The following is a 122,677-nucleotide window of genomic DNA, read 5'->3' as shown; positions in this document are numbered from 1 at the left end:
TGTGAGTGCAGGTAATAGTATGTGAGAGATGGACTGAAGAAGGTGAGAAGGGATAGGGTCAAGAGGACAGGTTGTGGGATGGCTAGAGAGGAGGAGTTTAGAGACATGAGTTCCTGAGAGGAGAGAGAAGGAAGTCAGTTGGGAGTTACCCAGAGGAGGAGTCAGTCTATGCGTGTCTGGGGCTGAGAACAGGTTTCTGATTGATGTAACCTTGTTGGTAAAGAAAGTCACAAAGTCATCTGCAGTGAGAGAAGTAGGGGAAGGGGGAGGAGCAGGACAGAGTAGAGAGGAAAAGGTTTTGAAAAGAATGCGGGTGTTGGGAGAACTAAGAATCTTCTCTTGGTAGAATGTGGCTTTAGCAATGGAGATGCTATTGGGAAAAGAAGAGATAATTGTCTGGTAATTGGTTAGGTCAATTGGGTTGTTTGATTTGCGGCATTTCCTTTCAGATGCTCTTAGTTTGGCCCGTTTGCTACGCAGAGCTTCTGAGAGCCAAGGACTAGAGGGTGATGTGCGAGCAGGTCTGGAGGTTAGGGGGTATATGCTGTCAAGAGAAGATGTTAGAGTGGAACGTAGCATGTCTGTTGCGGTATTTGGGTCAAGTGACGAAAGGTGGCTTTCGGAGGGAAGTAAGGTAGTGACAACGGAGGAGAAATGTGAGGGGGAAAGGGAGCGAAGATTGCGACGAAAAGAGATAGAGGGAGGAGACACTGATGGTGGTGAGGGGAGAGAAATAGAGAACTGGATAAAGAAATGGTCAGAGGTGTGGAGAGGAGTAATGAGAATATTATTTTAAAAGAGAAATTTACTTTCATTTTGTACCTTAGTTTCACATTGAATCCAGAATTTGAGTTGCATGGAGGTTATATTTGACTATAACTGGATGTGGACATTTGCATCAGTTTGTGTTCATGGAACACGACCATGGATCACATGATGTGAGCAGCAGCTGTTCTGTTTAGTTTAGTTTAGTTTAGGTTTAGTTCTTTATGGTTTAGACAGTACATCATGGAAAGAGGGATGTGCTCATGCAAACATCGCATGAATGTTTGTGTGTGTGTGCGCGCGCATTTCCTGCTTTTTGTTATTCGTTTTGTTTCTCTTGCTTTGTATGTAGAAGCTAAAAGTCTCCTTTTCTTTTTCTTGCCATAATCACCACATTTTGCGGCAAGGTAAGTTCCCAACAAGGGACTCTATATAATAACATTTATAATATTTTTTGAAAAATAGGTTAATAATACACAATACGTAGAGACCATTTTTTTTTAAGGAAATAGTATGTGAACGAATTTATGTACTATTACACATTTATGCAATTTTTGGTATTTGATTATTAAATAAACAAAAACACCAACGGTAAACAAAGACACTAACTTACAATGCAAACTTTTACTTTACAGTTGTCTGACTTGAGAACTGAGATCAAGGGATCAAGGAGCATCAAAAACAAGTTACTTGTCTGGTGTTTAAGGTATGTAAGATGTACTGCACACTGACATGACAAACTTTCTTCCTTTTTAAATGAAATCCATGAACCTACCGTGCCCTCCACTAATACTGGCACCCTTGGTGAAAAAAATCAAGGTGTTAGAATGGCGCAGTCAATCACCTGACTTGAATCCAACTGAACAAGATTTAAAGACAATATGCTTAGAAGAATGGGCCAAAATCACATACAGGAAGCATCTTGAAGCTGTCATTACAAACAAAGGCTTCTCTGCTAAGTATTAAATAAATTTCAGTTACCGTGGTTAATACTTTTTTTGTGTGCCATTCCACTTTATTACACATCACTTTATTTATAGACTTTAATGAATGAATTCTTTATATTTCTGGATTTCTTGAGGTAATACTGATGACTGGTGAAAATTTCATGTGAAAAGCCTCATTGGAAATATATTTACTTAACTTTTTTTGACACATCCTATACTTATTTCCCCCTCTGTGTAATTCATTATAAGCACTGGCTTCATAGAAAGTGTTACCAAACACTCTAACAGTGATCATTAATGTTTTAAAGTTGCTTTTCCTGCCATATATTACATAGAGTAATCATTTCCTTTCTTCTGCTGTATGGACCAATAACTAACTAACATTATCATGTTAACATAACATTATTAACATAACATAACACTAACATAATTATCACCTGTGACATGCTCTTATGTTTTCAAAGCTCCTCTGAATTGTATGACTGTTTGTTCTGCTACTAGGTGGGTGCACAAGGTAGCTTTCCAAAGAGGAAATCTATATAATAACATTTAAAATATTTACTGAAATAGATGCGAATTACAACATTACAAATACATACCTTACAATAGTTCCAGAAAGCTATTAAATTATTGTTCCTCAATAGAATTGAGTGTTTTTCTAAAAACAGTAGCACAAAAATTATATGAATGTAAACATAAAATGTTAGTTTTTAGTACATTTTTTAGTACATCTGGGTGACTAGGAACAGGAAATTGTTCCACCATGACTTCCTGTTTCACAGGGGTATAAATATGAGGTAAGATACAGGCCAAGTTCCCTTAGTCAATAATAACAATGGGTAAGACCAAGGAATATACAGTGAGGGAAAAAAGTATTTGATCCCCTGCTGATTTTGTACGTTTGCCCACTGACAAAGAAATGATCAGTCTATAATTTTAATGGTAGTTGTATTTGAACAGTGAGAGACAGAATAACAACAAAAAAATTAAGAAAAACGCATGTCAAAAATGTTATAAATTGATTTGCATTTTAATGAGGGAAATAAGTATTTGACCCCTCTGGAAAACATGACTTAGTACTTGGTAGCAAAACCCTTGTTGGCAATCACAGAGGTCAGACGTTTCTTGTAGTTGGCCACCAGGTTTGCACACATCTCAGGAGGGATTTTGTCCCACTCCTCTTTGCAGATCTTCTCCAAATCATTAAGGTTTCGAGGCTGATGTTTGGCAACTCGAACCTTCAGCTCTCTCCACAGATTTTCTATGGGATTAAGGCCTGGAGACTGCCTAGGTCACTCCAGGACCTTAATGTGCTTCTTCTTGAGCCACTCCTTTGTTGCCTTGGCCGTGTGTTTTGGGTCATTGTCATGCTGGAATACCCATCCACGACTCATTTTCAATGCCCTGTCTGAGGGAAGGAGGTTTTCACCCAAGATTTGACGGTACTTTTTTTAAACAAAAGATCAAAAAGTTAAACAATAAATAATTTTTTTCACAGTTTTCTTTGCTCATATTTACCAAGGGTGCCAATATTAGTGGAGGGAACGGTATATATTATTAGCTTAACATAGAAGCATAGAGGTAAAGAGAGCCAGGGGAAAATATTTCAGAAAATTTCAATAAACAGTTGTCTGACCTGATACCTGAGATCAAACGATTCAAGATCATCAAAAACAAAAACTATGTCTCTCTGAATTCTGTGATCCAGGGTGGGCTCTCAAGCTGCCTGTCTGTTCTTTAAAATAAGATTGCTATGCCATTACATATTGTACTGTACACTAACATTATAAACAGTTTTAGGAGGTTCTCCTTTCTTTCTTTGGAAATTGAAAGTCATGAACCTGTTTTAAGCTAATGCATAAGAAATAAAGCAGAAAACAGTTGCAATCTATTTTTCCTTGGTAGAATTTTATGAAGTGAAAACTTTATGTAAGTTTGATATAATTTACCCAACTGTTGCCCAACACATGTTCTGTAATGTACTTGTATACAATCTTTCCACTACGTACTATAATTCCTTTAGATATAACAAATGCCTTATTTCATAATTTCTTACATATATGTTTTTCATTTCTTTTACATGTATCACCAGCTGATTGCTAAGTACAAGGTAAGTTTCAAACAAGAGAAACTGTATAATGTAGTATTTATTTTGAAACTGATATTTATTAAACCAAATTATATATTTCAGTCAGGATTACATAATTCTTCACTTACATAATGTAAGTGAAAAAAATGGTTAGTGTGTATTTACTGAAAACTGTATCGAGAACACAATGAATCGAAGACTGTTAATAAAATGACCTCCTCTCAAAACATGAAAAAATGGCCTGAAGGAATTAAAATATGTGCCATTTCATCCTTGCTTTTAGACATACAATACATAACACTCAATTAACAGAAATATTACAAAATTATTAATTTTTTTATTGTATATTATTTACAGAATTTCAATAATAAATAATGATGTCACAAGAAAAAACAAGCCTCCGTTTTGTCTCTTGGAACACACGTGGTATAAAGAACTCACGCCAAAAGTTTTCAGATGTGTTGAACATCCTCAGAATTCTTCGGGCTGATATCGGCTTTATACAAGAGACACATGTTGGGCCAAATTGCTTCTTTAAAAACATAGAAAAAGACAAGACTGGATTAAAATGGAAAGTCTACTTCACTGTACACAGCCCACAAAGCAAAGGAGTTGCAATACTCATAAAAGACAACATACAATTTGAGTACATATGCCATGATGAGGATTGCAGTGGAGGTTACATTGTGCTCTTCTGTCATCTGTATGGTGAACTGTACACACTTGTTAACGTGTACAATCATATGTCAGACAGAATTGTCTTGGGTAGGTTAAAAGACTATTTAAAAGAAACAGCTGAGGGTGTGCTGGTGGTTGGAGGTGATTTCAACACTGTTTTGAATCCCAGCACAGATTGTACCTCTTCAGCTGTTAACAAACAACAGTCTCAACTAAGAGATATTTTAGAAGGCTTTACAGCTTTTCTAAATCTCAAAGATGTATGCCCTACTAATGAAAGATTTACACGATGTCAGAACGAGAGTTTCTCCAGTATAGACATGTTTTTCCTGTCAAAGGACAGAATGGGACGGGTGAGAAATATTAAAATAGAGAGCGAGATACCTGAAGTACAGTGTATTTCTGATCATTACCCACTCCTCCTAAAATTCACAGTTCAGATGCAAACTGAACGACAGAAACCACATGTTGCCACATGGTTGAAGGAATTGAAATACACACCTGACATAAGACCAGGGAAAATTAGTGGGGCAGAAATATTGAGTGCCATTAAGTCTTTACCTGATACAGATCCTGTGAGGGACTACAAAACAAATTGCTGTCCACTGACTGAGACCTTAAAGATAACGTACAATAAAATATTGACTAATCAGCCGGGACCTGGAAATTTTAAACATTCAGAGGACAGACTTAATAAAGTGGAAAATGTAATATTTTCAGAAATTTTGGCCAAGCGCCTCACTGCATTCATTTCATGGGAAACAAACTGTGATATTGGTGTCATTGTGACCTTTGAGAGAAGTCCACAGGAGATCAGGTGGTCTTTCCTGGAGACAATATTTGAGAAGTTAAATATTGAATATGCAGGCAGTAAGCTAAAACAGACCCACTCGGCCCCACCACCAGAGTTCAGCATTCTAGATCACCTTCTTCCTCAAGTCCAAAACTCTTCTTGGAATCTCAGAAGTTTGCAGCCTGACTGTCCACTAACCAGTGCTATCCTCAATCTGGCTCTGCACCAGCTACAAAATCTCTGTACTAAGAAATGCTACAGATCCAGAGTTTGTTATCTCAGTCAAACTCTGCACATAGATGTACAACAGGACTCACGGGAGGAAGTTATTAAGCTAGTAGAAAAATTCCGGGATGATTCAGGAATTAGACTGAAATTCACATAATAATGGTACAACAAACTGGTTCATTTTACATTAGATTTAAATATCATAACAACTATAAATACTTTATGTACAACCTAATAAGGTACTGTACCTTGATACTAAATAATTGTGTTATAACAAAAATAGAATATAAAACATAGAACAATTTGCAAAGCCTTTTTTTTTCTGTACAGAAATGTCAGAGGTACATTTCTATTTTTAGGTCCAGAGTAAAAATTAATATAATTATGCTGGCTTTTATCTCTTTTATGTATTTCATTATTATGTTTAATTATTAATGCTATTATAAATTTGTTCATTGTCCTTCTTTGCTTATTATTATTATTATTATTTTATGTATTTATTTATTTATTTTGCTTATCCTTTGCTTATTGAAAACATGTTTTAAGCAATTTACTGTATTTTCTGAAGTGAGGTCCATTCTGAAATAATGATATTGTACATCCTGGTGTTCCTTTATGCTTGGATTGAAAGAAAGACATTTGGAATGCATTTAATTCATGTGTGCTAAGTTGGGTTAAACATGGAGGAAAATAATTATTCTGTACTTACATTTTTTTTGTCCAATCTGACCTTATTGAACTGCCTACCACTAACAATATATTGTGTTCAGAGATCACATGTTGCTATCAAAGTGAGATGCAATAGTATATTAGAACAAACGATCACTATAAAGCAAGCCATTAAAAAAAATTCAGTTAAATACCAGCAATGAATGTATGAATTTATGAATGCTAATAACAAACCATATAAATGGAGCAGAATAGCTCTTAAATGATAGTAAATGAGCAACATGCCTAAAGGGAATTTTACACTGAATGAGATCATTGGAACATGTTTTGCCATATATTTTTGTGATGATATTGAATTTATTTCAGGAATGTAATTTAAATTTATATGTTTTTGGCAGTACTTCCTCGTCATAGATGGCACCTATGACTTTATTTTAAAAAACCCTAGAAGAAAATTGTCCATCAGGGGGACATTTCAAGAATAACCATACAGTATATAATGTTTCATTAGCAGCAAGGGTGATCACTGTCCATCACTAGTCAGATTTAAGACAGAAAGAAAATCAGAAAATAATAAAGGAATTTCAGACTCTACAGTTCTCTAGATATCTACAGTTACTGTTTTGATTTTCTTAGACTTGTTTAGATTTTCTTTCAAGAGCTAGGATTTTTGGATCAATCTGTAAGATGATAGGTTGTATTTGTATGCATAAAATGTTCTTTTATATTTGTATAATATATATATAATATATGTAAATTATTACAGCAATGATTCAATGCTTTGTGTAATCATTATATATTAGGGATGCACTGAAATGAAAATTCTTGGCCGAAGCCAAAACCGAATATAATGAAAAGCTTGGCCGAAAGCTGAAAGCCGAAACATGTTTTTTTTTTTTCGCGTTTTTTCCATTTGTTTTGCCATATTTTTCACCATTGCATAAATTAAATAGTCAAAATGTGCTTTTTACTATTTTGTCTTGCTTTTCAAAGAAAAAAAAAATTATTACAAAAACTACAATTTCAAAATATTTATTTAACACTGAACATTTTTTTTCATTCCAGCAGGCACAGGCTACCAATAAGGCACAATATAACTTTAAATAAATAAATGAGTAAAAAATATTTTGATGTGGTCATCTTTGAGCCCCCCTTGAATAGTCTATGTGAGGCCTATAACTGACTGCCGAAAGAACGTAACACTCTGTAGCCTACAACTAAAAAGTGCATTGACGAGTGCAAAAAATGGTTCTATTGGGTTCTATACGGCTGATTATATTGGGGATATATACCGCTCGCGTCCCTGTACACCTCGCGGAGTATTATAGTAGATATAGTAGAGGTAGATACGTTGTTAATGTTATGTTCCTTTAAATAAATATGTCTTTACCTGCTTCCGTACTCTACTCCCTTACATCTCGCGACGTGACAGAATACTCCGGAACAGAAACAAATCAAACACACGTCTCCACAGTAAACAATGTAATGGTTGTCAACATCTGAAGAGCATGCGCTCGTGCCCGTAGCACGTGCATGCACGCGCCCCCTCATCGCTCCAAGTGCGCTGCCGGAAGTGGAAGTCATGAAATTCGCGCATCTCACTCTGGTTGCTAGGCTATTTGGCGCGTCATCAAACACGTCGTTGTTCGGTCAAATTTATTCGGCCTTTTCACTTATTCGGCCGAACACCGAAAGTGCTTTTTTTGTTGTTGTTGTTGTTGCTATTTTCGGCCGAATAATTTCGGTTGCTGAACATTTGGTGCATCCCTATTATATAAACATAACCAGCAGTTTTTAGACTTTTTCTAGCCTAATGATACATTCCAGTGCAGTCATGTTTACTATGTTTATGGGAAAATTGTCTTTTAATTAAATTAAATCAAAAATGTCTTTTTTCCCTTGGGGTGTCTGGCCAACATTGGGCCAAGTCTGTTTTCTGACTTTGGGTCGACACTGACAGACTGACAGAGTCAGAATGTGACTTTGCACCAGTGTAGCACCAGCACTGCTTGGCTGTGTGGACAGGCAAATTCCTCACAGATTCTGAGGCCGTTATTACTTTTAATTAACCTCTGCACATTTTCATTATTAAAGCTTCCTGTGCACTGAGGGAAAAATCACATCTGTTAATACTTTCTTATAGATAAACAGATTTCTCCCGGTACGATGGGTTTAACCCACCTATCATGTTATTATGTTATTTCCACATTTGAGATGTCTGAAATACTGGTTAATCTCTCTTTTTTTTTGTTTGAAATTTTTTGACTGTCCTCATTTAGGGTCATGAACTTATATGCAAATATTTCATCTTAATAAAGGTTTACTGTTTTACATCGTTCTTTGCTGTTTTTTTTTTGTGTAGTTAAACTCTGGAAGTCAATTTGACTGATAACATAATGGATGTAACTTTGTTTTTCCAACATAAAAGGAGGGTTAATGATGCCCCTCCCCCTCCCACACACGGGCCACCATAAACTGTAATGTATACGCTGCAGAATGCTTATGTAGGTCATTAAACTTTTGAAGAGCAGGTGACCTGAGCCTGTTCTGTAATTGACTTGGTCCATATTGTCCTCGGGGAACAGCTCCTTGCGCCCCAGACACTCACACTTTTGCTGTTAGCGAATCAGTGTTTTTTTCAAAAAATATTTTTTCACCTCATGTGATTGGACCGTTCTCAACGACTCTCTCTCCCACTCAGCAGCTTGTCAGCTGACCGTTAATGCAAGGGATTGTTAACAAAGTAGAAGTAGGCACAACATTTCTTGCAGATGAAAGAAAATTCAGTTTTATATTACAAAAAACCCTTTCACAAGGCTTTCAGATGAAAAAAAAAAATTATAAAGGAGCTGAGACCAGATCGACCCAACTTACAAATTCAGCAGCAGTCAAGTGATCGTGGACGAGCTTAAACCAATGTTTCTCCAGCACTTGTTATGGCAAACAGAGTTGCTACTGGCCATTGTTTAGGCAACATTACAGTGTATTTTTTTTTTTGATTGATTACAGTTTTTTTGAGTGATTATCCTGATTACTTTATTACTGATAATAAACCTACATTAAACTCAAAGTCACTGATTTGTGGTACCTTATTGCATAGTTTAACAGTTAAATTTTCCATTTTTAGCTAAGCAGCGGTGATACATTGTTATATCACCTGTTATTTAACAATTACATTCAGTCCTGCATTACTAAAGGTGTGATTTTCAGTTTGTTTATATCCTCCCCAAAATTTTTAGCACCAGCCATCACTGGTCCAAATGTGATCCAGCTTTCACTAGCAAAGACTTCACTGACTGGAAACACAGCAGTGAAGTCTAATAAGGGACTTAACAGACATGGGACTTCCAAGGAACATTTGGTCTGTTTCAGTGAGTGGAAAGAAAGAGAGCAGCATATAGAGAAATGGAAAAATTTTCCCAATGCTAGTTAGTGCAGATCAGCTCCAGAAAATAAACAGTACTACCTTTATAGTATTATTGATGCCATTGAGTTTGTAATTTCTAACCTGTTGCCTTCATGGGGTAAATTAGATACATTTGGTGATATCTCAGAAGGAGGAAGTGGGCTTTTTCTATCTTTATTTTACTTAAGGATAGAAAAAAGCATGAGAGACCCCCAGTTGGCCCAAATTATGAAGTCGAATCCCCAACACGCTACTTACACAAGTCGTGGGATGCAAAATAGATCTTATTTGCATAATGAACAATTTTGTGACTGAAACAATTGTGAAAGAAATTGGAGACTCTTGGTTCACAATAAAAAAAAAAGATGTAACAAGGTATCCTCCTGGAAAAAAATGTCTCCATAGTTATTCTTTTTTTCAACAAAGAAGCAATGGAAGTAACAGAATGTCTGCTTGTGATGGCCATCGCAGACATGCAACGCTTTCTACAACTTTTTCTGTAAACCCACCAGTGCCACACATTACGGAGGTGAAAAACTGAAATGTTTGCTGGACCAGTGGGCTGCCTGTAGTGGCTCCATACAGTGGGCATATTGTGGGCCCATAATAGGCACCAGTGGGGCCCACCATATGCCCACACTTTGGGCTGGTTGTGGGATGCCCCACTGCAGCCCCACCTGGGCCTCATAGGGTGTGGCCCACACATGCCCCACATGGCCCCATAGCCTGTGTGGGGCCATTGCGGGCATTCTATATACCTGCACACTTTAGGCATACTGTAGGCACACCGTGGGAGCACTGGGCATACTATGGCCATACTGTAGTTTACCCTGTGGGCATATTCTGTGGGTCCTTAATAAATAACAAAATTAGTTTGGTCCTACTTTGCACCTGCAGTATACCACAACATTACTATTAATGCATATGCAGAAAAATTGCACTTGTAGACTAACTAAAACTATGTTTAAAGAAAAAAGGAAGAAAACAAAAAAAAATGTACAAAAGAGAGCATGTGGACACTGAATGCTTTTTAGTAAACAGAATCACATATGAAGCACATTTTAAAACATAAAAAAGAACAAACATTATATATATATATATATATATATATATATATATATATATATATATATATATATATATATATATATATATATATATATATATATATATATATATATAAACAATAAAACCACCGACAGGTGACACACACACACACACACAAACACACAAACACACACTATTTTTTTTGCTGTGTTCTTAATGTCTGTATAGAAGATTTGGCAATGCAAATGTTAATATGTGGCAGGCCAATAAAGCAACATTTGAATATGAATTTGACAGAGTGAGCTAGAGAGAGTGACCTCATCATGTAGCGAACTAACGAAATTGTATTATTCAAATGCATTGTTCAATTCGTTTAATTATCTGTTAATTATCTATAGATTTATTTATGACTCATCCTTTCCATTGACGTGTGTGTTCAGACAACACACCTATAGATCTGATCTAACAAGTTTACACAAACTTGTGGAGTCTGTTTCAGCTCGAGTGCACACTGTTATTAATGCAAAAAGGGGACATACCAAATATGAATGAATGAATGCCTTTTATTGTCACAATACACATGTACAATGAAATTTAGAGCCACTCCTTTTTTTTGTTCCGTGCCAACATGTACATAAAATAAACAAGAAGAATAAACAAGATAAATAAAATAAATAAACAGGTAAATAAACAAGATAAATAAACAAGATAAATAAACAAGACATTGGGGCGGATGGGGGAAGTACTATGAAATGCACAGTTTTGAGACACTATATACATATGCTGTGAACTCAGTACATGTATGTGTTTAGAATGGTAATAGCTTTTGGAAAAAAAAACTATTCTTAAATCTGTTAGTCCTAATTATTAAGAATTATTAAAAATATTAAGAAACTCTAAACTTCATGTAAATATTTAGAAGATTCTACTTTTCACTGAGGTTGTTAAGGATGAGATCATATGTAATGCAAACATTTGTGTTAAACTGATGAAATTACATCAAGCTGCTTTTTGTTCTTTCATTTGTTAAGTTGGTAGTAAATAATGATAACTTTGTATAACAAATATGACCACCTTTATTTAGCTGTATCTTATGTAACAGATACTTACACAATAGTTACAAAAGTGATGTGCTTTTAGTTTACATTTCCTATAAATAGTATGACTCATTGATTTTCTGTTCTGCCGTCAGCTGAGTGCACAAGTTCCAAACAAGGGAAATTATATAATAACATTGATCATATTTACTGAAATGGACGAATGTTTAATTATAAATAAAACTACATGTATATAGTTCTTAACTGGTAATAATCAACCGTGTGTTAGCACTAAATGAAATACATGGCATTACATTTTTTAAAGCAAATTCTATGTGAACTGGATGTTCATATGTATTTGAGTTTTACACAAGTACTTCACAAATATCAATGTTTGTTTTAGTTTGAAATTTTAATTTAAAATACATTAAAATGTATTTTTCCTTAAATCATAGTCTGTTCATTCTGAACAACAATCAAGATAACATTATTAGCTTGTAGTACATTTAGTATTTTTATGTGCTAAATATATATAATATCAATGCGGTCATTAGCCTATAGCAGTTAGGGGAAAGTTCCAGTAAGCAAAATGACTTACTTACAATGAACATTTCCATTTAACAGTGGCCCAACCTAAACTAAGATTAAGTGATCAACCAGCAACAAAAACAAACACTGGTGTTGCAGCATTCTTTGCTTTGCTCCTAAATTGCCTGTCTATTTTTTAAGGTAAGGCTCATAGTAAAGAGATATGTCAATACATTACACATTCCACTGTACAATAAGGGCGTGTTCACATTTGGGCAGAAGACTACTTGAGTCTGTACCTAGGACCAGTTCTGGGTTATTTCAGGGTGGGGATCATAATACCGTAATTTTTTTCCATACCACTATAACTTTTTATTCTGTTGAGCTACACATTTTTCTCCACACACACACACACACACACACACACACACACACACACACACACACACACACACACACACACACACATATGAAAACACACATATACTTGCACGTCATCTAACTGTAATTTATTTTCTGTTTTAGAAGCATGTTAACTGCTCATAAATGTATCTGAACAAACCACAAAATTTCTGGAACAATATCCTTTGGACTGATGAGACCAAGGTGTAAATATGTGGTCATCATTCACAGCACCATGTTGGGTGACAATCAATCACAGCATATCACCATAAACATCTCATACCAACTGTCAAGCATGATGGTGATGTTTTGGACTTGTTTTCCAGCCACAGGACCTGGGAAACTTGCAGTCATTGAGACAACAATGAACTTCATATCATAGATGAATATTCTTGAGACAAATGTGAGGCCATCTGACTGAAATTGGGTCATGCAACAGGACAATGATCCAAAACACACCAGCAAGTTGATATCTGAATGGCCAAAGAAGAACAAAAAAGAGCAAGATGTTGGAATGGCCAAGTCTAGACCTCAACTGCACTGAGATGCTGTGGTGGGATCTTAAGAGAGCTGTGCCTAAATCAATGACACATCAATAAACTGTAGCAATGTTGTAAGGAAGAGTGGGTCAAAATTTCTTCAACAATGATGTGAGAGACTGATAAACTCCTACAGAAAACCTTTACTTGTTGCTAAATCAATTGTTACTAAATATAATTCTACATGTTACTGAATTATATGGATGACATTTAAAAAAAATTAATCTGGGAATAAACAGAAATTGAAATGTTGAAAATTCTAAAACAAAAAAGAAAATGTGCAACATCTTGACTTCAGTATTCAAGATGTTGCACAAATTCTAGCTCACTATTTAAATTTTAAAAGTATTTGTGATCTTGACCACGTTAACTCCAGATTTTTTTCATGACTCATCCTTTCCACTGAAGCATGTGTTCAGATGACACTCTGATAGATCTGATCTAACATGGATCATCAGGTTTTACACAAACTTGTGGAGTCTGTTTCAGCTCGAGTGCACACTGCCATTAATGCAAAAAGGGGACATACCAAGTACTAAGATACTCTAAAACTCTTGTAAATATTTATAAGTTTATAAATATTTATAAATATATATAAAATTCCTTTTTCACTCAAGCTGTTGCTGAAGATATAATTTATAATGCAAACATTTGTGTTAAATTGATGAAATTAAAGCAATCTGCTTGTTTCATTTACATTTGTTAAGTTGGCACTAAATAATTATAACTTTGTATAATAAATATCGCCACCTTTATGTAGGTGTGTCTTATGTAACAGATACTTAAGCAGCAGTTACAGCAGTGACGTGCTTTTACATTTCCTATAAATAGTATGGCTCATTTGATTTTTTTGTTCTGCCATCATCTGAGTGCACAAGGTCCATACAAGTCCATACAAGGGAAACTATGTAATAACATTTACTGAAGTAGAAATAGAGGAACCTATACATTCTCTCTCTCTTTATATATATATATATATATATATATATATATATATATATATATATATATATATATATATATATATATATATATATATATATATATATATATATATATATATATATATATATATATATATATATATATAAAGATATATATATGTGTGTGTATATATATATATATATATATATATATATATATATATATATATATATATATATATATATATATATATATATAGAGAGAGAGAGAGAGAGAGAGAGAGAGAGAGAGAGAGAGAGAGATAGCATTATTATTAGATTATTAAATTATTATTAAATTAACAGTTTTTGGTTTCTTGTAGTAGAGCTACTATTTGAATGTGTTTAATATAAATATCAGTGGGGTCATTACTTACTTACATACATTAATCACTTACTTACAATTAATATTTTTATTTAACAGTTGCCCAACCTGAACGAAGATCAAGTGGTCAACCAGATACAAAAGGAAACACTGGTGTTTCTGCATTCTTTGGTCCAAATTTGGCTCCCAAGTTGCCTGTCTATTTTTTTTAAGGTAAGGCTCATAGTAAAGAGAGATGTCAATACCATGATATTACACATTCTACTATACACTAAGGGCGTGTTCACACTTGGGCAGAATACTTGAGTCTGCACCTAGAACCAGTTTTGGGTCGGTTCAGGGAAGGGCTCAAAATCCCAAATTTGTTCTCATTTTTAAGGATTACTTCCAAACTATGGCTCGATTACACAATTCCGCATAACATCTGTGCAAGCAAGTTTACATAGTGATAAGCAGTAATGTCAGTTTCTTCTTTTTTAAACTGTTCATTCATTTCTTATTTTGAAGGTCACTTGAAAGTAAGAACACTGTCTAATTTGCCATTCCATTGTAATAGTGTCTTCTGTTGAGCATCACACGTTTCTCAGTGAAATTCACACTTTGAAATAACACTGAGAGTTTTTACTTTACCGTGACACTTAAAAATTAACATTAAAAGAACTGATTGGCCTTTTTGTGACTACTATTGGAACTACAGGGATCCTGTGTTCTAAAACTGCCGATAGATATCTATAATCTCCTCATCTTCTATCATTTCTTTATCTCCTATGGAATTCCTATGGAACCCAATTATCTCGGTTCCATCACTAGCTTTCTAGACATATTAACTCCCACACTGTCCACGCCTGATCTGTTGCTCAATCTGGCACTAACCTCTCAGTAAATTGCTGAATTTATAATGCCCCTATATTGGCCAATACTGTGCTCTGTAGATGGCTGAGTTTGCAAAATTAGCTGAACTGAACATTCATACAGAGCTGGAGTTGCGTTTCATTCAACGTCTGTGTATCTGTGTTATTGGGACCTCCTCTGACACCACGGCTGTTATTACAAAGCTTTGAGTAGACGCCTTGTGTCTAAGCGTGTTGCTGCTTGAAGATTAATTATTAACAACAGTCTGGAGTTGAGCCAAGTTTTCTCCACTACTCCCCCATTCTTTTTGCTGAGCAAGAGACAGGTAATTATTTAAGTATTCACATTCTATTAAGCTATCACTAAAACAGAAAGGGGTTAGCTTTCACATCACCTGCCATCTGACTACTAGGGTAGGCTAAAATTAGGATAAAACCAGAAACCAAATGAACTGTTGTAATCAGCCCTGGCCACAGGGAATTTCAGTGTGCCACAGTGTAAATATGATATTGAGAACATTTAAGGAGGTTTATACAACCTTTACTGCAACATGCTTGAACTCTGTGGTGTGCACCTTAGCTAACCTAATGGACTGTGAACAGGTCTGGCTGACTGCTTGCCTACTGTTGACACTTGAGTCACAGCACTGGTGATTTCACTGTATAAAGCACTAATTCCCATTTCCTAGGTCAACCCACTACTTTGTGGGATGACCTCCAAAAGATACCCCCATAACATGAAAGAGCACCGTGGAGCCCATCAATGAAAGACAGGGGCTTCTGGCAGGACACTTCACTCATTGGATAATTGGGCAATTATTACTTCAGACCAGTGGGTCCTCTTGTTTGTGGGAGTGTAAACTGTTGGCTCCAGCCTTCAAGGCTGAGTGTTTGGCAAATTTCCAGTCCAATCAATTTGCCACTCTGCTCCAATAAGTTACTTCTCTCTTGGGGAGAGTCACAATCAAAAAAGTAGACCCTAATCTCAGAACAAAGGGTATGTTCTATAGCTCCACATACTTTCAAGTTTAGAAGAGAGGCTTTATGTATGGTAATTGTATCAGATATTATTTATGTCGTGTAGCCACAAGACTAGGGCACATCTGTACGATGCATATTTTCATGTCCCCGTTCCTCTGCATATGCTTTTGGAGGTATGCATTTCAGAGACAGGTATTCCATATCCTACCCTTTGTCCTCACTCTAGCATCACACGTCTTCTGGAGATTGTAGGTCACACACATGGTGCTCAATCTCATAGTGAACTGGAAAAGATCCCTAGTACTGAAGCACCCCACACATAATCTTAAAGTAATCTACTAGAGACAATAATTTCAGAATAAGTCAGAATATAATCAAGTCTGATAATTTTTTTGTGAAGGTAGGAACATATCCAAATCTAATAATACTAACAATAATAAGAAGAAAGAATGACAGTCATCATTACTCAACATTACCAATCAAATTCAAACATAATAATACACATAAGAAAATCAAACTTGCATACCTGATAGAGAAAAACTACACACAGCAACTGTGTGGGAGATCTGTCTACAGATTCCCCAAATCTTTGGCCAGCTCTCCCCTAAATACCCAGATACTCTGTAGGTCCACCAAATGGTGTTGTTTGTGGTTAGAATTGGAATTTGGGCCAATCTGTGGAAGGATGTATCTTATTTATATACAGGAGGTAATTTATGTGAAGGACCTGGGGAAGGTATGCCTTTAATGTCATGCAATATTTTTCTCTAGATCTTATGTAGTGATTTAAACTGCTGAATGAGACCATATTTTCCAGATGCACTGAGACCTTTTGAATGATGCTAAACATGCATAGTTAATTACATGACAACATTAAACATATTATGTAATGCATACAGACCTTGTGTGAGTTTAAGATGATCTCAATACAGAGAGAGAGAAAGGTGTGGAAAGAGAGGAATAAGGAAGCAATGTAGTGATGTGCGATCTTCTCGTCTCCACTCAGTGTGATGTGTTATCTCAGGTGAAGCTGCTAATTCTGAGGGCAAGAGTTCAAGTGTTAATTCCTGTAGTCCTTTTTCCTCAGAGAGCAGTTCTCTCCAGGTTCAGATATCTTGGCACCAGCCTTACACACAGCAAACCTGCACTAATAGCAGATGGAAATGTTCAGCTGGCACCAGCAAGCAGTTTTTGATTCTGTGCTTATAAAGCAGTGGACATTAATTAGGCTAAAATGCTGAAATATACCTGGAGTAAAGACCAGAATACATTTTGTACATATTGTACAAATATTTCCAATTTTGGACATTTACTGGTGTCATAAGCTTGTGCTGCATAAGCATATTTGATGTTGTTCTAGCTCACATTGGTAAAATTCTGTCATTTGCCAAACAAATTCTATTTCTTAAATAAATGTGAAGATTTGGTGCATGTGAAAAGAGAACAAGATTTGTGGAATCACACTGTCTGTGAAGAGTGGTGCCAGCTGAAAATGTCAGTGCATGGTGAGCCTGTAAGTCCATGCTTGAAGAAAGATTTAGAATTTAGGATGAATGAGAAGGCTAAAACAGTAATCCTGAAATTCATACAGGCTGATGTTGTGTAATCTTCATATTAATCCCAGTGTTATATTATAGTTATAAACTATAAAATGAAGAGAGAGAGAAAAGAAGATGTATTTCCAGCACAGAATCATCATCATCATCATACATACATACAACATTTCTACAGTTTCCATTAGAATAATAAGAATAAGAATGAAGGGAAAAGTTACATTTTAAATTCAACAGAAAAGTGGTTTTAAAATATACAAAATACATTATCCAGAGAAATAACACACAATTCTTGATTGTATATATAATGTTCAAATTAATTTTTAAGCACCAATGGTTTTCTTTGTTTCTGTTTTAAATCTGTTTATTACGTTTTTTTATTGTATTGTGTCTGCTAAACAAGTCCATGAGTATTCAACTGTGCTGTAAAAAAAGTACTTGTTTTGTGGAGAAACGTGACATTTTTGCCATTTCATATACCATCTCCTCACTGCAGTCTTGCCATCAGACAGTTTGGATTGTCTTGCTATCAGATGCTAAAGTGTAAATAAAAGGCCACATATATTGATCATAACTATAAATCAATTAAAAAGCATGACATGTACTTCTTAAATATTATAAATTTTTTAACATTGACAAATTTGGGACAAGAGATATAAAACTATTCAGGGCATGCTGTTCTTGGAAGATATTAAACTTCAAGGTGGTCCTCATTTGTAAGTCGCTTTGGATAAAAGCATCTGCTAAATGAATGAATGTAAATATAAATGGTATTATATTCACGTGATGTCACGGCATCACATGTAAGTATGTTTTGGTACCAGCAAGTGGCACTGCATCAGCACAAAACTAGAACAGTCACCACTTCTGGTTTAAAATGACTGCAGGAGAAATTTAAAACTTGCTAATTACACTCAATTAATTACTGCATAGTTAATAGTGACCTCCTACTAAATTATTTACTGAGTAATTAACTAGTAATTCTTAGTGTTTTATAAGAATAAGATAGTTGTTAACAAAGAACTACCCATTTGTTCCCGCTTAGTTCCTGGATATTTATCTATGAGTAGTTGAACAGTACTGTAAAGTTTTACTTCATTTAATAGTTTATAATGTGTTTTATTGTTTAAATGTTCTATTGTAACTTTACTCAGTGTATTATATTCTGTAGATTTTTGCTAATTTTGCAGTTAAATGTAAAAATTAAAATTTTTACTAAACTTATTTAAACAAACACGCATATTTCCAAGCTTAGGTTTAGGTCTTAAAGGGTTAAAGAATAGATCACAGAAACAGACAAATCCTCATGCAAATGTGTGTTTGTATGTGTGTGCATCAACCTGCTTTTTCCTTTTTCTCATTCTTTTCTTGCCATATATTACATGGAGAAATCACTGCAGATATTTACCCAATAGTTACAATCTTTTTGATATGTTTCCTGTAGGTAAAATACTTCCACTTTCCCGTAATTTTTGCGACTAATTTGATTCTTCATCTGAAACACTTCTTCATTTCTGCCGCCAGCTTAGAGCAAAAGGTAAGTTCCCAAAGAGGGAAATGGCATAATAAATTGTAACGTAAAACTACATAATAATTTGTAATGCTTTTAAAAAAAAATAAAAATAAAGAAGAAAAGCTTTAGAACACATAATGCATAAAGGATTCTTTTAAGGAAATGGTGTCTGAACTGGACATTTGTGTGTAATTTATGTGTTTATACACATTTATGTAATTTTTAGTATTTCTCAAATACTGGTATGTTTTAGTTTAAGTTATGTAAATTTAAGTCATGAGCATCAACTCTACAACTTTGTGTTAGTATTTTATGGATTGCTTGATTTTTAATGTAAACAAATAATAGTATATTAATTTGTAACAGCAATAAAGATAGTATGGCTTCTTCTTAGATTTCTTGCAGTAGATCTAATTATCTCAAAGGACATCATATCAAAATACTAATGGTGCCATTAGCATAGTATAGAGGTTAGGAATCTCTTACATTGGAAACTTTTACTTTACAGTTGTCTGACCTGAGAACTGAGATCAAGTGATTAAGGAGCACTGGTGCCTCTCTGCATTCTGTGATCCAGTGTGGCCTCTCAAGCTGCCAGTCTGGTCTTTAATGTAAGATTGCCATAGCATTGTACATTGTACTGTACAATAATGTGATTAACAGTATATGAAGGTTCTCCTTTCTTCCCTTTTAAGTGGAAAGTCATGAAGAACCTACATAGATTGTCTACAAATGTGTTTCTCTGCTCTGATTTTTCTGAAAGCTTATTTAAAAAAAAAGAAATAAATCACAGAAATCACATCACAAAAAACTGTCATGAGAACTAAAATTTTCAGTAAGATAATTCACCCAACACATGTGATGTGATTAACTTCCACAGTCATTCCTGTAAACTTAAATAATGAATTATTTAGTATTTATTTTGGGACTGATAGCTGTGATTAAGTTTCTTTATTTTAAAAAATACAACACAAAAATAGACATAAATAATATAAAATAATTGTGTTTTAATTTGTGCGTTTTATTTACAGAAGTTCAGTAATTAATAATGTCATCACAAGCAGAACATGAATACCTCTGTTTTGTCACCTGGAACACAAATGGTATAAAAGGTAAAAAAACTTCAAACTCATCGGCAAAGATTTCAAAACTGTTGAACATCCTCAGTAAACTCCAGGCTGATATTGTCTTTATGCAAGAGACACATGTTGGACCCAAGTGTTACCAAATCTTCGAGAAAGTTGAAAAGGAAAACTGGCATGTATTCTTCACTGTATACAGCCCTAAAAGTAAAGGAGTTGCAATACTGATAAAAAAAGGCGTACCATTTGAGTACATATGCCATGATGAAGATTGCAGTGGGGGTTACATTGTGCTCTTCTGTTATCTGTATGGTGAACTATACACTCTTGTAAATGTGTACAATCATAAGGAAGACAGAATTGTCTTGGGTAGACTGAAAGAGTATTTGATAGAGACAGCTGAGGGTGTGCTAGTGGTTGGAGGTGATTTCAACACAGTTTTAGATCCCAGCTTTGATCGGAAACCTTCAACTTCAAGGCATTCACCATTTAGAGCTATTTTAGAAGATTTTGCTGTTTCTCTGAATCTCAAGGACACCTGGTCATATAAATCCCCAACTGAGAAGGGCTTCACACGACGTCAAAATAAGAGTTTCTCCAGATTAGACATGTTTTTCATGCCGGAGGACAAAATTAAACGGGTGTATAACATTATTACTCGTAAACAAGACATTTCTGATCATTATCCTCTTATCCTAAAACTCACCGTTCATAAGAAAACTGAAAAACAAATCCCAAATGTTGCCAAATGGTTGGAGGAAGATAAATTAAATTCTGACGTGACAGCAGGGAAGATTAGTGGAGCAGAAATATTGAGTGTGATCAAGTCTTTAACTAACTCAGAAGAACACAGACTTGATGAATTGGAAGTATACTCCTATAAACGGTTTCAATGTTCATTGACGGAAATCTTAAAGATACACTTCAACATCATGTTAACGAACAAATGTTTATATACGTCTTTTGATGAGTCTTATTGTTCAGGAGACAGACGCATCTTCAATGTGGACTATTTGATATTCACTCAAATTTTGGCCAAGCGCCTTGATGCATTCATTACCCCTTCTTTCAAGGGCAAGATAGAAAAAAATCTTCACACCATGTTCAGCGTGACCTTTGAGGCAGGTGAACAAGAAATCAAGTGGTCTTTCCTGTTAGACACCCTCAACAATCTAAAACAGATCCCCTCTACCCCCTCACCAGACTTCGACATTCTAGACTGCATTCTTCCTAGCGTCCAAAGCTCTAGAGAACTCAGGCGTTTACGAGTTGGCTGTCCCCTCACCAACACTATCTTCAATCTGGCTCTGAAGCACCTAGAAGATAAGATTTTTTATTTTAAATACAAATGTGAGGAGGTCAGACACTTAAGTGGTAAGCGTCATAAGCGCAACTGTAAGGAGATCATGTCTATGGCCACTGTTTGCTATCAAAGACGAGTTCTGCTCATACATACAAAATTAAAAGAGCATGAACTGAATGGTTTCAAAGATCAAGTGAAAAATTCAGGGCTTAAATATAGACTTAAACAAAACACAACATTCTGAGCAGAACACAGAGGACTGTCCAGTATACAATATAAGACCATTATTAAAACATATATATTCATTAGTCAACTTTTTTGCAAACTCAAACTGATGTCAAATTCACAAGCAAATATTTTTTACAGAACTTTTTTTTAGTCAGCTTTATTATTCCTACATTTAAACACAGAATTCACACTGTTTTTTTGGCTCTTTGCTGCTGTAATTAAGTAAATTTTGGTGTGGTACATGTGACACTGCCTCCTAGAGGAGTATGTTGCTTATGTTACATGCAAGTATTGATACTTTACCATGTGCAAGCATTAGCATGAGCTCGCCAAAGAATAAATCAGCCTTTATTGATTAAAAAAAAATTCCACAAATTTGAGTTTTATCAAATAAATAAGACAAAAGGATGTTAAAAAGTCTGTTATTATGAATAGTATTAAATATGGCAGTCCTGCATTTTGCTTCCTTGTAAAATACATTTAAGTTGCTTTCCACTAGATTTTTGGAAACTACATTATTACTGTGCACATATTTTCCTGTATCCCCTTCAATATATTTCTTTATTACTAAATGAGTTGTAACTATTTGTATATGTTAATAATTTGTGTAAAAAAAAATCATTAAGATATAGATTTAAGGCTTATTCAATCTTCAATCTATTTATTTGATGACAAAACATTTGTTAATATTTTAATAATGTATTTGTATTGTTAAACACCAGTTAACATTTAAACATCTGTAATCTATGCTTATATAAGGTATGTAGCTAAAAATCTTGAAATCTTGTTAACAACTGTGCAAGACATGAATTTAGTATTTAGTAGACTTTTTAGCAGTAGCTAAACTTACAATGCCCTCCACTGGTAAATATGAGCAAAGAAGACTGTGAAAAATTCTCTTTATTGTTTAACCATTTTATCTTTTGTTAAACAAAATTCACAAAAAATACTCTACTCTCATGGACATCACACGTTTATCCAAAAAAATATATATCTTTGTTAAATATAGGTCTGCAACAATTATTGACACCCCTATGAATTCATATGAGAAAAATATATTTGAAGTATATTTCCATAGATATTTAAACTATTTTTAGTACACTGGGTGACTAGAAACAGGAAATTGTTCAACCATGACTTCCTGTTTCACAGGGGTATAAATATGAGGTAACACATAGGCCAAATTCCCTTAAACATTCATAACAATGGGTAAGAACAAGGAATATAGCTGTGATGTGTGGCAAAAGGTTGTTGAGCTTCACAAAATGTGAATATGCCATAAGAAAATAGCACAAGCATTGAAAATACTCATTTCCACCTTCAGAGAAATAATTAAGAAGTTCCAGTCAACTGGAAATGTTATGAATCAACCTGGAAGAGGACGTGTGTGTATACTGTCTCAATGTCCTGTGAAGAGGATGGTTTGAGTGGCCAAAAAATCTCCATGGATCACAGCTGGAGAATTGCAGAAGTTAATTGCGTCTTGGGGTCAGAAAGTCTCCAAAACTACAAAACGAAGTCACCAACATCACCACAAACTCAAGTGTCTTCAGTTTGCCAGACACTAGTGGAACTTCTAATGGGATCGGGTTCTATGGTGATGAAACCAAAATAGAGCTTTTTGGCAATAAACATCAGACGTGGTTTTGGCACATACAGAGAGGTAGCCATATGGAAAAGTACCTCATGTCCATGGTTAAATATGGTGGTGGCTCTTTAATGTTCTGGGGCTGTTTTTCTGTCAGAGGACCTGGACATTTTATTAGGATACATGACATCATGGACTCCATCAAATATCAACAGATATTAAATGAAAACCTGACTGTTTCTGCCAGAAAGCTTAAAATGGGCCGTGGTTGGATCTTCCAGCAGGACAATGATCCAAGCATACATCAAAATCAACATAAAAATGGTTTACTGACCACAGAATGGATTCTGTATAGAGGAATGGTCTCAGATCCCTTGCCATGTATTCTCCAACCTCATAAGACGTTAATCATTTAGTTAATGTGTCTAATGATTTGTAAATGTATTTACATTTCCTGTCTATGTTAACACATAATTAACTGAAAAGTGTACATTTATGTTTGGCTAAGTCTTTGCATGACCTTACTTCTCTCCAAATCATATGTATGACACACAAACCCTTCTAGAGAGCTTTTTACAACATCTAATATGACAGAACTTACAACAAATGTATTTCCTCTCTTCTCTGTCACTAGATTTTATGTCAAAATTTTAGTAGTAGTGTAATAAATGTTGAGACAAGGATATAAGTGTGAATTTAATTATTTTAAACATAAACAGTCCAAAATCCCCAATCACAAACATTTAAAGGTACATTAGTTAAGATTAGCCAAGAATGGAGCTCTGGTGGTTAATTAGGTACAACAAAAATGGATCGATTTTGTCTCCTTGGACCCACTTACAATTCTGGTCCATGTACGTGAAGCACAACTACAGAATGCACAGTGGCCAACACAGTTCAGTTAGATGGGAGTGGGTGTTAGCATAGTCAATTAATCCTGACATGTCGTTTGCCCACTAGGCCACTTATCTTGTTATGGATGTTATAACACTTTCAACACAATATATTTGTTTGAGACTGATTTGCTGTCGTCAAGCGCCATTACCGTCTTGTTTTTAATTGAGTTTTTTTCCGTTCAGTAATACCTAGACCACCACTGCAAACACAAGCACTTGTCATTAAAAAATTTAAAAAATGCAAAGAGAATGTAGAGAATATGCAAAGATGGTAATAGTATTTTTTTCCTGTAAAAAAAAAAAAAGGTACATAAATGCAAAAGACAAATTAGATATAAAATATTAATATGATGATATATGAAAGATGAAAAGCATTCAAATAAATATCTAATCTAGTAATCTAATCTAATCTAGACGATATCTAATCTAGTAAATTTTCAGTATATTGCTGCAGGTATTGTCTTAGTTGTAATTATCACTTTAATTATTGCAAATTTGGTTTTATTTAACAATATGGCTTCCATACTCATTATTCAGCAGCTTATAAAATAGCTTAAAATTTTTAATATTGTGTCCATTAGTACTTATATGTACACACATTTATGAAACCATGACATATTACATCAAGGTCATGAAATCATAATGTATGCATGGGATATAAGCAAGGTCTGATTAAGATGAGTTTCCTCTGATGTCCTTTATGCAAATCAAACAAACAAGAATGCACCTCAACCTATGGATTGTATCATAAAAAAGTAAAGTTAATTTTTTTCACTGTTCATTTGTCCCATTTATTGTATTAATTGATAATAAAAAGAACAAAAACAACTGCCTGTCATGTTTATTCACTATTATGCTTATTTATTATGTTTAATAAATATATTACATTTAAAAATAAAAAGAGAATAAAAAACACTACTGCCTGTCATAGTTATATGATCTGTTTATTTAAAAAATATAGAAAATAACTATTTCCACAGGCTTTCATTTTCACTGGGTTTCCTGTCAGTGTCCTCAAGCTGACTCCTGAGGTAAACAGTCTAAAATGCACTCTGTCTTGCTAGTTTGGGTTTTGGCGAAACTTTCTGAGGAGTAGAAGAAGGTGTATTTTAGAAAGAACAACCATATTTACGCCATGCGTCCCTAAATCAATTAAACAGTCATCAATACATAATTTTCTAATATGTATGTGAATTCATTACATACAAGTTTTAATTAATACAGTCAATCCACCAAATTTCTGTTTTGTTAATGTGTTTTCTGATTTGTCGTTGTGTTATCTGATTTGTTAATGTGTTTTCTGATTTGTTATTGTGTTTTCTGATTTGTTAATGTGTTTTCTGATTTTTTAATGTGTTTTCTGACTTGTTAATGTGTTTTATGATTCGTCCTTGTGTTTATAATTTGTTGTTTTGTTTTTGGATTTGTTATTTTGTTTTCATATTTGTGTTTTGCTTTGCACTTCTCAGCCACCATAAGCTGCTTTCTGTTTTTCACTTTCATTTCTCTTGCTTTGTAAGTAGGAGCAAAAAAATTAAATAAAAATCTTGCCATAATCATCAACTTTTGTTGTAAATACTAGGGAACAGATATTTTCAACATCTGTGGCATATTTTCCTATGTAAATTCTTCCACATTTTTTTCAAGCTCTTGTAAATCATGTGCCTAATTGGATTCTTCATCTGACACACTTAATTTCTGCAACCAGCTGACTGCACAAGGTAAGTTATATATAATATTTTATACACCATATTTTCTAACTTTCTTAGACAATATTATATGATTCTTTTATAATATACTATTTTACCTAAAAGCAGAAGTCGAACACATAATAACACAATGCACAGAACACAGTTTAAGTAAATGTCTGTGATGTATGTGGATGTTCATATGTATTTCTGTTTTACACAAGTACTTTCCAAATACTGATTTATTTTAGTTTTAAATTATGTAATTTAAAATAATGAACTTCAGCTGTGTTCAAATTTATTTGTTCATTTGTTTTATGGTTTATTTTATTTTTAATATCAACAAATCATTGTCTAGAAATTTGTAACTACAACCAAGATAACATCATTTGCCTTGTTTTGTTGCTGTAGATCTAATTATCCTAAAGGACTTAATATAAAAGCTTAACATAGAGGATAGGCGAGCCAGGGGGAAATTCTAATTGGTAAACAGAATCACTTACAATGGAAACATTTACTTAACAGTTGTCTGAACTAAGAACTGAGATCAAGTGATTAACAACCATCAAAAACAAACACGGGTGTCCTTCTGCATTCTTTGAGCCTATCTTGTGCTTTCATGTTACCTGTCCGTAACATGGACAGGTTCTTTAGGATAAGAATGCCAAGACATTGCCTAACCCAATTTCCAAAAAAGTTGGGATTTTTTTCTAAAATGCAATAAAAACTAAAATCTGTGACTTGCCAAGTCTCTTGAAACGTTAATTAACTGACAAAAGTACAAAGAAAAGATATTCAATGTTTTCATTGACCAACTTAATTGTATTTTGTAAATATAAACAAATTTAGAATTTGATGCCTGAGTCTTACCTTCCAGGAGTACCAGGCTGCAGCACCCCAACTGATCCATCGGGAGGATCTGGTGTACCCTGTCTCCTCCATAATACCAAAAATGTCCACCAAGGGCAAAGTGCCATTTACTAAATCAGGCAACTGTATACGATCCATTGATGAGTCTGAACACGTGTACTCTGTATTCTTCTCACACTGGGTGTGGGTAGACACCATAGAGACGAGGGCAGGCTTAATGTGAGTACAGTTGCTAGATATGTTGCCTACAAAATCAAAGCCTTCCTCAGAGCAAACACGGAGAGGAAAGGTGGATGAGAAGCCAACATATACTGGAATAGAAGCATCGAGTGGGGTACTCACTGGGCAGAAATAATAGCTTTGGCTAACGTTACACATCCAAACTGGGCCATAGTTAAAGGAAGCTGCCCCCAACAGGCAGACCATAGGACACAAGTAGTGTTCATTGTAAGGTTCTACTAAACATTTATCCAAATTTCCCAAAGGTCGCATGAGTGGGCCTCGAGCAGTATGCTCATGACATACGAGACGTGTGATTGATAACTGTGTGAGCCGTGTGAAACATCCAATCCAAATACAAATTACTGTGGAGGCGGGTAGCCTCCGCATAAATGCTATATCTCTGCAGCTTTACCATTTGGGTGGCGGTCCTCTCGATTATGATGATTTGGGGGTGATCACTGCATGCCATGTGGTTACAGTGAAACTAAAAGTGGAGGTGCGATATTGTATTCAGGCCCCTAATGTGAGTAATCCCATTCGCCTTGGTAATATTACTGACTATGAAGGCACCGGCCAAGCAAAGAAACAACTTTGGGTGACCAGCAATCTTTAATGGACCTACTCGTGCAACGAATTGGAGGAATATCGCATGCCTGCCATCTGCTGCAAAAAATCAGCTCCTGCCACTTGTTCTACAATGGACTGTATTGATTATGTCTGCTTTACACAACTTTGTACCCTTGGCCAATTTAAGCAAAGCTAAGGCACATCTATGGTCTATATTATCAAGAGTAGTAGGCCTCGTCGATATGGGCAAGCCATTAGTGTGTTAGTGTTGTCGTGAGGGAGTATATTGTCAGCCTGCCTGGTGTTAGGCACTCACAAATGAAAGATTGTGCTGCTGTTTCTGACAGTAGTGTGGTGCAATGATGTTTCAGTCATGGGTACTATTTTCTGGACCTTAGTGGGTACAATTTTCTGGACCTACAATGACAATAAGTGCAGTCATTCCGACAACACTTATTAGAACGATGGCCGCAAGAAGCACCCGTTTTTTAGTGCGATGGCTGGTGTGGCTCAGCCGCATTCGGGGGTATGGCCACTGGGCCAGCTTGGGGTATAGCATCTGGTCCAACTGCATGGGCTGCCTGCGGCACTGGAACTACCAATTCAGGCAAGAGGAGCTGTAGAATTTGCTGGTTTTTATCTAGGAAAGGGATAGTGTTCAGGTGCTATTGGGGTCACTGGGGATCAGGAAGGATGTCGAGATCTCTCAGATCCTATAGATCTAGAGTCCAAAATGGCTGCTCGTATGGGTGACACTCTTCCTCTAACAACTGCATCACTCCCTCTTCAATCTCAGCATCAAGTATAAAAGGGTCCTCAGGAATCTGGCTTGGGTCTAGGAGGGGGGCCGGAGGTGCAGGGACTTCCCCAGGTGGTATGACAGCCACTTCTGGTACTGCCCGTGTGGAGTCTCTGCCTGGAATCATCAACGCCCTGTGCTCTGGAGCTAGTGTGTTCGTAGGGGTGTTGCTGTCACTTGCTGTCTATCGGCATGCTCTGCGATCTTCAAACTCCTAACTTGTCCACATGTTCTGTGGGATGGACTTGCCTAGGGGTCATCTGGATCGCTGTCAATTGCATCTACAGATCATCTACAGAGAGTGTGCCGCCTGTTTCTCAGGCAGGATGCAGGAGTCTACCTTTCCCTCCTTGATTAGGATGCTGGAGCCTATCTTCCCCATTCTCAGTAGGGTGCAAAAGTCTGCCCTTTCCAGCCCTGCGGCTACAGTGGATTAAGTGGTACCAGTGATCTTTGCCTTCGACCTTTACCACAGTTGGAGTTGCTCCAACAACCTTGAATGGGCCTTCTTTTTGAGGGTCATTGAAGTGCTTCCTTTTGAACGTGCGTATGTACACGTAGTCCCCTGGTTCCACCAGTCTCTCTGGTGTGGTGATGTCTTCACCATGGATTGCCTCATGAACCTGAGAATACAAATGCCTCTGGTTTTGGGTTAGGTGGTGCACATATTCCTGCATTTCGCCCTCTAGCTGTTCAAGAGGTGGGCCCTTGGAGGGGCCCCGAGTATACACCATAGGCATAGGGTAGCCCGTCAACATTTTGTGTGGGGTTAAATGAGTAGTACTGTTAGTCTGGGAACACATTTTCATTAGGGCTAGTGACAATGCTTGAATCCAGTTAAGCCACAAGCTTTCACAAATATTTGCATCCTTGTTTTTCAGTATTCCATTTGCTTTTTCTACCATTCCATGTGACTGTGGATGGTACACACACCCCAGCTTATGCTCCATACACAAGGCCTTAGCTACAGCAACTATAACCTGATTAACAAAATGCGGAGCATTGTCTGAGCTGATGAAATCTGGGACTCCAAACTGTGGAATAACTTCCCTACACAGAAACTTAGCTACTGTTAACGCCTCCTGATTGGCCAGTGCAACAGCCTCTACCCAATGACTCAAGTGGTCTCATGTCTCGCATTGGTTGAGTGCCTGTTAATCATGCTAGCTAAATAGGGGGACCACCAAACATCCCTGATTTTAAATTTAAAACTATCCTCATCCACAATGGCGTTTCCCCTGTGTTTCAGAAAGGATCTCCGTCCTCACTACACAACTTTAAACGTTTGTCACATGACCATTCAAGCACACTGGACATGCGCATGCAAGTATGAACAGGAAGTTGGTTGCTAGTCACTGGCAGGCACAAAAACCGGTGTTCCATGAACTTACCCTGCTTGAAATGAGATTTGTTGCTGATTGCTCTAATAATAGCTCGCCTCTTGTGCATGTAGGCAGCTGCAGTATTATAAAATACAGAATTTAACTGCACAATGGCTGCTAAGAATGACAACAAAGTCAGCAAAGCTTGCAGTTCAGTCTCCGTGGTGTTGTGTATACGATAAAGGTAGTGTAATGGTCATTTAGTAGGGCTTGAGAAATCAGGGAAAGATACGCAAAATTCAGAAGACCCAATCAGGGGGCGAATGTGGACGGAGCCTCACCTTTGTTTTCAAAAGTCTTCGTTTTGGTCTGTTTACACTGAAATGCAAGCCCGGAGTTTTCAAACTAAAACGGAGTTTTCAGTGTGTCCAAAAGTCTACGTTTTTGAGAGTCGAAAACGCTGGAGTAGTGTACACGCCAGCCATAACCATAGCAAAAGTTATGCGTAGAACGAAACTGGGCCTAAGAGTTATTTTAGAAGATCATACTGCTCTCTGAATCTGAGAGACACAATACCTTCACTTTTCTGATAAGGGATTTACACAATTTCACAATGGGTCATTACAGAATAGACTTTATTTTTAATGCCAGAGGACAAAATGGGAAAATACAAACTACAGAGCTATAGAGTTAAACTACAGAAAGATTTTGATAAATGTCCTCTTGTCCTAAAACTAAGAGTTCAGAAGCAAATAAAAATAAACCTCTGCAGAGAGATACAGAGGAGAGAGATTAACAGAGAAAAAGAAAAATGTCCCCTGATGATGTCACAGAATCTACTGTAGTAACAGTTTCAAACTCGGAAGTGAAACGTTTATGTGGTGAACACAGACGAGCGGAGTGATACACACAGTGAAACTTTCCAGTGCAGTTAAAGGAAATATATTCACTCCTGGAACGCCGCTCGACCAATCAAATTAGTGGACCAGAACTAACTGTTGTATAAAGGTTCATAATCTATCAGTATATATGCTTCTCATCTTCATGTGTATGTTAGCACAATATTAATTGAATAACAACAATTTCTGTATAATCATCTTTGCACGATTTAGGCATGTCCATACATACTGCAAATCATATTTATATTGTGTATGTTATTCACTGTTAAATATTTTAATTACATATTTGCAATTATCTGCAAGCATAATATTTTATCTTTTGCCATCAGGCCACAAATGTATAGGTCTACTATGAAAAGATAATATTTGATTGCTGTAAAGAATATAAATCAAGTAGCTTCCTACTTCTGAACTCTGGAAAAAGAGTAACTAATATGTAACATGTGACATACATGCTAATAACATCAACAAATTGCTTTTTTCCCTCCTTTTTTGTTTAAGAAACATGCCCATAATGAAACATATAGGGCTTTATTTTTGTGATCATGCCACGCTTGAAAAAACAAAGCATTAATATTTTTATTTTTATACCCATTAGCAGACATAGTGACATGGCACATAATGGTGCAAATGTAAACGGTTTAGTTTTGAATGAATAAATTATCAAGAGGTGTGGACTGGATAGTTGATGAGATATTCGGCTCTTCTTATTTCCTTTAAGATGCACTTTTCCTTTAAGTGCAGCATAGTGACATTTTACTAATGACATACGATTGGAGTTTATTTCCAGATTTCATAACAGTTTTACAGGATAGAAATAACCAGCCCGCTGACAAAATCTACAGCAGTATTAGTATTTGCAGTATTCTCTGCCACTAGACTTTATGTTTTAGGAAAAGTGTAATAAACATGGACATTTGGATATAAGTGTATGTTTTTTTATATACTGAATGCCAACAGGCCAAAATCCACAATTAATGACAAATATTTAAAGCCATCAATATACCAATTTTTAACTAATACAGTAATGAAGAAGCAAAAGAAAACAACAAATGATCATACACATACAGTCTTTCATTTGTACCAGCAGCTGATTGCTGAGTACAAGGTAAGTTATCAACAAGGAAATCTGTATGATACACTATTTATTTTGGTATTGATATTTATTACAGCAAATGATATCTTTTAGTCAGGTTTACATATGTCTTCACTAATATACAGTTCACATATATACCTTTTCAACTATAAGTCTAAAAAAGGTGAATGAGTATGTAGTAAAAACTGTATTGAGAACACACAATACACAGCGGACTTTGTACATAAAATGACATTCTCAAAATCCTTCACACAATTATGGCCCGATATGAAACAATTAAGGTGATGTGTCATGTAAAACGTTTTAGAGACAGATGCAAGTGCAGTTAAGAGCTTTATTGAAGAGACAGATACAAATCCAAATGGAAAGGCAAAATACATGGTCATAAACAGGCAAATGGTTAGGCAAAATCAAAGAGGATGAACTAGGCTAAGACAGGAATCGATAAACGAGGATGAGAAGAGGATCAAAACTATGAAACAAAAACGAGGATCAAAAGGCATGATACTGTACAAACACTCCGCCATGAACAAAGGCACACGATAGTTTTAAATACTTAACGAAATCAAAGGTAGAGCATAAACAGCTGTGAATAATAATGACACGTGAGGGAGACATCCAATAATGTAACAGGGGCGGAGACAAGTCATAAACCATAACAAAACACACGTGTAGAAAGTGAACAAAGTCACTGATAAACCCAGAAGAGCATGCTTTTGTGCTTCAAGCAGTTGAGGGGAAATCCGTGACATGCTGTTTGATCCTTGCTATAAACATACATAACATACAATAGACAAAAATATTAAAATAACTGTGATCCTAATTGTGTATTTTATTTACAGAAGTCCAATCATTAATCATGATGCCCCAAGAAAAAAGAAAAAAAAAGAAAAAACAAGACTCCGTTTTGTCACCTGGAAAACTAATGGTATAAGAAGCCTGGATGAAAAGTTTTCAAATGTGTTGCGCAGTCTCCGTAAAATTCAGGCTGATACTGTCTTTATACAAGAGACAAGTGTAGGGCCAGATTGTTACAAAATCTTCACAGACTTGGTACCATTTCCTTATCATAAAGATTGGAAAGTCTACTTCACTGTACACAGCCCTAAAAGCAAAGGAGTTGCAATACTGATAACAATGAGTCTTCTCCTATAATGCCTGATGAGGTTGGAGAATACATGGCAAGGGGTCTGAGATCATTCCTCCATACAGAATCTCTCCAGATCGGTCAATTTTCGAGATCCACGCTGGTGGACTCTTCTCTTCAGTTCACCCCACAGGTTTTCTATGGGTTTCAAGTCAAGGGACTGGGATGGCCATGGCAGGACCTTGATTTTGTGGTCAGTAAACCATTTTTATGTTGATTTTGATGTTTTGGATCATTGTCCTGCTGGAAGATCCAACCACGGCCCATTTTAAGCTTTCTGTCAGAGGCAGTCAGGTTTTCATTTAATATCTGTTGATATTAGATAGAGTCCATTATGCCATGTATCCTAACATAATGTCCAGGTCCTCTGGCAGAAAAACAGCCCCAAAACATTAAAGAGCCACCACCATATTTAACCGTGGGCATGAGGTACTTTTCCATATAGCTACCTCTTTGTGTGCACCAAAATCACCTCTGGTGTTTATTGCCAAAAAGCTCTATTTTGGTTTCATCTGACCATGCAACCCGATCTCATTTGAAGTTCCAGTAGTGTCTGACAAACTGAATATGCTCGAGTTTGTTTTTGGATGAGAGTAGGGTTTTTTTTCTTGAAACCCTTCCAAAAAACTTGTATGTGATGTAGGTGACTTTGGATTGTTGTTTTGGAGACTTTCTGACCCCAAGAGACTACTAACTTCTGCAGTTCTACAGCTGTGATCCTTGGAGAATTTTTGGCAACTCAAACCCTCTTCACAGTGTGTTGAGACAGTATAGACACGCGTCTAATTCCAGGTTGATTCATAACATTTATAAAAAAGATAACAGTTGAATGGAACTTCTTCATTATTGTCCTGATGGTGGAAATGGGCATGTTCAGTGCTTGTGCTACTTTCTTATAGCTACTTCATATTTTGTGAAAATCAACAACATTTTGCAGCACATCACAACTATATTCCTTGGTCTTACCCTTTGTTATGTATGACTAAGGGAATTTGGCCTATGTGTTACCTCATATTTATACCCCTGTGATACAGGAAGTCATGGTCGATCAAATATATTTTTCTCATATGAATTCATAGGGGTGCCAATAATTGTTGCACACCCATATTTAACAAAGATATTTTTTGGAACAAACCTGTTTTTACAATTGTTTGATATCCATGAGGGGCGCACGGTGGCTTAGTGGTTAGCATGTTTGCCCCACACCTCCAGGGTCGGGGGTTCGATGGCCACCGTGACTCTGTGTATGTGGAGTTTGCATGTTCACCCCGTGCTGCGGGGGTTTCCTCCGGATACTCTGGTTTCCTCCCCCATTCCAAAGATATGCATGGTAGGCTGGTTGGCATGTCTAAAGTGTCTGTAATGGGTGTGTGAATGTGTATGAGAGTGTGCCCTGAAATGGATTGGCAGCCTGTCCAGGGTGTACCCCGCCTTGTGCCCGATGCTCCCTGGGATAGGCTCCAGGTTCCCCGCAACCCTGAAAAGGATAAGCGGTATAGAAGATGGATGGATGATATCCATGAGAGCAGAGCATTTTTGTGACTCTTTTAAACAAAAGATCAAAAGTTAAATAATAAAGACTTAAAATAATTTAAAAAATGCATAGCCTTCTTTGCTCATATTTGTGCCGATATTAATGGAAGGCACTGTATATAGGTTGTGCACAAATGTGTCTGCCCTGTTTTTCTTTTTTAAGCTGATATATAAGAAATAAAGCAAAAAACAGTTGTAATCCCATTTTGCTTTATAGAATTTTATGCTGTGAAATCTGTAAAATGTGCAATGAGATATAATTTACCCAACTGTTACCCAACACATGATGTGAGTTACTTGTGTACAATTATTCCTGTAATTCGTTTAATTTCTACCACTAGCTGACTGCTGAGTACAAACTATAATTCCATCAAGGTCATATTTATTTAGGATAAAAGAGTATTTTCTAAAAATAATATACATAATAAATACAGTAGTGTTCATAAAATATATTGTCAAAATTAATTCATAAATTTATGGCGTTACATGAAAAACTTTAAATAGGTGTTTGATCCTTACTGAACACACAATACATAACACACAATAGACAAAATAATTTTAACTTGTGTATTTTATTTACAGAAGTTCAATAATGACATCACAAAGAAAATCAAGCCTCCGTTTTGTCACCTGGAACACTTGTGGTATTAAAAATACCTGTAAGTCACCTGAAAAACTTTCTGATTTGTTGAAAACTCTCAGTGACCTTCGAGCTGATATTGTCTTTTTACAAGAGACACATGTTGGACCAGCGTGCTACAAAATATTGGAAGATGAGACAGGAAAAGATTGGAAAGTCTACTTCACTGTGTACAGCTCCTGCAGCAAAGGAGTTGCAATACTGATAAGAGACAAATAACCGTTTGAGTACATATGCCATGGTGAGGATTGTAGTGGAGGTTACATTGTGCTCTTCTGTCGTCTGTATGGTGAACTGTACACTCTTGTTAACGTGTACAATAATAAGGTAGACAGAGATATCGTAGTTAGATTAAAAAACTATTTGATGGAGACAGCTGAGGGTGTGCTAGTGGTTGGAGGTGATTTCAACACATTTTTGCATCCTAGCTTTGATCGGAGATCTTCACATGCATGGCATTCACAATTCCAAGATATTTTAGAAGACTTTACTGCATCTCTGAATTTAAGAGACACTTGGTCATATTTATACTCTATTGAGAAAGACTTTACCCGATGTCAGAATGAGAGTTACTCTAGATTAGACATGTTTTTCATGCAGGAGGTAAACTTGGAACTGGTGAGTGACAATAGAGTTGAGCAACAGGACATTTCTGATCATCATCCTCTTGTCCTAGAGCTCAGAGTTCACAAACAAACTAAAAAAAAGATCCCAGATGTTGCCAGAATATTGAAGGGATTTATGTACAGTTCTGACAGGAGGTCAGGAAAGTTTAGTGGGGCAGAAATACTAAGTGCCATTAAGTCTTTGATTGGCATACCTGGTATGGAGAATGTGAAATACTACAAAAGCAATCGCTGTCCACTGACTGAGACCTTAAAGATAGAGTACAATACAATGATAAAGAACAAATAGGTACCTGAGCTATTTAAAACACACAGTGGCACCTTCAATATGAAATATTGAATATTCTACAAAATTCTGGCCAAACGTCTCAGTGTGTTCATTACCCCTTCTTTCAAGGGAAGGACAGAAATTAAACCTGATAAACGTTTTATTGTAACCTTTAAGAAAAAATCACAGAAAATCAAGTGGTCTTACCTCAAGAAAAGACTTGATTATTTGAAAACAAAACAGATCCCCTCTGGCCCCCCAGCAGAGTTCAGCATTCTGGATTCCCTTCTTCCTGAAGTTCAAAACACTTCTGGGGAAGTCAGACATTTGTCACGTGGTTTTCCACTTACCAATACTATCCTCAATTTGGCTCTGAAACATCTAGAAGAAATGGTTTACACTTATAAATGCAAGTGTGGGGAGGCTGCACACCCTGGTAAGTGTCATAAGCCTAAGTGTAAGAAAATCATGTCTAAGGCCAGTGTTTGCTATCAAAGACAGGTTCTGCTCATATATGCACAGTCAAGAGTAAGCAAGACAACACAAGTGGACGATTTTGAGGAAATTTCAGGACTTAAAATAAATATTACAGAAAATAAAGAGCCTTTTTGAACAGAACACAGAACTCTGCTATTATGTGTGTGTGTGTGTGTGTGTGTGTGTGTGTGTGTGTGTGTGTGTGTGTGTGTGTCATGATCCCCCCTTGAAGCAGCGTGCTCTAAGCGCGAATGCGCGAGCACCTGCTTTTCCGTTGTTGACCGTAATGACATCTGGACACGTGTGTTTTGTTTATGTTTCACAAAGTGAATATTTGGTGTGACAAAAAAATAGTTAGTGCAGTTTTATAAGGAAATGTGCTGTAAGTTTTTTTTTTGTTTGTTTTTTTTTTGAGCATCTTGCAAAACCAACCACAGTTCTTCTGGAGACTTTGACTGTCACACTTGCTTCTTATTTTTGCAGCAAAACCTAGCAGATAAAAACTGCCCTTCTTCTTTGCACACAATGGACGATAGAACTCTTAAAATACTAAGGTCACGCTTACTGCAGAACTGAAGTTCACTTGTAGTGAATTAAAATATATTGAGAGCATATTGGAAAAGGCTATGAAATATATTTACCAGTATATTTTAAATATATGCTTATTTTCCTGGATGTATTTTAAATATATTGCTACATTTACTTTACATCTATGTGCATTAGAACGTAAGAATCTCTGCGTAATTGACTGTTTTCATCTATTAAAAAAAAAAGAAAAAAAAAAGAAAGAAGTCTTGTAAATGAAGTTGGAATTCAGTTCTTATTTTAGTCAGCAAGTAACTGCTGCATATGGCCATGAACTGTAGCTCACAACTGTTACCTTAATGACACAACTGTTAAAGCTACTATTAAAACAGTTTAGTGTCAGTAAATTTTATACTACTGTTCATTTCAGTACCTTTCTACATACAATCTATCTATGTTTATTTTTCTTTTCTTTTACCACAGTATACTAACTTTTTATTATTACATCAATAAAAAAAATCGTTATTTAGAGTTTGACACATATGAAAATAATAAATAACAGTGTTTGTAGTTGCTTGTGTGTGTATTCATGATTACAATGTGTGAGTTCTCTGAGAACCTTGAATATATTCTTTTATCACTAAATGAGCTGTTATGTACACTATATATGCTGACAAAATATTTGTAATTGTTAAGATAATATATTTGTAAAGTTAACCACCAGTTACAGATAATGATCATTAATTTATGATTATATATGCACAGTCATGGGAACAAGAAAGTACACACTCCTTCATTTCTAGGTTTTTAATTGATCAGGGCCTAAATAATGATTGTGTGGTCCTCACTAACTTCTTTAAACAAACAAACAAACAAACAAACAAACAAACAAATAAACAAACACCAGATTACAATAGGTAGAATTTTTAGGCTTTTTTTTTTCTTAAATGTAAATCAGCATTCAGAAACCAGGTTAAAAATAATAAGTACACCCTATAATTCAGTAACTTGTAGAACCTCCTTTAGGAGCAAATACTCGAAGAAAACATTTTCTTTAGGAGTTCATCAGTCTTTCACATCATGTTGGAGAAATTTTGGCCCACTCTTGTTTAGAAAATTGCTTCAGTTTATTGACATTTGAGGGCATTTGTTTGTGTACAGCTCTCTTAATATCCTGCCAAGGGATCTCAAAGGGGTTGAGGTATAGACTTTTACTTGGCCATTCCAAAACCTTGATTTTTTTTCTTCTTTTGCCATTCAGACGTTGATTTGCTGGTGTGCTTGGGTTCAGTTTCCTGTTACATAACCCAATTTTGGTTCAGCTTAAGCTGCTGGACAGATGGCCTCACATTTGTTTCAAGAACATTCTGGTATAAAGTGGAGTTCATCGTTGTCTCAATGACGGCAAGTTTCCCAGGTCCTGCGGCTGCAAAACCAGTCCAAATCATCACCCCTCTACCACTAGACTTGACAGGTGGTATGGGGTGTTTGTGGTGCCACATTGTGTTTGGTTTTTGCCAAACATGGTGCTGTGAATGATAGCCAAACATCTCCACCTTGGTCTCATCAGTCCAAAGTATATTGTTCCAGAACGTTTCTGGTTTGTTCACATGCAATCTTGTAACTGAAATTGTGCTTCACATTCATTTTTGGAGAGAATGGTCTTTTTCATAGCCACCCTTCAATGAAAGCAATACTTGTTCAGGCTTTTTCTGACTGTGCTGTCATGAACATTAACAATTTATGTGCTTACAGAGGCCTGATGGTCACATGATGTAGTTCTTGAGTTTTTCTTTACATCTCTGAGTGTTAAACTGTCTGACCTTGGACTGAATTTGCTGAGATATCCACTCCTGGGAAGCCTGGTAACTGCTTTGAAGGCTATCCATTTGTAAACGATCCTCAATTCTCACTGTAGAATGGTGAATATCAAGTTCTCTGGAAATGGCCTTAAAACCCTTGATATAAGGTGATTTAATTAGAGGAAGATGTACTTTTGTTTTCCCATGACAATATGGAGCTAAAAATGTGTGTTAGACATGAATTTATAGAATGTAATAGTTTGTAGTATCAAAACTAAAGTGAAAGCTGTTTATATTTAGTTTATGTTTATAAATGTTTGTAATTTATCAGTAAATAATATTTATATATAATACAATATATAATGATTGACAATGATTTACTATGCATGTTCTCACAAGATTAATTGAATAAAGACATGCACAATCATTCCTGGCTACATGGTTGCATGATTTGTCATGTCCATACATACTCCAAATAATATTTACAGTGGGGGAAATAAGTATTGGACGCATCAGCATTTTAGAAATATATTTTCACTGAGGCTATTCACATGAAATTTTCACCAGACATCAGTATTAACTTAAGAAATCAGGAAATATGAAGAAATCACAACATTGAAGTCCATACATTAAGTTATGTGTAATACAGGGGAATGATACAGGAAAAAAGTATTGAACATACTAACTGAAATTTATTTAATACTTAGCAGAGAAGCATTTGCTTGTAGTGACATCTTCAAGACGCTTCCTGCATGAAAAAAATGAATCCTGTTTCTCCAAACATGGTCTGTGGTATGACAGCTAAAATTGTTCAATTTTGATCTCGTCTGACCAGACTACACTCTCCTAGTATTTCATAGGCTTGTCCAAATGAGTTGAAGCAAACGTTAAATGAGCTTCAACATGCCTTTTCTTTAGTAATGGAGTCTTGCGGGGTGAGCGTGAGCAGGGGAGTGCATTGCCTATTGTTTTCTCTGTGACGATGGCACCTGCTGCCTCCAAGTGTTTCTGGGGCAATTTCTGAGTGATCCTTGGCTCTTGGGCTACTCTTCTGACTATTCTTCTGACTCCCTGGTCAGAAATCTTACGAGGAGCTCCTGTGTGTGGCCGGTTGATGATGGAGTGATGTTGCTTCCACTTGTGGATAATGGACCCAATGGTGCTTACTGTTTTTGAAATATGTCTGTATCCAATTTCATCAATATGTTTTGCAACAATAAGGATGAGAAGGCCTTGAGAGAGCCCTTTGCTTTTACCCATCATGAGTTGTTTCTTGTGTGACACCTTGGTAACGAAAAGCCTTTTTGTAGACCATCAACTTACTAACCCAGCTGATATTAATTTGCACACATAGGGGGTATAATTATTTACAGATTTCATCTTGTTCCTCGCCTTACCTTGCCTTGGAGAACTGCTTTTTTTTTAGCATGTTCAATACTTTTTTCCTGTGTCATTCCACTTTATTACACATCACTTTATTTATAGAGTTTAATGTTGTGAATTCTTTATATTTCTTGATTTCTTGAGTTAATACTGATGGCTGGTGAAAATTTCATGTGAACAGCCTCATTGTAAATACATTTACTGAACATTTTTTGATGCGTCCAATACTTATTTCCCCCACTGTAAAATTGACTATAAACATGGGCTTCATAGAAAGTGTTACCAAACACTCTAACAGTGATCATTAATGTTTTCTCCAATTTGCTTTTCCTGCCATATATTACATAGAATAATCATTTCTTTCTTCTGCTGTATGGACCAATAACTACATCACCTGTGACATGCTCTTGTGTTTTCAAAGCTCCTCTGAATTGTATGATTCATGTGACTGTTTGTTCTGCTACTAGGTGAGTGCACAAGGTAGCTTTCAAAAGAGGAAATCTATAGAATAACATTTAAAATATTTACTGAAATTTATGTGAATTACAACATTACAAATACATACCTTACAATAGTTCCTGAATGCTATTAAATTATTGTTCCTCAATAGAATTGAATGTTTTTCTAAATACATTTAGTTATTAGCAGGCAATAATAAATTCTAATGAAATATGTGCCATTACATTATATTTTGAAACAATTGCCGCATGAACTGGATGTTCATATGTATTACAAAAGTATGGCTTAAATAATGATTTGTTTGTTTTGAATTCTGAATTTTTAAATTATTTTAATATCAATGATGAATAGCCTAACAAAGTAATCATTCACAATAATTCTTAACTTCAAACCAGATAACAGCATTTGTTTTGGTTTCATGCAGAAGATTTGGTTATTTTGTGGGCATCCTGGAAAAAATTCCATTTGGTAATAAACAGAATTACTTACATTGAACATTGGACAGTGAACAACAGTTGTCTGAGCTGAACTGAGATCAGCAACAGCAAACACTTATGTCTCCCTGCATTTAATATAATATACAATATATTTATTGTTTGCAATGTCAAGTTCATCCATTTATCATTTGAAGTTCATTTGTATGCTCAGAAGAAAAAAATATGGTCTAATTTGTCATACATCAACATTTTTTTTTTTTTTTTTGTAGAGCATGCTGTTTTCCTCAGTGTATGACTATCAAATACTGCTTATAGAGTTTTATATTTTACTTTAACTTGAGTCTTGTCAACTGTTCAGAGCCTTTGAGTTGAAGCTGCTTGTGTGTTGTCTGGTGTTAAGTAGTGTTATGGTGTTAGTGTTGACTATAGCACCTAGGCCACAATTTAGAATTTCCACTTTGTCTGTTATTTTGCTATTAATAAAACATAGACCCCGACACAACTGCAAGGTTTTGACTATTTACAAATGACATAAAAAAAAACAAAAAAAACATTTATATCATATTCTGAAGCGGCATGACTTACACTTTTGTTAAAACTGACAGAAAGCCTCTTTAAATGTGTCATGGAGTTAAATGAATTAATTATTTAATTATATTATTTGGCACGTGCAAATATTTCGACACACTTCTGTTTGTCAAAACTTATTAGGCCTTAAAGCATCATGAAAAACTAAACTACATTTTCTGAGATTTTAACACAGGCGTACATGTCTCACATATTAAAAGACAATTTTAGTATCCGTTAATTTTAATTGTAGGAGAAAACTGGTTAATATTGAGCTTTTTTTCCGCTAGTTTCGTCTTCGGGGTTTAAAATGCCATTACAGGCAGTGATGTTGCAATGTACTATAGTACATCGATGACGCGTTGGTGTCTCATAATTATTCATGAGACTGTGTGTTATTATCCTATGAGGAGATGCTGTCTCTTAATTATTCATGGCCGGTCCAGTGTACGATTTTACACTTTTCACTTCCGGTGCAAGAACATTTTGCGCCTGGACTTGTTTGTTTTGTCTGACTTGTATGTGCCTTGTGGGAATTATTTAGCCTTTTTATATATATATATATATATATATATATATATATATATATATATATATATATATATATATATATATACACCATTGACTACATTTACCTATCCTGCACTGTGGCTTACAAACATGGCCGCCATGGATCGCAATTCCCAGAGCACTCACATTCATTGTAATCATGCACACCTGCATCCGATCTCACGCACAATCGCACCACACATAATAGAGACTGTTTGAACACTAAATATTTGCAAAGTATTACGTGAGTTTCCATATACCAAGTGTTTGTTTCTCGATACGTGTGTGATTGTTTTGATATTGTTCTTTCGCTCATTCTCGATTCTTGTTTTGCCTTGTTTGCTGATCGCCTGACCTATTGCCTGTTTATGAACACTTCTATGTTTCACGATTTGAATTTGTCTGCCTGTTGCTCATATAATAAAGCTTTTATCTGCATTTGCATCCTTCCTACCTCCTTTACGTCCATTACGTGACATCTATACAGCTTGTAGATCTGCTCCCACTCTCCAGACTGGTCCACTATCAGCATGTGTCAATGAAATAAGTCCAATTTAAAAAACTTAACAATGACAAAGATGAGATATAATGAGATCATTATTATCGGAACACCAACACTTCTGCTCATACATACACAGTCAACAAGATATAAGAACGTGCTTAGAAGAGTGAAACATTTCACAAGAATTTCAGGACTTAAAATAAGCTGTGATGAATGTTAACAGCACTGTTTATGCATCCCAGTTTTATGGTAGATTCTGACAACATGTCCATCAAACACATAATTACATACTCATTGGCATCTAGAAGCAATTTAGAATAGAATGTTTTAGTCAGTGTGATGAAACCACAGAACCTATAATATATTAGATTATATGCCTATAATCCTCTTTATTGGGAAAAGAAAGTTATTTAGAATGCATCTGTCTTTAATTTATTTATTCATTTTCATATGATTCATTTACATGTGACTCATTTACATGTGATACATTTTCATGTGATTCATTTTCATGTGATCCATTTACGTATGATTTATTTACATGTGATTCATTTACTAATTTGCTTCACTTTAAATCCAGATTTGGAATGCATTTGATAAAATCTTGTGAGCAAAAGGTCTGTTATTGGTGATCTCAGGTCTCCTTTGGTGAACAGTTCAATAAAAACTTAATGTAAAGCCCATAATGAACTTTCTTTTACTTTCACACTATCCGTTGTTACTCAGATGAGGACTGATTCCCTTCTGAGTCTGGTTCCTCTCAAGGTTTCTTCCTCATATCATCTTTTGGAGTTTTTCCTTGCCACAGTCGCCACCGGCTTGCTCAATAGGGATTAATTCACACACTAAAAATCTGTATCCTGTGTTTATATGTTTCTGTAAAGCTGATTTGAGACAATGTCCATTGTAAAATGTGCTATAGATATAAAATTTTATTGAATTGAATTGTTATGGCCATTTCAGTAAGGACCCATTGGTACCACAGTGGGAGATCAATGTCCATCACTGTATCCACAATTAAAATAGACTTTTTGTTAGCAGAAATATTTCACTGATAACTGATTCCTTAGTGAGCTAGCTAGTCATGCAGGGTTAAGCATGATGAACTTGTGGTCAGCTCTTTTCATCAGTTAAAATCTTCACTTTTTAGATACTTCTTGATTTTCACTCAGTTGGATTTTTGCCTCTATATTTCTACTCTTATTTGAGAAAGATTTTGCCCAAACCTCGGGCTATAGATAGGCTATACATTTGCTTAAGTACATCTCTTTAGAAGGATCTGTAATCTATAGTTATATGTAGTATGTATGCTGGTAAACAGAACTTTTTTGCAGTACTTAAAGTAAAAGCTTATTGTATTTAGTTAATATTTCTAAATATTTAGAAATCACGTTTTTTCATACGGTTTCACATGACTTGTCACGTGCGATCACGCGGTATCCTGCACGCATGGTTCTAAGAATTTAAATTAATTTGTTGTGCTTCACACAACAACCACGAGGTGAAGCATAGAACAACATACGGTAGCTTAACACAGTATAATAAAAATGGAATGTGTGGTTGAATGGTTCACATAAAAATATAAAGTTTCTAATTAATTTAAGTATATAAAGTGAGCATGCTTGAGTCATGTGGTACAGGTATAATAACTATAGTATTTAAATTAACGTTGCTATTAAATGTGTGCAAGGACAGAGCAGTGGTAACATACAGGTTTAATACGCCAGTGACTGGAGATTGAGCCCCAGCTCAAGTGTTTTTTTTTTTTTTTTTGACTGTAGAAGGTTCCTCAAGGTAACATTAAATTAATTCTATCTTCTCCTTTCTTGCCAATGGAAACTTTTATTCTTTTCTAAGATTAATTTTCTTTTCTTTTCCTAGTTTTATTGTTTAAAAAAGACGAGTTTAAAGTGAACACAGAAGTCCATACACTGAAAAAAAGCCCAGTGAATTTACTTAATTTAAATTTGTGCATCGGTTAACTTGAATTACATTAACATAATTTGTTTTCATACATCAAACATGACTTCATCAAATATTTTATCCATCCATCCATCCATCTTCTACCACTTACTCCTTCTTCAGGCTCTTAACCTGGAGCCTATCCCAGGTAACATCGGGCACAGGGTGGGGTACACCCTGGACAGGGTGCCTGTCCATCGCAGGGCACAATCACATACTCACTCACACACCCATTCATACACTACGGACACTTTAGACACGCCAATCTGCCTACCATGCATGTCTTTGGTATTGCAAAATATTAATGTAGATAATATTTAAGTAGTTTGAGAGTGTAGGAACACCGACTCAATTACATCATTCTCAGTGCTTCATGGGAGTGAGCAACATGATTTTATTTTTATTAAAATTAAAGTTTTTTTCTTAATGCATTTCTGCATTGTTCAAAAGAAACAAAGTTTATTTATTAAAGGAAAAGTTGAATCAACTGTTTAAATACACTACCTGTCAAAAGTTTTAAAACACTTATTCAAAATATTTTTTCCACACAATAGAATCATATTACCGCCAGAAAAGCTACTGCATGAAATAACACAAATGGGTCAAGTCTGTGTACTTAATCTTTAATGTAGAAATGAACTACAATCCTAAATTATTTTAAAGTCACATTTGGGGGTTTTTAGCAAATCCAAAACAGGATATATAATGTACAAGGTAAAGTTAATGAAAGTTTGAAAATGATCTTCTACATGCCAGTGTGTGTCCCCAATGCTCAACCATGGCTGGAAGAAGAACTTTAAACAGTCTGTTGTTATAATTATTGTATGCCATTTCTGTCAGTTCCTCAAACCAGAAAAAATTTCTGACAGCAACCAAGTCAGACTTTGTTGTCAGTTTAGCCTTCTTTCGAATGTGGTCCTTCACCGCGTGCCACAGTCTTAAGTTAGTTTATACCCTCTTCAGCAATGACTCTTTTTGAAGCGGTGTACTTAGGGTCATTGGATTTGAAAAAAAATGGTGGTATACTCCGAAGTTATCCCTAATATATGGAGCTGCTCTTTCTTTTATAATAGCATCCTCAAAGAACAAACGATCCATTATCCCTAAGAAGATTGCAATAGTCCAGTTGTCGGGAACCTTTTTGGCTGAGAGAGCCATGAACACCACATATTTTAAAATGTAATTCCGTGAGAGCCATACAATATGTTTAAAACTAAATACAAGTAAATGTGTGCATTTTATGTAAGACCAACACTTTTAAAGTACTATAAGTCTCTGAATTCTTTTTAATAACGTTGTTATGCTGTTGCTAACAAATGATGAATAAAGTACTTCTTACCATTAATGCGACTTCTGGTGCTGCATGGTTTTGCTGATGGCTTTGTAGTCTGGTTGATACGTGGTGAGGTTAAGCTTCATGCAGGCGTTGAGACTTCCATCCATTAAACGTGATCGTAGGTTGGTCTTAATGTTCTTTAGATGTGAGAAAGACTGCTCACATGCATACGTAGAGCCAAACATTGTCAGTACAGAAATACTCACACGCTGCAGTGTGTGGTATGTGACGGGAAGCGCGTTCCAAGTTTTGACAATCAGCTGGTCCGCGGGTTGAAGTTTTTTAATTTCTCCCCAGTTGTGTTTGCTCGCCAACTCTGCTTGCTGTTGTGCAAGTCTTTCCAAATCTTCATTCAGTGACTTGAACTTATTCACCCACATGTCTGAAGCCTTCAGGTCAGCAGCTTGTAGCTCAAAATCTCTGACGGAGACACCGGGGATGTAACTCAGGTCGGCGCTGTCCACTGCACACTCGTGTGGATGGGTGATGAACTTAAAAAGATGAGTGCGCTCACGAAATTCTCCAAAGCACGCTTTGAATGACTGCAGGAGATTAGATGTGAAGCCCGCTAGCTGCTGAAGATCAAGATGTTGAGCAGGGTCACTTGCTGTGCATGCATCTTTAAACTCTCCCAGTTTTTCAAAGTGTAGTAAACGACCTGTTTCAATGTCAGCGATGAAGAGTTCTAGCTTGTTTTCAAATGCAAACACTGCTTGTTGAAGGGATAAGACTGTATTTCCAACGCCTTGCATTTTCACATTGAGCTGGTTCAGATGTTCAGTCATGTCCACGAGATAGTAGAACTTCAGGAGCCACTCAGTGTTAGCTAACTCAGGATGATCAACGTTTTTCATTTCAAGAAAAGTCCGGATTTCGCTCAGACAAGCCGCGAAACGGCTGAGCACCTTCCCTCTTGACAACCAACACACATTGCTGTGCAGAAGCAGACCAGGATAATTATTCCCAACTTCATCCAGCAGTGTTTTAAACTGGAGATCATTTAAAGCTTGGGCAACAATAAAGTTGACCACCCGAATGACCAGCGACATCACCTCACCAAGCTGCTCGCCACACATCTGAGCACAAAGCGCCTCCTGATGTAGGATGCAGTGAAAACTTAGGATGGGTCTCTTTTCATGTTCACGAAGAAGTGCTACGAATCCTGTTTTTCCCCACCATGCATGGAGCACCATCAGTACACACCGAAATAAGTTTATCCATCGGTAGCGAGCTCAGTGAAGGACTTGAATAAATCCTCCCCTCTTGTTGTCCCTTTCATAGGCAAAACAGCAAGACTTTCCTCACGTAGTGTGTCACCGACAGCATACCTTGCAATCACGCTGAACTGGGATAAATGGTTTACGTCTGTTGATTCATCCAAAGCGAGAGTAAAGAATGGTGCTGCATTTATGTCCTTCAATTGTGTTGCCTCAATTTGATTTGCCATCATGATGGTACGATCGTGAACAGTTCTTGCCGACAGAGACATGTCTTTTATTCGTTTGATCATCTTGTCTTTTTCTGAAAAGTCGTCAAAAAGTTCATTGGCAACATCAAGCATGAATGTTTTGGCATACTCCCCATCTGTGACTGGCTTTCCGTTTCTCACAATTGCTAAAGCACCAGCAAAGCTAGCCGAATTCCAGTCACCTTGTTGGGTCCAAACACGGAGTTGCTGCTGACTAGCTTGCACTCTTCACAGTAGCTCTTGACATGCTCTCTTCCTGCTGTCCCCTGCAGGATATTTCGATGCAAATGTAGTATGGCGTGTGTCGAAGTGCCGCTTTATATTTGACTGTTTCATCGATGCAGTTTCATCATTGCATATTAGACACACTGCAGAACCTGCTCTCTCCACAAAGGCGAATTCCTCTTTCCATTCCTGCTGAAAAGTACGATACTCCTCATCTTTTTTTCTTTTAGCCATCTTCTTCGATAAAAGGGTTTCTGCAATTAGCTAGCTGACTATTTGATTCAAAGGAGGGAAGTTTACTTCCTGACCTCACAACGACCCATGTACGTTACGCATTATCCAATAAAAATTTGGTGTCGTCCTGGAGGACAGCTATGATTGGCTCCAGCCACCCGCAACCATGAACATGAGCGGTAGGAAATGAATGGATTGAAATACATGAGAATGTTTTATATTTTTAACGTTATTATTTTTTTTATTAAAGATTTGTCTGCGAGCGAGATGCAGCCATCGAAAGAGCCACATCTGGCTCGCGAGCCATAGGTTCCCGCAATAGGCGCTGGTCCTAGTCTTGATATTGTTCCCCACACATGAACTTATAATGGGTGTTTTGGCTTTGGTTTGGAGACACATCTCCCCGTTGTCACATAATGGCGTTGAGGACAGATGCAATCACAGTTAAGAGCTTTATTGAAGAGCATATATTCCAGAGGGCAACGCAAAAACAGCAACAAAGATAGGCAGAGGTCAGGCAATCAGATAACCGGTCTAGATCAGGTACGGCAGAAATCAAGGTCAAGGGAACAAATAAAGTAAAAAACCAGAATAACAACACAATAGCATGGCTTGGTAAATGGCAGAGACAATAGCAATTGAGCATATTACTTCACAAAGACATTGTGAATGAGCAGTCTCTTTTATAGTGTGGTTTTATTGTGAATGTGATTGGGAACAAGTGTATCTGAATAGTATTCCAGAGAAGGTGAATGCGTGTGTGTGTGGGAAGTGTAGTCCATGGTGGCCATGGTTGTAGGCCACAGTGAAGGATGGGAAATGCATTCACCGGTTTGCTGTGACATGACACCCGTCTTACAGAACGACATGGTGGCAAAGCGCTCCAAAGCCACTGTTGTTTCACTGGTGAAGATGATGTTGTGAAATGTCTCCTTCTCATTGATCCATTTTTGCGCTTGCTGGAGATGTATCTCTCTGTTTTTGTCTCTGATCATGGGACAGTGCTGGGTTTTCATGTACTTCCAGCCCATTATTTGCCTGATCCTCCAAATGGATTGCTCACTGATGTCTAATCCATTTTCATGCCACAGCTGTTGTTTCACAGAAGCTGAAGTCAGTTCATCATTCTGGCTAGTAATGTTCATAATCATAATGGCTGTAATAATGTCATTAAAAACCAATGGAAAAAATATATATATTTGTCATCACCAACATTATAACACCACTGCTTTGTTTTAGTTTACTTTTTAATAGCATCATATTGTATGAAGTTTGTAAGATATAACTTACGTATTTATCTTGCGAGGTTTATGCATGCGTGGTCTTCGTTCTTTGTAGTGTCTTCTGATTGTGCTCAATGTAGCCTGTACCCCAACTTAGATGGTGTTGTATTTCTCGGGTGGATCTTCCAGCAGCCCTCATCATCCTGATGTATTGTGAATGCACTTTGATGACCTTGGTCATTTTGAGATGCCTTTACAGAAGGATCATCTGTATTAATCCATGCACACGTAGGTGGCCATTGGGGGGCGTGAACAACACTGACTAGAGGCCCATGCCAGTTAAAAAGATTCAGGTGATGGATTATTAGCAATTTATTGTCATTCCAACATTTTTTTTTTTTTCACAATTTAGCTGTCTTTTTATTTTAAGGATCTAATAAATTGCATGTATAAAATTACTTAATTTACAAGTGTCATGTTTGGGATTTTTTTTTTTTTAGCTTATTCATCATTTAGTATAGCTTCTGACTACAAATCAAAATAGAGTTGTGATTTAATGACATAATGATTATTTATTCAGAAATAGAAGTAATTAAATACAAAAATGCTACTTTAAATTTTAAGTCTCACAGTGTGCTTTCAGTTGTTGGACTCCACATTTATATTTTTTATGACCTGTGGAGATATTCAAGACAACTATATTATATATTTTTTATTTAATATATAAAATAGTTTATTCACAAGTGTCATGTTTGTGATTTTTATTCGCTATACAGAATATTTAGAGCAATATCCATAAATAGGTGCAGTTGTATAGACTACAATTTAATTTCCCAGTTTAACTTAGATTTTACTGTAGCTTGAAAAAAAAAAAAAAAAGAATGCTTTGTAACATTATTTTACTGTCTTTCATTTCTTTTCACCATGCCAGCTTCTATGGCTATATTCATGGTTGGAGCATAGTTGGATTTAGTTATTTAAGTTAGAGTTAAATTATGTGTTTAGATTCATTTTTCCTAAAAACTCTAAAGCTAAATGTGGATTCACTTGATTAAAAGCCGTTTCAAAAGTATCAGCTTAATAATACAGTTTCCTCAGATATGTAGAAGTATGACAGTCCAGTAAAACATGTTTAATGGAAGATGAGCACTTTGGCGGATTTTTTTCCTGATAGTAAAAATTGTTGTGTGAGTCTTCTATGTCCTATCCGACATCATGTGTAAATGACTTGATCTCAGCAATTATTAAAAGGGAACACATATCTTATCCCAGCAACAAGTTTTATTTCCTGTAATTTGTTGTTTAGACATTGATCCCACTCCAAACGCCATTTGTTTTTGATGTATGCATTCAGAGTTGGTTTCAAATCTGTGGAAAGTATAGGACATTTTAATGGGTCAGTAGCCAGTGCTTCTCTGGCAGCTCTGTCTGCTTGCTCATTACCGGAGATTCATGAATCCAGGTACCCAGCAGAAAATAACATTAAAACTCTTTGCTTCAAGAGATGACAGTCTGTTTAAAATCTTCACGATTGGTGAGTGATCAGTTTTAGTAGCTTTCAGTGCTTCAAGACACAATTTTGAATCAGTTATTATTAAAAAATGCTTTTGTGGAGCAAAATAAACTTCAGTGCCAGTAGAAGAGCGTTTGACTCTGCAGTGAAAACTACACATTTACCATGACACAGTTGGTTTGTTGCAAAAGCCTCTGCCACTTTATTTCCAGATTAAGATCCATTTGTGTATATTGAAATATGATGTGGCTATACTGCTCTTATGTCCAGAAATTGTTGATGGAAATCATTCAGATGTGTTTTGGATTTATGGTTCCTTGTTAAATCCAGAAGGATTTTTGGCTTTTTGAGATCCCATGGAGGAATTTTGCAAAAGTGTGTCTGTTCCAAACTGTTTAAATCCACTTTCAAGTTCTCCAGATGCGTTTTTATACATGGGCCAAATGGATGAATGAAACTTGTTTTTTTTTTTCCATATATTGTTGAGCATATGCTCACTTACTGTAGCTTGAGTAGCTTTGGATTCGTATGCAAATGTACTGGGCGATTAATGAGCAATTATCATCTTTAAGTAATCTTATCATCTTTTGACTCATCAAATTGAAGGGGAGAAGCAGAAGAATAAAACTTGGAGAGTCATATAAATTGTTTTTTATCGTTATACATCATGGTAAAAACAGATGCATAGATCACATAAGCAGTCATACAATAATTAAGAAATAAAACAGTACGGGATATTGTTTCTTTTGAATGTTTTTTGCTGCTTTTAATGTGGGCTGCTCAAATGGCTTATGGGTCAAGAAACCTTGTCACCACACATCTCACTTGTTTACCATCGGTTTCATTGTCCGCTGTCCGCTCTCTTTTGGTCTAACCCAAAACCGGTGTTCCATGTAGGGCTTGCACCGCTTGAAATGAGATTTGTTGCTGATTGCTCTAATCAGGGGGAGAATGTGGTCAGCCACGTCTTCCACAGTGAGCAGAATTTGTCTGGCCCACTTGTGGGCCACATACTTGCTTTAGTTCTGGCCCAGTATAAGCCTGGGTCCCCGGCCAAAAACTGGTCCACACATTGAAAACCGACACATACAATTTCCTCTGGCCCAGATCCGGCCCACACACTGTAAAGTGACTTATATTGTTTTATGTGGCCCGGGTCTGGCCCAGACACTGTAAGACAGATCTGGCTGAGAGTCGGTTTGGTCTCCGGGCCAGATGTGGCCCAGAAACTGCTAAATGTACTTCATTTTAGCAGAGAAACACAAATTCAACCATTTAATAAGATTAATGACTTTTATTAAACATGAACAAATACACTACAATACGAACATCTATTAACAACACTCCTTTAAAAACAACAAAATAACAAGTAAATATATTTACAGGATATTTAAAGACAAAAAAAATTCTCACACACAGGCACACTCACAAATATATTCAACCACTTAAAAACATCAAGGAGTTTTACAAACAATTAAAAAAAATACAATATGAACAATATGAATTCATACAATATGTATATAATATGAATATTTATTAACAAAAAAGAAAATAAGTCAAACAAATGTATTTACATTTTGTAAAGAACAGACATATAGAGACCATACAGTTCCAGTCAGAAGTTTGCATACCCCCTTTGAACAGGACGATCGGTGTAAATTATCAGTATTTTGTGTTTTGGGTGACATGTAAATATCTATTTAGCTTCTGAAGGGTAGTACTAAATATATAAAAAAAAAGAACAAACTAACAATTAGTTAGTTGTGTACCCCTCGTAGTTGTGTATGAGGGGTCAAATATGCAGAAAATGTTGGTAAGGCAAAGAATGTGCTGGAGCTGGAGGATTTTTCCTGAAGAACAGTGGTCAATTTAATTACTCAGGACAAACAAGGGACTCATGTACAACTATCACAAAACAAAAAATAGTCATGGATCATCCAGGTATTAAGAATCAAGAGTATGAGGGTATGTAAACTTTTGAATGGGGTAATTTTTTATAAATTCAACTATTGTCTTATGGACTATATGTAAACATCTGTTATGTGAAATAGCTTATTCAGGGCAGTACTAAATAATAAAAAAACATGATCATGTTCAACAAGAACATTTTTATGATCCCTCTTATTTTGTTAAGAGTATTAAGACTTTGTAGATTCTGCAAGGGGTATGTAAACTTCCGACTGCAACTGTGTACCAACACCCACACACACACAAATTGAACCACATAAAAACAGCAAGGATTTTTATAAACAATTAAAAAGAGACTATAATATGAACATTTTAAAAAGTAACAAATAGTGCAACCCCCCCCCTCATTTATTTATAATATATTTCTAATGTATTTCATAACATATTTATCATGTATTTCATAACATTAACACTAGTAGCACAGACATATCTGTAATCTATAGTTATATGTGTTGTTATAAAAACTTGTTAACAAGTGTGTGTATGACATGAATTCAATAGTTGTAAATTTGCAATACCCTAACCTTATACCTAATATCTATTAAATAGTAAAATCTGATTGTATTTATGTTTCTAAAGATTTGTAAGCTATCAGTAATTGCATCTACAGTGCATGTTAATATAATACTAATTAAATAAATCATTAATCATTAAAAAATGTAAAGTACATTAGTAAAGATTAGTCAAGATTGACATTCAAGTGGTTAAGTAGGTGGTTAAGTACAACAACAAAAGCATTTTTAACCCTATTAACCAGTATGGCCAGAAAACCAGTTTGCCCGTCTTTGATCTATTCCCGTAAGGACGATATACCGGCTTGGTCGTCTATGCCAAATCCCCGTAAGGCCGATATAGAGGATTTACAGTGTAAACGTTATCCCCGTAAAGCCGGTGTACCGGCATTACTCTGCTATGATTCCCTACTTATTTAATTATTATTTTTTAACCCGGAAGGTTGATGACGTCATGACGCGATTACATTATTACGCCGGCATTACGATGAAGATCCAAGCGTGAATATTGGTGTACTAGTAGAAGTGAACTAAAAATGCCAAAGCGAAAAGCTAATCATGTTCCAGGTAATGTTACACCTACAGTGAACACAGGTACATCTAAAACAGTGAAAAAAAAGAGAACACATACACAGTTACACAGGCGAGAGCGAGGATTCTAGATAGTGATAGCAGTGAAAGTTCAGGCGATGTTGAAACGGAAACTGATAGTGACGCAAACTCTCCTGATTCAGACCCTGATCCGTCTTCATCTTCAGCATCAACCAGTGCGACTGACACTGCAGGGGTCTGGAGTCATAACCTGACCACACACACACACACACACACACACACACACACACACACACACACACACACACACACACACACACACAAAACAAACACACACAACAAACACACAGTAAATAATACACAGGCACCCTTACTTCGGGTCTGGACTGCAGGCCCAAAACAGCAACAAAATAAGCAGAGTGAATTCAGAAATATTGGTACACATTTATGTCTTAGCTTTCTTGAGATTAATAAAGGAAATAACCTTCAAAGTGTTGACTATCTATATTTGATGTAAATAAATTTATATTACATTTATAAATTACATTTATAATATATTTTGAGAGGCTTAATGACATGTTTGGGAATTTGGGACAGGTGTTTTCATTGGTTTAGGACTTAACCCTCATGCACAATTATATGTTTAACATTCTGGAAGTCATTCCTTAATGCCATAACAACAATAAAGGGTTTCAACACCATGAAGTAGGCAACATTATCCACAATTTATTTCTTTCAATAACACCATAATGAAGGATTTAAAAAATATTAAAATCAACAACACGTATACATTTATGAATACTTATTAGGCTGAAGTAAAATATCACAGTCTACACTATTCCCTTACTTATTACAATTCTTCATAAAAACACAATTTAATTCAGAAAAATTCCATCCATGCATCATTTTATCATGGTTGCTAGGGATTTCACATATCCATTCATGCGCTTATTATATACCTTCACCTATCCTCTCTTCATTAAGACTGTCTCAATTTACCTGAAACATGCCATCTTGAAAATTTTTAAATTATAAACAGCTGTACATGATGTGAACTAACTTTATTTTAATTATTATGTATATGTACAATGTATTCCATTTATTGATGATGTACACATCATCAATATGTAGAGCAGATTATTTGTGACAATTTTATATCCTTATGAACATAACTACCTAAATCATGTGTTTGATGCTGACCTCATTACCTTATATAATGGCATATCAATTATCAGTTAAGTTATGTGAAAGCAATCAATGTCTTGTTTTTTTTTTTCATTTCTTGCAGCCTAGATTTAAAACCACAATCAAATAACCACTCATGTTTTATTTGTTTTATACTGACACAAAAATGTAATGAAAAGAAGGTTTGTGGAAACTGCATCCACTGTGGCCCCTTTTTGTAATAGTAGCGGTCCCACTATTATTAAAGAGTCCTAATTTTAAAGGACTTACATTCATTCAAGTCATTATATACACTCTGTGTTTTTTACCAGTCGTTACCATACAGTTCATGTTCTTAAAGTCTCTCTGTTTTTATGTTTTTAAATTTTATATCTAGTACAGTATTCTCAATTCTTATTTTTGTCTTGCCCTTTATCCTGTTTGCACATAGCCTGACCACTGCCTTTTTTGTTACTTTTCTCTGCCTCAAGTTTTTGATCTGGTTGAAATCTTTCTAATAAAGCTGTTGAGTACCTGGGAATTAGAATCAAATAGAATAATTACTATTTTGTGTAGCATTTTCCAAAACTCTTCTGGGGAACTCAGACATTTGTCCAATCACCAACCTCATCCTCGATTTGGCTCTGAGGAATCTAGAAGATCTGATTCTCAAAACTGAGACAGAGTGCATGACCTGTCTTTCATTTACAGACATGTTGTGCTCATACATGCCCCTTGGCAGCATTTATGTTGGATGCTTATTAGCAGATGTCCTCCTGCTAAAATTAAATGTCTTGCCCTGTTTGTCTATAATTACAAATACACAGAAATTTACTTTCATTTTGTACCTTAGTTTCATATTGAATCCAGGATTTGCGTTTTTTGGAGGTTATATTTGACTATAACTGGATGTGGACATTTGCGTCAGTTTGTTTTCATGGATCACCATTATGGATCACAGGATGTGAGCAGCAGCTGTTCTGTCAATAACACAATCTTAAACCTGATCAAGAAAACCTAGAGTACATTTTCATTTTTGTTTCTAAACTTGACTTTAAATGCCCAAATCATAGAAACAGTCACAGGGTTGTACAGTAGCACAGAGACCTCCAGTAACATTTACTAATTTGTAAAGTGTTTTATTGTTTATTGGTCTATTGTAAATTGTAACTTTATTCATTCCATGTAATATATTCTACATGTTCTTGCAATATTTACAGTTGAAAATAAACCTTTTTTTTTTTCTTGGGCACACAATTTCCCTAGTGTTTAGTGTTCAAAAACACACATATTCCCAAGCAAGCTTAGGTTTAGTTCTTTATGGGTTAGACAATACATCAGGGAAAGAGGGATGTGCTCATGCAAACATCGCATGAATGTAGGTGTGTGTGCATTTCCTGCTTTTTGTTATTCGTTTTGTTTCTCTTGCTTTGTATGTAGGAGCTAAAAGCCTCCTTTTCTTTCTCTTGCCATAATCACCACATTTTGCGGCAAGGTAAGTTCACAACAAGGGACTCTATATAATAACATTTATAATATTTTTTGAAAAATAGGTTAATAATACACAATACGTAGAGAGCATTTTTTAAAGGAAATAGTATGTGAATGAATTTATGTACTATTACACATTTATGCAATTTTTGGTATTTGATTATTAAATAAACAAAAACACTAACGGTAAACAAAGACACTAACTTACAATGCAAACTTTTATTTTACAGTTGTCTGACTTGAGAACTGAGATCAAGGGATCAAGGAGCGTCAAAAACAAGTAACTTGTCTGGTGTTTAAGGTATGTAAGATGTACTGCACACTAACATGACAAACTTTCTTCCTTTTTAAATGAAATCCATGAACCTACCGTGCCCTCCACTAATATTGGCACCCTTGGTAAATATGAGCAAAGAAGGCTGTGAAAATTTGTTTTTATTGTTGAATCTTTTGATCTTTTGTTTAAAAAAGTCATAAAAATAATCTGCTCTCATGGATATCAAAATATTGCAAACAAAACACATGTTAATTTTTTATTTATTTTTTTAAATATAGGTGTGCAACAATTATTGGCACCCTTTTAGTCAATAGTTTGTTCTACCTCCCTTTGCCAAGATAACAGCTCTGAGTCTTCTTCTATAATGACATGAGGTTGAGAATACATGGCAAGGGTTCTGAGACCATTTCTCCATACAGAATCTCTCCAGATCCTTCAAATTTCGAGGTCCATGCTGGTGGACTAAGTATCCACTCTGCTAAGTATTAAATAAATTTCGGTTACCGTGGTCCGTACTTTTTTCCTATGTCATTCCACTTTATTACACATCACTTTATTTATAGACTTTAATGTTGTGAATTCTTTATATTTCTGGATTTCTTGAGTTAATACTGATGACTGGTGAAAATTTCATGTGAAAAGCCTCATTGGAAATATATTTGCTGAACTTTTTTTGACACGTTCAATACTTATTTCCCCCACTGTATAATTCATTATAAGCATGGGCTTCATAGAAAGTGTTACCAAACACTCTAACAGTGATCATTAATGTTTCCTCCGAGTTGCTTTTCCTGCCATATATTACATAGAGTAATCATTTCCTTTCTTCTGCTGTATGGACCAATAACTACTTCGCCTGTGACATGCTCTTATGTTTTCAAAGCTCCTCTGAATTGTATGACTGTTTGTTCTGCTGCTAGGTGGGTGCACAAGGTAGCTTTCCAAAGAGGAAATCTATATAATAGCATTTAAAATATTTACTGAAATAGATGTGAATTACAACATTACAAATACATACATGCCTTACAATAGTTCCTGAATGCTATTAAATTATTGTTCCTCAATAGAATTGAACGTTTTTCTAAAAACAGTAGCACAAAAATCATATGAATGTAAATATAAAATGTTAGTTTTTAACAGGCAATAATAAATTCTAATTAAATATGTGCCATTACATTATATTTTGAAACAATCGATATGTGAACTGCATGTTTGTTTCAGTGGTCCAAGAGTTTGAGTGTGTTTTCTTGGGACAGCTATGAGAATTGGAGAAAGGTGGACTTCTGACTTGCTCATGAAGGCAGTTTGCATCTACACAATGATGTGGTACTAAGTCCTGAGGATTTTTCCATCCCTTCAAATGAGGTGTGTGTCTAATTTTTACCATGACAGTTTTAATTGTCATTTGAGATAATTAAACCTCTGAAAGCTCCACAGGCGCCGATGGGCCGTTGCGTGCAAAACTATACAATGAGAGTCCACATTGAAAGGAAGACTCTACCCCCTTTCTTTCATGAAATGCTCGAGCCTATTAGCAGGCTACCATTCTGACAATCCATGCTGCCTCTGATTTTGTTTTATGTTTTCCTCCATAGTCACAACAGAGGCTAGTTTACTAGTTTAAGTGATTTCTGATATGTTTCCAAATGTATGTAGGCTTAGTTAAGGCAACAGACTGTATTGCATGTATTGCATTATCTGCATGGGAGTTGGAAGCAGGGATTAAACATGACAAAAAAATGGATGTGGACAGTTACATCAGTCTGTGTCTACGGATCACGGTCATGAATTACGTGCCGTGATCAGTAGATGTTCTAAGGTTAATAGTGAGGACTTAAATATGCTCAAGTAAACCTACATGTAATTTGTGCTTCCAAACTTGACTTTACATGTACAAATTCTAAACACATTTACAGATTTGTACAGAGACATGAGGCTTGTAGTAGCTTATATTAGTGTACAATGTGTTTTATTGTTTATTGTTTTATTGGGTGAACAAGTATTTTTATATTGTTCTCAAGCAAGTTTTGCGTTAGGTCTTAAGAGGGTTAAACAATATAGACATCATGGAAATAGGGATGTGCTCATGCAAATGATGCACAAATGTGTACATGTGCTTTCGGTTTTTCACTTTCAGTTCTCTTGAAAAGAGCAAAAATCTCCATCTTTCCATCATCACCACCTTTTGCTGTAAATCCTAGGGACCAGATATTTACAACACCTTTGGCATGTTTTCCTATGTAAAATGCTTCCACTTTTTTTTTCAAGTTCCTGTTTCAAGTTACACTTTATTTCTGCAACCAGATGAGTGCACACGGTAAGTTATATATAATATTTTTATACACCGAATATCTTAGACAATATTATATCATTCTTTTATAATACACTGTTTTACCTAAATGCAGAAGTATAACACATAACACAATGCACAGAAGTAAATGTATATGATGTATGTGGATATTCATATGTATTTCTTAAATACTGATTTGTTTTAGTCTTTAATGATGTAATTTTAAATAACGAACATCAGCTGTGTTCAATTTTGTGTTAGTGTTTTATGGATTATTTCATTTTTTGATTAATTTTATAAATTTGTAACTATAATCAATGATGATCAACATCATTTAGTTGATGTATAAATAATTATCCCAACTGACTTAATGTAAAAGATCAGTGGGGCCATTAGCTTAACATAGAGGATAGGAGAGCCAGGGGAAAATTCTAATTCGTAAACAAAATCACTTACAATGGAAACATTTACTTAACAGTTGTCTGAACTAAGAACCGAGATCAAGTGATTAAGGACCATCAGAGCAAACACTGGTGTCCCTCTGCATTCTTTGAGCCAATCTTGTGCTCTCAAGTTACCTATCTGGTCTATAAGGTAAGAATGCCATGACATTACACTGAATAATATATTGGAGTTTAACTTATTCAAGAAAAGTGTGGTAACAATTTGCACACACAAAATCTTAGTAAATTTAAGTAAGCATATTTTAAACAATGTATGCAAATTTAACTAGCAACTTTCTTGGTTTATAAGTACATTTTACTCAAGTTTTAGTTAAATTAACTACATAAACATAAACTTTAAGAAATACACATCATCTAAACATTATTATTATTATTGCTTGATGGTCACGAACACTTTTAATAGTTCTAACCACAAGTAGAACACTTCGACTATGTACAATAATTTCTGTAGAATTAACTGAAGCATTTTTCTTAATTTCTTAAATTTGTATTTCTTAATTTCTTTCATTTGTTCTACCAGCTAACTGCCGAACACAAGGTATGTTTTCAACAAGGTTAATCTGTATTAAATAGTACTTATTATGGGATTGATATTTGAGATTGAGGGTTCTTTTAAACATACAACACATGACACACATTAGACAGATATCATATAATATATGATTATATACTATATAATCTAATGTAATTGTTTTAAATTGTGTATTTTATTTACAGACATTCAATCATTAATAATGACAATGCAAGCAGAACAGAAAAGCCTCTTTTTTGTCACCTGGAACACAAACGGTATTAGAGATACCAGGATGTTACCACAAAAGTTCTCAAACATTTTTAAGAGCCTTAGTGACCTTCAGGCTGATATTGTCTTTATACAAGAGACACATGTTGGGACAGACTGTTACAACATCTTAGAAGATGTTCCAGGCTGGAAAGTCTTCTTCACTGTACACAACTCTCGCAGTAAAGGAGTCGCAATACTGATAAGAGACAAAGTACCATTTGAGTACATATGCCATGATGAGGACTACAGTGGTGGCTACATTGTGCTCTTCTGTCATCTGTATGGTGAACTGTACACTCTTGTTAACATGTACAATCATAAGGCAGACAGAGATATCTTAAATAGTTTAAAAGACTATTTGATGGAAACAGCTGAGGGTGTGCTAGTGGTTGGAGGTGATTTCAACACAGTTTTGCATCCTAGCTTTGATCGGAGATCTTTAAGTTCTCATGCAAGACATTCACCATTCAGAGCTTTTTTAGAAGATTTTACTGTTTCTCTCAATCTCAGAGACACCTGGTCATACAAACGCTCTACTGATGAGGTCATTACACGGCGTCAGAAAGAACAGACAGCATCCAGAATAGACATGTTTTTCCTGCCAGAGCACAAATTGGGACTTGTGTGTAATATTGATGTAGCTGAAGCACAGGGTGTTTCTGATCATTATCCTCTTGTACTAGAACTCACAGTTCAGCACAGAACTGAAACAATCCTCCCAAATGTTGCCTTACGGCTGCCGAAGCCTTTTAAATACACACCTGATAGAACACCAGGGAAGATTAGTGGGGCAGAAATATTGAGTACCATTAAATCTTTGACTGACTTAGAAGAGCACTCACTTGATATGGAGCATGTGAAGTCATATAAAGAGCAACGCTGTCAACTGACTGAGACCTTAAAATACAAATACAATTCAATGATAGAGAATAAAGAGGTAGGAGAGAGAAACACCTTTGAGCATTTGATATTCTCTCAAATTTTGGCAAAGCGTCTCAATGCATCCATTTCCCCTTCTTTCAAGGGAAAGATAGTGACAAATCTTGATACATTTTCCACTGTGAAATTTGAGACAGGCCCACAGACAATCAAGTGGTCTTTCCTTGAAAGAAAACTTAAGAAGCTACAAACTAGGGTGAAGAAGCCACAACCTAGGGTGAAGAAAACAAAAAGGAGGCCTTCTGCCCCCCCACCAGAGTTCAGCATTCTGGAACGTTTTCTGGATTGCCTTCTTCCTAAAGACCAAATCTCTTCTGAACTCAGACTTTTGGAGCCTGGGAGTCCACTCACCAATGCTATCTTCAATCTGGCTCTGAATGAACTAGAAGCCATAGTTGTACGTAATTTATGTAAGGGAACTGTTTGCTATCAAAGACAGGTTCTGCGTGTACATACACCACCAATCACATCTGATTTTGTGGATATTTTCATAAACAATTTCAAGGAGCAGTCAGGACTTAAAATACGTATCTTACAACATCCAGACTAAGTGGTCTTAAGTTGCTTCACAGAATTAATTCTGTTTTCATTTTATATGTTATAGTAATTGCAATTATTTGTTCCCATATTATTAATTTTGATGGCTGACATGATTGCAAATGTGCTCACAGCCAGTAAAGAAAGATGACATTTGTCGACTAATTATGATCAAGGCTTATTGTTTAGGCCTATAGGTCAAGTACCCTTTTTTCTTAACCATGGGAAAAATAAACATGGGTCCTCATACATGTATAATACACTGACAAATTTATCTCATTTTTAATATACACACTAATAATATCACTAACTTGAGTTTTTTTTCTTTGACAAAATATGGGCAAGATTAGTTATGTGACTGTGTCCAGGGTGTACCACGACTTGCGCCCGATGCTCCCTGTGATAGGCTCCAGGTTTCCCCGTGACCCTGAAAAGGATAAGCGGCATAGAAGATGGATGGATGGATGGATTAGTTATGTGCTTTCTTTAAAACGTAATAAGAAACTGGTCACAGTACTAATATCTTCTTATTTAGATTACTGTAATGCTGTACTAAATTACAAAATGAATGTTGCAGCAGATGTTTTAACAATTTAGAATACATTTTTTTATTGTAATGGAGCCAGAGGTGATTTATTAAAGAAAATGGGCAAAAACTACACATACTACAGAGTACAAAATATGGTTAAAACCCCTATTTGAGGTCACAACACAGACCTTTAAGCATAAGTATCTCTAACTTTAGTAACTGTATTTTGGAACTATACTTAAGTATTGTTTTGAGGCATTTATAGTTTACTTGAATATTATACAAATTACATACCTGTACTCTAACTTATCTACATTTGATAAGAAATTTTTTTTCCTTCATTTTTATTTACACCTTTAAAGTACTCATTACAAATCTCTTCTCTCATCTAGTCAATCATTGTATGCTATATATCAGTAGAAGGGCCTTACATGCATTTTATTTACATTTCATTTTCAGTTTAAAAATAGAAAAGAATAGAAAAAAGTGTAAATTGTTTGTAGTTAGGATACTGTTCAAATCCAGCTGGTCGCAAAGCTGGTTTTCCCTGTTTTCACTCCTTTAATCTCAGAAAGATCTCATGTCAGAAAATTGTAAAGGAGTTTCAGACTCTATATCTACAGATTCAGTTTTGATTTTCTTAGACTTGTTTAGATTTTCTTTCAAGAGCTATGATTTTTGGATCAATCTGTAAAATTATAGGTTTTATTTGTACACATAAAATGTTACTTTTATATCTGTATACTATATATATAATATATGACCATGTCCAGGGTGTACCCTGCCTTGTGCCCGATGCTCCCTAGGATTGGCTCCAGGTTCCCCCGCGACCCTGAAGAAGGAGTAAGCGGTAGAAGCTGGATGGATATATAATATATGTAAATTATTACAGCAATGATGCAATGCTTTGTGTAATCATTATATATATATATATATATATATATATATATATATATATATATATATATATATATATATATATATATATATATATATATATATATATACACACACACACACACACACATAACCAGCAGTTTTTACTCTTTTTCTAGCCTAATGCTACATTCAAGTGCAGCCATGTTTACTGTGTTTATGAGAAAATTCTATTTGAAAAAAGAAAATCCTTAATGTCTTTTTTTTTTCCACTTGAGGTGTCTGGCTATCATAATAAACATTATTAGGAAGTTTGTACACTTGTGCATGTCTGCTCTGTTGTGTATTAATTTTCTACTTCCATCTCTGCTTTAACTCAAGACTTTCAGCTACAAGGCATTCGCCACTAAGTGTTATTTTAAAAGATTTTACTGCTCTCTGAATCTGAGAGACACCATACCTTCACTTTACTGATGAGGGCTTTACACAATTTCACAATGAGTCATTCCAGGATAGACTTTTTTTTTAATGCCAGAGGACAAAATGGGAAAATACAAACTACAGAGCTATAGAGTTAAACCACAGAAAGTTTTTGATAAATGTCCTCCTGTCCTAAAACTAAGAATTCAGAAGCAAATAAAAAAACCTCTGGAGAGAGATACAGACAGAGAGAGAAACTTATGATGTCACTAAATCTCCTGTAGTAACGGTTTCAAACTAGGAAGTGAAACGTTTATGTGACGAACACAGACGGAGTTATACACACAGTGAAACATTCCACTACGGTTATAGGAAATATATTCACTGTTGCAATGTTACTCGACCAATCGAATTAGTGGACCAGAGCAAACTGTTGTATAAAGGTTCATAATGTATATATGCTTCTCAACTTAATGTGCATGTTAGCATAACATTAATTGAATAAAAACAATTACTGTATAATCATCTTATATATATATATATATATATATATATATATATATATATATATATATATATATATATATATATATATATATATATATATATATAGTTATGCACCAAAGTTTCAAACTTTCTTTGACAATATTATATCATTCTTTTAAAATATACTGTTTTACCTAAAAGCACAATGAACAGAACACAGTTTAAGTAAATGTATGTGGTGTATGTGCATGTTCATATGTATTTCTGTTTTACACAAGTACTTCTTATATACTGATTTGTTATAAGTTTGTAATGATGTAATTTTCAATAATGAAGATCAGCTGTGTTCAAATTTGTGTTAGTGTTTTACGGATTATTTGATTTTTAATATCAACAAATCATCATGTATAAGTTGGTAACTATAATCAAGATAACATCAGTTGCCTTGTTTAGTTGATGTAGATGTAATTATCCCAAATGACTTAATGTAAAAGATTAGTAGGACCATTAGCTTAACATAGAGGTTAGGAGAGCCAGGGGACAATTTTAATTGGTAAACAAAATCACTTACAATGGAAACATTTACTTAACAGTTGTCTGAACTAAGAACCGAGATCAAGTGATTAAGGACCATCAAAAACAGACACTGCTGTCCCTCTGCATTCTTTGAGCCAATCATGTGCTCTCAAGTTACTTGTCTGGTCCTTAGGGCAAGAATGCCATGACATTGCACTGAATAAAATATTGGAGTTTAACTTATTCAAGAAAAGTGTGGTAACAATTTGCACACACAAAATCTTAGTAAGTTTAGCTAAGCATATTTTAAGTAAGGTCTACACTGCATCAGTGTTTATTCTTCAAAAAAAAATTAAAGTAAATTTACCTAGTAACTTTTTTGGTTTATAAGTACTAACCCAATTTCCATAAAAGGATTTTTCTAAAATGCAATAAAAACTGAAATCTGTGATTTGTCAAATCTCGTGAAACTTTAATTAACTGACAAATGTACAAAGAAATGCTATTTAATTGTATTTTGTAAATATAAACAAATTTAGAATTTGATGCCTTCAACACACTCAAAAAAAGTTGGGACAGGGGCAACGTAAGAATATTCAACTAACACCATTTTGGAGGATCCGGTTAATTGGTAACAGGGGAGGGTATTAGGATTGGGCATAAAAAGAGCATCCACAATAAAGGTCAGCCTTTGAAAGCAAGGATGGTCATGGCTCACCACTTTGTGCCAAACCTCATGAGAGAATTGTCAGTCACTTCAAAAAGAACATAGTTAATAGTTTAAGCAGTTTTAGTATATAAAGTCCAGCAAACAAATCGCATACGTAAGGGAGATTCAAAGTCAATGCAGGCAAAGGGTCAGGCAATTAGCAAACAGGATATCAGAGTAACCAAAGTACAAAAAGCAGAGGACAAACAAAGTCAAAAAACCAGAATAGCAATACGGGAAACAAGGCTTGTTAATGACAAGAAAACAGAAACAGTTTGCAGTGATGCAGTGACAGAATGAGGCTTACACAGGTGCACAGAAATGAGTGTGAAATTGAGAGCAGGCACAGACAGTCATGTGATGTAGTCAGGTGAGGTGCAGTGGCTCATGAGAATTGTACTCACTAGTTCCCTTTTCCGTTATTTCCATGACATTATAGAAATGGATTTAGTTCAATTTTGAGTTAAAGGAACTACTTCACCACAAGTGATATTTGTTTTAGTTTGAAACGTTAATTTAAAATAAGTTAAAATATATTTTTCAAGAAAACATAGTCTGTTAATTCTTAACTACAATCGAGATAACATTATTAGATTTGTTTTTTTGTAGTAGATCTTGTATTTTAATGGACTTAATATAAAATACCAATGGGGTCATTAGCCGTTGGTAGCCGTTGGCAGTTGGTAAGCAAAATCATTTACTTACAATGAACATTTCTAACAGTTGCCCAACCTGAACTAAGATCAAGTGATCCACCAGCAACAACAACAACAACAACAACAACAACAACAACAAAAACAGTGGTGTTGCCTGTGGGTTTATTTATTTATTTATTTACATAGGGATTATAGCAAATAGATCCCTGGCAATATATTACACATTCTACTGTACACTAAAGACATGTTCACACTTGAATCTACACATAGGACCAATTTTGGGTCGGCTCAGGGTGGGGCTCATAATCCCCGATTTTCACACACACACACACACACACACACACACACACACACACACACACACACACACACACACACACACACACACACACACACACTTATTATTTCTACATTCATGCAAATTCCATCAGTGCACCATTTAGCTATAGCCATTGCTGTATGTTTCATTCATCCATTCATGCATTTATTATATCCTTTCATTTCTCATTTCTCCACTTAAGGCAGTCCGATTTTACCTGAACCATTCTATCTTGAAAAGTATTGAACATCTGTACATGATGCCCATCTGTACATGTGAACTATCTTTATTCTTATTTTATAACAACAGTAACAACAGCTCATTTACAATATATAACGTACATCATAAATATGTGGAACGCATAATTCCTGACAAGTTTATACATTTATAAAATTTACATCAAATTTATAATTGTATAAAAATTCATATTTATTAAGTCAATGAAAAAAGCTTGTTTTCATTTCTCCTGCCTGGATTTAAAACCACAATCAAATAACCATTCATGTTTTTATATTTTAATTGTTACTGACACAAAAATAGAACAACCAAAAAAGCTCAGAAACTTTAATGTAACATTAATGTAATCAGTTTTGACACAAAGTATGTAATCCTTTGTGAATTGGGCTGTAGAAATACAAAATATTACTGGTGTAGGAAATGAATTTAAATATATTTATTTTAAATATTTTTTGTAATTTTGTATAAATGCATTTTGTGTCAAAACAACACAGAAAATTATTGTCCAGTCCTCATAGAGCACTCTTGAAAATGAACAATTTCTGCAAATGTTAATTAAACTTACTTAATGATGGACTTTAACCGTGGTTTGGATTTAGTGTTGTATTGATTACAGTGTACAGCTTCTCTTATACTATTTCCAAGAGAAGAAATATGCTTTTGTGTTTTGCCTTATTTTACATATCATCCAGATTTGGCCTTATCATATAGGGACGTTAGATTTGACTATGAGGTCATTTGACTATGAGGTCATTTCTAATTCACATCTTTGCAAATGTATTTAGGCTTAGGTAAGGCAATTTGACTATCTGCATTGAGTATCTGTATGGGAGTTTCAAGCAATGACTGAACATGGTGAAGAAACTGGATGTGTACATTTGCATTAGTCTGTGTTTATGGATCACAGTCATGGACCACATGATATGAGCAGCAGCGGTTTTGAGATCAAAAATGAGAGCTTAAATGTGATCAAGCAAACCTACAGTACCTGTTCATTTTTGCTTTCAAATTTGAAAATGTTACATGCTGAAATCATTTGTACATATAGCAAAGAGAAACGGGGTTCAGCTCATTATTTTAAAAAATCCATCACGGAAATAAACAAGTCCTCAGGCAAATTGGGCACAAAAGTATGTGTGCGCCTCAAGCTGCGTTTTCTTTGCCTCTTTCTTTTCCTTTCTGTTTTAAATAGGAGCTAAAAATTATTTTTCCTGATATATATAAATTAAAGCAATCACTGCATTTTGCTGTAAATCTTATGCAGCAAGTATTTACACAATAGTTACAACCCCTGTGATGTGCTTTTCCAATGTAAAATGCTTCCACTTTTTCAGAGTTCCTGTAAATCACATGGCTCTTTTGATTAGTCAAATTCACTTCTTCATTTCTGCCACCAGTTGAGAGCACAAGATCAGTTCCCAGATACCATATAAGATAAGTCATTTTCAGATGAATCCAGTTTTAACTTGGATTGATCGGATGGTATGGTGTTTGTGTGGAGAAAGCCAGGAGAAGAATTTAAACCAACCTGTTTTGTTGGCTAAAACATGGAAAAACCTGCCACTTGATTCATTGTTCAGACATTGTCAAAACATTTAGCAAAACAAAGAATGGCAAACTACAGTGGGGGAAATAAGTATTGAACGCATCAACATTTTTTTTTCAGTAAATATATTTCCAATGAGGCTAAACACATGAAATTTTCACCAGACTTTGGTATAACTCAAGAAATCCAAACATATAAAGAAATCCAAACATTAAAGTCCATAAATGAAGTTATGTGTAATAAAGTGGAATGACACGGGACAAAAGTTTTTAACTCCATCCATCTTCTATACCGCTTATCCTTCTCAGAGTCACAGGGAACCTGGAGCCTATCCCAGTGAGCATGGGGCACACAAGGGGTAAACCCTGGACAGGGTGCCAATCCATCACAGGGCACAATCACTTACGCATTCACACACCCATTCACACACTACGGACAATTTGGACATGCCAATCAGCCTACCATGAATGTCTTTGGACTGGGGGAGGAAACCAGAGTACCCAGAGGAAACCCCCACAGCATGGGGAGAACATGCAAACTCCGCACACACAGGGACGCTTCAAGACGCTTCAGACACAGCTTCAAGACGCTTCCTGTATGAAGAAATTAATGGGCAGTATTCAGGGGATCGAACCCCCAACCCAGGAGGTGTGAGGCGAACGTGCTAACCACTAAGCCACTTTGGAGAAGGCTTTGTTTGTAATGACAGCTTCAAGACGCTTCCTGTATGAAGAAATTAATGGGCAGTATTCAGGTGTGATTTTGGCCCATTCTTCTAAACATATTGTCTTTAAATTTTGTTCGATTGGATTCAAGTCAGGTGATTGACTGGGCCATTCTAACACCTTGATTTTTTTCTCTGATACCAACTGAGAGTTTCCTTTGCTGTATGCTTTGGATCGTTGTCCTGCTGGAAGGACCACCCATGTCTCATCTTCATCATCCTGGTGGATGGCAGCAGATTCTTCTCAAGATTCTCCCGGTAAAGGGCTCCATTCATCATTCTTTCAGTTATATGAAGTCTGCCAGTACCATGTGATGCAAAACAGCCCCACACCATGATGCTTCATCCTCCACACTTCACTGTTGGTATAGTGTTTTTAGGGTGATGTGCAGTGCCATTTCTTCTCCAAACATGGTGTGTAGTATGACAGCCAAAAAGTTACATGTTGCTCTCGACCAGACTACACTCTCCCAGTATTTCATAGGCTTGTCCAAATTATATTCGTACCAAACTGTAAATGAGCTTTGACATGCCTTTTCTTTAGTAATGGAGTCTTGCAGGGTGAGTGTGAGCACTGGAGTGCATTGCCTAGTGTTTTCTCTGTGACGATGGCACCTGCTACCTCCAAGTGTTTCTGGAGCTCTTTCCGAGTGGTCCTTGGCTCTTGGGTTACTTTTTTGGTAATCCCCCCCCTTTTTAATTTCAGCTAAAACAAACAACTCTTTTGATAATTCTTCAGACTCCTGTTCGTGGCCGGTTGATGATGTTGAGTGATGTTGCTTCCACTTGTGGATAATGTCCCCAATGGTGCTTACTGGAGGATTCAGAAGTTTTGAAATATGTCTGTATCCGATTCCATCAATATGTTTCGCAACAATAAGGTTCTGAAGGTCTTTGGAGAGCTCTTTGCTTTTAACCATCATGAGATGTTTCTTGTGTGACACCTTGGTAATGAAAAGCCTTTTTATAGACCATCAATTTACTAGCACAGCTGATATTAATTTGCACAGATAGGAGGTATAATTACTTACAGATGTCAGTTGGTTCCTTGTCTTACCTTGCCTTGGAGAACTGCTTTTTCTTAGCGTGTTCTATACTTTTTTCCTGTGTCATTCCACTTTATTACACATAACTTTATTTATGAACTTTAATGTTGTGAATTCTTTATTTTTGCACATTTAATTGCAATATTAGTTCTTAGCAGGCAGTGATCAATTCAAATGTGTTATTCAAATGTGCTATTACATTATATTTTGAAGCAAATGGCATGTGAATTGTGTGTTAATGCTTTTCAGTTTTACACAAGTATGGCTTAAATCTTGATTTGTTTCAGATTTAAGTGATATCATTTTAAACAATGATCATCACCTAAGTACAAATTTGTGTTAGTGTTTTATTTACCACTTGATTTCTACATAAGTGAAACTTAAAAAAAAATAAAATAAAATAATAATTTGTAACTACAACCATGATAACTTGCTTGCTTTGGTTTGTTGCAGTAGTTATCCCAAAGTACTAAATATAAAAGATCAGTGAGGCCATTAGCTTAACATAGACATTCGGGGGAAAAAAAATTTGTAAATAAAATCACTTACTCACAATGGAGCCTTTTACTTAACAGTTGTCTGACCTGAGACCTGACAGCAAGTGATTAAGGAGCATCAAATACAAATCAAATACTGCATTCTTTGATCCAGTGTGCGCTCACTAGCTGCCTGTCTGGTCTTTAAGGTAAGTACAGGTTGCTTTTTAAATGGAAAGTCATAAACCTATTTAGATTTTGCACAAATGCATCTGTTTTTCTATTTTTAATGGATATATAATAAATAAAACAAAAAAGCAGTTGCAATCTATTTTTCCTTTATAGAATTTCATGCAATGAAAACTAAAAATTTTCAAGTGTGAAATAATTTCCCAACTGTTACTCAACACATGTGTGATGTAATTGGCTCGTGTACAACATTTCCACTATGTACATTAAGTCTTATTTGCAATAATGCCTTATTTCTTAATTTCTTTTAGTTGTACCGCCAGCTGACTGCTGAGAACAAGGTATATTTTTAACAGGCGAATCTTTATAATATAGTACTTACTTTGGGATTGATACTTATTGAACCAAATTATATCTTTCAATCAGAATTACACAATTCTTCATTTATATACTGTAAGTCAAAAAGTGAGTATGTATTGAAAACAGTGAGAGAACACAATGAATAGAGAACTGTGTTCATAAAATGACCTCCTCTCAAAACTCTTTCATAAATTTATGACCCGATATGAAATAACTAAAATAGGTGCTGTTTGATCCTTTAAATATACAATACATAATATATAATAGACCAATTTTTTTTTATATCTGTGATTTTAAATTCTATACTTTATTTACAGAGGTTCAATCATAAACTATGGCATCACTAGTGAAAAAAAAGGCTCCGTTTTGTCACCTGGAACACATGTGGCATTAAAAGCCCACCCCAAAAGTTTTCAGATCTGTTGAGCAGCCTCATTTCCCTAAAGGCTCATATTGCCTTCATACAAGGGACACATGTTGGGCCAACATGTTACCAAATCTTGGAGAATGTTGAAAACTGGAATGTCTACTTCACTGTACACAGCCCTCGCAGTAACGGAGTCGCAATACTGATCAGCTATGATGTACCATTTGAGTACATTGTGCTCTTCTGTCATCTGTATGGTGAACTGTACACACTTGTTAATGTGTACAATCATAGTGCAGATAAAAATGTCTTTTAGGTGTGCTAAGGGTTGGAGGTGATTTCAACACTGTTTTGGATCCCAGCTTTGATCAGTTATCTTCAGCTCTTCTCACAAAGCAGTCTTCACTAAGAGCTATTTTAGAAGACTTTACTATTTCTCTGAATCTCAGAGACACCTGCTCATACCTTCACTCTGTTGATGGAGGCTTTACACGACGTCAGAATGAGAGTCACTCCAGGTTGGACATGTTTTTCATGTGCAGCGATGCAATGGGACAGGTATGTAGTAGCAAAATACAGAGCAATGAAATTTCAGATCACAAGCCTCTTGTCCTAGAACTCAAAGTGCAGCAACAATCTGGAAATATAATTCCAAAGGTAGCCTTGTTTTTGAAGGAAACTAGAGTTGATGAAGAACCTGACAGAAGATCAGGGAAGATTAGTCTTCCCATGAAGTCTTTGACTGACTCAGAAAAGCAACGATCTAATCAGTTGGAAATAGATTATTACAAAAGGTTTCAATTTCCAATAACAGAATTATTAAAGATAAAATTCAATCTCATGGTAAAGAACAAACGTGTACCTGAAGCTTTCAAAGAATCTCATCTTTCAGGTGACAGACACATCAGTGTGGATTATTTAATATTCTCTCGACTTTTGGCCAAACGCCTCAGTGCTTTCATTACCCCTTCTTTCAAGAGAAAGAAAGAAAGCAAAGGTGGACACCCTCCTTATTATGACCTTTGAGATCTGCACCCAAAAAATCAGGTGGTCCTTCCTGGAACAAAGTCTTCTTTGGAATCTGAAACAAATCCCCACTGCACCACCACCAGACTTCAGCATTCTGGACTGCTTTCTTCCTGAAGTCCAAGGTTCTTCTGGGGAACTCAGACTTTTGCAGCCTGGCTGTCCATTCACCAACACTATCCTCAATATGGCTCTGACACAGCTAGAAGATCTCATTCTCAAAACTGAGACCCAGTGCAGGACCTTTATTTGTTATCAAAGACAGGCTCTGTTCATAGATGTACAGTCAAGCCGACATCATAGAGTTGTTAAGATAGCAGAGAAATTCAACAAATATTCAGGGATTAATATCAAAGTGTCTATGAAAGGCCTTTGACAGTAAACATTTCTAAGCACAACCATTCTGACAAACTGTAGTCATAAGTTCAAATCAGAAACTACACAAATGCCCAGGTACCAAACGTCCATTTTGGGTATTTATGTTTATGTTATGTTGGTTGGGCCAGTGTTGGCAAGGTCGATTTTAAGGTTTATGTATGCTGGTGGTCCAATATGGGCCCAGTGGACAATATCACATTTACCCAATCTTGGCCCAAGGTCAGTTTGCTAACTGGCTAGCACTAGAGAAAGAATATTCTCTATCTAACGCCTAAATGAAAAAATTGTAATCCAAATTAAAGAAGAAGAAACAAGAAAATTAAAAACAAGATAAACAATGTTCACAGTCATATTGGTTCTCATGCAAGAAAAAAAAAAAAAAAGAAGACGAAGAAAAATTGGTGAGTTGCTCATTGGAGAAATGTGAACCACTTCCTACTACATAACAATGCCAAATGTGTACTACACCAACTGTTCATTTCTAAGCATTTTTATACTTCAAGTGTTCCATATAGTGCTCTGACACATAGATTGTTTAATTGTATTGAGTTAAATATTTTGGTTTACTCTCTCTCTCTCTCTCACTCACTGTCTCTCTCTCGCTGTGCTTATTGTCCTTTTCTCTCTTGGATCTGTAAAAATGTGAAAAATTACCTTATCTGAAATATGTGCACTAGCCATTATTATTATTATTATTATTATTATTATTGTTGTTGTTGTTGTTGTTGTTATTGTTATTTTGTTGTACTTATGTACGATATTTGGATTATTACTTATTACTGCTGAGCCCCTACTGAACCCCCAATATATACAAACACTGTCCACCTGAATAAAACACTTGTACACCTGCTCATTTATGCAGTTATCCAATCAGCCAGTAGTACCAGATGGGCTGGTAGAGACAGTTCTGTGGGTGGAAATGTCTTGTTGATAAGTGATGATGAAGAAGAAAATGGCCAGATTGGTTCAAGTTGCCTGGAAGGATATAGTACCTCAAATAATCACTCTTTACAACCATGATGAGCAGAAAAGCATCTCAGCATGCACAACACATCGAACTTAGTTGTGGATCGGCTACAACATCAGAAGACCACATTGGGGTCCACACCTGTCAGCCAAGGACCGGAATCTGAGGCTATCCTGGGCATAAGTTCACCCAAACTGGACAGTTGAAAGATTAGTCAAATTGAGCTACTTAAAAAAAAAAATACTCTACAGCTGCCAGGATCTTGTTTGATAGCAAATAATTGGATTTAATTAAATACATTTCTGCAAACAAGGGAAAAAATAAAAATGAACATAAACATAAATATATTCAGTAAAAATTATATAATATATTATAGGAAATAAAGTGAGTATATTTGTATGTAAATTGTGTAAGTTCTTTGAGTAAATCTGAATGTGTCAGTGCAATACTGGATTATTAACAGTATAAATTATAAAGTGAGTCCCTGGTGGTCTAGCAGTTAAGGATCCCGCACTCTGAATACCGCAGCCCGGGTTCGATTGCTGTGCAGGGAAAACCCAGCCACTGGGGGTTGCACTTAGTGCCGGTCCCAAGCCCGGATAAAATAAGAAGGGCATCCAGCATAAAACCTGTGCCAAATCAAATGTGCTGACCAATGATCTGCTGTGGGGACCCCTAACAGGAGCAGCTGAAAGAACAAGAACAACTACAACATAAAGTATAAACTGAATAAAGCCTTGTATACACAAATCCTCTTTGTGATGTGAAAGTGCCACTGCAATATTGGAGTATTAACCCCAGAGAAGATGAATGTAATGTAATGTATGGTGCAAACCATGTAAAACAGTAGATATGAAACCATGGGTGTGCAGCAAAGTAACTTTGATCAACAGAGCACCCAAAGTTGTACAGTGGAATAATATGATAAGTAGCATCAGTGACATAAATATAAACTAAGTGCAAAAATGTAATATACAATATGTCCAATGAACATATTCTAGGAGTAGGCTCTAATGCATAATAATGTCCAGGAACAATGATGAATTGTTGTACAGGGTGATGGCTGTTGGCTGTTCCTATACTATTCTTTATTACAGCTGAGCTGAATTAGTCTTTAACTGAAGGTGCTCCACTGTTTGACCAATAGGGTATGGAGGGGATGTGATACATCATCCAGGATAGATAATGGTTTTCTGATTTTTCTCCTTCCCGCAATCATATTAAAACCAGCCTTTCTTTATCAGTTTGTTTTGCCCTGCCTTGCTTCTCTGGCTTTAACTTGTACTTGAAGTCACTGGTATACAGGGTGAAGAGGAATGGGGATAGCACAGTTCCCTGTGGTGTTCTGCTGCTCAGTAACCACTCAGACAGGCAGCTCCACAGCCACACAAACTGAGGTCTGTCTGACAGATACTATAGTTGTCTTCTTCTCCTGCTTCTTCTTTTTCAGCAGTTTCTTCAGGTCTTTGGTGATCCCAGGCTTGTTTTTAAGAAAACAGCCTACCCCTCTGACAGCAATTATAGTATCAGTGCAAAAATTAATTTAACACAACATCCTTCAAACAATGTGGTACTCAAATCAGATCACATCGAACTACTAACTTAACTTAACTCGAGTCTTGGTGAGTTCACAGTCCCTCGGTTTACCAAGTACCGGGTCAGTGCAGTCTGAGTGTCCTCCTCCAAAGGAAACAAGTGTCAATGTGCACACAGTTCTACCTGATCCCTTGGACCAAGGGAAAAACAAATCAAAGCTCTCGGCACAGTGTGCTGAAATTGCAACCTCCTAGCTGCAATCAGGTTCTAGGTCGAGTGGGGTTGGCTCGCCATCCATTACTGGAACAGTTTCTCCGAGGTTTTCCAGAATCTTCGCTGACTGGTCGGACTCCACCGTATCCGCGGTCAATCAACATCTGAACTCAACATTAAAACCTGACCTACATGAGATAGGTCACATAAAATTACTTAACAGCTGACTATTAACATGGTCAGCATAACTGGAGTTTATATCAGTAACTCAGTAACCATATTCATAATACAATTAATAATTTAAGTGCGTGAATGTAGGGCATGAAAACTAGCTATCCGCTAATATTCAAGGCGTAACAGTTAGTACACTCAATTTAACATTTGACAAAAAATACAATTAAATCATACATCTCAACGGAGCTACTCCACTTACCTGTGGTAGCAGTCCTAAGTACAGAATACCATTAAATATCCAGCATTTATCAGTTAATATATACTCAACTTATTAACGAAGATAAGGCACCTTAGCCGTTAGCTTACAGCTCACAGCTAGTACTGTGCAACACGAGGTGCGGCAGCTAGCACCATTTATACACGAGGCGTGGCGGCTAGCGCCGTTTATACTGAGGTTAATAATCTAAAATGGCGGACGTGGTATATAAGTTGATGGATATAAACTCACCAGTGCAAGAGAATGGCACATTACTCTAGCATGCCTTCCAACTTAGATTCTCTCTTGGCACTTTACACTATTGGTAATTTACACCCATAACAGCAGAATAAACATACCGCTACAATGCCTTAGTTACTACTGAGTCTCTTGCTATCACGAGGCAGGCTCAGCCATCCCATTGGCTGGAATGTAACAACTCTCAATCTTACAGGCTGATGTCCTAACAGCACCCTGACCTCGTATTGGATGATACTAATAATACATGTCCCCATGTATGGGTGCGGCTGCTTGAAAACAACTTTGGAAGAATGAAGGGGTCCCAAGTAGGGTTCAGTAACACTAGTCTCTTGTAGTGCGTCAGTGAAAGCTAAACTCAAGCCCTGGAACAGAGACTGCACAATAGTTAACAAAGGCCCTCCTGGCCGAGTGTACTGTAGTCTCTCAGGGGGAACTCCGTGTCTTTCTGATCGCCAGAGAACATCTACTTCATTAGGTTCAACCTGCTCTGCTTCTCTAGCATCCTTCTCAAGCCACCTTTTCCAGTACAAGCCCACTCTCAGCCACAAGTAAGTCACCTCCAGACCCTGAGATAAGGTCCAAATTCGGCAATTCATCCGCTCCGCTCACCGGAACATCAGCAATGTGACTCTCATCATTCACTGGAGTAAGCTCTAACGGGGTATCCTCAACTGGTGAACTTTCAGGCAGGTCGGTTGCATCTGCTGGTAAATCAGTATCACTCACTGGTTGGTCAACAGGCACGTCAACTTCACCCGCTAACTCATCGACATGTGGGTGATCGTTAGTGTCATGCCTATGGCTGGGAACTTCATACAGCTTAGTTACTGTGAATGTCTCTTGTATAGATGGGTCTGGTGACCAACTAACAGAGTTATCATTCTCTGCATCAGAATAGGCAAAAGTATCCCCCTCAGGATCAGAATCTACAGACTGCCTGGTCCTGGGTTTTCGTGGTGTTGGCTGCACCCCCCGGTCCACCTCTGCAGAGACCGGAAGAAAACCACACGGTAGCAGAAGGTCACTATGGACTGTTCTCAAAGGTCCTTCCTTAGTTTCTGGCTGTATAGTGTACACAGGGAGACACCCAGCTTGTGTTGTGGATAAAAAATGTCATAAAATAAACATAAGGGAGGTCCAGATCCAGATCCAGGTCCAGTAACAGAGAGAGAAGGGACTGACGGCACCGGCACCTAGACATACAGAAGCGGTTTTAGTCAGAAGTGGATAAATTGGTAAAACACTTTAAAGATCTTTATGGGTTATTAGTCGAAATAGTCGAAAGAAGTGTACGAGCTGAGGAGTGCTAAAACACACACACACACACACACACGCTCGTACAGTCAAGGGCGGGCAAGTAGACACAACATACGCACACACTCTCTCTTTCTCATACACACACATGAATAACTTTAATAATATCTTATAGTAATAGAGAAACTCTATAAAAAACAGAATAGTAGGATATGCAGGACAGTAGAACTGTAATGATATTAAGAAGTTGGAAGTACAGTAAACCGCTTTTCAAGTAGTATAAATATATATAAAATAAGAAATATAGTGCAAATATGAAAATAAATTATAAACGAGAAATACAGGAAAAAAAGGAAAATATAACTTACTCATGATTCAGATGGTGAAGATTCTCGTCTCGCAAGGAAAGCCTTAATTTTTAGAGAACCATGAAGAGAGCCAGTTATAAGGGTGGCTGGGTCAAACTGTCCCCCCCTCGAGATAACGATAAGACCAAGGTCCCTCCCGGTTGTTTAGTCGTCTTGTCTACGTCATTTTTTTTACCTAGGGAATTGAGAATCCTGGTTTCTGACCACCTAGGTAAATGAGAATCCTGGTTTCTGACCCCCTAGGTAAATGAGAATCCTGGTTTCTGACCACCTAGGTAACTAGAAACTCTGATTTTTTGTTTCCTGGGTTGTTGGAAATGCCTGGGTTCTGATTTTATGTGTAAATTAAAACCCCTGGTTTCAATTCTATGGGTAAGTGAAATAGGCCTTTTCTGGAAACCTATGGGTTATCTAGTGTGTAAATACAGTATAAATACTGGAGCTTAAGCTCAGGGTATTGGGATCACTTCTGAGAATTCTCATTGGTGTGGATCTCGTGTGGTGGAATGGAACAATAAAGCTGGACCCTTGCTTCTTCTCACTCACGGCTGGTGTATTTTTTCTATCTCCAACTGGGCTCAGAGGTAGATGTGAGTATTGGCTTCTAAGTTGAGTTTTAAATGTTTTTGGGTAATAGGCTAAATTCGAGCCAACACTTGCTTCATTACTACATGGATATCCGTTTCCCATTTATCAGCAAGTTTGTGTTTATCCCCGAGGCGAACTGCTCTCACTAACACTCTGTCCCCAACCTCAAGAATAGAAGGAGTAACATGTCTGTCAAACCTAGCTTTGTTCCTATCTGCTATCTTCCTAGCATTTTGGGATGGTATTCTATAGCTATCTTCCAGGTGTGACTTCAATTTCTGAACATACTGCGAGTGCGTCTTGCTGTCACTCCGCTTCAATGGTAAGCCAAACACTAAATTGACCGGTAGTCTCGGTTGATGGCCAAATATTATCTCATAGGGTGAAAACCCTGTCACACCATTCCTTGTGCAGTTATACGCATGCACCAAAGGTTTGACAAATTTATGCCACTGTGTCTTGTCTTCTGCTGTTAACGTCCTGAGCATGCTCAGAAGGGTTCAGTTGAAATGTTCTACCAGGTTACCACTGGGATGGTAAGGTGTGGTACGAACTTTGCGGATACCCATCATCTTACACAACTCTTTGATGACATGTGATTCGAAGTCAGGGCCTTGGTCACTGTGTAATCGCTCTGGAATACCATAATGCATTAGGAAGTTGTCCCATAGACACTTCGCAACAGTTTGGGCTTTCTGGTGTGACGTTGGCACAGTAATAGCATACTTAGTGAAATGATCGGTCAAGACAAGCACATCTTTGGTGTTACTTTTATCCGGTTCAATGGACAAGAAGTCCATGCACACAAGTTCAAGTGGTCTGGTAGTCTTGATATTCACCAACAGAGCTGCTCGCTCCGGAGCTGTTTTTTTCCTAATATACATATCACAAGTCTTTATGTGTCTCTCCACATCTGCAGCCATTCTCAGCCAATAGAACCGAGTTCTCATAAGATCAAGAGTACGGTCAGTACCGAGATGACCCATGTCATCATGCAGACTTCGCAAAATGACAGGCCTAGCCATCTCGGGAAGAACGTGTTGGTAAGTCTTTTGGGCACCTTTGTGACGGGTTCTGTAGAGAATTCGATCATGTAGTTCTAGGTGACTCAACTCTCTGAGTAGTAAATGTATGTCAGGAATCTCTGTTCGGACAGTAGAAGGTAACCTCTCACCAGTTTCAAGCTGAGCTATTACTCCTCTTATACCAGGGTCTACGCACTGTTGATCTCTAATTTGCTCTGTGGACATGAAGGGAACTATAGGTAAACCACCACCCTGATCTTCATTCACAAAAGCAGATGGTAAAGCTTCTGCAGACATTGCTATTGACTGCACCAGTGTCAAAACATCCTCGCTACCTGAGTCAGTATCTGCTGGCTTATGAACTAGATGTTTCTCGCAGATGGCACTCACAACATCTGGGTCAAGGCAGGGTAAAGACTCACTCAAGTGAGTCTGTGCATATTGGTGGATACAATCTTGCTCCTTCTGGGATATGATGTCTGTGCTCAGCCCTCCATGTGGTCACCTAGAAAGACCATCCACATCGGAGTTTAACTTCCCTGCTCGATAGTGAAGTCGGAAGTTGAAAGTGGATAGGGCTGCCAGCCACCGGTAACTCACAGCATCCATTTTTGATGTGGTCAAGATGTATGTCAGGGGGTTACTGTCAGTGACGACAGTGAACTGAGTCCCGTACAAGTAGTCACTGAATTTCTCGGTCCAGGCCCACTTCAAGGCAAGGAACTCTAGTTTGTGGGCTGGGTACCATGACTCACTCCTAGATAACCCTCTACTAGCATAAGCAAGTACTTGCATTCAACCTTGCTGTTGCTGATATAGCGCTGCCCATAACCCTGTTGTACTGGCGTCAGTATGCAGAGTGTACGACAACTTAGGGTCAGCAAAACCCAGTACGGGAGTAGTAGTGAGCTTCTCTATGATTGCCTTAAAAGTGCACTCACATGCAGGTGTCCAACGCTCATCGAAGGGTTTCTTGGGATCATGGTAGTGCTGAGGTTTTGTCTTAGGGTTATTACTCTTGCGCAGAGGCAGATACCCTTCGGTAAGGTCAGTCAGAGGTTTCACAATGCTAGAATAGTCTCTGATAAAACGTCTATAGTGTCCAGAAGTACCAAGGAAAATCCTCAGTGATTTCATGGGGCAGACAAAAGCGGTCTTAGGTTTATCTGATTCGTCAACCACAATCTGGTATCTGGACTTTAGATCAAGGACTGAAAACCATTTGGATCCATTCAAAGTGGAAAATGTCTCTTCCAGATTTGGGAGCGCATATGCATCCTTAATAGTCTGAAGGTTAAGTTTCCTGTAATCAATGCAGAGATGAACATCCCCATTCCTCTTCCTCACTACCACAATAGGTGAAGAAAAGGGTGAAGAAGACTTACGAATGACTCCTGCTTGCTGCAGCTCTAACAGGTGCTTACGGACTGCTTCCAGGTCATTAGGATGGATAGGTCTAGCTCTGTGTTTGAAAGGTGTCTCATTGGAAAGTTTAATCTGGTGCTTCATTTTATCATTTCTCCCGAAGTCAAGGTCACTCTGTGCAAAGACCTCTGGCATGCTATGGAACAATTCTTTCCTTCCACTCCGCATCTATTGGAGAACCGTCAAAGTTGAAATTCAAGGTAGACTTAAGACTAGTGCTGGGTTTCTGTGTATTCACACTCTGTTTTTGTGAAAGAACCCTCTGGAAGGTACTGACTTCCCCAATGACACATTTCTGAGGAATCGTGACGTTGTGATCGGTTTCATTGGTAAGTACTACGTGGAATCTTACGGAATGCTTTAGCTGGTACGTCAATAAGACAGGTCTTCACAAGTAAACCGCATGGCAAAGATGATGTGGACGGATGTTCAAGCACAGCAGTTTTCTCTAACAGCAGTCCAGGTGGAGAAACAGAACCATCTACCACCACCATCTGACCAGCCGGAACAAGGTGGGAATTCTATTCATGCATGATAACCCATCTAGTTCTACCATATCTATCCTGGTGATGTCTCAGTTCAAGAACTTTCAGTACTCCTTTATAGCCATGTGATGTCAACGGCCGCACCTCAGCAGTGATTCCAGCATAGGTTTCATACAGTATATCCAGGGTGTTAGTTCCAATTAATATCAGGGGCTGCGAAGCTGCACTCATATCTGGAACTACTAGAGCAAGGGTTGGCACTTCAGCTTCTACCCCCAGGAACTCCTTAGGAAAAGTGACACTGAGCTCAATGTACCCAAGGTAAGGCATGGATTGCCCATTTGTTCCTTCGAACTCTAGCAGCTCGAAGAGTGGTTTAATCTCATGCTTTGCCAAATGACTCTGGTAAAATGATTGGGGCACTGTAGTGACTTGGGAGCCTGTATCTAATAAACAATGGACATTCTCCCCTCCTATTTTAATCTGAGTGGTACTCTTTGCACCTACCAATCCCCTTGGTAATCTAAAGGAATTTACTTGATTATGAGTCTTTAGTAAGGCTTATCTCTTGGCCGTTAACTTAAACTTAGGTTCAGCGGGACATTTACAACTCGCTACAGTTCCTGTCAGCCCCTCGACGGGAACTGATTTCAGTTTAAATGCACTATACTACTGTTTTGCCTTTCCCAAATCTGGCGTCGCAATCAAAGCTCTTTTCTTTTTGTAGGTACCAGATGGGGATTAGGATCAGACCCGCACATGGCCACCAGATGACCATTCTCCCCGCATCGGAAACAATACCAAGGCTTTGGTTTCAGGGTGAGATTGTCACCTGTGGTCGGTGTGGTAATCACTGTGTTTGCCTGGTCAGGTTTTTTAAATTCTGGCTTCCTCTGTGATTCCCTTTTGATAACAGGCTGTCTGTTTCCTGCGAGCATGGCTATCTGAACCTTTAAGTCAACTACTTGCTTTCTCAATACACTCATGTCTCTGGAATCCTGACTGGTACAGAGTTCGCAGACTTCACGTACAGATTGTGCTTGGGCGACAGTTTTTTGACACTCAGATGACGCCGCATCCTGTTGGATTTTGTTTCTTGTCACTCCTCTGTGGCCCGAAGCAGCATCAGCAGCTCTGCAAACGTTGGAGGGTTGAGTTTCTTGCGCTCTAGCTGGAGATCAGTGAGCAGACCCTTGTCCCAACAACCCCGGCAGAATTGTTTAAGGAGATGTCTGTCCACCTCACCCCTTGGCACTCCCCCTCTCCGTACAGTGAGGTTGAAGGCCATCTGAAGCCACTGCAGATAAGCAGAAGACTTCTCCCCATGATCCTGTGAAGTGCTCATGAAACGGACAAACAGTTCTTCCCCATCAGCCATAGTTCCGAAAGCAGAGTCCAGCAATAACAAATAATTTGTAGATGGAGAGGCAGGATCAAGATGCATGACAAGATCAGATGCTGGAGCAAGAAAACTTTTGAGTATTTTCCTTGTCTTATCGAGATCAGAGATTAAATCGTCTTGCATAAGCAAGTCCACATGAGAACGCCAAGTGTCAAAGTCCATTTCACTGTATGGTCTGGGTGTCTTCCCGGAAAATGATCTTAGTCTTATAGCAGAATAAGCATGCTTGCCCTTGTCTTCGCTCTTAACGATGTGTTCTATTACAACCTACTGCACCTCTGCTGGATTGAGATCACAGGGCTGTAATGTCTGTTGCTTCTCTGGCATTGAGCTGGGAAGCGTCAACTTGGGATCGGTGTCAAGTAAAGTAGCTCGGGTAGGGAAAAAATCCTCGCCTGCGGATTGCAGAGAGTCAACATCACAAAAGGGTTTCTCTCTTGAGTCAGGAGCTTTGAGCTGGAGAGGGCTGGAGAGTATGCTTGGCTCCATGGCATCGAAGGAGACCGCTAACTTTGACATAACTTCTCTAAGCACTTCCCCAAAGTCCTTCCCATTTAGCTTAGCTACTCCCTTTATCTCATTTAAGTAATGATGGCATTGGCCCCTACTTTCTATGCATAGATATCAGCTAATGTCTGTACACAACACTTAGACTCGGGATCATCAGATAGAGTATGAACATACAGGCACAGAGGTCCTAGAGCTTGTAGGGCTATCCCCGAGGTGTACTCTACTATGAGGCTCTTATGAAATTCAGAGGTGTTATCGTCTACTGTTAAAGACCTAGCAATGGAACCGTACTGTTTTAGATCGTTAACGATAGACTCTTCTTTATCTAACCCAGGTAACCCACTCACTATTACCGCATTGGGCAGCTTAACCCCTAACCTATCCACTATCTCCATAATGCAGCAACAGTGGAAAGTTACGTGGAAAACTATCAAAAGACACAAGGTATGGCGTTCCACAGTCATAATCCAACGTCTTATTGGCTCCTGGCTGCACTCGCCACAATTTACTATGTAACCCGTTCGTCGAGGGCGGGTCATTTATTGGGGTATTACAGTGTGTGATGACCGTAATGAGTAGTCGAGATACCTAGATGGTCAGTATTGGGCCAGATCAAAAGACTATAGATTCACTCAGTGGAGCCACGAGTCGGATGATGACAGTTGTCACGACGAACCGACAGCCGGCGCGCATGATAAGAAAGTTGCTCCTTCCCGACTGCCGCACAGGCATGAAGTGGACAGCCTCGCCCCAAACACACCATCAGCTGTAAGGACCGTCACGGTGGGGCGGAACTGCCGACACTACTCCGGCCGGCGATTGGGGAGTCAGTCGAGAGAATTCCACCACTCAGGCGACGGGGAAGAAGAGGACGCTCTTCCGCCTGTGCGAGGGAGAGTACTAACTCACAGACCACGTTCGGGTGCGGACGAAGACACCAGCTGGTGAGATCACACACGACGGTGGATGACGGCACGGGAGACCCCCACACACTTCCTGGGAATCCCGACATGCCCTCGAAAGCGTCGCAACGCCAGCCACACCCCCACACGCCTCCTCACTGCAGACAGCACCGAGTAAGAAGAATAAAACCTTAATCACTGTATCACTACAACCATGTGCTCCGCTCTTCCCCGGGCTATTTCCCTTACACAGTGAAATAATACGCCAGACACACAAATAAAGTTAATTTTGTATATTATAGAAAATAACCAATAGGAACAAATATAGCAGTAAGGAAATAAAATAAATGAAATAAATAAAAAATTAGAATCCCAAACTTACACACTAAACAATTATCAGAAGAACACAGTATATGTCCACTACACAATTATTAATATAACATAACATCCTTCAAACAATGTGGTACTCAAATCAGATCACATCGAACTACTAACTTAACTAAACTCGAGTCTTGGTGAGACAGAGTTCACAGTCTCTCGGTTTACCAAGTACTGGGTCAGTGCATTCTGAGTGTCCTCCTCCAAAGGAAACAAGTGTCAATGTGCACACAGTTCTACCTGATCCCTTGGGCCAAGGGAAAAATAAATCAAAGCTCTCGGCACAGTGTGCCGAAATTGCAACCTCCTAGCTGCAATCAGGTTCTAGGTCAAGTGGGGTGAACCCATCCATTACTGATGGGGTCAACCCATCAGTCAACCCAAGATGGGGTCAACCCATCCATTACTGGAACAGTTTCTCCGAGGTTTTCCAGAATCTTCGCTGACGGGTCAGACTCCACCGTATCCACGGTCAATCAACATCTGAACCCAACATTAAAACCTGACCTACATGAGATAGGTCACATAAAATGACTTAACAGCTGACTATTAACATGGTCAGCATTACTGGAGTTAATATCAGTAACTCAGTAACCACATTCATAATACACTTAATAATTTAACTGCGTGAATGTAGGGCTTGAAAACTAGCTATCCGCTTATATTCACTAACATCAGTGTTTCAACAGTTACTAGGCCTCAAGGTGTAACAGTTACTACACTCAATTTAACATTTGACAAAAAATACAATTAAAACATACATCTCAATGGAGCTACTCCACTTACCTGTGGTAGCAGTCCTAAGTAAAGAATACCATTAAATATCCTGTATTTATCATTTAATATATACGCAACATATTAACGAAGATAAGGCACCTTCGCCATTAGCTTACAGCTTACAGCTAGCATACAGCAACACGAGGTGCGGCGCCTAGCACCGTTTATACACGAGGTGTGGCGGCTAGTGCCGTTTATACTGAGGTTAATAATCTAAAATGGCAGATGTCGCATATAAGTTGATGGATATAAACTCACCAGTGCAAGAGAACGGCACATTACTCTAGCATGCCTTCCAAATTAGACTCTCTCGTGGCACTTTACACTGTTGGTAATTTATACCCGTAACAGCAGAATCAAGATACCGATACGATGCCTCAGTTACTACTGAGTCTCTTCCTATCTCGAGGCGGGCTGAGCCATCCCATTGGCTGGAATGTAACAACTCTCAATCTTACAGGCTGATGTCCTAACAGCACCCTGACCTCGTATTGGATGATACTAATAATCACTCAGGACTTATTTATTTATTTATTTATTTATTTATTTTTTTATTTATATCAAAGTTTTACCCCTGGGTTACATATGCTTTCAATCGTTGTCCTGCTGGACGTTCTACCCACTTCTCATCTTCATCATCCTGGTGGATGGTAGAAGATTCTTCTTAAGATTCTCCTGGTAAAGGGCTCCATTCATCGTTTCTTCAATCATATGAAGTCTGCCATTACCATGCAAAACAGCCCCACACCATAATGCTTCCACCTCCAAACTTCACTGTTGCTATGGTGTTTTAAGGGTGATGTGCAGTGCCATTTCTTCTCCAAACATGGTGTAGTATGACAGCCAAAAAGTTTAATTTTGCTCTCGTCTGACCAGACTACACTCTCCCAGTATTTCATAGGCTTGTCCAAATGAGTTGTAGCAAACTTTAAACGAGCTTTGACATGCTTTTTCTTTAGTAATGGGGTCTTGAGCAGATGAGCGTGAGCAGTGGAGTGCATTGCCTATTGTTTTCTCTGTGACGATGGCACCTGTGTGAAACACAGAAGTTTTTCTGGAGCTCTTTCTGAGTGGTCCTTGGCTCTTGGGCCAAGGACCCTTGACTCTTCTGAATATTCTTGCGAGGAGTTCCTGTGCATGGCTGGTTGATGACTTAGTGATGCTGCTTCCACTTGCAGATAATGGACCCAATGGTGCTTACTGGAGGATTCAGAAGTTTTGAAATACGTCTGTATCCGATTCCATCAATGTGTTTTGCAGCAATAAGTTTGTGAAGGTCTTGGAGAAAGAGCTCTTTGCTTTTACCCATCATGAGATGTTTCTTGTGTGACACCTTGGTAATGAAAAGCCTTTTTATAGACCATCAATTTACTAACCCAGCTAATATTAATTTGCACAGATAGGAGGTATAATTACTTACAGATTTCAGCTGGTTCCTTGCCTTACCTTGCCTTGGAGAACTGCTTTTTTTTTTAGCATGTTCAATACTTTTTTTCTTGTGTCATTCCACTTTTATTATCATTTTATTTATAAACTTTAATACTGTGAATTAGAAAGTGTTACCAAACACTCCAACAGTGATCATTAATGTTTTCTCCAAGTTGATTTTCCTGCCATATATTACATAGAGTAATCATTTCCTTTCTTCTGCTGTATGGACCAATAACTACTTGACCTGTGACATGCTCTTATGTTTTCAAAGCTCCTCTGAATTGTATGACTTATGTCACTGTTTGTTCTGCTACTAGGTGGGTACACAAGGTAGCTTTCAAAAGAGGAAATCTATATAATAGCATTTAAAATATTTACTGAAACAGATGTGAATTACAACATTACAAATGCATACCTTACAATAGTTCCTGAATGCTATTAAATTATTGTTCCTCAATAGAATTGAATGTTTTTCTTAAAAAAAAAAAAAAAAAACAGTAGCATATAAATCATATGAATGTCTATATAAAATGTTAGTTTTTAGTAGGTAATAATAAATTCTAATGAAAAATGTGCCATTATATTATATTTTGAAACAATTGATATGTGAACTGGATGTTCATATGTTTTACAAAAGTATGGCTTAAATAATGATTTGTTTGTATTAATTTTAAATTATGCATTTTAAAATGATTTTAATATCAATAATAAGTAGTCTAACAAAGTAATCATTCACAGTCATTCTTAACTTCAACCCAGATAACAGCGTTTGTTTTGGTTTCATGCAGAAGATTTGATTATTTAGTGGCATCCTGGAAACAATTCCATTTGGTAATAAACAGAATTACTTACATTGAACACTGGACAGTGAACAACAGTTGTCTGAGCTGAACTGAGATCAGCAACAGCAAACACTCATGTCTCCCTGCATTTAATATACTATACAATATATTTTTTGTTTACAATGCCAAGTTCATCCATTTATAGTTTGAAGTTCATTTGTATGCTGAAAAGAAAAAATGTGGTCTAATTTGTCAAACATCTGTAAGTTAAAAAAAAATGTTGTTGAGCATCCTGTTTTCCTCAGTGTATGACTTACTATCAAATACTGCTTATAGAGTTTTATATTTTACTTTAACTTGAGTCTTGTCAACTGTTCAGAGCCTTTGAGTTGAAGCTGCTTGTGGGTTGTCTGGTGTTAAGTAGTGTTATGGTGTCAGTATTGACAATAGCACCTAGGCCACAATATAGGTGCCTCAAACCACAATTTGTACTTCACTTGAAATAAAGTCATTTTGATCTTTAATTTCAGAATTCAATGAATAAAAAGGCAATCAAATATATTTAAATATAAAGAAAATGTATGTACGTACACATTACAAAAAGTTAAACACAGTAAAACATACACAGACACATACACATTAGATTGCAGGTCCAAAACAAAAACAACAACAAAATAAGCAGAATGAATTCAAAATATTGGCACACATTTAGAATTTCCACTTTGTCCAAGTTATTTTGCTATTAATAAAACATAGACCTCCACACAACTGCAAGGTTTTGACTATTTACAAATGACATTAAATTAAAAAAAAAAAAAATTATATCATATTTTGAAGTGGCATGACTTACCTTTTTGTTAAAACTGACAGAAAGCCTTTTTTTAAATGTGTGATGGAGTTAAATGAATTAATTATTTAATTATATTATTTGGCATGTGCCATGTTGAACTTCCAGTGACAAGTATGAGGGAGTGTGGGGAGGGGAGGGAAAATGGCTAATTGGGCCCAATTTGGACATTTTCACTTAGGGGTGTACTCACTTTTGTTGCCAGCGGTTTAGACATTAATGGCTGTGTGTTGAGTTATTTTGAGGGGTGTTGTGGATAAAAAATGTCATAAAACAAACATAAGGGAGACCTAGCATCCAGCAAAGGGGAGAAGAAGAAAAGACGGGCACCTAGACACATAGAAGCGGGATTAGGCGGACATTGACAAATTGGAATTACACTTTAAAGATCTTTAAGAGCAGTAATAGTCAAAAAAGTCAAAAAGAGGTATACGAGCTGAGCTGAGGACGGCTAATACACGCACACACACACACACACACACACGCTCGTACAGTCAAGGGCGGGCAAGTAGACACAACATACACACACACTCTCTCTTTCTCATACACACACATGAATAACTTTAATAATATCTTATAGTAATAGAGAAACTCTATAAAAAAACAGAATAGTAGGATATGCAGGACAGTAGAACTGTAATGATATTAAGAAGTTGGAAGTACAGTAAACCGCTTTTCAAGTAGTATAAATATATATAAAATAAGAAATATAGTGCAAATATGAAAATAAATTATAAACTAGAAATTCAGGAAAATGTAAACTTACTCATGACTCAAATGGTGAGGGTTCTTGGCTCGCAAGGAAGGCCTTAATTTTAAGAAAGAACCATGAGGAGCCATTTATAAGGGTGGCTGAGTCAAGCTGCCCCCCCCTCGAGATAACGATAAGACCAAGGTCCCTCTAGGTTGTTTAGTCTTGTCCACGTTCTATCCTCTGGGTAACTGAAAAACGAAGTTTCTGATGCCCTAGGTAACTGAAAATTCTGGTTTCTGATCCTCTGAGTAACTAGAAACTCAGGGTTTTTATTTTCTGGGTTATTAGAAATGCCTGGGTTCTGATTTTATGTGCAAGTTAAAACCCCTGGTTTCAATTCTATGTGTAAGTGAAATAGTCCTTTTCTGGAACATAAGAGTAAGGTAAATGAGCTCTTTTTTAACCCTATTGGTAGTGAGATCATAGTCTTCTTGAAACATATGGGTTATTTAGTGTGTAAATACAGTATAAATACTGGAGCTTAAGCTCAGGGTAGGGGGATCACTTTTGAGAATTCTCATCGGTGTGGATCTCGTGCGGTGGAATGGAACAATAAAGATGGACACTTGCTTCTTCTCACTCACGGCTGGTGTATTTTTTCTATCTCCAACTGGTCTCAAAGGTAGATGTGAGTATTGGCTTCTAAGTTGAATTTTAAATGTTTTTGGGTAATAGGCTAAATTTGAGCCAACATTTGGCACCCCAGATGGGACTGGGCTAAGATCTATATGTCTGGAATCTCTCCCGTGGGACTTCGCTCTCTAAGCAACAGACAGGCCGTATAGGAAAAGGCATTGCAGACGCCTGTTATTTCAAAGCTCTGTTTTAGTGGTCTGTTGTTACTGTTGGGAAGCCCCGGGGTGGGAAGAAGGACTAAGTGGGTCTCCAAAAGAACTTTGAGTGAGTGAGAAGAGGTAAGAGAAGTGTAGATTGTAGAAAATTGTACTTTTTGTAATTGTAATAAGGAAATGGTATATGTGTTGTGTGAGTGAAAGTCCTGCAATACCGCTGGAGGAAGGGCAAAAAGGTAGAAAAAAGAGAAGAGAAATAGAGAAATACTCCAGGGCTGGGATAGAAAGCAGGTGGAAAATGAGGCCTCAGACCCCAGATACCGGCTACTAGACTAGACTAGCAGTCTAGTGGCGGCTGCATTGGCACCCCTAATACCGCTGGAAAAAGATTAGATAAAAGATAGATAGATAGATTAGATTCCAGGGCTGGATAGAGTGGGGAATAAATCCTGGGCCCAGGTCCGGGTCGTGCAATACAGCATGCCCGGTGTATGAATGGAATATGTACTAACAAATGTGTGTGCTTATAATATATGTGCTTATAATATGAGTGCGGCGTGAGAGCGAGAGCGTGTAAGTTTTGGAGACAGGGAGAAATGTATTTATTAGTGCTCTGATCATGAGCTCCATACATAAAGAGGTATGTGTGTTGGATAAGTTGGATAAGATTTAGGGAGAGAAAAAAAAAAGAAAATAATAATAATTTTTTGAAAAAGTTGTATTTAATTTATGTGACTGTAAACTTCATACATGCGGAGCTGGTGTGAAGGCGCTTTATATTCTGAGACCACAATGGTGTGTATGTAATAACTAAATATGTGTAAGAGTGTGTGACACAATGTGTGCATGTGAGCTTGCCGACGTTGTTGATAGAAAGGGGTGTACGTGTGTGTTCCTGTCTGTTCTTATCTGCGCGTCTGTGTGGAAGTAGGGAGGAAAAAAATAAATAAATAAATAAAGGAGAAAATAAATAAAATAATGCAAGGAAAGACAATTCTGTGTGTGTGTGCTCTTCAGAGTGAGCTTGGTAATGCAGAGCATTGTGAGATATCTTGCGGTCTTCGAATGTTTTGAATCCGGTACATACTTTCGGTGAGTCAGCGAGAGTGTGTGTGTTATAATTAATTTGGTATCAATAACTGCTGTATGAGTGTGTTAAAAATTTTGGGGAGCATGCACGAACATGGCACATATTTTAGACATCTGTTCGACTGCCCATTGTGTAACTAAGAATTACTAGACCTGTAATATATAACAACATTCCCCAGATTGTGTGATTCAGGAACAGGAAAACTGAAGGTGGGAGGAAAGTGTATATTGTCGGGCCATTATTGAGAAATGAGTGAGTTAGTCCATTTGGACCTTTTATTTTTATTCTATAAATTACGAATGTGATGTCTAGGTAAAAGCCCCAAAAATGAGAATAATAATATACTGTTTTTTGCGAAAGCTGCCACAAGGCCTGCACGGGTGAGGTCCCCAACTCAGGAAGGGGAAAGCAGCCGGCTGCGGCATCCACAGGGACACAATGGAGCCCGCACGGGGGGCTCAAAAAGAGGTGGGTACGGGGATATGGCGCAGTGTAGAAGGGTTGTGTATAGCCCCAGTCAGCCTCCTCCCACGCTTGATCAAAGAAGCCCATGGCGTGGATCATGTCAATAAGGCCGAAATGATCCGGAAAATCCGTCAGGAGTGGTGGTCCCCTCAGCTGGCCTCACAGGTGGACCAAGTGTTGAACACATGTGCTGTGTGCATCAACCACAACGTGAGAAAGAACCTCACGACATATTCCCCCGCCGACGGGACCGTTTCGGCATCTAATGATGAGTCATATAGACATGGGAGCGGACTTCCAGGTAGATGGGAAACGCTACCTTCTGGTAATAGTGGACCGCTTCAGCCGGTGGGTGGAGGTGACTGCTACTTCTGAGGAGGATGCGGAGTCCGCCGCTAAATTTTTATGTTGTGAGGGCATAACTCGATTCGGTATCCCTGATTTTTTGAGTTCAGACAATGGCATCCACTTTGTAAATAACGTCCTCAAGAATGTTGCATCGGCCTTGAAGATTGATCATAAGCTAGGATGTGTATATCATCCTGAGTCCCAAAGCACGATGGATCAAGGGTACCGCACCCTAACTAATAAATTGGCAAAAATATGCGATGACTCACACCTAAACTGGGTCCAAGCCTTACCACTGGCATTGATGAAGATACGATCACAGACCAATCGTATGACGCACTTGACTCCTCATGAAATGCTCACTGGGCGCCCAATGCCTATGGCATACACCGAAGGTCCATACACAGAGCCGTCTGTGGCCCAATTGGAGGGCGAAATGCAGGATTATATGCAAATCCTCACTCAAATCCACAGACAGTTATATTCACAGGTTAGAAAAGCAATCCATGGTGGGGACGGTGTACGGGAGGATGTACGTTTAGTGGCACCCAGGGATAGAGTACACATTCGTAATTTTAAGAGGAAGAGCCCCCTCGGGGCACGTCGGGAAGGACCCTTCACTGTGGTCGCTGCAACAGCCTCGGCTGTGAGAGTTGAAGGGAGAGATCATTGGTATCACTTGAACCAGTGCGTCCGTGCCGGAGCAGGTACGGGACGGCGAGGACCAACAACCCCAGGCCCTGCCACTACAGGGCAGCCCATGGAGACGGAGGTGTTAACCATTTATGGGTCCGGCCTACGGCACTCGAGCCCAGGCTAAGCGACAGGCTGTGGAAGTGCTGGATAGACCGGCCCAGTCGGATGCCGGTAGCCCAACCGGCTCATCGCTCCTCTCCTCTCCATACGATGATATTGACCCTGTTATCTCGCCCCGAGCTGAAGCGGGAGTCGTAGCTGCCGTCCCGCTAGTAACCCCACCAGAGGAGGAATTGTTATCAACACTCGCCACCCTCTGGCAATCTGATAACCTTGATGACCCCGCCATGCCTATGAGCACTATTGATTTGGATATGCTGCAGGCCCTTGAGGTACAGTTAAGCATACCTCCTGAGCTCCGGTGTCCTCAGGGATCTTTACACACTCCCCTACCATCGGGTTGAGAGAACACCGGTTCAGCAGAGTAGCTAGGGGTTAGGGTGCCTTATATCACAGGGCTAAGAGCGTGCCTGTTCTTTTTCTGACCAGATGGTGATGTTCAGAAGGACATACCTTCATTGTATAATTTACTGATCATACCCCTGACTGCATACAGTCCTATATATAGATTGTGACAGGTCAACAGCTTGCGTGCTCCACGGCCTTCCTTTAACTGTAGTTGGAATTCGGTGTGATTCCCTGTTTGTAAACTGAATGATGACGCTTATCTAAACCACCTAGCACGATTTCTGTTTCTTCCCCTTTTTTCCAATCCTTTAGTTATCTCACGCTCTACATTAAAGTCAAAGATTCAATGTATATATATACGTGGATATATTCCTGTAAAAATTAAAATCAATCAGTATGTCTTGATGTTATCAGTCCTTAGAGAACTTTAATAATAGTTTATGTGTTGTGCGTTGTGCCACATAGTTTCTTCTGCACTGGCATAGTCATTGGCCTGACTAATGATAAAATTGACATGTGAACCTTTTCGTTGCGAGTGATATTAATAAAAAAAAACCTGAAATGTATACCCGACCCGAGGTAACAGTCTCTGGCTGATCACAATGTGGTCCGTATCAGGCTAGGTTACATCCTCCCTGTTGAGATAATTTTGAGCCTAAACAGTTGGTTTTAGAGAGCAGTCTACCTTCATGAACTGACTCGCTAACAAGAGCTGGAATAACCATAACTAATTTGTGTATCGATGATGTCTATACGGGTACGTATCTGTACAATATCTTAAGCAGTGTAAATGCGAATTCTTCTGGCGTGTGTTATTCATGTTGCATAATGCTGAATAATTTCTGCATGTTTTCTCTTTAAATGCTGTATATGTCCAATGATAAGTATGATAAGTAATTAGTAAGATCAGATGGCAGTAGTAGTCTGCACATTTTAAATTCTTTGTAAGGTGTTGTACACCTGTTACAGATGTGATATCTGAATCCGTAACATTAGAATAAGGTGATGATTTGATTACTTAATGTGGAAGTCAGGTTTTGCAGGGAGTACGAGTATCAGGAGTAGGCAGCCTTGCATAATGGTTCCTTTTGCCGACATGTTGTGCTGATGTGAGTTTGGGAGTTAGTTTAAGTATAGTCCCGTTACAATAGTGTAGTTTGAAGTGATTTGTTTCTCTTCTGAACCTTAGAGTGGTGAATAGAATAAAGTAGTTGTGTAAATATGCAAATATATAGGTGTGGGTATGTATGTGTATGGGTATGTGTGTATATATATATACATATATATATATATATATATATATATATATATATATATATATATATATATATATATATATATATATATATACACATATATGCTATTCGGTGTGCTATGGATATGTCATACAAAGTATACGAGTTAGTATACGAGTTGCCGTATTTAAATAATACAAAGCAGTGGTCACAAACTCGAGAAATAGAGCATATACTACACAATCTGTGAAGTGAATTGATAAGTCGGTAAACGGTAGGTAGCTGAGAACTGGATGCAGGTATGTGTGATCTGGGAATTGCAGTCCATGGCAGCCAGCCATGTTTGTGGACCGCAGTGCAGGATGGGAAATGTGGTTTGTGATATGAGTAGATTTAACACTACCTTAATATGGTCAAATACAGTTTAAATGAAATGGATAAAATTATAGGACGAATCTTATGCCTTTCACAATTGGGCGCTCAGTAAATTGGTGAATTGGTAAATTGAAATAAAGTTCATAGACGATAAATTTTATTTTAGATTAAGTTAAATACATATTCACATTCCTCCAAAGTGAGCGACATTTAAATGTCATGTATGTAGGGTCTGAGTGATATTTTGAGGGTGGTATAAGTTAATAAGAGTTAAAAGGGGTACATGCATGTCCAGTTAGACTAAACACTATTGTTGTATACATAAAACCAAACTCACTAGGTTGTTTTGAATAGTAATAAGGGGGATAAAAGTGACTAGAGGACTGTAAATACATATCTAGAGATCTCAACCTCATTTACTCTATTATTGGAATTATCACGTTGGCACAGATGGGATATTAATATGTTAGGTTAGTGTACTCCACAAATTTTTAGACTAAAAGGAATTTTGTTCTGCTTTCTCAATATCTTTCTGGTAAATGAAAATCAGGAAGGGATAAGAATGTATAATTGCCAATTGGGATTGTATTGTTGAAGTAAACAGACTAGAACTATTTTACAGATTAACTAAACATGAGAGTGGAATTTATGAGAGGTGTTATTTGTGTGATTAGAACAGTAGAGGTAGGTTACTTTAGTAATTTTTAAATGATTTGATAGACCAACATTATTTAATCTCTGCAGCAATATTTCCTGATTCACTGTGTTGAGAGCCTCTTCTAAATCAACAGACAGGGAAGTGCAGAGGGTACCGTGACATTGTTTTAAGACTTTCAAAACAACAGTTGTGCTAATACGTTTATATGACCTTAGACTTTTTGCAGACTGATAACATGTGAACGGTTCACTGAAAAAGCTTTCTACAAGGGACATAGACCAGGAGGCTTTATTATTGGACTGTAATGATCTAATATAGTTGGATGTCCCTGATTTAATTTAATAAAATAAAATAAATAAAAAAGAAAGCTGATTTCCAAATTTCTGGTATAACCCCATTGTCAAATAAAGATTAAAATGATAAGTTAAAAGAGATGAAATAATATCAACTGCTAAGTTTAGAAATACAGACTCCACACAATCAGGGCCTTGTGATGTGTTTATATCGAACTTGAGTGATCTGTAAACATCAGAAGTCTTAACACGTTAAAAACTGAACTCCTCATTTTGAATTGTTTTTAATAGTTTCCTGCTTTATTAAAATCAGGGTATAGTAAATCACGATAAATATTCACCGTTTTAAGGCCTAGATCTGATGCATAAATTTAACATTTAATGATGGGTTTTGCAGTTGTGTGTTCCCAGTTGTCTGTCTCCAGTTTCCAGTACTATTGTCCTGTAAACAATATCTTCGATCCTCAGAAAAAGGATGAAAGGACATGCCCACTTAGTCTAGCATTATTACAGCAAGCTGTGGTAACAAATGCGATAAGTTTTGCGATACAACCAACCCACCCACTAACCATTATTTATAGTATGATGTATATAGAATACATATATATAGATATAGATGTATATATATATAAGATGTCCCAATTGTACCCTGTAACTGTAATTCCACTCCACATGATATTATTATTGATCAGCGCTTTTTCCAAGTGACTGCATGTGAAAGCTCAAGGCCGTTACTCCCCTTAACAATTCCTAGATCAGTAGTACACCTGGAAGTGTCTCCTTCGGGGGCTGTGGGCTCCCCTGCGGTGTACTCCTCTGTGGTCATAGACTCCCTTGCACGCTCCCAAGGCCGTCAGGAAATGATTGGGGTCATCCTCCGCCCCATAAAAGCACAACAAATGTTCCTGGACGTTATCAAGTATGGTCTGCAGTGGATCACTGATTGCTCACTAAAGGACAACATCCTGAGATCCGGGTGTTCTTTGGACAAGCCTGACATTGAATGGACTTATGCTTTGCACCTGTACTATGGCTGGCAAACTACAACAAAGACTGTGTCTTACATGTGACTGAAAAGGGGGGTGCTGGGGGGGTCCCGGCTGAGGAGAGTGGGGCGCTTACAGGGCTGTAGTTTATGTATCGAAAACATTGGATTGGATTTGGTGGCACAAGGATTGCCAGGCTGGAGATGCTCTCTTAGTGCGGATCATTGGGAAAATTGCTCTCTCACACATTGATCTTACGTTCATCACACCAGGTCATTTCTATTTTGAAAGAACAGGATATGGGGATATAGGGTTAATCTATGTGCCACCTGAACTAAAATTCTTAAACCTGTTAGTGTGCCTAACACACCAACTGTAGTGTTGTAGTGCCTAATTAATTCTGTGGAGCCAGTCACTGAGAGCACTCACGATTGCCTAGCCGAAATTCACATTTTCTCGAGCTTAAAAGTTTCGGATCGGAAATTTCATAAACATTATGAACACCCTGATCTGCCCAATGGGCTGAATTGAAATCTATCACTAAAGAGTGCAACCAGGTTAAGGGTAGAATTGTTAATATATATAAATATACAGATAAATTCTGACGTTTAGGCCCATGGATTGTGTCATCTGTTTGGAGTTGTTTGAATGCAATGAGGTTCTAGGAAAAAAATTGGAACGCCACTTATCGAACAAATAGATTAATTGAATTCGGACTGCACTTCTTGCTGTATGTATTATAGATGCCCATGATCTTAGCCAGTGTGCGAGGGGGAAGGTAGAGGAATGATCTCTGCACTTGCAGGTAACGGTGGAGGATAATCTAAGTGTGATATTTGTGCTCGAAAATTTCTTCCTTGACCAGGGATAGGTCCCAGATCTGACATACCATCTCAAGTTGACGTAATTTGTGCTGATACTAAACGTATTTCGGTAGATGCTTTACCTCTTGCACTAATGACCTATCACATGCAGACTAACAGCAATATGTATCTAACACCGCATGAAATGTTTACGGGTCGACCCAAGTCTGTGTCTGTTCCTCATGATGGACTGCCGCTGGAGTAATTGCAGATGAATCAAAAACATATATGAGACCACTAACTATTATGTATGAAGGTATATATTCACAGGAACAGAGCTGAGTGCAGTGTTATGTGTGAGGCGTCACCGCCTCAACGGGGGGAGGTGTTCACCCGGAGGTAGGAGACCCGGAGCAGTGAGAGAATGGCAGCGAGAGAATGCTGACTTCAGGGCAGCAGCGGACTACAAGAACAAGAACATGCTCAATCCTCCAATGACGAGATGGTGGGGAACACGTGAAGGTCCGGTACGAAGCTGCTGTGTACGAAGCTGCCGTCAACGGGGGTCTGCTCAGTCAGTGGCAGACAGGATGAGAAGATGTGAAGATCCATACCCTGGGTGTACGTGCTAGCCTAACCTCTCCCCAAAGGGTGGCTCTCTACAGTACGTAAAGTGCTTGAGCTGAAGACAACCAGCATACAGAGAGCTACTGCATACAACAGACTGTCAAGTATTGTTATAAAATGTTACAAAATGTTTGTGATATGACGCACTCAGGCATGAGAAAAGTGCTGAATGGTGCTGTCGAGCACATAGTGCTGACAGGGTGGGAATTTTTCCTCGTAGGAGGTTTTTTCGCCCACCCCTGACTGCGTAAGACTGGGGTTTGGTTTTTGAGGGGAAGCAAGAATCTGACAAATACAAAACTGTGGGCTGACAGGCCTAGTTGAGAAAGATAGGGACGTGTAGATCCAATCAAGTAGTTAGTTATTGTAGTGGCCACTCATACGTACGGCAGTAGTAGTAGTAATGAATGATTAGGGGAACTCAGTTAATCACACTTATAATCGATGTAGGCAAACAAACGTATAATCAAGGTAGTTAGATTCGAAATAAGATATATATATATATATATATATATATATATATATATATATATATATATATATATATATATATATATATATAGTTGAAAGGAGAAGTAAGTTAAGGGTTAAGAGTTATGGCTAGGTACATCTACGCATGTCCAGCGCAAAGTGGATGTAGGGGGGTCCTAAGGCCCATTCTCCAGCTGCCAATCTACTATGCTAGCACGTCTCCCACCAGGTCTACAAAACTTCCTCAGCTCGTATTCGGATCAGTGTTGCGTAGAAGTGGTTAATGTAAGGGACCCATTTGAGTATGGGGACGGGCGCAGGGATTATGGCTTCGTTAGAGTAATCCTCCGACAGCTAGCGGGGGACGGCCATGGGGTGCGGCAGAACCAGTTCCTCCACAGATACCCGCTTAATTAAGGTAGTGTATGAGGCTTTATAGCCTCAGAGGGGGGAAATGTTGTGGATAAAAAATGTCATAAAATAAACATAAGGGAGACCTAGCATCCAGCAAAGGGGAGAAGAAGAAAAGACGGGCACCTAGACACATAGAAGCGGGATTAGGCGGACATTGACAAATTGGAATTACACTTTAAAGATCTTTAAGAGCAGTAATAGTCAAAAAAGTCAAAAAGAGGTATACGAGCTGAGCTGAGGAGGGCTAATACACACACACACACACACACACACACACACACACACACGCTCGTACAGTCAAGGGCGGGCAAGTAGACACAACATACACACACACTCTCTCTTTCTCATACACACACATGAATAACTTTAATAATATCTTATAGTAATAGAGAAACTCTATAAAAAAAACAGAATAGTAGGATATGCAGGACAGTAGAACTGTAATGATATTAAGAAGTTGGAAGTACAGTAAACCGCTTTTCAAGTAGTATAAATATATATAAAATAAGAAATATAGTGCAAATATGAAAATAAATTATAATCTAGAAATACAGGAAAATGTAAACTTACTCATGACTCAAATGGTGAGGGTTCTTGGCTCGCAAGGAAGGCCTTAATTTTAAGAAAGAACCATGAGGAGCCATTTATAAGGGTGGCTGAGTCAAGCTGCCCCCCCCCTCGAGATAACGATAAGACCAAGGTCCCTCTAGGTTGTTTAGTCTTGTCCACGTTCTATCCTAAGTTTCTGATGCCCTAGGTAACTTAAAATTCTGGTTTCTGATCCTCTGAGTAACTAGAAACTCAGGGTTTTTATTTTCTGGGTTATTAGACATGCCTGGGTTCTGATTTTATGTGTAAATTAAAACCCCTGGTTTCAATTCTATGTGTAAGTGGAATAGTCCTTTTCTGGAACATAAGAGTAAGGTAAATGAGCTCTTTTTTAACCCTATTGGTAGTGAGATCATAGTCTTCTTGAAACATATGGGTTATTTAGTGTGTAAATACAGTATAAATACTGGAGCTTAAGCTCAGGGTATTGGGGATCACTTTTGAGAATTCTCATCGATGTGGATCTCGTGCGGTGGAATGGAACAATAAAGCTGGACCCTTACTTCTTCTCACTCATGGCTGGTGTATTTTTTCTATCTCCAACTGGTCTCAGAGGTAGATGTGAGTATTGGCTTCTAAGTTGAATTTTAAATGTTTTTGGGTAATAGGCTAAATTTGAGCCAACAGGGGACAGCAAATTTATACTGTTACACAAGCTGTACACTCACTACTTTACATTGTAGCAAAGTGTCATTTCTTCAGTGTTGTTACATGAAAAGATATAATCAAATATTTACAAAAATGTGAGGGGTGTACTAACTTTTGTGAGATACTGTATATTATACCAGTGACTACATTTCCCATTCTGCATTGTGGCCTACAAACATGGCCCACCATGGATGCAATTCCCAGAACACTCACATTCATTCTAATCATGCACACCTGCATGCAACATGTATTACGTGAGTTTCCATATACCAAGCGTTTGTTTCTCGATTCGTGTGTTATTGTTTTGATCTCGATTCTTGTTTTGCCTTGTTTGCCGATCGCCTGACCTACTGCCTGTGTATGACCACGTCTATGTTTCGTGATTTGAATTTGTCTGCCTGTCTCTCATATAATAATGCTTTTATCTGCATTTGCATCCTTCCTACCTTCATTGCGTCATTACGTGACATCTATACAGCTTGTAGATCTGCTCCCACTCTCCGGACTGGTCCACTATCAGCATGTGTCAATGAAATAAGTCCAGTTTTAAAAACGTAACATGGACAAAACTGAGATCATTATTATCGGAACACCAACACTTACTAAACATATCCTCTATGACCTTAGTTGTGACATTGATAGCACTCTCATTAAACCAACTAGTATAGTAATAAATGTAGGCATCATCTTTGATCCCTCCCTCACCTTTGAAGCTCATATAAACCACACAACTAAAATTGGTTTCTTTCACCTGCATCGCATTAATCGCCTCCGTCCCTTCTTTTGCCTCAAAGATGCTGAAATATTGGTTCATGCATTTATTTCCTCACAGCTTGACTTGCAATGCTCTCCTCATTGGTCTACCTGCTAATTCTATTGCTAGGTTGCAATATATTTTAAAGTCTGCCGTTAAACTTATCACACATACCAAGCGCTCAGCTCACATTACTCCAGTCCTTTCTGAACTGCATTGGCTCCCGGTTTCATTTCATATTAAATATAAAATAATACTGCTCACATTTAAATCACTTTATGGTTTGGCACCTTTCTATCTTAGTGCACTGCTTTTCCCCTACAACCCACCCCGCTCTCTCAGGTCCTCTGGGCTCGGAGTGCTCTCTGTCCCTAGATTTTGTCTCTCAACCATGGGTGGCAGGTCTTTCTGTTATGCTACCTGCTGGAGACCAGCGCAGACGGGCAGGGCGGCAAGTGCAGGAGTGAGGTGAGATGAAGCGCGGAAAGCAGATGAATAACAGCGAATAATCCAACGGGGAAAAGCGAGGAATCATAACCGTAGAGAACAGTCAGGGAAGTCCAAATACCGGGAAAGCTAAATTAATTCTAAGGCTTGGTATTATCACTAAGTCACAGGAACTAAGCATTTACTTCGCGAGGGCGCGGTGCTTAAAGAGGCCTCTTATAACTTCGTCAGCTGCCCAGGTGTTGGTGATCAATACTCAGGTGAACTAGAGCGCGGGCATGGCTGGGAAGTGTAGTCCCCGTCCGCCATGTCCGTAAGCGGCAGTGCCCTCTGAGTATTGCGGCCTCGAGTTTGCTGTGATGTAACACTTTCAGTGTTGTAGCATCTAAAATATGGAATTCTCCCCCTCTCACTCTCCGCAGCATCACATCCATCTCTGCGTTCAAAACGCAATTAAAAATGTATCTGTTTTCTCAGTGTTACCTGTCCTAATCTGTTATAATACATTTTCTCAGTGACTGTACTGTGTATTTCTTTTCTGTGTTTGGTTGCTCTTTATTTTTCACATTGTGTATTTGTGCATGATTGTTCATTGTTTATGTATCATTGTATTGTAAAGTGTCCTTGAGCTCTGGAAAGGGGCTATATAAATTAAACATATTCTTATGACAGCACATGGTGCTTTCCTACTACAGATGTTGTAGATGAGAGAGGCAGTCAAATGGGTCACAAGTGTTTGTTTCAGTGCTGTAAGAGTTCGAGTGTGTTTTCTTGGGACAGCTATGAGAATTGGAGAAATGTGGACTTCTGACTTGCTCATGTTTGCGTTTACACAATGATGCGGTACTAAGTCCCGTGGACTTTTCCATCTATTCAAATGAGGCATGCCTCTAATTTTTAACCATGACAGTTTTAATTTGAGCTAATTAAACCTCTGAAAGCTCCACGGGCGCCGATGGGCCATTGCGTGCAAAACTATACAATGAGAGTCCTCATTGAAAGGAAGACTCTTCCCCCTTTCATTCATGAAATGCTCGAGCCTATTAGCTAGCTACATTTCCCATCCTGCACTGCAGCCTACAAATATGGCCGCCATGCATCGCAATTCCCAGACCACTCACATTCACTCTAACCTTGCACACCTGCATGCAATCTCATACACAATCACACCACACATAAAAGAGACTGTTTGAACACTAAATATTTGCGAAGTATTATGTGAGTTTCCATATACCAAGCGTTTGTTTCTCGATTTGTGTGTTATTTTGATCTCGTTATCGCCCTCATTCTCGATTCTTATTTTGCCTTGTTTGCCGATCGCCTGACCTATTGCCTGTTTATGACCACGTCTATGTTTCACGATTTGAATTTCTCTGCCTGTCTCTCATATATATAAAGTTTTTATCTGCATTTGCATCCTTCCTACCTCCTTTACGTCCATTACGTGACATCTATAGAGCTTGTAGATGTGCGCCCACTCTCCAGACTGGTCCACTATCAGCATGTGTCAATGAAATAACTCCAATTTTAAAAACTTAACATGGACAAAACTGAGATCATTATTATCGGAACACCAACCCTTACTAAACATATCCTCTATTACCTTAGTTGTGACATTGATAGCACTCTCATTAAACCAACTAGTACTGTAAAAAATGTAGGCATCATCTTTGATCCCTCCCTCACCTTTGAAGCTCATATAAACCCCGTTCCTAAAATTGGATTCTTTCACCTGTAGACATGGGACTTTAGCTGTTTTTTGAAAATCGTGGCAGATTCTACAGTCCAGATTGAGGTTGGAAGTTTATTCCACCACTGAGGGACAGTTAGTGTGAAGGTTCTGGAAAGGGACCTTGATCCACGCTGATTAGACACTACTTAGCGTCAGTTGTTAGTCGATCACAGATTGCGTGAGGGAATGTAAGCCTTCGGACACCTAAGGACACTTTGGCATGTGGAGTCATCCAGGCCTATGATTAGTGGACAACCCGCTCTACCACTTGCGCCACAGCGCCTGCATCAACCCGCTTTTTCTATTGTTCTTTCTTTTCTTGCCATATATTACATGGATAATTCACTGCAGATATTTACCCAATAGTTACAATGTCTATAATATGTTTCCTGTAGCTAAAATTCTTCCACTTTCACGTAATTTGTGCGACTAATTTGATTCTTCATCTGAAACACATCTTCATTTCTGCCACCAGCTGAGAGCAAAGTTCTCAAAGAGGCAAATAACATAATAACATTTGTAATACTTATAAAAAAATAAAAATAAAAATAATAATAAGAAGAAAAGCTTAAGAACACATAACGCATTTACGGTAAGATTGCCATTACATTGCAAATTGTCCTGTACACAAACATGATAAACGTTATTAGGGGGTTCTCCTTAGTGAACTCATGAACCTGTGCAGATTTTCTACAAATGTGTGTTTTCTGTTTTTAACTGATGCATAACCAATAAAGCACAAAAGCAGTTGTAATCTCTTTTTCCTTTATGTAATTGTATGCAGTGAAAGCTGTACAACTTACAATGAGAGATCATTTACCCAACTGCTACCCAACACACATGTGATTAATTTGTGTACAATATCTCCACTATGTACAATAATTCCTGTAGATTTAACAAATGCCGTATATCATAACTTCTTACATATGTATTTCTTTATTTATTTAATTTGTACCACCAGCTGACTGCTGAGCACAAGGTAAGTTGCCAACAAGGAAATCTGTATATACACTATTTCTTTTGGGATTGATATTTATAACAACAAATGATATCTTTTAGTCAGGTTTACATATTTCTTCACTAATATACAGTTCACTTATATACCTTTTCAACTATAAGTCTAAAAAAGGTGAATGAGTATGTAGTAAAAACTGTATTGAAAAACTACTCAAAACTACTTCAAACAATTATGGCCTGATATGAAACAATTAAGATAGGTGATGTGTCATGTAAAACGTTTTAGAGACAGATGAAAGTGCAGTTAAGAGCTTTATTGAAGAGAGAGAGGCATACAATTCCAAATCGAAAGGCAACATACGCTGTCATAAACAGGCAAATGGTCGGGCAAAAATGAAAGAGGAGGAACTAGGCTAAAACAGGAATCAATAAAGGAGGATTAGAACAGCATCAAAACTATGAAAAAAAAACGAGGAGCAAAAGGCATGATACAGTACAAACACTCACAATACTTCGCCATGAACGAAGGCACACGATAGATTTAAATACTTAATGAAATCAAAGGTAGAACATAAACAGCTGTGAATAATAATGACACGTGAAGGAGACATCCAATAATGTAACAGGGGAGGAGACAAGTCATAAACCACAACAAAACACACGTGTAGAAAGTGAACAAAGTCACTGAAAACCCAGAAGAGCGCATTGTTGTGCTTCTAGCAGTTGAGGGGAATTCTGTGACATGCTGTTTGATCCATGCTATAAACATATATAACATACAATAGACAAAAAATTATTAAAATAACTGTGATTTTAATTGTGTATTTTATTTACAGAAGTCCAATCATTAATCAAGATGCCCCAAGAAAAAAGAAAAAAAGAAAAAACAAGACTTCGTTTTGTCACCTGGAACACTAATGGTATAAGAAGCCCAGGTGAAAGGTTTTCAAATGTGTTGCACAGTCTCCGTAAAATTCAGGCTGATATTGTCTTTATACAAGAGACACGTGTTGGGCCAAATTCTTACCACATCTTGACAGACTTGGTAACAATTCCTTATCGTAAAGATTGGAATGTCTACTTCACTGTCCATAGCTCACGCAGCAAAGGAGTCGCAATACTGATAAGAAACAAAGAATCATTTGAGTACATATGCCATGATGAGGATTGTAGTGGAGGTTACATTGTGCTCTTCTGTCGTCTGTATGGTGAACTCTACACTCTTGTTAATGTGTACAATCATAAGGCAGACAGAGATATCTTACCTAGATTAAAAGACTATTTGATGGAGACAGCTGAGGGTGTGCTAGTGGTTGGAGGTGATTTCAACACAGTTTTGCACCCTAGCTTTGATCGGAGACCTTCATATGCATGGCATTCACAATTTCGAGCTATTTTAGAAGACTTTACTGCATCTCTGAATATAAGAGACACTTGGTCATATTTACACTCTACTGAGAAAGACTTTACCCGACGTCAGAATGAGAGTTACTCTAGAGTAGACATGTTTTTCATGCAAGAGGTAAACTTGGAACTGGTGAGTGACAATAGAGTTGAGCAACAGGACATTTCTGATCATCATCCTCTTGTCCTAGAACTCAGAGTTCAGGAACAAACTGAAAAGAAGATCCCAAATGTTGCCAGAAGTTTGAAGGAATTTACATACAGTTCTGACAGGAGGTCAGGAAAGATTAGTGGAGCAGAAATACTGAGTGCCATTAAGTCTTTGACAGGTATACCTGGTATGGAGAACATGAAATACTACAAAAGCAATCGCTGTCCACTGACTGAGACCTTAAAGATAGAGTACAATACAATGATAAAGAACTAAGAGGTACCTGAGCTATTTAAAACAGACAGTGGCACCTTCAATATGAAATATTCAATATTCTGCAAAATTCTGGCCAAACGTCTCAGTGCGTTCATTACCCCTTCTTTCAAGGGAAGGACAGAAATTAAACTTGATAAACGTTTTATTGTAACCTTTAAGAAAAAATCACAGAAAATCAAGTGGTCTTACCTCAGGAACAGATTTGATTCTTTGAAAACAAAACAGATCCCCTCTGCCCCCCCAGCAGAGTTCAGCATTCTGGATTCCCTTCTTCCTGAAGTTCAAAAAAACACTTCTGGGGATTTCAGACGTTTGTCACGTGGTTTTCCACTTACCAATACTATCCTCAATATGGCTCTGAAACATCTAGAAGAAATGGTTTACGCTTATAAATGGAAGTGTGGAGAGGCTGCACACCCTGGTAAGCGTCATACGCCTAAGTGTAAGGAGATCAGGTCTAAAGCCAGTGTTTGCTATCAAGACAAGTTCTGCTCATACATGCACAGTCAAGAGTATGCGAGATAGTGTCATCACAAGTGGACTATTTTGAGAAAATTTCAGGACTTAAAATAGATATTGCAGAAAATTAAGAACCTTTTTGAACAGAACACAGAACTCTGCTCTGCTATTATATATATATATATATATATATATATATATATATATATATATATATATATATATAATGGAAGTGTGCAACCTCCTCACACTTCCATTTACAATACATACAGTACCGTGCAACAGTTTTAGGTGCATGCAAAAAATGCTGTAGAGCAAAGATGCCTTCAAAATAATGAACTTAAATGTTTCAGTAAAGAGCAGTAAACAGTAGTGAATGGAAGAAAGTCAATATTTGGTGTGACAAAAAAATAAAAATAAAAATAGTAGTCTCCGGTACATTTAGTGCAGTTTTATAAGAAAATGAGCTGTAAGTTTTTTGAGCATCTTGCAGAACCAGCCACAGTTTTTCTGAAGACTTTGACTGTCGCACTTGCTTCTTATTTTTGCAGCAAAACCTAGCAGACAAAAACTGCCCTCCTTCTTCGCACACAATAGGAGATAGATCCCTTAAAATACTAAGGTCACACTTACTGCAGAACTGAAGTCCACTTAATTACTGAATTAAGTACTGAATTAAAATATATTGTGAGCATATTGGAAAAGGCTATGAAATATATTTACCAATATATTTTAAATATATGTTTATTTTCCTGGATGTATTTTAAATATATTTCTACATTTATATCATATCTATTTACATTAGAACTTAAGAATCTCATAATTGATTGTTTTCATCTTTTTAAAAAAAAGAAAGAAAGAACACTTGTAAATTAAGTTGGACTTCGGTTCTTAATTTATAGCAAGTAACCTTGCCTTTATGCTGCATATGGCCATATACTGTAGCTCACTACTGTTACCTTAATGACACAAACTGTTAAAGCTACTATTAAAACAGTTTACTGTCACTAAATTTTATACTACTGTTCATTTCAGTACCTTTCTATATACAATCTATCTATATGTTTATTATTCTTTTCTTTTATTATTACATCAATAAACAAATCATTATTTAGAGATTGACATATAAAAATAATAAATAACAGTTTACATAGTTGCTTGTGTGTGTATTCATGATTACAATGTGTGTGTTCTCCTAGAACCTTGAATATATTCTTTTATCACTAAATGAGCTGTTATGTACACTATATAAGCTGACAAAATATTTATAATTGTTAAGATAATGTATTTGTAATGTTAACCACCAGTTACAGATAATGATCATTAATTTATGGTTATATATGTATAGTCATGGGAAAAAGAAACTGCACGCTCCTTCATTTATAGGTTTTTATATTTATCAGGGCCTAAATAACAATTGTGTGGTCCTCACTAACTTCTATAAACAAACAAATAACAAAACTATACAAACAACAGATTACAATAGGCAGTATTTTTAGGCTTTTTTTTTTCTTAAACGTAAATCAGCATTCAGAAACCAGGTAGGAAAAAATAAATACACCCTATAATTGAGTAACTTGTAGAACCTCTTTTAGGAGCAAAAACTTGAAGTAAATATGTTCTGTAGGAGTTCATCGGTCTTTCACATCGTGTTCGAGAAATTTTGGCCCTTTTGGGGGCATTTCTTTATGCACAGCTCTCTTAAGATCCTGCCAAGGGATCTCGATGGAGTTGAAGTCTGGACTTTTACTTGGCCATTCCGAAACCTTGATTCGTTTTCTTCTTTAACCATTCAGATGTTGATTTGCTGGTGTGCTTCGGTTCAATTTCCTGTTACATAACCCAATTTTGGTTCAGCTTAAGCTGCTGGACAGATGGCCTCACATTTGTTTAAAGAATATTCTGGTATAAAGTGGAATTCATCTTTGTCTCAGTGATGGCAAGTTTCCCAGACTGGCTGCAAAACCAACCCAAATCATCACCCCTCCACCACTAGACTTGACAGGTGGTATGGGGTGTTTGTGGTGCCACATTGTGTTTGGTTTTTGCCAAACATGGTGCTGTGCATGATAGTAAACATCTCCATCTTGGTTCAAAGTATATTGTTCCAGAAAGTTTCCGGTGTCTTCAGATGCGATCTGGTAACCGAACTTGTGCTTCATATTCATTTTTGGAGAGAATGGGCTTTTTTATAGCCACCCTTCAATGAAAGCCATATTTGTTCAGTCTTTTTCTGATTGTGCTGTCATGAACATAAACAATTAATGTGCTTAAAGAGGCACATTCATGTGCTTACTGATAGTCACATGATATAGCTCTTGAGTTTTTCTTTATATCTCTGAGTATTAAACATTGGACTAAATTTGCTGAGATATCCACTCCTTTGAAGCTTGGCAACTGCCTTGAAGGCTGTCCATTTGTAAACAATCCTCAATTCTCACTGTAGAATGGTGAATATTACATTCTCTGGAAATGGCCTTAAAACCCTTGATATAAGGTGATATAATTAAAGAAAGATGTACTTTCATTTTACCATGACTATATGGAGCTAAAAATGTGTGTTAGACATGAATTTATAGAATGTAATAGTTTGCAGTACCCAAAACTAAAATGAAAGCTGTTTATATTTAGTTTATGTTTCTAAATGTTTGTAATTTATCAGTAAATAATGTTTATATATATATATATATATATATATATATATATATATATATATATATATATATATATATATATATATATATATATATAATATATTATATATAATATATATTGATTGACAATGATTTACAATGCATGTTATCACAAATTTAATTTAATAAAGTCATTAACAATTATTCCAGGCTACATGATTGAATGATTTGTCATGTCCATACATACTCCAAATAATATTTACAGTGGGGGAAATAAGTATTGGATGCAATATATTTTCAATGAGGCTATTCACATGAAATTTTCACCAGACATCAGTATTAACTTAAGAAATCTGGAAATATAAAGAATTTATAACATTAAAATCCATAAATGAAGTTATGTGCAATAAAGTGGAATGACACACACAAAAAAAAATATTGACTATGGTACCTGAAATTAATTTAATACTTAGCAGAGAAGCCTTTGTTTGTTATGACAGCTTCCAGATGCTTCCTGTGTGATTTAGCCCATTCTTCTAAACATATTGTCTTTAAATCTTGTTCGATTAGATTCAAGTCAGGTGATTGACTGGCCATTCTAACACCTTGATTTTTTTTCTCTGAAACCAACTGAGAGTTTCCTTTGCTGTATGCTTTGTATCGTTGTCCTGCTGGAAGTTCCACCCACGTCTCATCTTCATCATCCTGTTGGATAGTAGCAGATTCTTCTCAAGAAGACAAAACGTTCAATTTTGTTCTCGTCTGACCAGACTACACTCTCCCAGTATTTCATAGGTTTGTCCAAATGAGTTGTAGCAAACTTTAAATGAGCTCCGACATGCCTTTTATTCAGTAATGGAGTCTTGCGGGATGAGCGTGATCAGTGGAGTGCATTGCCTATTGTTTTCTCAGTGACGATGGCACCTGCTGCTTCCAAGTGTTTCTGGAGCTTTTTCCAAGTGGTCCTTCTCTCTTGGGCTACTCTTCTGAAGATTCTTCTGACTCCCTGGTCAGAAATCTTGTGAGGAGCTCCTGTACGTGGCCGGTTGATGACGGAGTGATGTTGCTTCCACTTGCGGATAATGGACCCAATGGAGCTTACTGAAGGATTCAGAAGTTTTCAGAATGTGTTATGCAGCAATAAGTTTGTGAAGGTCTTGGAGAAAGAGCGCTTTGCTTTTACCCATCATGAGATGTTTCTTGTGTGACATCTTGCTAATGAAAAGCCTTTTTATAGACCATCAATTTACTAACCCAGCTGATATTAATTTGCACAGATAGGAGGTATTATTACTTACAGATTTCAGCTGGTTCCTTGCCTTACCTTGCCTTGGAGAACTGCCTTTTTTTTTTTAGCATGTTCAATAAATTTTTCCTGTGTCATTCCACTTTATTACACATCACTTTATTTATAGACTTTAATAGTGTGAATTAGAAAGTGTTACCAAACACTCCAACAGTGATCATTAATGTTTTCTCCAAGCTGCTTTTCCTGCCATATATTACATGGAGTAATCATTTCCTTTCTTCTGCTATATGGACCAATAACTACTTCACCTGTGACATGCTCTTATGTTTTCCAAGCTCCTCTGAATTGTATGACCTCATGTGACTGTTTGTAAATGGTAAATAAAATGGCGCACTTATATAGCGCTTTACCCTGTGTCTCATTCACACACACACACTCATGGTAGCAGAGCTGCCATGCAAGGCGCTAACTTGCCATCGGGAGCAACTCGGGGTTCAGTGTCTTGCCCAAGGATACTTCGGCATGTGGCGTCACATGGGCCGGGAATCTAACCACCAACCCTACGATTAGTAGACAACCCGCTCTACCACCAGAGCCACAGCTGCCTGCTATCAGGTGGGTAAACAACCCGCTCAACCAACTGAGCCACAGCCGCCTGCTACTAGGTGGGTGCACAAGGTAGCTTTCAAAAGAGGAAATCTATATAATAGCATTTAAAATATTTACTGAAATAGATGTGAATTACAACCTTACAAATGCATACCTTACAATAGTTCCTGTTACGCCACGGCCAACAGATGGCGCTGCTTACTAGAGACTGAACTGGGTGAAGTGGAAACGTGACTCTTGTTTTGGTTTGTTCGCTTCATGTTTGAGTTTGTCGTTAATTTGCCCCAGGTGTCCATGTTTAGTATTAATTATGTTGGGTATTTAAACCCCTCTGGTGGCGGCGCACTTCGCGCGATATTATTATTTGTAGCTTAGATACCTGTGTGAGAAGTATCAGTATTAACGATGTAGCATCTAAGTTTAGCGTGTTAAGCGGTCTTTGTTTTCATGTCCAGTTTTCTGCCTGGACTCAAGTCTCATGTTTTCTCGCTAACTCCGTATAGACCGCGTTCCCTTGTTTGCTTTTGTTTTATTGATTTATTAATAAAGACAGCGCTCCTGCGCTTACTTCCTGCCAACTGTCCTGTTTCGTGACAGTTCCTGAATGCTATTAAATTATTGTTCCTCAATAGAATTGAATGTTTTTGTAAAAAAAAAAAAAAAAAAAAAAAAAACAGTAGGACATAAATCACGTCTATATAAAATGTTAGTTTTTAGCAGGCATTAATAAATTCTAATGAAATATGTGCCATTATATTTTGAAACAATTGGTATGTGAACTTTGTGTTAATGCTTTTCAGTTTAACAAAGTATTACAAAAGTGTGGCTTAAATAATTATTTGTTTTAATTTTAAATTATGCATTTTTAAATGATCAATGATAAATAGTCTAACAAAGTAATCATTCACAATCATTCTTAACTTCAACCCAGATAACAGCGTTTGTTTTGGTTTCATGCAGAAGATTTGGTTATTTTTTTGGGCATCCTGGAAATAATTCCATTTGGTAATAAACAGAATTACTTACATTGAACAATGGACAGTGAAAAACAGTTGTCTGAGCTGAACTGAGATCAACAGCAAACACACGTCTCCCTGCATTTTATATGCCAAGTTCATCCATTTATCATTTGAAGTTTGTATGCCGGGAAGAAAACAATATGGTCTAATTTGTCATACATCTGTAAGTAAAAAAATATTTTTTGTTGAGCATCCTGTTTTCCTCAGTGTATGACTTACTATCAAATACTGCTTATAGAGTTTTTTATTTTACTTTAGCTTGAGTCTTATCAACTGTTCAGAGCCTTTGAGTTGAAGCTGCTTGTGTGTTGTCTGGTGTTAAATAGTGTTATGGTGTTAGTATTGACGATAGCACCCAGACCACAATATAGGTGCCTCAAACCACAATTTCTACTTCACTTGAAATAAAGTCATTTTGATCTTTAATTTCATAATTGAATGAATAAAAAGGCAATCAAAAATACTTAGATATAAAGAAAATGTATGTACATACACATCACAAAAATCTAAACACAGTAAAACAGACAAAGACACATTAGATTGCAGGTTCAACACAAAAACAACAAAAGCAGAGTGAATTAAAAAAAATATTGGCACACATTTAGAATTTCCACTTTGTCTAAGATATTTTGCTATTAATAAAACATAGACCCCAACACAACTGCAAGGTTTTGACTATTTACAAATAGTCAAAACACACATTGTGTGTGTGTGCGCATGATTGTTAATTGTTTATGTATCATTGTATTGTAAAGTGTCATTGAGCTCTGGAAAGGCACTATATAAATTCAACATATTATTATTATGACAGCACATGGTGCTTTCATGTAGTAGATGAGAGAGGGATTCAAATGGGTCACAAGTTTTTGTTTCAGTGGTATAAGAGTTCGAGTGTGTTTTCTTGGGACAGCTATGAGAATTGGAGAAAGGTGGACTTCTGACTTGCTCATGAAGGCAGTTTGCGTCTACACAATGATGCGGTACTTCAAATATGGTATGTGTGTAATTTTTAACCATGACAGTTTTAATTGTCATTTGAGCTAATCAAACATCTGAAAGCTCCACGAGCGCTGATGGGCCGTTGCATGCATAACTATACAATGAGAGTCCGCATTGAAAGGAAGACTCTTCCCCCTTTCATTCATGTAAAGCTCAAGCCTGTTAGCTAGCTATCATTCTGACACTTCTCCCATCCACACTGCCTCTGGTTTTGTTTTATGTTTTCCTCCATATTCACACCAGGGGATAATGGTTCGGCTGGATAGGGCAGAGCACTGCTATCCATTGTGTCTCCATTTAGCCCTGGGAATTCAGGAGGATAGAACTGTGCACTTCATCAGAGCCCTGTGCACTGCTGCCACTGCAAACTTTTTGTCACAGATTATTGTGAGTGTTTTGAAGGCTCACCCCCCTCTTCCTCCCCTGCCTTTCCCTGCCACGCCCACTCCCCCTCCCTTCTTTGCATAACCATCCACACCCATTTAAGTTGCGTTTTTCAATAACATTGAGAGTTAGACTTGAGCTGAAAGAGGGAAGTTTCCTGATCCTTTAATTGTTTCATTAGGATTTATTGACTTGTTACACAGTTGTTAACCATGTGCTCCTTTAAAAAGCTGACTGAGGATCTAAAAAAGAAACAAATTTCCACTGATTGAATTGTCATTAAGAAATGGTCGTTAAGAGGAAATTTGGAAGTCAAGGCAAGATCTGGAAAACCAAGAAAGCTCTCAGATAGAACTTACTTTATACTGTGCAGTAAGTAACGTAACGGAGTTGTTCAGTAGCTAGGTTCAGTTGGGTTCAGTTCAGCTTAGCCAACACACATACACACACATGCCTCATAATGGTTAAATGACCATCCACAAATAATCAGGTGTACCACATTCATTCGATCATTCCCCCACACTCCTGCTAAATCATGCCCCCACTTGCCACATCCTCATTTCCACCACCGATTAAAGCTGCAAGCAGCATTTTCAGGGACCAAGCACCCAGACTCAGTGACTACGTTTACATGGACAGCAGAAATCTAATTATTGACCTTATTCTGAATAAGACAATATTGTGATTAAGGTGTTTACATTTGTTGCTTTTAGAATACTCCTTTCATGTTCCCATTTTACATGTTGTAGAATGTAGAGCGATTAACGGCACACATCATTACGTCCCCATGCAACGCCATCCAAAGTTCCCTCCAGAATTTCACGTATCAACATACAGTTCGTCTTCATTATGGTACCATATACAGTTTTGTGTGTTTCATTTTTAATTTTTATGAACGCTTCAACCGCAGTTAATTATTTGTCATGTTATACGTACAAATAGATGACTGCTTGAAGCCGTGGGCTGCATCCCAGACCGCGTACTTATCTACGATATAGTAGCTGAGATCCATGTATTACACCTACTATATAGTAGGTAAGTACGCAGTTTCGGACGCAGCCGTGCTTTCTTGTTTGACGTAAAACGACTGAGCATTGCCGTGTGCCGTGTGTCCTGTTGCAAAATGCAGTGAAAACTCCTACACAACGTTAATAATGTGATTAAGGTGTTTACATGTCTGTAATACATGTCGATAATGAGACTAAAACATGGGTCCTCATACATGTAGAGCTGCAACAACTAATCGATAAAAATCGATAATAATCAATTATGAAAATCTTTGTTAATGAATCTCATTATCGATTAGTTGGTCTGAGCACAGTATGGGGCATGTTTACTCATTACGTTACTTCTGTTCCGAAAACACGCTTCAGAGAGTAAATACTAAAGTTGTGTCCCAAATGAAATACTGTACACTTACACTGTGCACTCTGCACTAAGGTCCAGTGAGTGGATTTTAGAAAGGTAATATCATCTCAAATATAACACTAGAGTTTTTTTTTACTAATCGGAAGTATAAGCCACGACAGCGCATAACGTCATATGCATGCTAGCATTAGCAAAAACACAAAGTCAATAACAATGACTTTCATCAGTTTACTTGCTGTCAGCGTGACATTTTATTCCCAACATGACCTCAGTCACCATCAGACGGAGTAGAAATCGTCACGTGACGATTATAGTATATATTTATTAAATAGTAAATATTTATTATATTTCTGTTCTGCCATCAACTGAGTGCATAAGATAAGTTCCAAACAAAAGGAAACTATTTAATAACATGTACTGAAATAGAGGAATGTTTATATTAGCATTAAGTGTGTTAGCACTAAATGAAATACTTGGCATTACATTTTTTAAGCAAATTGTATGTGAACTGGATGTTCATATGTATTTGAGTTTTACACAAGAATTTCATAAATATTTCATAAAAATTGAATTTTTTATTTAAACTATGTTAAAATGTATTTTTCAGTGAATCATAGTCTGTTCATTCTTAACTACAATCAAGATAACGTCATTAGTATTGGTATTAGATTATTACATTATTATTAGTATTATTATTAGATTATTACATTATTATTAGATGAATATTATTTGGTTTCTTGTTGTAGATCTAGTATTTTAATGGGCTAAATATAAACTATAAATAGGGTCATTAACCTAGATCAGTTAGGGGAAAGTTCCAGTAAACAAAATCATTTACTTACAATGAACATTGTTATTTAACAGTCGCCCAACCTAAACTAAGATCAAGTGATCAACCAGCAACAAAAGCAAACACTGGTGTTGCTGCATTCTTTGGTCCAAATTTGGCTCCTAAGTAGCCTGTCTGTTTTTTTAAGGTAAGGCTCATAGTAAAGAGAGATGTCAATACCATATTACATTACACATTCTACTACACGTTAAGGGTGTGTTCACACTTGGGCAGAATACTTGAGTCAGCACCTAGGACCAGTTCTGGATCGGTTCAGAGAGGGCTCAAAATACCATATTTATTTTCATGCTGAACGATTACTTCCAAACCATGGATTGATTTCACATCATTTTCTTGCTTTGAGGGTCACTTGTAGTCCAGGAAGTAAGAATACAGTCTAATTTGTTATTCCACTGTAACATTTTCTTCTGTTGAATGTCAAAATTTTCTTAGTGAAATACACACTTTCACATAGCACTGACAGTTTTTACTTTACCTTGACGGTTCAAGTCACTGAAATTGAAGCTGCTCACATAAACACTTTAGAACTGTCGAGTTTGTGGATACTTCTTCACTCTATACATTGATAAGGCATCATCTTGTGGAACAAAAAGTGTCCACAAAGCAAGGATGTTTTGCTTTGTTGGCTGCATAAAAACTGTGCTTTGTCAGTTTTTATGCAGTAAATTACTCTGTATCATTTTACAATGCTGTAAAAGTGCTGCATTACATTTACAAATCATTAAAATGCTGTGTTATGTGATTACTTAGAAATTCTTTCAAATCCACTGATTGATTTTTTTGTGACTTTTTTGTGACAGTTGGAGTTACAGGGAGCTTGTTCTCCTCTCCCATCATCTTCCTCTCATCTCATATTGGTTGTGGTAAGTGCATTCTAATACATTTTTGGAACCATTTGAACATATGCTGCTTTCTTTTTCTGTTAGGTAGGTGTAATTATAGGTGTAATTATAAAAAAAATAGGTGTAATTATAAAATGATCAAGTTCTTAACAAGGGAATATATAATAACATTTACATTCTATAATTTAGTTATATATATATGTGTGATTGTGTGTGTGTGTGTGTGTGTGTGTGTGTGTGTGTGTATATATATACATATATATATTCTGTCAAGGTGTCATGAATTGGAGACGCAGACAGAAGCAAGTCCAGGTATGGCAGTTTAATTAAACAACAACAAGTACGAAGGATAAGGCAGAAGTCAATAATCATAATAGGCAGAGTTCAGGTGATCAGGAAAAGAGAACAAACAGGACAGGGCAAAGAGAAGAGGTCGTAAATGTGAGTAAAGTCAAAAAACAGAATAAACAGACACGGTATAAAAGCTTGGTATAGACAGAGAATATTTGATATTGATATTTAATGTTTGCTCCAAGTGGCCTTTCCTGTCATATATTACATAGAGTAATCACTACTGCTGTATGGACCAATAGCTACATCACCTGTAACGTGCTCTTGTGTTTTTAAAGCTCATCTGAATAGTAAGATTCATTTGATTGCTTGTTCTGCTAAAAGCTGGTAAGGTAAGTTCCCAATGAGGGAATCTATATAACATTTTAAATATTTACTGAAATAGAAGATATGTTAATTACAACATTACAAATACATACCATACTATAGATCCTGAAAGGTATTACATTATTGTTTCTCAATATAATTTAATGTTTTTTCTAAAAACAGTAGCACGTAAATCATAGGAATGTCAATATAAAAATATTAGTTCTTAGCAGGCAATAATCAATTCATATGAAATATGTGCTATTACATTATATTTTGAAGCAAATGGTATGTGAACTTTGAGTTCCTTTTTTTTTTTTTTTTCAATTTTACACAAGTATGGCTCAAATATTAATTTGGTTCAGATTTCAATATTTGGTTCAGACAAGTGATGTCATTTTAAACAATGTTCATCAACTGAGTACAAATGTGTGTTAGTGTTACACCACGGCGAACTCGCAGCCACCGAGCCGGCATGGACTACATATCCCACATATCCCATCAAGTTCGCCGGAGTACTGAGTGCCAACATCTGTGCGCCACCCAAGGTCATTTAAGACTTTGTTAACGACAGCGTGGCCCGAATAACGCTCAGTTTTCCCCAAACGCTAGTAAGTTACCAAGCTTCCTACTACGCTTCGGACTTTCATGGTTTAAAGCCTCGTTTACGACTTACGATTCCTGGATCTCGTCTTGGATTCTTTCTATTGCTTCGGACTGTGTACTTTGTACTTCGCGCTTCCCTCGCCTTTCTGTCTCTGACTCGCTAACGCTCCCTCAGTGTTCCAACGATGTCTTGAGGGATCTATTGGGGCACTGCGTCGTCGCGTACATTGACGACATACTGATCTATTCAATGTCCCTGAAGGAACACATCAAGCAGGTCCGAGAGGTGCTGTTCCACTTGATGGAACACCAGCTGTACATGAAGGCCGAGAAGTGCGAATTTCACCAACGCACCATAACGTTTTTAGGGTATGTCATCAGTCCGGAGGGGGTCGCCATGGACCAAAGCAAGGTGAGGGCGGTGGTGGAGTGGCCCACGCCCCGAACCGTCAAGGAGCTGCAACGCTTCCTGGGCTTTGCGAACTTTTATCGGCGGCTCATCCGAAGTTTTAGCAAGATCGCACAACCCCTGACGTCCCTCCTAAAGGGGAAATCTCGGTGCCTCGCCTGGACCTCTCACGCCCAGGGGGCCCTGGAGAGGCTTAAGCGGGCGCTTACCACTGCCCCATCCTCTGACACCCGGACCCCTCCAGACCGTTCATTGTGGAGGTTGACACGTCTGAGACGGGAGTGGGGGCCATCCTGTCTCAGAGGTTCGGGGACAGACCCAAGCTGCACCCCGTGGCCTTTTTCTCGCGAAAACTGTCTCCGGCGGAGCGTAATTATGATGTTGGGAACCGGGAGCTCCTGGCCGTCAAATTGGCCTTCAAGGAGTGGAGACACTGGTTGGAGGGCGCCGACCATCCATTCATGATCTACACTGATCACCAGAACCTCAAGTACCTGAGGACGGCTAAGCGGTTCACACCCCGCCAAGCACGCTGGTCTTTGTTCTTCTCCAGGTTCCAATTCACCTTGTCATACAGGCCAGGGACTAAGAACACAAAGGCTGAGGCATAAAGTCCTGCATCCTCTCTTCTGAGGGCCTGGCAGATCAGGAAAAGTACATCGTACCCCCCTCCTGCATCGAGTTGGCCCTGGACCAAGCCCTAGCTCGCCGCCCCAGGTCACGAATCCCAGCAGCCTGTCCCTGAGGGAAGCAATTCGTGCCAGAATGTTACCGCGTGGAGCTTGTCACCTGGGCTCACACGACGTGAGCGACGGGATACCCAGCGGTCCCGCGCACTTACAAACTGCTAGCTGAAAAATATTGGTAGCCCCATATGCCCAGGGAGGTACAGCGTATAATGTCCTCCTGCTCCACCTGTGCCCGCTCAAAGATGCCCCGTGCCTTACTTGTTGGGAAATTGTTACCACTTCCCATACCCGCACGTCCGTGCCCCATCTGGCCCTGTACTTCCCAACGGACCTACCAGAATCACAAGGCAACACAGCTATACTACTGGTCGTGGACCGAAGTCCCTGCGCCTGATTCCACTGCCGACCCTTCCCTCTACCTTCGCCATGGCCGACCTGTTGTTCCAGCATGTGTTCCGCTACTTCGGCATCCCAGAAGAAGTCGTGAGCGGCAGGGGCCCCCAGTTCACATCTCGAGTCTGGGCCAGCTTGGTGGAGAAGCTGGGGGTCTCCGTTAACCTCACCTCCGGCTACCACCCGCAAGCCAACAGACAGGCAGAGAGGGCCAATCAGGAGATCCTCCGGTTCCTCCGTACCTTCTGTGCCACCAGCCCGGAGGACTGGAGTCACTTCCTGCCATGGGCAGAGTACGCCCAGAACTCGCTGCGACATTCCGCCACCCAGCTAACCCCGTTCCAGTGTGTCTTGGGTTATCAGCCACCGCTATTGCCCTGGAACGCCGCCACCACTAGCTCCCCAGCAGTGGACGAGTGGTTTCGCCGCAGCGAGCAGGTCTGGGAACGCGCCCATCAACAGCTGGTACGGGCCTCCCGCACCACCAAACGAAGGGCGGACCACGGGACTCACCCCGATTATCAGCCCTGGGACAGGGTGTGGCTTTCAACGAGGAACCTCAGAGCACCTCTCTCGGGCAGCAAACAAGGACCTAATATGCCGGGCCTTTCCGGATCCTGAAACAGGTAAACGAGGTCACTTACCGCCTAGACCTCCCCAAACACAGCTGCATTTCCCCCTCATTCCATGTCTCTAGAGATCGAGGGCCACCCAGCTTACCGCGTCCGGGAGATCGTGGACTCCAGATGCAGGAGAGGGGGACTTGAGTATCTGGTGGATTGGGAGGTTTACGGCCCAGACGATCAGTGTTGGATCCCATCCCGGGATATTCTGGACGCAAGCTTGCGCGACAACTTCCACGCGGCTCATCCAGAAAGAGCGGCACCCCAGAGGAGAGGACAGCCTCGGAGGAGTTCGGCTCCTGGAGTGAGCCCTTTGTGGGGGGGCTCTGTTACACCACGGCGAACTTGCGGCCACCGAACCGGCGTGGACTACATATCCCAGCCACGCTCGCGCTCAAGTTCACCAGAGTACTGAGTGCCAACACCTGTGCACCACCCAAGGTTATTTAAGACCTTGTTAACAACAGCGCAGCGCGAAGTAACGCTCAGTTTTTCCCAAACGTTAGTAAGTTACCAAGCTTCCTACTACACTTCGGACTTTCATGGTTTAAGGACTTTAGCCTCGTTTACGACTTACGATTCCTGGATCTCGTCTTGGATTCTTTCTATTGCTTCAGACTGTGTGCTTTGCGCTTCACGCTTCCCTCGCCTTTCTGTCACTGCTCGGCCCTCGCTTGCCTCCCACCTGGTAACGTAACAGTTAGCATTTAATTTAACACTTGATTTCTACATAAGTGAATCTTTTTAAAAAATATATTTAAAAAATATTTAATTTTTTTATTTAAAATATTAATTTGTAACTACAACCATGATAACTTGCTTGCTTTGGTTTGTTGCAGTAGTTATCCCAAAGTACTAAATATAACAGCTTATGTAGCAATGTGGCTTGTTTTCGTAGCAACTACGCCACCCCGAGAAAACGTGGAAAATAACCCAAATAGAGACACACAAATACGTTCCACTTAGAACAGGCAAGAGGAATGGGTTTCCATACAAAAATACATTTTATTTTGAAGTTAAAAAGACTGGCCAAGAATTATTTTTAAAAAACAGCAGCCAATGCAGTCATACATTTGTCAAATAAAACAGTCACAAGAAGAAATGAACAATAATCATAGGAGGACTGAGGCTTCCTGTATGAAGGGCAGGCTAGTACGACAGGACCAGCTATACAAAAGGGAAAAGCACCCCACTAATCAGGATTATACCCACAAAATTCACTGCAAATTAACACAGCAATAATAACGACCCTTGTTTAAGTAAAGCCTAAGGTGCAGCAAAGAACTCCCTCCCAGCCACAGGAAGCACTCAACTCCTACAAGGAGAAAACAAATACACAAAATCATTTACAATATGCTCAAAGCAAACAAACAAAAGAATAAAACAGAACAAAAACAAACTTACTGTCACAAAAACACAGAGATAACCCCGAGCTCAAACTGATTACAGGTAGCAAGTTTACCAAGACTGACCAAAACCACTACTACCACATAGCAGTATCACCATAATTGATAAAGACTGTTACAACAGTTGAGTTCAATAAAACTGATCTTAGTGACGGTGACAAACATAAATAAAAGCAAAACAAACTGATGCAGCAAAACCAAACAGAATCAAGCAGCCCAAAGCAGCAACGTGGCTCCACGAGTGAGGGGGAGGAGCTATACCGAAACGACCACATCTCACTCAGCCCATCTTAACGCATGCAAAATCGAGGACCCGTGATCCAATGACATGATACTCACGATGACACATACGAAAGTCATGATAGCGTCTTTAATAGTTGTGACGGCAACAGCTGGCGCTCCGACCGGAGCTACGTTAAACCACCATGCTACACAGTTGGGAGCCTTGACGGCACACCGCAATGAGAGTGAGCAGCACATCACACCTGCACACAGTCTCAGTAGCCCAACATCGCACTCTGTAGTCCATAGCAACGAAAGGAAGGAGCGGGTTTTCGACCATGACGCATTCTGGGAGGCCTAAACAACCACTTATATACTGTGGTAGGGAGAGAGCCTATTGGCCACATAGTTAATAAGGGTGACGTTTTAACCACGACACACACCCCACTACACTTAACATAGACATTAGGAAAAAAATAAGTTAAACAATATCACTTTCTCAAAATGAAACCTTTTACTTAACAGTTGTCTGACCTGAGACCTGACAGCAAGTGATTAAGGAGCATCAAATATAAATCAAATACTGCATTCTTTGATCCAGTGTGCGCTCACTAGCTGCCTGTCTGGTCTTTAAGGTAAGTACAGGCTGCTTTTTAAATGGAAAGTCATAAACCTATGCAGATTTTGCACAAATGCATCTGTTTTTCTATTTTTAACGGATATATAATAAATAAAACAAAAAAGCAGTTGCAAACTGTTTTTCCTTTATAGAATTTCATGCAATAAAAACTAAAAATTTTCAAGTTTGAAATAATTTCCCAACTGTTACCCAACACATGTGTGATGTAATAGACTTGTGTACAACATTTCCACTATGTACATTAAATCTTATGTGCAATAATGCCTTATTTCTTAATTTCTTTTAGTTGTACCGCCAGCTGACTGCTGAGAACAAGGTATGTTTCTAACAAGCGAAACTTTATAATATAGTACTTACTTTGGGATTGATCATTATTGAACCAAATTATATCTTTCAATCAGAATTACACAATTCTTCATTTATATACTGTAAGTGAAAAAGTGAGTATGTATTGAAAACAGTGAGAGAACACAATGAATAGAGAACTGTGTTCATAAAATGACCTCTCAAAACTTATTCATAAATTTATGGCCCGATATTAAATAACTAAAATAGGTGCTTTTTGATCCTTTAAATATACAAAACATAATATATAATAGACCATTTTTTTAATATCTGTGATTTTAAATTCTGTACTTTATTTACAGAAGTTCAATCATAAACTATGGCACCACTAGTGAAAAAAAGGCTCCGTTTTGTCACCTGGAACACACGTGGCATTAAAAGCCCACCACAAAAGTTTTCAGATTTGTTGAGCAGCCTCATTTCCCTAAAGGCTCATATTGCCTTCATACAAGAGACATGTGTTGGGCCAACATGTTAACAAATCTTGGATGTTGAAAACTGGAATGTCTACTTCACTGTACACAGCTCTCGCAGTAAAGGAGTGGCAATACTGATCAGCTATGATGGACCATTTGAGTACATTTGCCATGATGAGGATTGCAGTGGAGGTTACATTGTGCTCTTCAGTCATCTGTATGGTGAACTGTACACTCTTGTT

The 122,677-nt window shown here is 37.5% G+C and overlaps 1 protein-coding gene and 1 long non-coding RNA gene across 7 annotated transcripts in view; both read left to right on the top strand.

Moving 5' to 3' along the window:
• The first annotated feature begins 1,038 nt into the window (after window positions 1-1,038).
• On the top strand, window positions 1,039-63,192 carry LOC124627508 (uncharacterized). Of its 6 annotated transcripts, none has more exons than XM_053680236.1 (7): window positions 1,051-1,172; window positions 1,401-1,471; window positions 57,967-58,075; window positions 58,979-59,027; window positions 59,479-59,594; window positions 59,985-60,002; window positions 60,182-63,192. In XM_053680236.1, the coding sequence occupies exon 7, from the start codon at window positions 60,199-60,201 to the stop codon at window positions 61,735-61,737; it is 1,539 nt and encodes a 512-aa protein (XP_053536211.1). In that variant the 5' UTR covers window positions 1,051-1,172; window positions 1,401-1,471; window positions 57,967-58,075; window positions 58,979-59,027; window positions 59,479-59,594; window positions 59,985-60,002; window positions 60,182-60,198; the 3' UTR covers window positions 61,738-63,192. The 6 variants fall into 6 exon arrangements, with proteins under 6 accessions (XP_053536197.1, XP_053536211.1, XP_053536195.1 ...); XM_053680231.1 differs by lacking the exons at window positions 1,051-1,172; window positions 1,401-1,471 and adding exons at window positions 56,246-56,437; window positions 56,664-56,734; XM_053680238.1 differs by lacking the exons at window positions 1,051-1,172; window positions 1,401-1,471 and adding exons at window positions 56,246-56,437; window positions 56,664-56,734 and having other exon boundaries at window positions 57,932-58,075; window positions 59,015-59,027.
• A 52,198-nt stretch (window positions 63,193-115,390) lies between these two features.
• LOC124627895 (uncharacterized) overlaps window positions 115,391-122,677 on the top strand; it is an 11,134-nt gene continuing 3,847 nt past the window's right edge. Inside the window, exons 1-6 of the long non-coding RNA XR_006982353.2 lie at window positions 115,391-115,550; window positions 115,988-116,050; window positions 116,304-116,712; window positions 121,560-121,669; window positions 121,961-121,990; window positions 122,322-122,677. The exon at window positions 122,322-122,677 is cut by the window's right edge and continues 3,847 nt beyond it. This is a non-coding gene — a long non-coding RNA (uncharacterized LOC124627895). The remainder of the gene's footprint in view (window positions 115,551-115,987; window positions 116,051-116,303; window positions 116,713-121,559; window positions 121,670-121,960; window positions 121,991-122,321) is intronic.

This window comes from Ictalurus punctatus, chromosome 1 (assembly GCF_001660625.3).
Source record: "Ictalurus punctatus breed USDA103 chromosome 1, Coco_2.0, whole genome shotgun sequence".
Taxonomy (NCBI): domain Eukaryota; kingdom Metazoa; phylum Chordata; class Actinopteri; order Siluriformes; family Ictaluridae; genus Ictalurus; species Ictalurus punctatus.
Note: the sequence above shows the minus strand (reverse complement) of the source record. Positions and strands in the feature narration are given on the sequence as shown.

Bases quoted from the DNA above. Each gene is read 5' to 3' on its own strand.
- LOC124627508 (XM_053680222.1), top strand. From the start codon at position 20,362: ATGTCATCACAAGCAGAACATGAATACCTCTGTTTTGTCACCTGGAAC.